The sequence below is a fragment of the Oncorhynchus masou genome, chromosome 17 (genome assembly GCF_036934945.1).
Source record: "Oncorhynchus masou masou isolate Uvic2021 chromosome 17, UVic_Omas_1.1, whole genome shotgun sequence".
Classification (NCBI taxonomy): domain Eukaryota; kingdom Metazoa; phylum Chordata; class Actinopteri; order Salmoniformes; family Salmonidae; genus Oncorhynchus; species Oncorhynchus masou.
In genome coordinates this window covers 8,018,569-8,162,747 of record NC_088228.1, presented here as the reverse complement: position 1 = coordinate 8,162,747, position 144,179 = coordinate 8,018,569, and the positions used below count along the sequence as shown (strand labels likewise).

Here is a 144,179-nt window from a genome sequence, read left to right as displayed (position 1 = left end):
GAGGAGAGAGAGGTTGAGAGGAGAGAGGTTGAGAGGAGAGAGAGGTTGAGAGAGGTTGAGAGGAGAGAGAGAGGTTGAGAGGAGAGAGGTTGAGAGAGAGGTTGAGAGGAGAGAGAGAGTTGAGAGGAGAGAGAGAGTTGAGAGGAGAGAGAGAGAGAGGAGAGAGGTTGAGAGGAGAGAGAGGTTGAGAGGAGAGAGAGAGAGAGAGAGGTTGAGAGGAGAGAGAGAGAGAGAGAGAGGTTGAGAGGAGAGAGAGAGAGAGAGAGAGAGAGTTGAGAGGAGAGAGGGTTGAGAGGAGAGAGAGAGAGAGAGAGGTTGAGAGGAGAGAGAGAGAGAGAGGTTGAGAGGAGAGAGAGAGAGGTTGAGAGGAGAGAGAGAGAGAGGTTGAGAGGAGAGAGAGAGAGGTTGAGAGGAGAGAGAGAGAGTTGAGAGGAGAGAGAGAGGTTGAGAGGAGAGAGAGGGGTTGAGAGGAGAGAGAGAGGTTGAGAGGAGAGAGAGAGGTTGAGAGGAGAGAGGTTGAGAGGAGAGAGAGAGAGAGAGAGAGTTGAGAGAGAGAGGTTGAGAGGTTGAGAGGAGAGGTTGAGAGGAGAGAGAGAGAGGTTGAGAGGAGAGAGAGAGAGGTTGAGAGGAGAGAGAGAGAGGTTGAGAGGAGAGAGAGAGAGGTTGAGCGGAGAGAGAGAGGTTGAGCGGAGAGAGAGAGAGGTTGAGCGGAGAGAGAGAGAGGTTGAGAGGAGAGAGAGAGAAAGGTTGAGGTTGAGAGGTTGAGAGGAGAGAGGTTGAGAGGAGAGAGGTTGAGAGGAGAGAGGTTGAGAGGAGAGAGGTTGAGAGGAGAGAGGTTGAGAGGAGAGAGGTTGAGAGGAGGGGTAAAGGGGTAGAGGGGTAGAGAGAGAATACACTTAAGATAAGACAGGAGAATTACACGAGACAGGACAGGAGAATTACACGAGATAGGACAAACTGTCCCTAGCCCCCGGCACATAGATTATTGCAGCATAGATAATGGAGACTGAGACGGGGGTGGGGGACACTGTGGCACCGCCCAACGTTACCCCCAGACAGGGCGAACCAGGCAAAATATAACCCCACCCACTTTGCCAAAGCACAGTCCCCACACCACCAGAGGGATATCAAAATACCACCAACCCTGAGACAAGGCTGAGTATAGCCCACAAAGATGAAACCAGACAGAAAGATCACGTCAGTGACTCAACCCAATCATAGGGGGGGTTGAGTGAGGCCTGAGGCAGTTGCCTCTTCTGCCTAATGTTAAGTCCACCAGTGGCTGTCTGATGAAACAGTTCCATACCTTTAATCCCTTTTTTTCCTCTGACAGTTGCCTCGGCCCCTGTGAATTTCTTTGAGATTATAATGACATCATTAATCACACAGCTCATCAGTCAACTTCGCCGGGGGGAGTGTGTGATGAGGTCTATGTGACCAGGTGGCAAAGATATACTCACTTTCCTTCCCAAGGACGTACAAAACATTAAGAACACCTTCCTAGTATTGAGTTGCACCCCACCCTCCCAAGGACGTACAAAACATTAAGAACACCTTCCTAGTATTGAGTTGCACCCTCCCCCACACCTTTTACCCTCAGAACAGCCTCTGTTCGTCAGGGCATGGACTCTACAAGGTGTCGAAAGTGTTCCATGTCGACTCCAATGCTTCCCACAGTTGTGTCAAGTTGGCTGGATGTCTTTTGGGTGGTGGAACATTCTTGATACACATGGGAAACTGTTTAGCATGAAAAACCCAGCAGCGTTGCAGTTCTTGACACAAACCGGTGCGCCTGGCACCTACAACCATACTCTATTCAAAGGAACTTAAATATTTTGTCTTGCCCATTCACCCTCTGAATGGCACACATACACAATCCATGTCTCAATTGTCTTCAGGCTTAAAAATGTTTCTTTAAACTGTCTCCTCTCCTTCATCTACACTGATTGAAGTGGATTTAACAAGTGACATTGGTAAAGTGTTTAGCTGTCTACAAACATTAGAGCTCCGGTTTAAACTCACCCCCCCCCCCCCTCTTTCATTGGGGTTTGATAGATGTACGCTTCCTGCTTTCTAATACTTTACTCAACAAAGAAAAGTATTTTTTTTAGGGTCTGCTAAAACTTTGAACAAGGAGGTAAACTTTTAAAATATTTAGGATGTTGAGAGTTTGGGTTTGGGTTTTTTTCTCCCCAAGATTAGATAAAAGGGAGATAACGGAATACCAAGAGCATATTGATTAGATTGGCCGTCTTCCAGGACCACCCTGATCTGATATACACCAGCAAGCCAGAGAATTGTTCTCTCAGAACCACAGTACAGAGAAACTAACTTCTCTGCAAAAGATGAAGAGATACACTACTTGGGCGTTCTTCAACATTGGCCAGGTGTTATTTATTGTGGCGTGACATTTATTGATGAACTTGTTTGGCTTGGAAATTGTCGCAGCCAAGACGGCACCTGTGTGAAGTCAACACCTAGGGGAGGACATCTCCTGCCCATTCAATTATTTCAGCTACTTCGTCAAGGTCGGGAGAAAATCGAGTATGTTGAGCTACTTTCAAAAATCTCTGCTTTATTCTGTCTGAGTTAGTGGAGGTCTTTTGTGTCACAGTTCTTTATTGGGTTCTGAACCCCCCACCACCACCACCCCCCTAGATAGATGCCAATTTGATTAGCCTTGATTAGCATTGTAGCACGAACTGAAAAAATTATGTTGTTGTTTGTCTGTTTGTTTCTTCCATTTGAGACAGCAGATGGCCTTGTCTATCGTTTGGACGGTCGTACAGATTTCCCACTAGGACACCCCCTGCTGTTGTCTCTCAGACAAATGTTTCAGAGAGGGAGAGATTGATAGAAAAGAGAGACAGAAAAGGGAGATGGGGCCTCAAAAATGTCACTCTTGCTGTATCTTTATGGACAGAGAGATAGATTGAGAAACAGAGAGAGAGAATGAGAGATGGACCACATAAAAACAAAAGACAGCAGGACTTTACTTAAAGTCTCGACTGAGTTGTAGCTACTGCCACCAACTAGACAGGGCAGCTGGGTTGCAGCCAACCGAGATGGAACTTCCAAGTGTCCTCTCCAAACAGGGCAGCTGGGTTGCAACCAACCAAGATGGAGCTTCCAAGTGTCCTCTCCAAACAGGGCAGCTGGGTTGCAACCAACCAAGATGGAGCTTCCAAGTGTCCTCTCCAAACAGGGCAGATGGAGAATCCAGTGCCTTAACCTATTCATCAGCACATTAATAGAATTTATCCTCACAGTTAGCTAGCTGTCCTTTAGCCACCACAACCCACCGCGCCTTCACTCCCACAGCATCACTCAGGGCCGGTTCTAGCTTTTTGGGGGCTTTAAGCAAGATCTTGTTTAGGGACTCTCTTCACAGCAACATTGCCAGGGCCGTGGACAGACCTTTGGGGAACTGCTACAGCAGAAGTACAGACATTTTCTAAGATTCAAAAGCGTATGACATTGACTGGTTTGATGGGCAATTTGTTACAAGAGAGAATAAAATAAAAAATAAAAACATCAACAATCTGCGAGGGTACTTTTCTTATATGAAGGCAAAATGTCTCTTATAAGGGCAAAATGGTAGGTGCTCGAGCACCCTTAGAGCCCTATATGTGCAACCTCACAGACTGCTGGGTAAATGGCTGAAGGGGTAGGATTTTGCGAAAACCCCTCTGCATGAGATAGCTGAACCAGCAAAGGGCTGTCATAGGGTGATGGATGATGTTATAGTGTGTGTCACTCCAGCAGAAACTGCATGATTTCTACTGAGTTGCCCGAGTCGTGAATGATTTCTACTGAGTTGCCCGAGTCGTGAATGATTTCTACTGAGTTGCCCGAGTCGTGAATGATTTCTACTGAGTTGCCCGAGTCGTGAATGATTTCTACTGAGTTGCCCGAGTCGTGAATGATTTCTACTGAGTTGCCCGAGTCGTGAATGATTTCTACTGAGTTGCCCGAGTCGTGAATGATTTCTACTGAGTCGTCTGAGTCGTGAATGATTTCTACTGAGTTGCCTGAGTCGTGAATGATTTCTACTGAGTCGTCTGAGTCGTGAATGATTTCTACTGAGTCGTCTGAGTCGTGAATGATTTCTACTGAGTTGCCCGAGTCGTGAATGATTTCTACTGAGTCGTCTGAGTCGTGAATGATTTCTACTGAGTCGTCTGAGTCGTGAATGATTTCTACTGAGTTGCCTGAGTCGTGAATGATTTCTACTGAGTTGTCTGAGTCGTGAATGATTTCCACTGAGTTGCCTGAGTCGTGAATGAGAAGTAGAAGAAGAGCGACCAAATCCACCAAACTAGTTACAGTAATCAATATAATAGAGGTCAGTGATTAACAAGTCTAATGCTGAGCTGAATAATTTCAGTGACCCAAAGTCCAAGTCCATTTACCTTGCTGGCCAGTTCGACCAGTTGATGCTGTCAATCCTCCTCCTGTCTGACACGTAAGACACCCCTCCAGCCGGTCATCCTCCTTACACTGCCCTAGAAGTGCTTTGTATCAGAGCTAGGGTGACCACCAAAGTGGAGTCTCTCCTCAAATCCCTTTTCTCTCCCGTCCTGCGTAGTTTAATGCTACAACCACCCCTCTCATCTGCTTACAGCCACAATCCCCACTCTGACACACAATGCATGATAGCATCACACCTAATACATAGAACCATCCCGCAGTTTGCATAAACAGCAAATACTTAACGATTGTAAAACAATGAGATGACAACTTTCGCTGTAAGATATCACACTTTCCTGATGTGACCATTTCAGCGCCTAACGTTAAGACCCTGTCATAGGCTGCTTCTCAGAACCTTTATCCACACCTCCGTCCTGTATCTCCTCATCCTGAGTCCCTCTATTTACCTCCTCATCATCAGCCCCTCTTTACACTTCCTCATCCTAAGTCCCTCTATTTACCACCTCATTCTCAGTCCCTCTTTACACCACCTCATTCTCAGTCCCTCTTTACACCTCCTCATCCTCAGTCCCTCTTTACACCTCCTCATCCTCAGTCCCTCTTTACACCTCCTCATCCTCAGTCCCTCTTTACACCTCCTCATCCTCAGTCCCTCTTTACACCTCCTCATCCTCAGTCCCTCTTTACACCTCCTCATCCTCAGTCCCTCTTTACAACTCCTCATCCTCAGTCCCTCTTTACACCTCCTCATCCTCAGTCCCTCTATTTACCTCCTCATCCTCAGTCCCTCTATTTACCTCCTCATCCTCAGTCCCTCTTTACACCTCCTCATCCTCAGTCCCTCTTTACACCTCCTCATCCTCAGTCCCTCTTTACACCTCCTCATCCTCAGTCCCTCTTTACACCTCCTCATCCTCAGTCCCTCTTTACACCTCCTCATCCTCAGTCCCTCTTTACACCTCCTCATCCTCAGTCCCTCTTTACACCTCCTCATCCTCAGTCCCTCTTTACACCTCCTCATCCTCAGTCCCTCTATACACCTCCTCATCCTCAGTCCCTCTATACACCTCCTCATCCTCAGTCCCTCTATACACCTCCTCATCCTCAGTCCCTCTATACACCTCCTCATCCTCAGTCCCTCTATACACCTCCTCATCCTCAGTCCCTCTATACACCTCCTCACCCTCAGTCCCTCTTTACACCTCCTCACCCTCAGTCCCTCTTTACACCTCTTTACACCTCCTCACCCTCAGTCCCTCTTTACACCTCCTCACCCTCAGTCCCTCTTTACACCTCCTCACCCTCAGTCCCTCTTTACACCTCCTCACCCTCAGTCCCTCTTTACACCTCCTCACCCTCAGTCCCTCTTTACACCTCCTCACCCTCAGTCCCTCTTTACACCTCCTCACCCTCAGTCCCTCTTTACACCTCCTCACCCTCAGTCCCTCTTTACACATCCTCACCCTCAGTCCCTCTTTACACCTCCTCATACTCAGTCCCTCTTTACACCTCCTCACACTCAGTCACTCTTTACACCTCCTCACACTCAGTCCCTCTTTACACCTCCTCACACTCAGTCCCTCTTTACACCTCCTCACCCTCAGTCCCTCTTTACACCTCCTCACCCTCAGTCCCTCTTTACAGCTCTTTACACCTCCTCAGTCCCTCTTTACACCTCCTCACCCTCAGTCCCTCTTTACACCTCCTCACCCTCAGTCCCTCTTTACACCTCCTCACCCTCAGTCCCTCTTTACACCTCCTCACCCTCAGTCCCTCTTTACACCTCCTCACCCTCAGTCCCTCTTTACACCTCCTCACCCTCAGTCCCTCTATTTACCTCCTCACCCTCAGTCCCTCTATTTACCTCCTCATACTCAGTCCCTCTTTACACCTCCTCACACTCAGTCCCTCTTTACACCTCCTCACACTCAGTCCCTCTTTACACCTCCTCACACTCAGTCCCTCTATTTACCTCCTCATCCTCAGTCCCTCTTTACACCTCCTCATCCTCAGTCCCTCTTTACACCTCCTCATCCTCAGTCCCTCTTTACACCTCCTCTTCAGTCCCTCTTTACACCCCCTCTTCAGTCCCTCTTTACACCTCCTCATCCTCAGTCCCTCTTTACACCTCCTCATCCTCAGTCCCTCTTTACACCTCCTCATCCTCAGTCCCTCTATACACCTCCTCATCCTCAGTCCCTCTATACACCTCCTCATCCTCAGTCCCTCTATACACCTCCTCATCCTCAGTCCCTCTATACACCTCCTCATCCTCAGTCCCTCTATACACCTCCTCATCCTCAGTCCCTCTATACACCTCCTCACCCTCAGTCCCTCTTTACACCTCCTCACCCTCAGTCCCTCTTTACACCTCCTCACCCTCAGTCCCTCTTTACACCTCCTCACCCTCAGTCCCTCTTTACACCTCCTCACCCTCAGTCCCTCTTTACACCTCCTCACCCTCAGTCCCTCTTACACCTCCTCACCCTCAGTCCCTCTTTACACCTCCTCACCCTCAGTCCCTCTTTACACCTCCTCACCCTCAGTCCCTCTTTACACCTCCTCACCCTCAGTCCCTCTTTACACCTCCTCACCCTCAGTCCCTATATTTACCTCCTCACACTCAGTCCCTCTTTACACCTCCTCACACTCAGTCCCTCTTTACACCTCCTCACACTCAGTCCCTCTTTACACCTCCTCACACTCAGTCCCTCTTTACACCTCCTCACACTCAGTCCCTCTTTACACCTCCTCACACTCAGTCCCTCTTTACACCTCCTCACACTCAGTCCCTCTTTACACCTCCTCACCCTCAGTCCCTCTTTACACCTCCTCACCCTCAGTCCCTCTTTACACCTCTTTACACCTCCTCAGTCCCTCTTTACACCTCCTCACCCTCAGTCCCTCTTTACACCTCCTCACCCTCAGTCCCTCTTTACACCTCCTCACCCTCAGTCCCTCTTTACACCTCCTCACCCTCAGTCCCTCTTTACACCTCCTCACCCTCAGTCCCTCTATTTATCTCCTCATACTCAGTCCCTCTTTACACCTCCTCACACTCAGTCCCTCTTTACACCTCCTCACACTCAGTCCCTCTTTACACCTCCTCACACTCAGTCCCTCTTTACACCTCCTCACACTCAGTCCCTCTTTACACCTCCTCACACTCAGTCGCATCCCTCTTTACATGGATGAAAAATGAAAGCTGGTCTCTCTACCTGACACTGTGTTATTACGTGCTCAACAGTGCTATTCATTGCTGTTATCTTCTCCTGATCACGACAACCCTCTAAGAGTTCCTGTGCTCCCTCCCCTCTTCCCTCTTCTGTCTACGAGTCCCCACGCTCCCTCCCCTCTTCCGTCTTCCCTCTACGAGTCCCCACGCTCCCTCCCCTCTTCCCTCTTTCCTCTGAGTCCCCATGCTCCCTCCCCTCTTCCCTCTGTGAGCCCCTGTACTTCCTCCCCTCTTCCCTCTGTGAGCCCCTGTACTTCCTCCTCTCTTCCCTCTGTGAGTCTCTGCGCTCCCTTCTCTTCCATCTCCAATTGCCTGTGCTCCCTCCCCTCTTCCCTCTTCCCTCTACGAGTCCCCACGCTCCCTCCCCTCTTCCGTCTTCCCTCTACGAGTCCCCACGCTCCCTCCCCTCTTCCCTCTACGAGTCCCCACGCTCCCTCCCCTCTTCCGTCTTCCCTCTACGAGTCCCCACGCTCCCTCCCCTCTTCCGTCTTCCCTCTACGAGTCCCCACACTCTCTCCCCTCTTCCTTCTACGAGTCCCCACACTCTCTCCCCTCTTCCTTCTACGAGTCCCCACGCTCTCTCCCCTCTTCCTCCTACGAGTCCCCACACTCTCTCCCCTCTTCCTTCTACGAGTCCCCACACTCTCTCCCCTCTTCCTTCTACGAGTCCCCACACTCTCTCCCCTCTTCCTTCTACGAGTCCCCACACTCTCTCCCCTCTTCCTTCTACATGTCCACACGCTCTCTCCCCTCTTTCTTCTACATGTCCCCACGCTCTCTCCCCTCTTCCTTCTACGAGTCCCCACGCTCTCTCCCCTCTTCCTTCTACGAGTCCCCACGCTCTCTCCCCTCTTCCTTCTACGAGTCCCCACGCTCTCTCCCCTCTTCCTTCTACGAGTCCCCACGCTCTCTCCCCTCTTCCTTCTACGAGTCCCCACGCTCTCTCCCCTCTTCCTCCTACGAGTGCCCACGCTCTCTCCCCTCTTCCTTCTACGAGTCCCCACGCTCTCTCCCCTCTTCCTTCTACGAGTCCCCACGCTCTCTCCCCTCTTCCTTCTACATGTCCCCACGCTCTCTCCCCTCTTCCTTCTACGAGTCCCCACGCTCTCTCCCCTCTTCCTTCTACGAGTCCCCACGCTCTCTCCCCTCTTCCTTCTACATGTCCCCACGCTCTCTCCCCTCTTCCGTCTACGAGTCCCCACGCTCTCTCCCCTCTTCCTTCTACGAGTCCCCACACTCTCTCCCCTCTTCCTTCTATATGTCCCCACGCTCCCTCCCCTCTCCCTTCTATGAGTCCCCACACTCTCTCCCTTCTATGAGTCCCCACACTCTCTTCCTTCTATGAGTCCCCACGCTCCCTCCCCTCTTCCTTCTACGAGTCCCCACGCTCTCTCCCCTCTTCCTTCTACGAGTCCCCACGCTCTCTCCCCTCTTCCTTCTACGAGTCCCCACGCTCTCTCCCCTCTTCCTTCTACGAGTCCCCACGCTCTCTCCCCTCTTCCTTCTACGGGTCCCCACGCTCTCTCCCCTCTTCCTTCTACGGGTCCCCACGCTCTCTCCCCTCTTCCTTCTACGGGTCCCCACGCTCCCTCCCTTCCTTCTACGGGTCCCCACGCTCCCTCCCCTCTTCCTTCTACGAGTCCCCACGCTCCCTCCCCTCTTCCTTCTACGAGTCCCCACGCTCCCTCCCCTCTTACTTCTACGAGTCCCCACGCTCTCTCCCCTCTTCCTTCTACGAGTCCCCACGCTCTCTCCCCTCTTCCTTCTACGAGTCCCCACGCTCTCTCCCCTCTTCCTTCTACGAGTCCCCACGCTCTCTCCCCTCTTCCTTCTACGAGTCCCCACGCTCCCTCCCCTCTTCCTTCTACGAGCCCCCACGCTCCCTCCCCTCTTCCTTCTACGAGTCCCCACGCTTCCCTGCGTTCCCTCCCCTACCCTCTTCCCTATACAAGGTGAAAAGCATCAAGTTCCTCAGCATACACATCACTGACAATCTGAAATGTTCCATCCACACAGGCAGTGTGGTGAAGAAGACGCAACACAGCCTTTTCAACCTCAGGAGGCTGAAGATATTTGGCCCACATACCCTCACAAACATTTACAGATGCACCATTGAGAGCATCCTGTCGGGCTGTATCACCGCCTGGTACGGCAACTGCACCACCCGCAACCGCAGGGCTCTCCAGAGGGTGGTGCGGTCTTCCCAACTCATCACTTGGGGAACACTGCCTGCCCTCCAGGACACTTACAGCACCAGATGTCACAGGAAGGCCAAAAGATCATCAAGGACATCAACCACCCAAGCCACAGCCTGTTCACCCCGCTATCATCCAGAAGGCGAGGTCAGTACAGGTGCATCAAAGCTGGGACCGAGAGACTGAAAAACAGATTCTATCTCAAGGTCATCAGACTGTTTAACAGCCATCACTAGCCGGCTACCACCCGGCTACTCAACCTTGCACCTTAGAGGCTACTGCCCTGTGTATATAGATATGGGACACTGGTAATTTTAATAATGTTTACATAATGCATTACTAATTTCATACCTATATACTGTATTCTACTGTATTCATGTTAATGCCACTCCGACATATATTTCTTAATTCCATTCTTTTACTTTTAGATTTGAGTGTATTGTTACAAATTTTTAGATACAACTGCACTGTTGGAGCACAAGAATTTCGCTACACCCACAATAACATCAGCTAAATATGTGTCTGTTACCAAACCAATACGATTTTGATTTAATTTGATATGAGTCCCCGCACTTCCTTTCCTCGCTTCTTCATTTTACATATATATCATTATCATTATCATTATATTTATCATTATCATTAACCGTATCGTTATCATTATATGTCATTATCTATAGCATTATCATTATCGCTATATTTATCATTATCTATACCATTATCATTATCGCTATATTTATCATTATCTATATCATTATCATTATTGCTATATTTATCATTATCTATATCATTATCATTGTCATTAGCTATATCATTAGCTATATCATTATCTATATCATTATCATTATATTTATCATTAGCTATATCATTATCTATATCATTATCATTATATTTATCATTAGCTATATCATTATCTATATCATTATAATTATCATTAGCTATATCATTATCTATATCATTATCATTATATTTATCATTAACTATATCACTATCTAGGTTGATAAAAGACAGTACTGTGCAGCCGTCTTCATCGACCTTGCCAAGGCTTTCGACACTGTCAATCACCATATTCTTATCGGCAGACTCAGTAGCCTCGGTGTTTCGGATGACTGCCTTGCCTGGTTCACCAATTACTTTGCAGACAGAGTTCAGTGTGTCAAATCGGAGGGCATGCTGTCCGGTCCTCTGGCAGTCTCAATGTGGGTGCCACAGGGTTCAATTCTCGGGCCGACTCTTTTCTCTGTATATATATCAATGATGTTGCTCTTGCTGCGGGTGATTCCCTGATCCACCTCTACGCAGACGACACCATTCTATATACTTCCGGCCCGTCCTTGGACACTGTGCTATCTAACCTCCAAACGAGCTTCAATGCCATACAACACTCCTTCCGTGGCCTCCAACTGCTCTTAAACGCTATTAAAACCAAATGCATGCTTTTCAACCGATCGCTGCCTGCACCCAGATGCCCGACGAGCATCACCACCCTGGATGGTTCCGACCTTGAATATGTGGACACCTATAAGTACCTATTCTCGCTATACACCAAGTCACTTGGCTCTGTCATAACCTCACATGGTCTCTCCTATCATTGCTATGCAGACGACACACAATTAATCTTCTCCTTTCCCCCTTCTGATGACCAGGTGGCGAATCGCATCTCTGCATGTCTGGCAGACATATCAGTGTGGATGACGGATCACCACCTCAAGCTGAACCTCGGCAAGACGGAGCTGCTCTTCCTCCCGGGGAAGGACTGCCCGTTCCATGATCTCGCCATCACGGTTGACAACTCCATTGTGTCCTCCTCCCAGAGCGCTAAGAACCTTGGCGTGATCCTGGACAACACCCTGTCGTTCTCAACTAACATCAAGGCGGTGGCCCGTTCCTGTAGGTTCATGCTCTACAACATCCGCAGAGTACGACCCTGCCTCACACAGGAAGCGGCGCAGGTCCTAATCCAGGCACTTGTCATCTCCCGTCTGGATTACTGCAACTCGCTGTTGGCTGGGCTCCCTGCCTGTGCCATTAAACCCCTACAACTCATCCAGAACGCCGCAGCCCGTCTGGTGTTCAACCTTCCCAAGTTCTCTCACGTCACCCCGCTCCTCCACTCTCTCCACTGGCTTCCAGTTGAAGCTCGCATCCGCTACAAGACCATGGTGCTTGCCTACGGAGCTGTGAGGGGAACGGCACCGCAGTACCTCCAGGCTCTGATCAGGCCCTACACCCAAACAAGGGCACTGCGTTCATCCACCTCTGGCCTGCTCGCCTCCCTACCACTGAGGAAGTACAGTTCCCGCTCAGCCCAGTCAAAACTGTTCGCTGCTCTGGCCCCCCAATGGTGGAACAAACTCCCTCACGACGCCAGGACAGCGGAGTCAATCACCACCTTCCGGAGACACCTGAAACCCCACCTCTTCAAGGAATACCTAGGATAGGATAAAGTAATCCTTCTCACCCCCCCCCTTAAATGATTTAGATGCACTATTGTAAAGTGGTTGTTCCACTGATGTCAGAAGGTGAATTCACCAATTTGTAAGTCGCTCTGGATAAGAGCGTCTGCTAAATGACTTAAATGTAAATGTAAATGTACCTAGGTGTCTGGCTAGACTGTAAACTCTCCTTCCAGACTCATATCAAACATCTCCAATCGAAAATCAAATCAAGAGTCGGCTTTCTATTCTGCAACAAAGCCTCCTTCACTCACACCGCCAAACTTACCCTAGTAAAACTGACTATCCTACCGATCCTCGACTTCGGCGATGTCATCTACAAAATTGCCTCCAACACTCTACTCAGCAAACTGGATGCAGTTTATCACAGTGCCATCCGTTTTGTCACTAAAGCACCTTATACCACCCACCACTGCGACTTGTATGCTCTAGTCGGCTGGCCCTCGCTACATATTCGTCGCCAGACCCACTGGCTCCAGGTCATCTACAAGTCCATGCTAGGTAAAGCTCCGCCTTATCTCAGTTCACTGGTCACGATGGCAACACCCATCCGTAGCACGCGCTCCAGCAGGTGTATCTCACTGATCATCCCTAAAGCCAACACCTCATTTGGCCGCCTTTCGTTCCAGTACTCTGCTGCCTGTGACTGGAACGAATTGCAAAAATCCCTGAATTTGGAGACTTTTATCTCCCTCACCAACTTCAAACATGTGCTATCTGAGCAGCTAACCGATCGCTGCAGCTGTACATAGTCTATTGGTAAATAGCCCACCCTTTTTCACCTACCTCCTCCCCACACTGTTTTTATTTATTTACTTTTCTGCTCTTTTGCACACCAGTATCTCTACCTGTACATGACCATCTGATCATTTATCACTCCAGTGCTAATCTTCAAAATTGTAATTATTCGCCTACCTCCTCATGCCTTTTGCACACAATGTATATAGACTCCCCTTTTTTGTACTGTGTTATTAACTTGTTAATTGTTTACTCCATGTGTAACTCTGTGTTGTCTGTTCACACTGCTAAGCTTTATCTTGGCCAGGTCGCAGTTGCAAATGAGAACTTGTTCTCAACTAGCCTACATGGTTAAATAAAGGTGAAATAAAATAAAATAAAATAAAAAATCATTATCATTATCATTATCTATATCATTATCATTATCATTATCTATATCATTATCATTATATTTATCATTAGCTATATCATTATCTATATCAATATCGTTATCGTTATATTTATCATTGGCTATATCATTATCTATATCAATATCATTATCTGTATTGTTATCTATATCGTTAACATTATCTATAACATTATCTTTATCTTTATCGTTGTCTTCGTCATTATCTATATCATAATCTATATCGTTACTGAAATCATTATCTATATCATTAGCGCAATCCATATCATTATCTATATCATTATCATGATCTATATAATGATCTATATCCTTATCTATGTCATTAACATGATCATTATCTACTGTCACGCCTTGTCTTAGTATTTTGTGTTTTAGTTAATTAGTTGGTCAGGCCAGGGTGTGACATGGGTTTGTTTGTTGTAATTCTTAGTGGGGTTTTTGAGTTATTGGGATTGTGGCTGATTAGGGGTGTGTGTTGTATAGGTTTGGCTGCCTGAGGCGGTTCTCAATCAGAGTCAGGTGATTCTCGTTGTCTCTGATTGGGAACCGTATTTAGGTAGCCTGGGTTTCACTTTGTATTTCGTGGGTGATTGTTCCGGTCTCTGTGTTAGTGTTCACCAGACAGGCTGTATAGGTTTTCACGTTCCGTTTGTTGTTTTTGTTATTTCATGTATCGTCATTTGTTCTATTAAAAACATGAGTAACCAACACGCTGCATTTCGGTCCGACTCTCTTTCGACAAACGAAGAACGCCGTTAAATCTACATTATCTATATAATTGTCATGATCTACATCATTATCTATACCATAATCTATATATTATAGGTCATTATCATTATAATATATAAGTATCTACATCATAATCTATATAAATATCATTATCAACATCATTATCTTCATCATTATCTATTTCATTATCAGCCATCACATACAGTATGAGCACTGTATGACCATATGCTTGTATGTACTGTACATGCACACCCTTAATTATGCACACACACACACACGCGCGGTGGCAGAAGCTGGGAACTTCTCAAGGGGATATGTTCTGTGTTGGACTGTGATGTCATGCCTAACACAGACTTCTGATATGTCTGCACCCTGACACAAGGCCACTGTGTTCCAGAACTGTTGCTTGTATAAAGAACTGTTGTGTAAATGCAAAACATAAACAATATGATTGTATTATTACCTCTCACTATATAACTGACATGCAACCATTTATTCTTTGAGTTCTTCCCTGTGAAATCAGAGGTAGATCTCCCGTGCAACTGCTTGTATTAAATATTTTTCTATTATATCATTAAATAGTCTCTGTCTTAGTCTTTGGATCGAATTTTCCACAACATTTGGTGTCGTGAGCCGGATGAGAGCAACCTGATTTGTTTATTAATTTCGCTCGGCATCCATCTGGTCACATTTTTAATAAGGTAATATACCTTATTCAAAAAATCTCTGTGAGGGACTGTATGTCTGTGAGGGACTGTATGTCTGCGAGGGACTGTCTGTCTGTGAGGGACTGTCTGTCTGTGAGGGACTGTCTGTCTGTGAGGGACTGTTTGTTTTCCAGCCAAGCCTTAATCGTGAAAGATCTATTGTCCTCCTCACATCCACAAAATGGGGTTTAATTTGGCAAAACTATTTTCCTATAATAATGAATCTGGCCGGTTAACATTGATCAATGGGAGCACAGGGGTGTCTCTAAGAGTAGGGATTGGTTTCCATACAGTCACATGAAAATACTGTTGGGTCAGTATATAAATAGTAATTGGATTCCCTATAATTAAATACAATCATATTGCATACTCACGAATTGGTTTACTATGAAATAGAAATATGTGGTAAAGTAAGTGAAAAGGTTGAAGGTAATTACAGAAAGCTCGATGGGAGTAAAACATAAGGAAACTGGTTTCGAGGATCTAAGGATATGTATCCAGGTTGGTTGGTAATAGAAAAGTTAGTTGTGATACTGTATGTATTACAGTTTTTGCTGATTGTTTACACACGGAAAGTGAATGCTTAGACAAAAGCATCAAACCCTTAACTTTTATAACCATTCCTTAAACAAAGGCACCAAAAGTACAAACACATTTTCTGCTTTGCACGTTGCAATTCTGCAACACACTTGCAAAACACTACACACTGTTTCTTACATTAGAAACTTTGTTCAAGAATGACATCTCTTGCAATCATTGGGGAAACACTTCTATTCAAAATACAAAACATACCTGAAATTGGCAACACCCACACACACATGAAAACACTTCTACAGTAATTGAACACCAATTAGTCTGAGCTTCACCACTGCAAATAGACCTCAGGTAAGATCACCTCTTTTGTGAGAACTATACAAACATGGAGGCAGTGAGAGCGAGAGGAAGAGAGAGAGGAGGAGGAGGAGGACAAGAACAAATAAGGGCACCAGGCAATAGATGGAGACTTATTTCCGACGACATTAGTGCCACTTTGGTGGACCGTGTCATAAGTCATGGCCTGATGATGAGGGAGGCAGAGAGTCCAGCCCAACCTGAGTCGCTACACGGTAGCATCCAGAATACGGACATTTAGACTGGAGAACAGGTATGTCTTCAACGTTCTACACTAGACTGTACCTACGTCATTGTTGCACATCATTCTGCATCACAGTACAATACAATGTCGTCCTACAATATTAGGTCTCTGCTCCTCAGTGAACAAAACAAATAGGTATAGTGCTGTGAAGTACATGTAATACAGTTGTGATGTTACTGTGTTCAGTATGACAGTACAGTATGTAAAAAATAACCTAACCAATGACATATTCTTGTATTTTCTACAGAACTGCCAGACGACCTCCTGAGGGTGGAAGGCAACGTCTGTTCACCATGAGCAGGAACTGGCCGTTGTCAATCTAGTGTTGGCCAACAGCACCATCCGCCTACATCAACTACGAGAGCAAATCATGGCAGATCACACAACATTCCATGGTATCAACCGTGTCAGTATGTCGCCACTCTGCCACATCTTGAGTCAACGCCAACTTACGATGAAGCAGCTGTACAGAGTTTCATCTGAGAGGAACACAGTTAGTCAAAGACCTTCGCTATGACGACGTGTAAGTAAGTGTCACCATACTGTAATTCAGTAATGGCAGTAGAATGTGTTGTATTGGCACTGTATAGATGCATTCAGACAAAGCAGTATGTGACCTAGGTATGTGACCCAGGTGCCCCCATTCTGGGGGGGGGGGGGTTGTCTGTGGGGACACCTGCCTTGCCTGTAGCTTTGACTGAATGTGTCTGACCCAACTGACCCCCCACCCCATTCTTGTGTAAAAATGCAGTCATTGTAGTCCTGTGTTTTGAGTTACACCATATTCACGGTGCAGTGTGTTTGCATTTTCTGTTACAGAGAATCCTGGAGCAGCTGCACAGTCTCATGAGTTCATTTTCATTGAAGCTGGATTCAATCTAGATAAAACCAGGCGTCGTGGCCGACATGTTATAGGACAAAGAGCCGTTGTGAATGTCACTGGGCAGCGAGGGGGAATGTTATAGGACAAAGAGCCGTTGTGAATGTCCTTGGGCAGCGAGGGGGAATGTTATAGGACAAAGAGCCATTGTGAATGTCCTTGGGCAGCGAGGGGGAATGTTATAGGACAAAGAGCCATTGTGAATGTCCCTGGGCAGTGAGGGGGAATGTTATAGGACAAAGAGCCGTTGCGTATGTCCCTGGGCAGCGAGGGGGAATGTTATAGGACAAAGAGCCATTGTGAATGTCCCTGGGCAGTGAGGGGGAATGTTATAGGACAAAGAGCCGTTGCGTATGTCCCTGGGCAGCGAGGGGGAATGTTATAGGACAAAGAGCCATTGCCTACGTCCCTGGGCAGCGAGGGGGAATGTTATAGGACAAAGAGCTGTTGTGAATGTCCCTGGGCAGCGAGGGGAATGTTATAGGACAAAGAGCCGTTGTGAATGTCCCTGGGCAGCGAGGGGGGATGTTATAGGACGAAGAGCTGTTGTGAATGTCCCTGGGCAGCGAGGGGAATGTTATAGGACAAAGAGCCGTTGTGAATGTCCCTGGGCAGCGAGGGGGGATGTTATAGGACGAAGAGCTGTTATGAATGTCCCTGGGCAGCGAGGGGGGATGTTATAGGACAAAGAGCCGTTGTGAATGTCCCTGGGCAGCGAGGGGGGATGTTATAGGACAAAGAGCTGTTGTGAATGTCCCTGGGCAGCGAGGGGGAATGTTATAGGACAGAGAGCCGTTGTGAATGTCCCTGGGCAGCGAGGGGAATGTTATAGGACAGAGAGCCGTTGTGAATGTCCCTGGGTAGCGAGGGGGAATGTTATAGGACAGAGAGCCGTTGTGAATGTCCCTGGGCAGCGAGGGGGAATGTTATAGGACAAAGAGCCGTTGTGAATGTCCCTGGGCAGCGAGGGGGAATGTTATAGGACAGAGAGCCGTTGTGAATGTCCCTGGGCAGCGTGGGGGAATGTTATAGGACAGAGAGCCGTTGTGAATGTCCCTGGGCAGCGAGGGGGAATGTTATAGGACAGAGAGCTGTTGTGAATGTCCCTGGGCAGCGCAGTGGGAATGTTATAGGACAAAGAGCCGTTGTGAATGTCCCTGGGCAGCGAGGGGGAATGTTATAGGACAAAGAGCTGTTGTGAATGTCCCTGGGCAGCGAGGGGGAATGTTACAGGACAAAGAACCGTTGTGAATGTCCCTGGGCAGCGAGGGGGAATGTTATAGGACAGAGAGCCGTTGTGAATGTCCCTGGGCAGCGAGGGGGAATGTTATAGGACAGAGAGCCATTGTGAATGTCCCTGGACAGCGTGAGGGGATGTTATAGGACAGAGAGCCGTTATGAATGTCCCTGGGCAGCGAGGGGGAATGTTATAGGACAGAGAGCCGTTATGAATGTCCCTGGGCAGCGTGGGGGAATGTTATAGGACAGAGAGCCGTTATGAATGTCCCTGGGCAGCGAGGGGGAAATATCCCCTTGTGTGCCGCCATTCATCTGCAAGGAGTTGTCCATCACCATGCCACCCTCGGTCCCTACAATACTGCAACACATAGTCATATTTCTGGATGCATCACCATGCCAACCTCAGTCCCTACAATACTGCAACACATAATCATATTTCTGGATGCACTACATAATACAGTTGTACAGAACGGACCAGAGCAGCCCTGGTTTGTTGTCATCTGGGATAATGTTAGTTTCCACCGGCTGCTCTGGTCATAACTTCACAGTTGTATACTTTCCCCCCACTACCCATTTCTCAGTCCGATTGAGGAATAGTTGGACCAAACAGAGGAGTAGCTTGACCAGGCAGAGGAGTAGCTTGACCAGGCAGAGGAGTAGCTTGACCAGGCAGAGGAGTAGCTTGACCAGGCAGAGGAGTAGCTTGACCAGGCAGAGGAGTAGCTTGACCAGGCAGAGGAGTAGCTTGACCAGGCAGAGGAGTGGCTGAACACGGCAGAGGAGTGGCTGGACCCGGCAGGGGAGTGGCTGGACCCGGAAGGGGAGTGGCTGGACCCGGCAGGGGAGTGGCTGGACCCGGCAGGGGAGTGGCTGGACCCGGCAGGGGAGTGGCTGGACCCGGCAGGGGAGTCGCTGGACCCGGGAGGGGAGTGGCTGGACCCGGGAGGGGAGTGGCTGGACCCGGGAGGGGAGTAGCTGGACCCGGGAGAGGAGTAGCTGGACCAGGCAGAGGAGTAGCTGGACCAGGACAAGGGAGAAGGAGAGGTAGGGGAGAGCAGTATGAATGCGTGGTGGTGTTCGAAGGAGAGTAAGAGCTATTGTCACTGATGAAATAAGAGCCACCATCATAGACCATGTGACAAACCATAGTCTATCACTGAGAGAGGCTGGTGAAAGAGTCCAACATAATACCATAGACTACAGCAATAAGCAATGGTATTCTTTCACTGTAATAGCTACTGTAAATTGGACAGCGCAGTTAGATTAATGAACGAATATGGGTTTTGAGCAGAAAATGATCTATTTTGCTGATTGTGTGATGTAGGTGTGTTGCTGTGTTAAGAGCTTAGAAAAAGTATCTTATGTGTAGGTAAACGCTTGTTAGCAATTGTAAAAAAAAAAGAAAGAGCCTTCGCCAAGAATTAAAGCAAAACTACCTGGGTAATACATTGAAACAAAGACCATGCCCTGTCAATAGGACCAACGAATATAGAACATGATCATCTATATTTACGTGTTGCATTCACCCACTCAACCGTTAACTTAAGGCTATGATTCACTGTACTCCCGGCGGAGTTTTCGTTGATATCCCCCCCAACGATGAAGTTCTTACGCCAATTCGCGAGGAGGCAAAATGTAACCGCTCCCCGAGATGGAATGGGAAACAGTCTCTGTCTCTCAGTCTATCCCGTCTCAGGTGCCAGAAACCTATGGACAGAGCACACAAATCACCGTGGACTGATAGGCAGTGTTTCAGGTGCCAGGCTCATTATGGACAGAGCACTCCAATCACAGTGGACTGATGGGCAGTGTTTCAGGTGCCAGACTCATTATGGACAGAGCACTCCAATCACCGTGGACTGATAGGCAGTGTTTCAGGTGCCAGACTCATTATGGACAGAGCACTCCAATCACAGTGGACTGATAGGCAGTGTTTCAGGTGCCAGACTCATTATGGACAGAGCACTCCAATCACCGTGGACTGATAGGCAGTGTTTCAGGTGCCAGACTCATTATGGACAGAGCACTCCAATCACCGTGGACTGATAGGCAGTGTTTCAGGTGCCAGACTCATTATAGACAGAGCACTCCAATCACCGTGGACTGATAGGCAGTGTTTCAGGTGCCAGGCTCATTATAGACAGAGCAGTCCAATCACAGTGGACTGATAGGCAGTGTTTCAGGTGCCAGAAACCTATGGACAGAGCACTCCAATCACAGTGGACTGATAGGCAGTGTTTCAGGTGCCAGAAACCTATGGACAGAGCACTCCAATCACAGTGGACTGATAGGCAGTGTTTCAGGTGCCAGACTCATTATGGACAGAGCACTCCAATCACAGTGGACTGATAGGCAGTGTTTCAGGTGCCAGACTCATTATGGACAGAGCACTCCAATCACCGTGGACTGATAGGCAGTGCTAGCCCAGTTATAATAAATGTTGATCCCGGAAACAAACTCTAGTTTTGAGAGCTACCTTTTTAAAAAGGAAATTCCTTCCAAGGTTTATCTCTCCCCTTCTGAATTGGCCGTTGTATTTTATAATTTCGGCGCATTACAGATTCATCTCAAAATAATAGACATTTAACGAGCGTGAAGCAGAAAGTGAATATCCAACGTAAATTGGTAATAGATATATAGAGTTACATTGTTAGACTAAAATGCAAACAGCCCTCTTATAATGCCATATTTGAATCATTTGAAGGAGCTATAAGGTTTCAATACAATGTTCCATGTCACTCAGAGGTATTGAGCCTCAGGACCGATATTAAATTAGAGGCTGCAATCTGGTGTTTGGGTTAAAGATAAGCTTCCTGTGGACCCGTAGATAAGTGATAAGTGAGTGGGACACACTGAACTCAGACTGTAAGGGAAACAGTGGGACATTTTGGAAGAGAGGTATGAATAAGAGAATAAAAAATATACGTTTTTTTTTTTTTTACAATTTCCAATTATTATTTGTTAATAATTCGAGAGTGTGAATAACACCAGTGATTTTAAGTAACAATGTAATGTCATTTTAAACCAGTATTCTGTTTCCATTATGCGGAACTGTGTCCAAAATAGAAGTAGATCCAAATAAATGTTTTTAGTACCATGGCTGTGAAAAACAAATAAAGCACTGATAAGCCAGCACCAACTTTTTATAAACACTAGCAGATTTGTTAAACATTGGGTTTCGTATTTTGGTTTGATGCCATTCCATTCGCTCCGTTCCAGCCATTATCATGAGCCGTCCTCCCCTCAGAGGCCTCCAATGCTGTGGATTTAACTCATGATGTGCGGGAGGGATGTGACCAAGACACACAGAGGAGTGCAGCTGCTTCAGGTCGTGCCGTACAACAGCCCTTAGCCATGATTACTGGCCGTATACTGAACCTCCTCGGACCTTACTGCTTAAATAACAGACAACAAACAACATCCTGGCACATGGAACAGTAATGCCGTTCAATAGTTATCTGCTTTACTGGTCTGTTTACTGTCACAGTACGATACAAGTGTCCCTGTGTGGATTGAAGCAGGAATGTTTATCAAACCCACTGTCACGCCCTGACCTTAGTTCCTTTGTATGTCTCTATTTTGGTTTGGTCGGGGCGTGAGTTGGGTTGGGCATTCTATGTTGTTTTTCTATGTTTTCTATGTGTTTGGCCGGGTATGGTTCCCAATCAGAGGCAGCTGTCTTTTGTTGTCTCTGATTGAGAACCATACTTAGGTAGCCTTTTTCCCACCTGGTGTTTGTGGGTAGTTGTTTCCTGTTTTGTATTGTGTCCCCTTTCAGGACTGTTTGATTTTTGTTGTTTCACTTTGTTATTTTGTATTTCGTGTTCAGTTATATTAAATTAACATGGACACTTATCACTCTGCGTTTTGGTCCGATCTTTCCTGTTCCTCAGATGAAGAAGATCGTTACACCCACATTAATGAATGGAATTAATGATTGAATGAATTAAATTTATGATTGAATGAATGAATGAATGCAACAACAAGAAAATGGTGTCAAATTGCTAATTGGCAACCCATTACTTCTGGGATTAAATGACACAAACAAACATTACAATAATTTGCTATGGAAATTAAATGATAATTCTTCTTCCAGTGTTCTCTGCATTGCGCCTCGCATAAAGAGTGAAAAAAAGTCAGGTAAAAATAAATACATAATAGTAAATGACATCCCTAGAGCAGTAAAATAATATACATACATACAGTACATACACACTGTACACAGTTGAAGTCGGAAGTTTACATACACCTTAGCCAAATACATTTAAAATCATTTTTTCCTGAAATTTATTCCTGACAATTCCTGACATTTAATCCAAATAAAAATGCCCTGTCTTAAGTCAGTTAGGATCACCACTTTATTTTAAGAATGTGAAATGTCGGAATAATAGAATAGATTTATTTGAATGATTTATTTCCGATTCGTTTCTTTCATCACATTCCCAGTGGGTCAGAAGTTTACATACACTCAATTAGTATTTGGTAGCCTTGCCATTAAATTGTTTAACTTGGGTCAAATGTTTCAGGTAGCCTTCCACAAGCTTCCCACTATAAATTGGGTGAATTTTGGCCCCTTCCTCCTGACAGAGCTGATGTAACTGAGTCGGGTTTGTTGGCCTCCTTGCTCGCGCAAGCTTTTCAGTTCTGACCATAAATTGTCTATAGGATTGAAGTCAGGGCTTTGATGGCCACTCCAATACCTTGACCTTGTTGTCCTTAAGCCATTTTGCCACAACTTTGAAAGTATGCTTGGGGTCATTGTCCACTTGGAAGACCCATTTGTGACCAAGCTTTAACTTCCTGACTGATGTTTTGAGATGTTGCTTCAAAATATCCACATAATTTTCCTACCTCACGATGCCATCTATTTTGTGAAGTGCACCAGTCCCTCCTGCAGCATAGCACCCCCACAACATGAGGCCACCAGCCCCGTGCTTCACGGTTGTGATGGTGTTCTGCGGCTTGCAATCCTCCCCCTTTTTCCTCCAAACAAAACGATGGTCATTATGGCCAAACAGTTCAATTTTTGTTTCATCAGACCAGAGGACATTTCTCCAAAAAGTATGATCTTTGTCCCCATGTGCAGTTGCAAACGGTAGTCTGGCTTTTTTTATGTCGGTTTTGGAGCAGTGGCTTCTTCCTTGCTTAGTGGCCTTTCAGGTTATGTCGATATAGGACTTGTTATACTGTGGATGAATATACTTTTGTACCTGTTTCGTCCAGCATCTTCACAAGGTCCTTTTCTGTTGTTCTGGGATTGATTTGCACTGTTCGCACAGAGAGAGAACGCGTCTCTTTCCTGAACGGTATGACGGCTGCATGGTCCCAGGGTGTTTATACTTGCGTACTATTGTTTGTACAGATGACCATGGTACCTTCAGGTGTTTGGAAATTGCTCACAAGGATAAACCAGACTTGTGGAGGTCTACAATTTTTTTTTCTGAGGTCTTGGCTGATTTATTTTGATTTTCCCATGATGTCAAGCAAAGGGGCACTGAGTTTGAAGGTTGACTCAAATGATGGCTTCTAAAGCCATGACATAATTTTCTGGAATTTTCCAAGTTGGTTAAAGGCACAGTCAACTTAGTGTATGTAAACTTCTGACCCACTGGAATTGTGATACAGTGAATTATATAAGTGAATTAATATGTCTGTAAACAATTATTGGAAAAATGACTTGTGTCATGCACAAAGTAGATGTCCTAACCAACTTCCCAAAACTATTGTTTGTTAACAATAAACTTGTGGAGTGGTTGAAACACGAGTTTTAATTACTTAATTACTTTATGTAAACTTCCGACTTCAACTTTATATACACACATACATACATAACATATACAGTGGCAAGAAAAAGTATATGAACCCTTTGGAAATACCTGGATTTCTGCATAAATTGGTCAAATTTGATCTGATCTTCATCTAGGTCACAACAACAGACACAGTCTGCTTAACTAATAACACAAACAATTATACGTTTTCATGTCTTTATTGAACACACCGTGTAAACATTCCCAATGCAGGGTGGGGAATGTATGTGAACCCCTGGATTTAATAACTGGTTGACCCTCCTTTGGCAGCAATAACCTCAACCAAACATTATTTTCGTTGCGGATCAGACCTGCACAACGGTCAGGAGGAATTTTGGACCATTCCTCTTTACAAAACTGTTTCAGTTCAGCAATATTCTTGGGATGTCTGGTGTGAACCGCTCTCTTGAGGTCATGCCACAGCATCTCAATCGGGTTGAGGTCAGGACTCTGACTGGGCCACTCCAGAAGGTGTATTTTTTTCTTCTGTTGAAGCAATTCTGTTGCTGATTTACTTCTGTGTTTTGGGTCCTGGTCCTGTTGCATCACCCAACTTCTGTTGAGCTTCAATTGGCGGACAGATAGCCTAACATTCTCCTGCAAAACGTCTTGATAAACTTGGGAATTAATTTTCTGTCGATGATAGGAACTGTCCAGGCCCTGAGACAGCAAAGCAGCCCCAAACCATGATGCTACCTTTCACCATACTTGACAGTTGGGATGAGGTTTTGTTGTTGGTGTGCTGTGCCTTTTTTCTCCACACATTAGAGTTGTGTGTTCCTTCCAAACAACTCAACTGTTGTTTCATCTGTACACAGAATGTTTTGCCAGTAGAGCTGTGGAACATCCCGGTGCACTTTTGCAAACCTCAGATGTGCAGTAATGTTTTTTATGGACAGCAGTGGCTTCTTCCGTGTTGTCCTCCCATGAACACCATTCATGTTTAATGTTTTACAGATCGTAGACTCGTCAACAGAGATGTTAGCTTGTTAGCAGTATTTAGCTGACACTCTAGGATTCTTCTTAACATCATTGAGCATTATGCGCTGTGCTCTTGCAGTCATCTTTGCAGGGCTGCCACTCCTACGGAAAGTAGCAACAGTGCTGAACTTTCTCCATTTATAGAAAATTTGTCTTACCGTGGACTGATGAACATCAAGGCTTTTATAGATACTTTTGTAACCCTTTCCAGCTTTATGCAAGTCAACAATTCTTAATCTGAGGTCTTCTGAGATCTCTTTTGTTCGAGGCATGTTTCACATCAGGCAGTGATACTGGTGAATAGCAAACTCAAATTTTGTGAGTGTTTTTGATAGGGCAAGGCAGCTCTAACCAACATCTCCAATCTTGTCTCATTGATTGGACTCCAGGTTAGCTGACTCCTGACTCCAGTTAGCTTTTGGAGAAGTCATTAGCCTAGGGGTTCACATACTTTTTCCAACCTACACTGTGAATGTTTAAATGATGTATTCAATATAGACAAGAAAAACACAATCATTTGTGTGTTGTTAGTTTAAGCACACTGTTTGTCTATTGTTGTGACTTAGATGAAGATCAGATCAAATTTGATGACCAATTTATGCAGAAATCCAGGTAATTCCAAAGGTGTTAGACTCAAAACACTCAAAAAAATCACAACATACACTTCAAATTAACCTTACAAATAGCAGTGTTGGGTAATTTGGAATGTCATAGTCAGTCAATAAATAATATTAGGACCAGGATGTCTTGCTCCCAGGCAGACTAAATAACTTTTTTGCCCGCTTTGAGGACAATACAGTGCCACTGACACGGCCTGCAACGGAAACATGCGGTCTCTCCTTCACTGCAGCCGAGGTGAGTAAAACATTTAAACGTGTTAACCCTCGCAAGGCTTCAGGCCCAGACGGCATCCCCAGCCGCGCCCTCAGAGCATGCGCAGACCAGCTGGCTGGTGTGTTTACGGACATATTCAATCAATCCCTATACCAGTCTGCTGTTCCCACATGCTTCAAGAGGGCCACCATTGTTCCTGTTCCCAAGAAAGCTAAGGTAACTGAGCTAAACGACTACCGCCCCGTAGCACTCACTTCCGTCATCATGAAGTGCTTTGAGAGACTAGTCAAGGACCATATCACCTCCACCCTACCTGACACCCTAGACCCACTCCAATTTGCTTACCGCCCAAATAGGTCCACAGGCGATGCAATCTCAACCACACTGCACACTGCCCTAACCCATCTGGACAAGAGGAATACCTATGTGAGAATGCTGTTCATCGACTACAGCTCGGCATTTAACACCATAGTTCCCTCCAAGCTCGTCATCAAGCTCGAGACCCTGGGTCTCGACCCCGCCCTGTGCAACTGGGTACTGGACTTCCTGACGGGCCGCCCCCAGGTGGTGAGGGTTGGTAACAACATCTCTTCCCCGCTGATCCTCAACACTGGGGCCCCACAAGGGTGCGTTCTGAGCCCTCTCCTGTACTCCCTGTTCACCCACGACTGCGTGGCCACGCACACCTCCAACTCAATCATCAAGTTTGCGGACGACACAACAGTGGTAGGCTTGATTACCAACAACGACGAAACGGCCTACAGGGAGGAGGTGAGGGCCCTCGGAGTGTGGTGTCAGGAAAATAACTTCACACTCAACGTCAACAAAACTAAGGAGATGATTGTGGACTTCAGGAAACAGCAGAGGGAACACCCCCCTATCCACATCGATGGAACAGTAGTGGAGAGAGTAGCAAGTTTTAAGTTCCTCGGCATACACATCACAGACAAACTGAATTGGTCCACTCACACAGACAGCATCGTGAAGAAGGCGCAGCAGCGCCTCTTCAACCTCAGGAGGCTGAAATAATTTGGCTTGTCACCAAAAGCACTCACAAACTTCTACAGATGCACAATCGAGAGCATCCTGGCGGGCTGTATCACCGCCTGGTACGGCAACTGCTCCGCCCTCAACCGTAAGGCTCTCCAGAGGGTAGTGAGGTCTGCACAACGCATCACCGGGGGCAAACTACCTGCCCTCCAGAACACCTACACCACCCGATGTTACAGGAAGGCCATAAAGATCATCAAGGACATCAACCACCCGAGCCACTGCCTGTTCACCCCGCTATCATCCAGAAGGCGAGGTCAGTACAGGTGCATCAAAGCTGGGACCGAGAGACTGAAAAACAGCTTCTATCTCAAGGCCATCAGACTGTTAAACAGCCACCACTAACATTGAGTGGCTGCTGCCAACACACTGACACGGACTCAACTCCAGCCACTTTAATAATGGGAATTGATGTATATATCACTAGCCACTTTAAACAATGCTACCTTATATAATGTTACTTACCCTACATTATTCATCTCATATGCATACGTATATACTGTACTCTATATCATCGACTGCATCCTTATGTAATACATGTATCACTAGCCACTTTAACTATGCCACTTTGTTTACATACTCATCTCATATGTATATACTGTACTATATACCATCTACTGTATCTTGCCTATGCTGCTCTGTACCATCACTCATTCATATATCCTTATGTACATATTCTTTATCCCCTTACACTGTGTATAAGACAGTAGTTTAGGAATTGTTAGTTAGATTACTTGTTGGTTATTACTGCATTGTCGGAACTAGAAGCACAAGCATTTCGCTACACTCGCATTAACATCTGCGAACCATGTGTATGTGACAAATAAAATTTGATTTGATTTGAGTTTTAATACTCGTAGGAAAGGTAGTCTTTAGCTCACAATCTGTGGATACTATACGATTAGAAAAGGTTAAACAAAATGGTGTAAAACATCACAGCACAATTTAAAAATATATGGCACATGGAAACCAAACGAGGGTGGTCTATGGTGATAGGTGGGATAAGCTGAGAGTGGTTGAGGGGTGTGATTAAAGAGCTGAGGTCTATGGTGATAGGTGGGATGGGCTGAGAGTGGCTGAGGGGTGGGATTACAGAGCTGAGGTCTATGGTGACAGGTGGGATTACAGAGCTGAGGTCTATGGTGATAGGTGGGATGGGCTGAGTGTGGCTGAGGGTTGGGTTTAAAGAGCTGAGGTCTATGGTGATAGGTGGGATGGGCTGAGGGGTGGGTTTAAAGAGCTGAGGTCTATGGTGATAGGTGGAATGGGCTGAGTGTGGCTGAGGGGCGGGTTTAAAGAGCTGAGGTCTATGGTGATAGGTGGAATGGGCTGAGTGTGGCTGAGGGGCGGGTTTAAAGAGCTGAGGTCTATGGTGATAGGTGGAATGGGCTGAGTGTGGCTGAGGGGCGGGTTTAAAGAGCTGAGGTCCATGGTGATAGGTGGGATGGGCTGAGTGTAGCTGAGGGGTGTGATTAAAGAGCTGAGGTCTGTGGTGATAGGTGCGATGGGCTGAGTGTGGCTGAGGGGTGGGTTTAAAGAGCTGAGGTCTATGGTGATAGGTGCGATGGGCTGAGTGTGGCTGAGGGGTGGGTTCAAAGAGCTGAGGTCTATGGTGATAGGTGGGATGGGCTGAGTGTGGCTGAGGGGCGGGTTTAAAGAGCTGAGGTCTATGGTGATAGGTGGAATGGGCTGAGTGTGGCTGAGGGGCGGGTTTAAAGAGCTGAGGTCTATGGTGATAGGTGGGATGGGCTGAGTGTAGCTGAGGGGTGTGATTACAGAGCTGAGGTCTGTGGTGATAGGTGCGATGGGCTGAGTGTGGCTGAGGGGTGGGTTCAAAGAGCTGAGGTCTATGGTGATAGGTGGGATGGGCTGAGTGTGGCTGAGGGGCGGGTTCAAAGAGCTGAGGTCTATGGTGATAGGTGGGATGTTGATGCTTGGTAATGTATTATTGTTATGTGACTGCTTTATATAAAAGTACCACGTATGTAAAATGTGTATGCAAAATGTATGTATATGTAGCAGAAAAGCTGTAGAATAAATATAGATATATTTGTCCTCTGAAGAGGGGCGGGTGGTGGAGGGGTTAAAAAATAAATAAATAAAATAAAATAAATGCTTTGTGGGTGTATTTTGGATAGCTAATTTCTGTGATTGGATCTCTCAGCACCACCCACCCCCGCCTAAGACACACACACACTGAAATACACACACACACAAATACAGAATCTCTCTCTCTTCGTCACACACACACATTGAATCATTGGAGCTCAGCTTTGATTAATCCCTCTTCCAGGAGCTGTGGAGAGGACCATTGCTTTACTTGATTTCAGCAGCTTGATGTTAAAGCCATTACTCTGATTAGTACATGAATTAAACACACTTAAGGTGCACCGCTCAACATCCATTTAACCTTCTTTTATAGGTCCCTCGTAGAAATCCCTTTAAAGCACCAGTGCATAACATTACCGGCAATATTAATATACTATGTGGTCAATACTTAAAGTAACTGTCCAGTGTTTCCATATTTCTATTAAATATGATCTTTAATTAATTACAATATGAGCGAAATAGTTTTCCTTCCAAAACATTTTAATTAGGTATGTTAAAAAGCATTTCCACAGCATGGTGTGGGCATATACTGGTCATTAAAAATATTGAGGTGAGTAGACTGCTGATTGGATAGCTCATCCAATGAGCTAACATGACTGAAAAAGAGCGCCATCATGTTATGGTGGTTTAGTTCAGGTGTCGGTATAGATCAGGTGTCGGTATAGATCAGGTGTCGGTATAGATCAGGTGTCGGTTTAGATCAGGTGTCGTTTTAGATCAGGTGTCGGTATAGATCAGGTGTCGGTATAGATCAGGTGTCGGTATAGATCAGGTGTCGGTATAGATCAGGTGTCGGTATAGATCAGGTGTCGGTTTAGATCAGGTGTCGTTGTCATGTCTTGTTATGTCTGTTCCTGTCCTTTCTCTTCATTCTCTCTCTCTGCTGGTCTTTTTAGGTTACCTTCTCTGTCTCTCATCCCTCAGCTGTTCTACATTTCTCCTAACTAGCTCATTCTCTCTTTCCCCACCTGTTCTCTCTTCCCCCTCTGATTAGGTCTCTATTTCTTTCTCTGTTCCTGCTACTTTCAGTGTCTGATTCTTGTTTGTGTTTTTTGATGCCTGAAGCAAGCTGTCGTCTCGTTTGCTTCCACCTTGTCCTGTCCTGTCGGAGTCTGCATGGCAGGTGCAACCTGCATTATACTACGTTCTTTTGTTCCATTGACTACGTTGGAAGAGGATTTATGCCATTCCTGTTTTTTATTAAAGAACTCTGTTTTCTGTTAAAACCGCGTTTGGGTCTTCACTCAAGTTCATAACAGTCGTTTTAGATCAGGTGTCGGTATAGATCAGGTGTCGGTATAGATCAGGTGTCGGTATAGATCAGGTGTCGTTTTAGATCAGGTGTCGTTTTAGATCAGGTGTCGGTATAGATCAGGTGTCGGTATAGATCAGGTGTCGGTATAGATCAGGTGTCGGTTTAGATCAGGTGTAGGTATAGATCAGGTGTCGGTATAGATCCGGTGTCGGTTTAGATCAGGTGTAGGTATAGATCAGGTGTCGGTATAGATCAGGTGTCGTTTTAGATCAGGTGTCGTTTTAGATCAGGTGTCGGTATAGATCAGGTGTCGGTATAGATCAGGTGTCGGTTTAGATCAGGTGTCGGTATAGATCAGGTGTCGGTATAGATCAGGTGTCGGTATAGATCAGGTGTCGGTATAGATCAGGTGTCGGTATAGATCAGGTGTCGGTATAGATCAGGTGTCGGTTTAGATCAGGTGTAGGTATAGATCAGGTGTCGGTATAGATCCGGTGTCGGTTTAGATCAGGTGTAGGTATAGATCAGGTGTCGGTATAGATCAGGTGTCGGTTTAGATCAGGTGTAGGTATAGATCAGGTGTCGGTATAGATCAGGTGTCGGTATAGATCAGGTGTAGGTATAGATCAGGTGTAGGTATAGATCAGGTGTCGGTATAGATCAGGTGTCGGTATAGATCAGGTGTCGGTATAGATCAGGTGTCGGTTTAGATCAGGTGTCGGTTTAGATCAGGTGTCGGTATAGATCAGGTGTCGGTTTAGATCAGGTGTCGGTATAGATCAGGTGTCGGTATAGATCAGGTGTCGGTATAGATCAGGTGTCGGTATAGATCAGGTGTCGGTTTAGATCAGGTGTCGGTATAGATCAGGTGTCGGTATAGATCAGGTGTCGGTATAGATCAGGTGTCGGTATAGATCAGGTGTCGGTATAGATCAGGTGTCGGTATAGATCAGGTGTCGGTATAGATCAGGTGTCGGTATAGATCTGGTGACTAGTAGGAGACAGGTGTACAGAACACTGGCACAGACAAACACAGCAAACAGGAAGTGGACCAGTGAAAGTGACAGTGGTTTAAGAAGAACAGAGAGAAGTACAGAGCAGTATTACATAGCAGTATTACGGAGTAGTAGTACATAGCAGTAGTACCAGACTAGGTAGCTAATAGTGGTAAGCTAACATAGCACACAGCAGTAGCAACATGGATGATGCTAGCAAAACATAGACAGTATGGAAAGGGCCTGTACAGAAGCTAGCATGCTAGACTACACAGTGGGTAGTAGCATACACTATAAACAATACAGTTGGTTAGCATGCTAGGTTACTGGCTAGCAGGCCTAAGGCTAAAGGCCGGCATAAGGGACTGTATACAAGGGATAAGCAGTTAGTGGCTAGGAGTAGCTACTGATGCTAGCAACACACGGCCAGTTTGGTAGAGGCCTAGACATGGTGACATCAGAGACCGACCATCTTGGGTGAGTTTGAACAATGACTGACTGACAGCTATCTTGGCCCATAATAAGTAATGGGGAAGAGTCAGAATCCTTTACTCCCCAACCCTGCACATAATGTATGCCAAAGGGACCATATAAATACAGTATGCAGCAGTACACAGGTATGTAGTAACAGCATACTAACACATAGAAGCTTGTTTGTTACATAGTAGCAAGATAGCAGAAGACATCTACACTGAGAGTACAAAACAGAATGGTGAAGCACAAATAACCAGGGTTGGGTAGGTTACTTTCTAAATGTAATTCATTACAGTTACTAGTTACCTGTCCAAACTTTTAATCAGTATGGTAACTTTTGGATTAACCAAACTCAGTAAGGTAATCGGATTACTTTCAGTTACTTTTAGATTACGTTCCCCTTAAGAGCGTTTTTTGTAATGAATCTTGCTCTGGAGGCAGCTCTGAGTGGTCACTAGGTAGCACCGCCAAAAAGTTATACAATCTTATTTTAAACCTAGCCCTAATTTTAACCACACTGCTAATCCTAATGCCTAAACCTAACCTTCAATTAAATAGCCAATTTTGACTTTGAAGCTGGCACATCTAGGGGCAATCGCTCGCTCAGTTCTGCCTTAAGGACAAGGCTCATCCCAATAAATGTCAACCTGTTTAAGAGTCATTAGAAGAAGACACAAATATAATGTCCAATTGAACGACGTCCATTGCAGGATAAATCAATGTTAGAGTTTACAGAGCTGGCCATTAAAGGATGTTGCATTTTACTTTATGGGGTAATGTAGGCTTCTTCTAACCCATCGCTTTCTACTACAGATAATAATACAATTAGGCTATATCTCTACATAAAAAAGCAGTCTGTCAGATTTCCAGTCATTCCAATTAATGTAATACCCTTTGATTGTGCTATTGGCATTTTAAAAATTAATTCCATATGCTGCATTTGCTGAAGGACTATTTTTCATTTTTGTTTGTGACACTTCGACAGCTCCATAATTTGCAGCTGTTTAAGTCTATCAAAAGTGTGCGAGTTTCAGCATGTGTCCATTAGACCTATGGACATTTTTTTGAATACGCAGAAATTAGATTGAGCAATAAAAGCCCCACTCATTGTCTTCTTAAATTCAACTTGTTTTTGACAGTATGGAGTACAATACCACAGGTGAGTTTAGGAGGAACTCAAACTTTTTTTCCATAGGCTGGGATCTGCACTTTGCAGCTGTGGCCCTGGGTCCATTATGCCAATTCTGTTGCAAAACGTTTCTTAATTAAACTGATGAAACAGGGAGGGACCTACCTGCATTTGCCCAATAGAAACTCTCCTTTTGCTCTGTTTGCTTTCGTTTGGTGAATACACTCATGAATGGATCTGCACTTTGCAGCTGTGGCCCTGGGTCCATTATGCCAATTCTGTTGCAAAACGTTTCTTAATTAAACGGATGAAACGGGGAGGGACCTACCTGCATTTGCCCAATAGAAACTCTCCTTTTGCTCTGTTTGCTTCCATTTGGTGAATACACTCATGAATACACACATGATCGCAAAAACAATGATTGACAGGTAGCTAAAACTCCTTCAATTGAACCATTATTGGGTTAAAATAAACATATACTAAACGAGAGAGTTGCAGTGTGATTCTCATCAATGCGCTTAGTAGCATTACAAGCATTTTGCTTTACCCGCAATAACATTCTTCTAAATATGTGAATGTGACCAGTAGAATTTGATTTGATTAGCCATATCAATAATAAGGAATATCCCTATCACCTGTTGACTACACCAACGCTGTCGTCCTCACCCAAAAGCGTTTATTCAAATTGGATCATCTTTGGATGCCGACAGTAGTTGCACCATTGGAAGACGTACTGTAGCTTGGACTGCAGCCTACAAAAGTTTATTCTGGCTCTTTTCCCGCGATCCATCAAACGCATTTGTTGTGTCATCATCTCAGCACATATCAAAGCTGCAGGGTAATGCCAAACTAACCCTGATTCAGATGACCAGCCTACCTATGCTAGATTGTGGAGATCGGCAGGTAAGGGTGCTCTCGAGCGGCTGGATGTTCTTTACCATTCGGCCATCAGATTTGCCACCAAAGCTCCTTACAGGACACATCACTGCACTCTATACTCCTCTGTAAACTGGTAATCTCTGTATACCCGTCGCAAGACACACACACTGGTTGATCCTTATTTATCAAACCCTCTTAGACGTCACTCCCCTATCTGAGATATCTACTGCAGCCCTCATCCTCCACAAATAACACCCATTCTACAAGTCACATTCTGTTAAAGGTCCACAAAGCTCCATGTGTCGCTCATCTTTTCAGTTCGCTACAGTTAGCGACTGGAACGAGCTGCAGAAAAAAACACTCTACCTGGATAGTTTTACCTCAATCTCTTCATTCAAAGACTCAATCATGGACACTCTTACTGACAGTTGTGGCTGCTTTGCGTGATTTATTGTTGTCTCTACCTTCTTGCCCTTTTGTGCTGTTGTCTGTGCCCAATAATGTTTGTACCCTGATTTGTGCTGCTACGATGTTGTGCTGCTGCCATGTTGTGTTGCTAGCATTTTGTTGTCATGTTGTGTTGCTACCATGCTGTGTTGTCATGTGTTGCTGCCATGCTATGTTGTTGTCTTAGGTCTCTCTTTATGTAATGTTGTGTGGTCTCTCTTGTTGTGATGTGTGTTTTGTCCTACAGTATATTTTTATTTCATTTATTTTGTATTTTTAATCCCAGCCCCCGTCCCTGCAGGAGGCCTTTTGGCCGACATTGTAAAAAATACTTTGTTCTTAACTGACTTTAAATAAAGGTTAAAAAAATAATCAAATAAAAATAGTGGTCTCTGATTTGTGGTCAGACTCGCTCAGGTGGAACAAATTTAAACTTGCGCCTTTTTTAAATGCTAATTTGAGTCTCATTGAGAATAAATTTAAAAAAATTGGAAACATCCTTTCTGAATTTAGAAGTAATGCTAGAAGTAATCATCTTGTTCTTTAAAAATATCTATATTACAGTAAGAACAGTCAGAATCCTTTACTCCCCAACCCTGCACATAATGTATGCCAAAGGGACCATATAAATACAGTATGCAGCAGTACACAGGTATGTAGTAACAGCATACTAACACATAGAAGCAGTTTGTTACATAGTAGCAAGATAGCAGAAGACATCTACACTAAGAGTACAAAACATTTGGAACACCTTCTGCCCTCAGAACAGCCTCAGTTCGTCGGGGCATGGACTCTACAAGGTGTCGAAAGCGTCCCAGAGGGATGCTGGCCCATGTTGACTCCAATGCTTCCCACAGTTGTGTCTAATTGACTGGATGGACCATTCTTGATGCACATGGGAAACTGTTGAGCGTGGAAAAACCCAATGTGAAAAACCCAGCAGCGCTGCAGTTCTTGACATACTCAAACCGGTGCGCCTGGCAACTACTACAATACCCCATTCAAAGGCACTTGAATCTTTTGTCTTGCCAATTCACCCTCTGAATGGTGAAGCCTCCAAACACACAATCCATGTTTCAATTGTCTGAAGGCATAGAAATCCTTCTTTAACCTGCCTCCTCCCCTTCATCTACGCTGATTGAAGTGGATTTAACAAGTGACATCAATAAGAGATCATAGCCTGGATTCACCTGGTCCGTTATATGTCCTGCCTAAATGATTACCGCCCCGTGGCAGTCACGACGGTAGCCATGAAGTGCTTTGAAAGGCTGGTCATGGCTCACATCAACAGCATCCTCCCGGACACCTGCACCCTCCCAGTCCTATTCGCATAGCGCCTCGACAGATCCACAGATGACGCAATTTCAATCGCACTCCACACCGCCCTTTCTCACCTGGACAACAGAAACACCTAAGTGAGAATGCTGTTCATCGACTACAGCTCAGCGTTCAACACAATAGTGCGCACTAAGCTCATCACTAAGCTAAGGACTCTGGGACTAAACACCTCCCTCTGCAACTGAATCCTGGACTACCTGACAGGCCACCCCCAGGTGGTAAGAGTAGGCAACAATACGTCTGCCACACTGATCCTTAACACTGGGGCCCCTCAGGGGTGTGTACTTAGTCCCCTCCTGTATTCCTTGTTCATCCATGATTGTGTGGCCAAACACGACTCCAACCCCATCATTAAGTTTGCTGATGACATAACAGTGGTGGGCTTGATCACCGACAACGATGAGACGGTCTATAGGGAGGAGGTCAGAGAACTGGCAGTGTGGTGCCAGGACAACAACCTCTCTCTCAATGTGATCAAGACAAAGGATCTGATTGTGGACTACAGGAAAAGGTGGGCCGAACAGGCCCCCATTAACATCGACGGGGCTGTAGTGGAGCGGGTTAAGAGTTTCAAGCTCCTTGGTGTCCACATCACCAACAAACTATCATGGTCCAAACATACCAATACAGTCATGAAGAGGGCAAGACAAAACCTCTTCCCACTCAGGAGACTGAAAAGATTTGTCATTGGCTCCCAGATCCTCAAAAGGTTCTACAGCTGCACCTGACCGGTTGCATCACCGCCTGGTATGGCAACTGCTCGGCATCTGACCGTAAGGCGCTAAAGAGGGTACTGCGTATGGCCCAGTACATCACTGGGGCCGAGCTTCCTGCCATACAGGACCTATTGTACTCCAGTCACCCAAGTTATAGACTGTTTTCTCTGCTACTGCTGAGCAATTCATTTAAATCACCACTGGACAATCTGGGCCAAGCTTCCTGCCATCCAGGACCTATATAATAGGCGGTGTCAGAGGAAAGCCTATAAAATTGTCAGAGACTCCAGTCACGCAAGTTATAGTCTGTTTTATCTGCTACCGCACGGCAAGCGGTACATGAGCGCCAAGTCTAGGAACAAAAGGCTCCTCAACAGCTTCTACCCCTAAGCCATTAGACTGCAGAACAAGTCATTTAAATCGCCACGGACAATTTACATTGACCCCCCCCTTCTTGTACACTGCTGCTACTCGCTGTTTGTTTGTTACCTATACATAGTCACTTCACCCCCACTTACATGTACAGATTACCTCAACTAGCCTGTACCCCTGCACACTGACTCAGTACCGGTGTCCCCTGTATTTAACCTCGTTATTGTTATTCTTATTGTGTTACTTTTTATTACTACTTTTTCTTTTAGCCTACTTGGTAAAGATTCTGTTCTTCTTGAACTGCACTGTTGGTTAAGGGATTGTAAGTAAAGCATTTCACAGTAAAGTCTACACTTGTTGTATTCGGCGCATGTGGTAAATAAAGTTTAATTTGTCATGGAAAGAGAATTTTTTGTATACTCAGTGTATAACATGGACAATTGAAGGTGCCCTATCCTAATAAGTTCAACACAGTTCAGTGACGCACTAACAAAGGTTGAAGGAACGTCCAGGGAAGGCTGGTCCATGTAGAGAAGGGAAAGGTCCAGTTGGTGAGCAATTCAGCTGTGTGATGTGCTGGGTAGAGGTTATTGAGAGAGATCCTCTCTCTGCCTGCTGCAGACTGAGTTAATTAAGAGACAGAAGTGATGGTTTTAAAACCACCAGGTACGGCCTGTGATTGGCTGACCCCACAGTGTGAGAAGAGCCCCTAGCAACGGAATGGCCAGGACTTGAGATGTGAATTTGGAGATAATAGCCCCTGGTGGGCCAGAGAGAGGGTTTTCTACAATTACAAACATGTTCATTGAGGAAATAGCAAGCATTTTTGAAAATGATCTGTTTGAGGTGGGGTTTTTAAAGTGTTTTATCTCCAAGCTTTGGTCACAGTATAGAACAAGTCAACAACTTTGGGTATGAGTTAACAGAATACTAACTTTAAAACTTTTTGTCACACCTATTCTGACATGTTTTGCATCAGCAGCACTAAAGAAGAGCTCCTCCTTAAATTGCAATTTTTGTTGAAAAAAAATATATATAAGTGAACAGTTTTGTTATTTTAGTGCATTGCTGTGTTCTGTCCATCTGGAGAAATTGTAAGATACTTTTCTTTTGTGTAAATAGTTTGGAGAGATTTTAAGACATTGATCGACTTTGTTCTTACAAGACTCATCTTGCTGAATCATCAGGCAACACCAGGAAGGAATTGGAGAGGATGACTATGAACCCAACAAGGACAACAAGATGAATTAGGACATCAACTCATCAAAAAAAGAAACATCCTTTCACTGTCAACTGCATTTATATTAAGCAAACTTAACATGTGTACATATTTGTATGAACACAACAAGATTCAACAACTGAGACATACGCTGAACAAGTTCCACAGACATGTGACTAACAGTCATGGAATAATGTGTCCCTGAACAAAGGGGGGGGGGTCAAAAGTAATAGTCAGTAACTTGTGTGGCCACCAGCTGCATTAAGTACTGCAGTGCATCTCCTTCTCATGGACTGCACCAGATTTGCCAGTTCTTGCTGTGAGATGTTACCCCACTCTTCCACCAAGGCACCTGCAAGTTCCCGGATATTTCTGGGGAGAATGGCCCTAGCCTTCACCCTCCGATCCAATAGGTCCCAGATGTACTCAAGGGGATTGAGATCCGGGCTCTTTGCTGGCCATGGCTGAACACTGACATTCCTGTCTTGCAGGAAATCACGCACAGAATGAGCAGTATGGCTGGTGGCATTGTCATGCTGGAGGGTCATGTAAGGATGAACCTGCAGGAAGGGTACCACAGGAGAGAGGAGGATTTCTTCCCTGTAACACACAGCATTGAGATGGCCTGCAATGACAACAAGCTCAGTCTGACCATGACGGACCCTCCACCTCCAAATCGATCCCGCCCCAGAATACAGGCCTCGGTGTAACGCTCATTCCTTCGACGAGACAAAACCGTGACCTGTCAGTGAAGAGTACTTTTTGCCAGTCCTGTCTGGTCCAGCGAAGGTGAGTTTGTGCGATGTTGTTGTCGGTGATGTCTGGTGAGGACCTGCCTTACATCAGGCATACAAGCCCTCAGTCCAGCCTCTCTCAGCCTTTCACTGACAATCTGAGCACTGATGGAGGGATTGTGCGTTCCTGGTGTAACTCAGGCAGTTGTTGTTGCCATCCTGTACCTGTCCCACAGGTATGTTGTTTGGATGTACCGATCCTGTGCAGGTGTTGTTACACGTGGTCTGCCACTGCGAGGACGATCAGTTGTCCATCCTGTCTCCCTGTAGCGCTGTCTTAGGCGTCTCACATTGCAATTTATTGCTCTGGCCCATCTGCAGTCCTCATGCCTCCTTGCAGCATGCCTAAGGCACATTCACGCAGATGAACAGGGACGCTGGCCATCTTTCTTTTGGTGTTTTTCAGAGTCAGCAGAAAGGCCTCTTTAGTGTCCTAAGTTATCATAACTGTGACTTTTTTGCCTAACGCCTGTAAGCAGTTGGTGTCTGAACGACCGTTCCACAGGTGCATGTTCATTAATAATTGTTTATGGTTTACTGAACAAGCATCGGAAACAATGTTTAAACCCTTTACAATCAAGATCTGTGAAGTTATTAGGATTTTTACGAATTATCTTGAAAAGACAGGGTCCTGATAAAGGGACGTTATGTTTTTGCTGAGTTTAGATAAACAGATTTCTCATGGATTTCTGGAGGATAATGCTTTCAGACAAACAAACAAGCAAAATGAGTGCCTTTAAAAAAAATGTATGTACAGTTGAAGTCAGAAGTTTACATACACCTTGGCCAAATACATTTAAAATTAGTTTTTCACAATTCCTGATATTTAATCTTAGTAAAAATGCTCTGTCTTAGGTCAGTTAGGATCACCACTTTATTTTAAGAATGTGAAATGTCAGAATAACAGCAGAGAGAATGCTTTTATTTTTTTCATCACATTCCCAGTGGGTCAGAAGTTTACATACACTCAATTAGTATTTGGTAGCATTGTCTTTACGTTGTTTAACTTGGGTCAAACGTTTCGGGTAGCCTTCCACAAGCTTCCCACTAAGTTGAGTGAATTTTGGGCCATTCCTTCTGACAGAGCTGATGTAACCGAGTCAGGTTTGTAGGCCTCCTTGCTCGCACACGCTTTATCAGTACTGCCCACAAATTGTCTATAGGATTGAGGTCAGGGCTTTGTGTTGGCCACTCCAATAGCTTGACTTTGTTGACCTTAAGCCATTTTGCCACAACTTTGGAAGTATGCTTGGGGTCATTGACCATTTGGAAGACCCATTTGTGACCAAGCTTTAACTTCCGTGCTTCACGGTTGGGATGGTGTTCTTCGGCATGCAAGCCTCCCCCTTTTTCCTCCAAACATACAATGGTCATTAAGGCCAAACAGTTTAAATTTTGTGTCATCAGATCAGAGGACATTTCTCCAAAAAGTACAATCTTTGTCCCCATGTGCAGTTACAAACCATAGTCTGGCTTTTTATGGCAGTTTTGGAGCAGTGGCTTCTTCCTTGCTGAGCGGCCTTTCAGGTTATGTCGATATAGGACTCGTTTTACTGTGGATATAGATACTATTCTACCCATTTCCTCCAGTATCTTTACAAGGTATTTTGCTGTTGTTCTGGGATTGATTTGCACTTTTTTCGACAAAGTACGTTCATCTCTAGGAGACAGATTGCGTCTCCTTTCTGAGCCGTATGACAGCTGTGTGGTCCCATGGTGTTTATACCTTTGTACTATTGTTTGTATAGCTGAACCTGGTGCCTTCAGACGTTTGGAAATTGCTCCCAAAGGATAAACCAGACTTGTGGAGGTCTACATTTTTATTTTCTGAGGTCTTGTGTTACGGATACAGTTATCCTGTGTGTGTGTGTGTATCCTGTGTGTGTGTTTCTTTTCTCTCCTTCTCCCCTCACAGGTGAAAATCATCACTCCCCAATCAATCATCAATCAGAAGACACACCTCCTCATATTTCCTAAACCTATCACAGTTCTTTCCCCATGGTTTAAAAACCCCATCATTTGTTTGTTCTAGAGCTCAGCTCAATCTCTCTGTAAATGCCATGTCTGTAGGTCTCTGTGTTTCACTCTCGCTTTGTGTCGTAACCTCTCTTTTGTTTAAGCACCTCATAGCACTTTGTCATCACCTGTGAGTATTGTTTTTGGTTATGGTGTTTGTGTTTGATTGCTGGTGGAAAAGGGGGAAACCAAGACAAGTCGCCCATGGGCATACACTACCCGTAGGTGAACTTTTAAATACACTAGTTAGAACTGGGCGGACCACCCACTGTATTTTTGGTTAGTTAGTTAGCTGTTGTTAAAGTAGGCTAGTCTAGCTTAGGGGTGTTTTTGAATACTTATTGTTTCTTTCCTTGGGTCCAGCCCAGCCCCTTTTCCTGCTCCCCCATTACCGTGTGTTTATAAATAAACCTAGAGTTTGACGGTAGATTTCAGTTGTCGTGCTTATTTCGTTCACACTTTTCCTTTGTCACAATAATAATTTGCATGAGTTATGTTACGAGTCTCATTACCATCCCCCTAGACTGTCGGGCCAAAAGGGATTCGTAACATAAGTGGGGGCTCATCCGGGATCTGTCATAACTGACACCCATGCCGCTCATGTAGATTGTTGTAGTGGTATAGTTCAGTGTTGAGCGTCATAGCTGAAGTAGCATTAGTGTTTGCTATTTCCTTTGGCACTTGTGAAGTAGTGTAAAAATGACTACTTTTGATTTGAAATCTTTTTTGGCTAACCCTTCGTGGGAGGTTTTTGACAAATGTCGTAGAGTTGATTTAATGACCTTGGCTGACCATTATTCAGTATCGATTCCGCAGAGTTTAGTTAAGGCGGAGGTGAAACGGATAGTATTAAATGTATTGTTGGAAGAGCAGGTGCTTGTGTTACCGCTGCCTGAGCCTACTACCCCTGTAGCGGATGTTGCTGCTCCTGTAAGACCATTGGTGTCTGATAATGAGGGAGAGGCTAAAACACCAGCCACATTGTCCCATTTTGATCCACTCTCCCCACTGTCAAATGGTGATGCCAGGAGGGATGTCTGTTTAGCACAGTTCCAACTGGAGGTGGAAGAGAGAGCCCAAATTAGGCGAGAGACTCTCCAGTTGGAGATGTGTAAAATAGAGGCAGAAAAAGAACGAGAGCAACGGCATTTAGAGATGTGTAAAATTGAGGCAGACAGAGAACAAAGGCAGTTGGAGTTCAAAATGCGCCAGATGGAACTTGAGGCAGAGACAGCGAGGCTAGCCTCCGGTCCTACTGTGCCTGTTTGTGAGCCGTCCTCACCTGCTGTGTCCTCAAACACGTTTGACATTAGTAGGCAGATTGCCTTAGTACCTTTGTTCAGAGAGTCAGAGGTTGACTCCTATTTTTGTGTATTTGAGCGTATAGCCGTAGCATTGAAATGGCCTGAAGAGGTTTGGTGCCTATTACTTCAGTGTAAATTAACTGGTAAAGCCCAAGAGGTTTTGTCAGCGCTACCTCTGGAGGACAGTTTGAATTATGAAGTGGTCAAAGCTACTGTTCTTCGTGCCTATGAGCTTGTGCCTGAGGCATACCGACAGAGATTTAGGTCTCATAGAAAGTCTTCTAGTAAGACTTATGTGGAATTTGCTAGAGACAAGGGAAATCTGTTTGATAAATGGCATGCTGCTAGTAAGGTGACTGATTTCAACTCTCTCCGGGAGTTAATCTTGTTGGAAGAGTTTAAAAATTGCTTACCTGAATGCATTGTAGTTTACCTAAACGAACAGAAAGTATCCTCCCTGGCAGAAGCGTCTGTGTTGGCAGACGAGTTTGTGTTGACGCACAAGAGTGTGTTTTCGGCTCAAACTGAGAGTAGAGCTACTGAGTTTCCTACCTTTAGTCCTAGTCGGCCAGCAGTAGTATGTCAAGCACGCCAGAAGAATGAGCGTCCATGTTTCTATTGTCATAAAGTAGGACATATGATTAATGATTGCTTCCTGCTTAAACGCAAACAAGGGATGCCTCTTCGTGCCAAGCCACCAACAGGTGTTGCTCTAATTCGTACGGTTGTGAGGTCTGCAACAAAACAGGTGCCTCAGGGTAACTGTAGTTTGAAAGTCTCAGTCCCCGACCGCAGTTTTGAACCATTCATTTTCGAGGGCTTTGTGTCCCTAACGAATGACGAAGCGTCTCAACGACCGGTTAAAATCCTTAGAGATACTGGTGCGGCGCAGTCGTTTATATTGTCTGTGTTGCCCTTATCTGACGATACATACTGTGGTTCCAGTGTGTTAGTGCAGGGTATTGAAATGGGTTTTGTCCCAGTGCCATTGCACTTTGTGAAAGTACACTCTGAGTTAATCAGTGGAATATTCAGAGTGGGGGTACGCCCTATGTTGCCAGTGAAAGGTGTGACCTTCATAATGGGTAACGATATTGCCGGAGGAAATGTAGTACCCGTATTGGAAGTATTGGATAAAAGTGACCACTCTCTCTCGAATGAGCTGGCACAGAATTATCCACATGTGTTCCCCGCTTGTGCTGTCACTCATGCTCAGGCACGACAAGAGGGTGATGAGAGAGATTTGTCGAACACTGTTCTGTTCAAAGAGGTTGATCAAGAGGATGGATTGTGTGATCCCTCTGAGAAGCATGGACAGGTGCGCCCTGTTAATGCCAAGGTCTTGGCTATAACTGCATTCCCTGCACCTACCACCAGACGAGAGCTACGCCGCTTTTTAGGGATGGTTGGCTACTACCGTAGCTTCTGTAAAAATTTCTCTGCGGTAGTTGCTCCATTGACCGATTTGCTTAGTCCGGCTAGATCATTTGAGTGGTCCCCTGATTGTAAGAGAGCTTTTGAATCAGCGAAAGCACTCTTATGTAGTACACCTGTACTTGCTGCTCCTGATTTTGAACAACCGTTCAAACTTGAGGTAGATGCTAGTGCCAGAGGTGCTGGTGCTGTTCTACTGCAGCAGGACAAGAGTGGAGTGGATCATCCCGTTTGTTATTTTTCACGTAAATTTAATAAATGTCAAACAAACTATGCGACAATAGAACAAGAAGCTCTTGCTTTGTTGTTGGCTCTGCAATACTTTGAAGTATATATTGGTTCCAGTGCCCTACCCGTGATTGTATATACTGACCATAACCCCTTAGTTTTTCTCCACCGAATGTACAACCAGAACCAGCGCCTTATGCGTTGGGCGCTGATTGTACAAAATTATAATTTGGAGATCCGCCACAAAAAGGGTTCTGATAATGTGTTGGCAGATGCTTTGTCTCGTGTGTGAAAATGATTTCTGCATGTTTTGCAAGGTTGTTGCTTTGTTGGGAGTATTAATTGAAATACTGTAGTCGCAACCCCTAGGGTTGCTCTTTTAAGGGTGGGAGTGTTACGGATACAGTTATCCTGTGTGTGTGTGTATCCTGTGTGTGTGTTTCTTTTCTCTCCTTCTCCCCTCACAGGTGAAAATCATCACTCCCCAATCAATCATCAATCAGAAGACACACCTCCTCATATTTCCTAAACCTATCACAGTTCTTTCCCCATGGTTTAAAAACCCCATCATTTGTTTGTTCTAGAGCTCAGCTCAATCTCTCTGTAAATGCCATGTCTGTAGGTCTCTGTGTTTCACTCTCGCTTTGTGTCGTAACCTCTCTTTTGTTTAAGCACCTCATAGCACTTTGTCATCACCTGTGAGTATTGTTTTTGGTTATGGTGTTTGTGTTTGATTGCTGGTGGAAAAGGGGGAAACCAAGACAAGTCGCCCATGGGCATACACTACCCGTAGGTGAACTTTTAAATACACTAGTTAGAACTGGGCGGACCACCCACTGTATTTTTGGTTAGTTAGTTAGCTGTTGTTAAAGTAGGCTAGTCTAGCTTAGGGGTGTTTTTGAATACTTATTGTTTCTTTCCTTGGGTCCAGCCCAGCCCCTTTTCCTGCTCCCCCCATTACCGTGTGTTTATAAATAAACCTAGAGTTTGACGGTAGATTTCAGTTGTCGTGCTTATTTCGTTCACACTTTTCCTTTGTCACAATAATAATTTGCATGAGTTATGTTACGAGTCTCATTACCATCCCCCCTAGACTGTCGGGCCAAAAGGGATTCGTAACATCTTGGCTGATTTTTTTTTTTTGAGTTTCCCATGATGTCAAGCAAAGAAGCAGTGAGTTTGAAGGTAGGTCTTGAAATACATCCACGGGTACACCTCCAATTGACTGAAATTGTCAATTAGCCTATCAGAAGCTTCTAAGGCCATGACATCATTTTGTAGAATTTTCCAAGCTGTTTAAAGGCACAGTCAACTTAGTGAATGTAAACTTCTGACTCACAGGAATTGTGATACAGTGAATTATAAGTGAATAATCTGTCTGTAAACAATTGTTGGAAACATTACTTGTGTCATGCACAAAGTAGATGTCCTAACCGACTTGCCAAAACTATAATTTGTTAACAAGAAATTTTTGGAGTGGTTGAAAAACTAGTTTTAACTTCAACTGTAGTTCTGTCCTTGAGCTGTTCTTGTCTATTAGTGTTCTGTATTATGTCATGTTTTGTGTTGGACCCCAGGAAGAATAGTTGCTTCTTTTGCAACAGCTAATGGGGATCCTAATAAAAATACCAAAAGTGAAAGGAGGTAGAAACATTCTGAACATTGAGAGAGTATCTGTAATGTGTTGTTCTGTTGAAAAACACATTTAGGTGGGTTCGTAAATTCACTCTGGTGTGCCAGAGAGCGTTCAGAGTGCGCTCTGGGCGTTTATAAATTCAGAGCGTTGTCAGATTGTCTGTTCATAAATACAGAGTGTTGTCAGATTGTCTGTTCATAAATTCGTAGCGTTTCAATCTCGGAGCGTTGGTGTCTGCAACTGTGCTGCTGGCAACAATTTAATTACTCTCTTTTTGCAGACATTTTTACCGGCCATATTCAACTGGTGTTGAGCGTTCATAAATTCATCAGTTATTCTGCACTCTGGCACACTATCTTACTTAATTTGCACACATTGTATATATACTTTTTTTTCTCTATTGTGTTATTGACTGTATGTTTGTTTATTCCATGTGTAACTCTGAGTTGTTTGTGTCGCACTGCTTTGCTTTATCTTGGCCAGGTCGCCGTTGTAAATGAGAACTTGTTCTCAACTTGCCTACCTGGTTAAATAAAACACTCAGACAAGATTGCTCTGAAATCAGAGTAGATAGCCAGAGCCAATTTACAAATGCCCCTTTAATATCTTTATTTGTGTTATTCATAAAAGTGCATGGATCTATAGATGCATTATTTAAATAAGTGCTTTAATCAAGAGGCACATGCACATCATTCTAGAACAGAGTGCATTGTTTAAAGAGGTCGCCATGGAGATGAAGACGGGGATGCAGTCTTTAATAAGCATTGTTTCAGAGACCTTGACATCGCGTATCCTGAAAATGTTACAAGTGAGTCAGGGGAAAAACATGTTTTATCCTGCTGTAAAAGCCAACAAGGGAATAAAAGGAGTCTTTCTGTTCTTTATGGAGGATCCTAATGCTTTTCCATAAGACCAACAATTAACTTAAAATGTCCGAAAACAGAACAATGAGGCAACTGTACATTGGTTCCACCCCCAAATTTAACATTAATATTGATAATAACGACACTGATGGTCCAAGGTTCGGAGACCAGTCTCGATCAATTTGTCCTCTACTTCGACCAAGTAATCCTCTTGGTCCTCAAGAGCAACCTCTTGTTGCCGAACTTAAAACCTCTCCACTGTCACTATCTGCTACAGTCTCCACTCTCGCTGTTCCCCAATATGTAGTCTCCAGCACGGCTTGGCTCCTCAAACCATATCATTATTCACACTTAGAGACTTCCACCCTGACACCATCCAGAGAGTAAAGCCTCACTCAGGACCGTGTGCGATGGCCCAACGACGGTAGTGCACCACATAATGCAGTAAACACCATGTATCATTCACATCATCAGCCCTCATATGCTGAGAGTTTGGAGCTTCGCTAGCCACACTGCCCTCCACACCACCCTCCTCAATTCCCCCCACAACCTCCCTCTAGTTTTGGTTACCTTCCATACTCCCATTCCCTGGACAGGCCTGGGAAACTCCTGCTCCCCATGGCAGGCCCAACACTGCAAAAGGAGCCACTCCAGGGCCTCCTGTGCACACCCAGAATGGAGCATTGGCAGCCCCTCCGATCCCCTGCAGCAGCTCCACTCTTTTGGCTGGAGCTTCATCAGGGTGAACTGAGCTCTGCCAACACTGCTCTCCAGTTCCCGCCCCAGCCCCTGCATCCAGCAACTTGAGGGAAGTCTGTCAAATGTTCAGTCTACTCTGCTCTCACATGGTTGACCAGGGGCCTTGGCAAACTCTCAGGTCACTCAAAGAATAGCTGCAGATGACCCTATGCCTGTTAGCTCTTATGTGAATGTGCTGAATACCCTCTGACTCTAAATCTCATAGTGGGCTTGGGCTAACGCACCTAAACGTGCAAAGTATGATTATAAAATGGACACAACTGACATTTGGTTCTCTCGGAAACATGGTTTAAATGGTTCTGTATCTGATAAAGACATTGAAGTAAATTATTGTCTATAGATTTGAAATATTACATTAAGGGGGAGGAGTGGCCATACATTTAAAATCTAATTTCATGACGTCCCAATCTTTAAATATTTCTGTTCCGAAGAAATGTGAGTTTATTTGTTGCTGGGATTTACCGCCCCCTGCTGCCATGGCGGATGCTAGTGGTATCTATCTGAGTGTTTAACACCTTTTTTGTCCTCTGGTCATTTTAGGGGATCTTAATCTGGATTGGCTATGCCTGGCCTCAAATCAGTTTAGGAGTATATGCATTGATTTTAATCTGACTCAATTGAGCTCAAAACCCACACGGCTAAATGTGAAAACCCCTTTTAACTCCTCATTGATTGATTTAATTCTTACTAACATCCCCCATAAAAATGTGTCAAGTGGAGTATTTGCATATAATTTCAGTGCACATTGTCCCATAGTATGTATTAGAGATACGAAACAGCATCCTTGTTTAATTGAAAATTAGAACATTTAAAAATCTTTCTTCTCAAGGGTTTTTACATGACAGGAGTTGGCTCTAGAACATTTCTCTTCCATATTTATTCCTGGCAGATATACAATTCTAACCCTTGGTTTTCTTCTGAGATATCGGAGCCCATTCTGATGAGAAATCAGGCCTGACCCAAAGCAAGAAAAACTGACTCTGTAGTAGACTGGCAATCTGTCACATCCTGATTTGTTTAACCTGTCTTTGTGATTGTCTCCACCCCCCTCCAGGTGTCGCCCATCTTCCCCATTATCCCCTGTGTATTTATACCTGTGTTCTCTGTTTGTCAAGTCAGCCAGCGTTTTTTCTCAGCTCCTGCTTTTCCAAGTCCCTGTCCTGACCCTGAGCCCGCTTGCCCGACCACTCTGCTTGCCCCTGTGCCTCCCTGCCGACATGTACCTTTGCCCCACCTCTGAATAATTGACCTCTGCCTACCCTGACCCTCAGCCTGCCTGGTGCTGTTGCCCTACCTCCAGTTTACTGACCTCTGCCTGCCTTGACCTGTCTATTGCCTGCCCCTGTTGGATTATTAAACCTTTGTTAATTCGACATTGTCTGCATCTGGGTCTTACCTTCATACCTGATAGTACGAACTGGCCTGACTGACCCAGCAGTCTCAGGCCAGCTGCGCAACGCCATCTCCTCCCAAGGAGCCTCCATTGGTGGTTCCGACCTTGAATATGTGGACACCTATAAGTACCTAGGTGTCTGGCTAGACTGTAAACTCTCCTTCCAGACTCATATCAAACATCTCCAATCGAAAATCAAATCAAGAGTCGGCTTTCTATTCCGCAACAAAGCCTCCTTCACTCACGCCGCCAAACTTACCCTAGTAAAACTGACTATCCTACCGATCCTCGACTTCGGCGATGTCATCTACAAAATTGCCTCCAACACTCTACTCAGCAAACTGGATGCAGTTTATCACAGTGCCATCCGTTTTGTCACTAAAGCACCTTATACCACCCACCACTGCGACTTGTATGCTCTAGTCGGCTGGCCCTCGCTACATATTCGTCGCCAGACCCACTGGCTCCAGGTCATCTACAAGTCCATGCTAGGTAAAGCTCCGCCTTATCTCAGTTCACTGGTCACGATGGCAACACCCATCCGTAGCACGCGCTCCAGCAGGTGTATCTCACTGATCATCCCTAAAGCCAACACCTCATTTGGCCGCCTTTCGTTCCAGTACTCTGCTGCCTGTGACTGGAACGAATTGCAAAAATCCCTGAAGTTGGAGACTTTTATCTCCCTCACCAACTTCAAACATGTGCTATCTGAGCAGCTAACCGATCGCTGCAGCTGTACATAGTCTATTGGTAAATAACCCACCCATTTTCACCTACCTCATCCCCACACTGTTTTTATTTATTTACTTTTCTGCTCTTTTGCACACCAGTATCTCTACCTGCACATGACCATCTGATCATTTATCACTCCAGTGCTAATCTGCAAAATTGTAATTATTCGCCTACCTCCTCATGCCTTTTGCACACAATGTATATAGACTCGCCTTTTTTGTACTGTGTTATTGACTTGTTAATTGTTTACTCCATGTGTAACTCTGTGTTGTCTGTTCACACTGCTAAGCTTTATCTTGGCCAGGTCGCAGTTGCAAATGAGAACTTGTTCTCAACTAGCCTACCTGGTTAAATAAAGGTAAAATAAAAAATAAAATAAAAAATTGGTAGGCACGAGGAATTGCTTCGTGGTCTTATGGAGGGGGTCCAGACGTTGGTTGAGCGCCATGACCGGACATTGGACATGCTGCTGGAACAATTTCGCGGGTTGTCTGGGGGGGCAGTCTGCCATGGTGGTAACCCCACCGCCCCTCAGTAAATCGGCAGTTAGCAGCGCCGCCCCACCGGCAACTCCACTTTCCCGGAAGCCCCGTTTACTTCCACCCGGAACGCTTTAATGGCGAGCCGAGCACCTATCGGGCGTTTTCAGCTCAGTGTGCCCTTATTTTCGAGCTTCAGCCCTCCTCTTTCCCCTCGGATCACACCAAGATAGCCTACCTCATCACGCTGATGTCTGGGAGGGCTCCCACCGTTTGGGAACAACAGTCGGCCATTTGTGTGAGTCTGGAGGGGTTTGTGGGAGAGGTGAGGAAGGTTTTTGATGCCCCGTTCTCTGGAAGAGAAGCTGCCCGGAAGCTAATCCAGCTCCGGCAGGGGGGCCGACTATGCGGTGGATTTCCGGAGAGAGTGTGGAACCAGGAAGCACTTTGGCAGCGGAGAGTGTGTGGAACCAGGAAGCACTTTGGCAGCGGAGAGTGTGTGGAACCAGGAAGCACCTTGGCAGCGGAGAGTGTGTGGAACCAGGAAGCACTTTGGCAGCGGAGAGTGTGTGGAACCAGTAAGCACTTTGGCAGCGGAGAGTGTGTGGAACCAGGAAGCACTTTGGCAGCGGAGAGTGTGTGGAACCAGGAAGCACTTTGGCAGCGGAGAGTGTGTGGAACCAGGAAGCACTTTGGCAGCGGAGAGTGTGTGGAACCAGTAAGCACTTTGGCAGCGGAGAGTGTGTGGAACCAGGAAGCACCTTGGCAGCGAAGAGTGTGTGGAACCAGGAAGCACTTTGGCAGTGGCGAGTGTGTGGAACCAAGAAGCACCTTGGCAGCGGAGAGTGTGTGGAACCAGGAAGCACTTTGGCAGCGGAGAGTGTGTGGAACCAGGAAGCACCTTGGCAGCGGAGAGTGTGTGGAACCAGGAAGCACTTTGGCAGCGGAGAGTGTGTGGAACCAGGAAGCACTTTGGCAGCGGAGAGTGTGTGGAACCAGGAAGCACTTTGGCAGCGGAGAGTGTGTGGAACCAGGAAGCACTTTGGCAGCGGAGAGTGTGTGGAACCAGGAAGCACTTTGGCAGCGGAGAGTGTGTGGAACCAGGAAGCACTTTTCGACATGTTCCTGCACTGAGCTTCGGAGGTGGTTAAGAATGAGCTTGCTGCTTGGGAGTTACCCATGGATCTTGACTCCCTCATAGCCTTGACCCCTTGATCGTAATGATATAGGAACGCAGGAGGGAGATGAGGTCTGTTCTCGGCCACACTCGCTCATCCACGGTTTCTCCCTTGCCTCCGAAGTCGTCCTCGGAAGTCCCCAATGCCTGCATTCCTGAGAGCATCCGAAGACCCGAGTCCCCTCGGGAATCATCGGGGACTGGTAACTCGTCTCCAGAGTCTCTAACCATCTCTAAAACACAACCGCTGGCCGCGTTGAAGGCGGTCTTCCACTCGTCCTCCTCTCGTATACAGATCCAGCTTGGAGAAAACAGTGGCCCCCTGGAGTAGGGGCCACTTATTCCCTCCGATAATCCATGAAGGAGGGTGTCGACCAGGGACTCCGGGTTCCACTCTCGGCGGCCAACGTGCGAAAGTCTACCGCATAGTCTACCACACTGTGGAAGTCTTGACATAATTGAAGTAGCTTCTGAGACGCTTCTCTCCCAGACCCTGGAGAATCAAACATCTTCCTCACCTCCACTATGAAATCCTCCAGACGAAGGCAAACAGCAGAATGTTGCTCCCACACCGCCGTAGCCCAATCGAGTGCCCTTACAGACATCAACTTTATGAGATACGCTATCTTTGAACAATCTGAAGGAGGTTTCGGTTGTGGCTTGCTGCATGATAGATAGTCTGAGGGAGCTCGAATAATGAATTGAAACCCTGGTCAAGGCATTCTGCCAAGGTATAAAGTACTTCCATAAGGTTAAGAAGTGGCTCCTTGCAAGCTGGTCCGAGTCTGTTGGGTCAGTCATGACCAGTTCGTACTATAACGACACAGGATGAGACCCAGATGCAGACACAGGGGGCAGATGGTTAGAGTCTCAGAGATGTAATATATACAAGGGGTAGGCAAATGGTAGGTCCAGGACAGGCAGAGATTAGTAATCCTAAAAAGAGTCAAGTAGGCGTAGAGCGGCAGACAGGCTCAGGGTCAGGTCAGTCAAAAACATGTCTGTACCGGGAAGACTAGAACACAAACTAGAGAGAAGGAAAAACGACTTGACGAGAAGACGAACTGGCAACAGACAGACAGAAAACGTGGGTATAAATACATAGGAGATAATGGGGAAAATAGAAGACACTTGGTGGATACAAGCACAAGACAGGTGAAACAGATAAAAATGCACTGAAGTGTACAAATTCCTCTTCTTCCCTGCCTAAGCAAGATCTGTCTGACTGACAAAACTGCGAAGAACGGGATAAGTGATGCTTTTATCATCATTTTATGTCGGCAGGCTTTTTAGTTGAGAGAAAGGGTGGTTTAATTGACCCTGGTCAGTCAGCTCCTCCCTCTGCCAGCCTGTAGCTGACTCAACGGTTAACCCGTCTAGTGAATCTTTGTTTTTTTAATTTCAACAATTTACTATCTGTGATGTGCTCGATGCCTTGCTTATGATTGATGTAAAAAAAATTAATCCACTGGGGCTAATACGCTTGATCTATTTTTGCTGCAGCTCTCTGCCTCCCTGATTGCTGAATCATTAACCATTATTTTCAACTTGACAATTATATCGGGTACTATCCCCAAGGTTTGGAAGGCGGCCCATGTACTCCACCTTCACAAAAGTGGTGATCCTTGTGACATAAAATATTTTTTTTAAATGGGCCTAATTCTAAACTTTCAGGACTAGCTGAAATACTAGAATCCCTGATTAATCCTCAGCTAAGATCTTTCTTATCTTTGAAATGTATTCTAAATGTACATCAGTCGGGTTTTAGACCAGGTCATAGCACGTTCGATACTGTTGATCACTGCTAATTCAGAGGCTTTCTTCAACTGGCCTAGACCAGGCTGCATGTAACTGGTTTAAAAATGACTTGACAGATTGAACAACATCAGTAGATACACATGGAGTTCTATCAGGTATCCTGGATATTACAAAAGGTGACTCGCAGGGGTCGATTCTGGGTCCTGTACTTTTTACTGTTAACAATATCGTCTGTGAAAAACTCTAACCTGCAATTGTATGCTGATGATACTGTTGTGTATGCTATTGCCCCCACGGTTGACCAGGCTCTAACTATAGTCTGCCTTCATTGTATTACAGAAAAACTTCATTGACCTGAAATTAGTATTGAACGCAAGTAAAACTAAGTATACAGCATGTTGTTCTCTAGAGCACTTAAAAATAACTGATTTCAACATATGTATGATGGTGTCTATACTGACCGTGTACCTGCTTACAAATTGCTGGGCATCTGGATAGATGAAAAGCTGTCTTTTAAAAAGCATATTGATGAGTTAAGAAGCTGAGGATAAAAATTGGCTTCTTCTAAAGAAATAGGTCCTGCCGATGTCACGTAGGTTGATACATTGCTATGTTTTCATTTATAAAACCCTTCTACAAAAAGTCCCACTGTACCTAAAATCTTCACTAAACTTTAGACATCCCACTGTACCTAACATCTTCACTAAACCTTAGACATCCCACTGTACCTAACATCTTCACTAAACTTTAGACATCCCACTGTACCTAACATCTTCACTAAACTTTAGACATATGAGTTTTCTTGCACCTTATTTGTGGAACAATCTTCAAAAATGTTCTTAAATGTAATGTTGTGGTTCCTCTAGGGCTGTGGTTCCCAAACTCGTTATAGTCCCGTACCCCTTCAAAACACTCAACCTCCAGCTGCGTACCTCCTCTAGCACCAGGGTCAGCGCACTCTCAAATGTTGTTTTTTTCCATCATTGCAAGCCTGCCACACATACACACTATACGATACATTTATTAAACATGAGATGGAGTGTGAGTTTATCACAACCTGGCTCGTGGGAAGTGACAATGAGCTCTTATAGGACCACAGCACAAATAATAATATAATTTTTTATTTAACCATCTTACATATAAAACCTTATTTGTTCTTTGAAAATTGTGAATAACTCACCACAGGTTAATGAGAAGGGTGTGCTTGAAAGGGGGTTGTATTGGAGAGAGCCTCAGTCTTAAATGGTTTTCCACACATAGTCTGTGCCTGTATTTAGTTTTCATGCTCGTGAGGACCGAGAATCCACTCTCACATAGGTACGTGGTTGCAAAGGGCATCAGTGTCTTAACAGCGTGATTTGCCAAGGCAGGATACTCTGAGCACAGCCCAATCAAGAAATCTGGCAGAGGCTTCTGGTTAAATTAAATTTTCACAGAACCGCTTGTTGCAATTTCGATGAGGCTCTCTTGTTCAGATAGTGCCTTGCGAAAGTATTCGGCCCCCTTGAACTTTGCGACCTTTTGCCACATTTCAGGCTTCAAACATAAAGATATAAAACTGTATTTTTTTGTGAAGAATCAACAACAAGTGGGACACAATCATGAAGTGGAACAACATTTATTGGATATTTCAAACTTTTTTAACAAATCAAAAACTGAAAAATTGGGCATGCAAAATTATTCAGCCCCCTTAAGTTAATACTTTGTAGCGCCACATTTTGCTGCGATTACAGCTGTAAGTCGCTTGGCGTATGTCTCTATCAGTTTTGCACATCGAGAGACTGAAATTTTTTCCCATTCCTCCTTGCAAAACAGCTCGAGCTCAGTGAGATTGGATGGAGAGCATTTGTGAACAGCAGTTTTCAGTTCTTTCCACAGATTCTCGATTGGATTCAGGTCTGGACTTTGACTTGGCCATTCTAACACCTGGATATGTTTATTTTTGAACCATTCCATTGTAGATTTTGCTTTATGTTTTGGATCATTGTCTTGTTGGAAGACAAATCTCCGTCCCAGTCTCAGGTCTTTTGCAGACTCCATCAGGTTTTCTTCCAGAATGGTCCTGTATTTGGCTCCATTCATCTTCCCATCAATTTTAACCATCTTCCCTGTCCCTGCTGAAGAAAAGCAGGCCCAAACCATGATGCTGCCACCACCATGTTTGACAGTGGGTATGATGTGTTCAGGGTGATGAGCTGTGTTGCTTTTACGCCAAACATAACGTTTTGCATTGTTGCCAAAAAGTTCGATTTTGGTTTCATCTGACCAGAGCACCTTCTTCCACATGTTTGGTGTGTCTCCCAGGTGGCTTGTGGCAAACCTTAAACAACACTTTTTATGGATATCTTTAAGAAATGTCTTTCTTCTTGCCACTTTTCCATAAAGGCCAGATTTGTGCAATATACGACTGATTGTTGTCCTATGGACAGAGTCTCCCACCTCAGCTGTAGATCTCTGCAGTTCATCCAGAGTGATCATGGGCCTCTTGGCTGCATCTCTGATCAGTCTTCTCCTTGTATGAGCTGAAAGTTTAGAGGGACGGCCAGGTCTTGGTAGATTTGCAGTGGTCTGATACTCCTTCCATTTCAATAGTATCGCTTGCACAGTGCTCCTTGGGATGTTTAAAGCTTGGGAAATCTTTTTGTAACCAAATCCGGCTTTAAACTTCTTCACAACAGTATCTCGGACCTGCCTGGTGTGTTCCTTGTTCTTCATGATGCTCTCTGCGCTTTTAACGGACCTCTGAGACTATCACAGTGCAGGTGCATTTATACGGAGACTTGATTACACACAGGTGGATTGTATTTATCATCATTAGTCATTTAGGTCAACATGGGATCCTTCAGAAATCCTCACTGAACTTCTGGAGAGAGTTTGCTGCACTGAAAGTAAAGGGGCTGAATAATTAAATTAATTGATAAAGATTTTTTTTAAATGTGAATCACCTTTTATTTGGCGTACCCCCCGACGGCAGGGGTACCCCAGGTTGGGAATACCTCCTTTAGGGTCATTCAGAAAGCTGATTGAGGACCATATTACTGATGAATGTGTTTGTTTTTTATGACCCTGTTTTTCTTTTTACTTGCATTTTGGATTTATATTGACGTGTGTATTTTCTATAATTTAGGGCTCATCTATTAAGAAGGTGGTGCTGTATTGTAATGTTGGGTGTATCACCAGGTAAGGCCTTCAGGAAACATTTGTTTCTGTCAGGATAAATATCACAAAGTATGTGGTAGTAGTTATCAGACTGGTACTGATCTTAAACTTATATTTCTGCCTGTCTCAGTATGACTCCCTGATAAAATAAAAGGTTAAATAAATAAATAATATTTGTAACCTGGTTTAGGGGAGGTAATTTTCCTAAACAAGACTAGTCAACATTCATGCACTGTGATAAAAATAAAACAGTATAACAAAGTGCAAAGGTCAGTTGGAACACTATGAAATGCAGTTAAAGGGTCATATTGAGATGGCACTATGATTTCTCCATTGAAGAGCATGATCTGTCCCAAGGCAGATGCATTCTTTGCTCAGAAATTAGATGGTACAACTGGTACTCTCTGCTACTTGCTTAAAATAATTACCCTTTGGTGACTAAACTGACTATCAAAATGGTACAGCCTATGAAAGGAAGACCTTACACCCAAGTCAATTAAAATGTTTTACAGCTAAATCAAGTTTACACCGCAGAGTCATTTGGTTCTAGAGTTGGGGTTATGCACACGAGTTAGAGTATCTTGGGCCGATAATTAAAATGATGCATCCCTTTGATAATGTCTTATAACTAGCCCATTGTAGCGTATACAATCCTCTTTAGAGCTATCATGAAGAGGGAACTGGGTAAATAGAGGTTGTAGCTGGGTAACTAGAGAAGGGTTCCAGCATTCATCTCACTTTCCAGTAGTGCCGAAGATCAGAATTGTTTCCCTTAGAAAAAAAAGAAAAAAATCCTCTGGACATTATCTCACTGAGAGAAATGAAGTTTGACGTCCAATCTCACAAACAAAGCTTTCGGATCATCTCTGCCGATAAGAGAGACCTCCAATTATCATAGCAAAAAGGATCTCACACAAAGGAATTGCAGAAGCTCTTGAGACGTTCACAGAGGGAATATTTTGTTTATTGTCTATTCCATTTTCTTTGGCAATGTAAACATATATTTCCCATGCCAATAAAGCCCACGGAATTGAATTGAGAGTAGTGGGCAGTCTTACCTCGATTGATTCTAAAGTAACACATTGTGGTCCTGGAGTTTCAGTGATATAGTGCAGAGTTCAGTTCCAACCAGGCGACCACTCCTGACTGCTAATCACCACACTAATTTAACTAATTGACCTATCACACCGATTTAAAATATTTATCTATCTCAATGATTCGTTGCATTCCACCTATCTGGTCTCTCAGGTTCTAAGGCAAAGTGGGTAATGTCGTGTTCATTAGGGCACAACACAATGGAAAATAGAAATTACTGTTTTTTAGTGGACATGTTCAGATAGCGACTTCCCGTTTCACTCTGTTTTGGGTCGTTTTCTTCATTTTTGTGCCTACTGAACACAACACAACCGTGTACTTGGGGCTCTTCAAAGACCAGGGTGGCCTTCCCCTGTATTAGAGGACCGGCTTGTTCAAAGCAATGTATAACAGCCTAAGAGCGCTGATGATTTGATTGAATGGATAGTGTGATGGACATCTTTATTGCACTATTTCTCGATTGGTATAATAGCACGTTATAGTACTTTCAGTTGATCTGTACAACGTCAGCTAGCCTGCTTTCTTCCAAAACCAGAATTTCCAGAATGTCCTGTCATTTTATGGTGATAGACACAGAACGTAGAATGTAATTGGTTAATAATTGGTTAAAGTAAACCAATGGCAGGTCCCTCCCTAGTTCAGGAGGAGAGATCCCTAACATTCAGAAGTTTAACAACTGGAAGGATGGGTGGAAGCATAACATTTAGAATCCATGAATGTCTATAAGGTACACATACAAAACTTTAATAATTTTACTTAAGTTAGCTTTCAGTTGGAAATACAGACAGTTATGCAAATAGTTTCTCAGCTGTGCAAATGTATTTGGGATTTTTTAAATTGCTGTTGTATAATCATATTTGTAGCAAGAAGCAACAAACCATATAAACCACTGTAACAATTCACCTTCGTACTTTAACTCTCATTCTGTTATCAGTCTCTCCCCTCCCTCCCTCCCTCCCTCCCTCCCTCCCTCCCTCCCTCCCTCCCTCCCTCCCTCCCTCCCTCCCTCCCTCTCCCTCCTCTCTCTCTCTCTCTCTCTCTCTCTCTCTCTCTCTCTCTCTCTCTCTCTCTCTCTCTCTCTCTCTCTCTCTCTCTCTCTCTCTCTCTCTCTCTCTCTCTCTCTCTCTCTCTCTCTCTCTCTCTCTCTCTCTCTCTCTCTCTCTCTCTCTCTCTCTCTCTCTCTCTCTCTCTCTCTCTCTCTCTCTCTCTCTCTCTCTCTCTCTCTCTCTCTCTCTCTCTCCTCTCTCTCTCTCCTCTCTCCCTCTCTCTCCCTCCCTCCCTCTAGCCTTCAGCCTCAGGGACCCAGGAAATTAATTAAACGACGGAAAATGACAGGCTCTCTTTCTCCCAACTCGCCATAGCAACTGTCCTTTTCCCTCAGGCCCCAGGGATGACACATTGATTTCCCCGCTGTCTAATTTTCCCATGTCTTCCAGGGGAAGTTTTTGTTGTTGCTTGAGTGGGTGGGATAGAAAGAGAGGGAAGAGTGAGAGGGCGGATAGGAGGGAACACACAAACAGTCACTGTCAGTGATGGCCCTTCAATAACCCACAGCGCCGTTCCCTAGGCATACCCTCCCTTTTTTTAAATGTTTTTTTTCCCTGGCTCATGGAGGAAGGTCACCCAACAAAAGAAGGACTCCTGTAGTGGCTGCAATTAAGATGCGGTATTGCTGCGTAGCTTACTTGTAATAGGCTGCAGTATAGGAGGGACTTCATGTGGGTTTGTCTGATGCGCAAACAACAACAAAAATATTCAGTTGATCAGAATAGTGATTGACTGTTAATAATTGTGAAGTAAATATATTGGTACTGTGTTTTTAATTTACGGTAAAGAGTCCTGGGGATATTTCAATTTCTCGACTCAGAGCTCAAACAATATATATACAGTGCCTTGCGAAAGTATTCGTCCCCCTTGAACTTTGCGACCTTTTGCCACATTTCAGGCTTCAAACATAAAGATATAAAACTGTATTTTTTTGTGAAGAATCAACAACAAGTGGGACACAATCATGAAGTGGAACGACATTTATTGGATATTTCAAACTTTTTTAACAAATCAAAAACTGAAAAATTGGGCGTGCAAAATTAATACTTTCGCAAGGCACTGTATATATTTTGTTTTAAATTTAAAAAAACATCCATCTTGCCTTGCCTGCTGTTCTTCTAGCTTTAGAGAAATAAGTAAATATACAAATACATCAGTGACTAGTCTGTTTGAGTCTGTTTGCCACCATTAAATACGTCAAGGATTTTGTCAGGCAATGATGGAGAGGATAATAGTTGTTGCAGTTTTTCAAACCTTAAGTGTGCTGCCCTTTACAGACAGAATTGCAAAAGTACTGATTCAAAGCAGGTTAGCGTTTTTTTGTCAGGAATCCCGTTCTGGAGGCAGCTCTGCAGAATGTGGTCACTAGCTGGCACAGCCACAAAGTCATACAATCTGATTTTAAACCTACCCTTAACCTTTTTTTTTTGGATTTAACTAGGCAAGTCAGTAAAGAACAAATTCTTATTTACAATGACGGCCTACCCCAGCCAAAACCAGCCGACGCTGGGCCAGTTGTGCGAAGCCCTATTGGACAGCTGGATGTGATATAGCCTGGATTCAAACCAGGGACTGTAATGACACCTCTTGCACTGAGATGCAGTGTCTTAGACCGCTGTGCCACTCGGGAACCTTAACCACACTGCTAATCCTATTGTCTAACCCTAAATGTACATGAATAACAATGTCTGTGACAAATTACATTGTTCCAGTTTGAAAGATGATGCCTTGGGATTCATGGCATTGACAGGTGTGTCATGAAGTTCAGGTCGGGGCCTCCCAAGTGGTGCAGCAGTCTAAGGCACTGCATTGCAGTGCTAGAGGCGTCATGACAGATCCAGGTTAGATCCCGGGCTGTGTAGCAGACGACCGTGACCAGGAGACCCATGGGGCGGTGCACAATTGACCCAGTGTCGTCCGGGTAAGGGGAGAGTTTGTCCCGGGCCGGGATGTCCTTGTCCCATCGCGCTCTATCGACTGCTTGTGCCGGCTGGGTGCATGTACGCTGACTTCTATCGCCAGCTGTACGTGTTTCCTATGACACATTGGCGAAGCTGGCTTCTGGGTAAAGCAAGCAGTGTGTCAAGAAGCAGTGCGGCTTGGAGGGGTCGTGTTTTGGATGACGTACGGCTCTTGACCTTCGCCTCTCCTTTTCAACAGGACAATGACACCTCCAGTCTGTGTAAAATATATTTTGATTTGTTTAACACTTTTTTGGTTACTACATGATTCCATAGGTGTTCTTTCATTGTGTTGATGTCTTCACTATTATTTTACAACTCCCCAGTCCTTAACGATTACAAGCATACTCATAACATTGATGCAATCATCAGAATGCTTGAAAATATGGAGAGTGGTACTCAGTAATATGTAATATTTGTTTTGCCCCAAACATAACGTTTTGTATTCAGGACAAAAAGCTAACGGCTTTGCCATATTTTTTGCAGTATTACTTTAGTGCCTTGTTGCAAACAGATCGCAATTGTAAATCGCCAGGTCGCAATTGTAAATGAGAACTTGTTCTCAACTTGCCTACCTGGTTAAATAAAGGTGAAATAAATAAAAACAGGATGCATGTATTTGAATATTTGTGTTCTTCACAAACATCCATCTTTTCACTCTGTCAATTAGGTTAGTATTGTGGAGTAACTACAATGTTGTTGATTCATCCTCAGTTTTCTCCTATAATAGCCATTAAACTCTAACTGTTTTAAAGTCGCAATTGTCCTCATGGTGAAATCCCTGAGCAGTTTCCTTCCTCTGAGGCAACTGAGTTAGGAACGATGCCTATATCTTTGTAGTCACTGGGTGTATTGATACACCATCCAAAGTGTAATTAATAACTTCACCATGCTCAAAGGGATACTCAATGTCTGCTTTTTTTTAAAATTGTATCATCTACGAATAGGTGCCCTTCTTTGCGAGGTATTGAAAAAAACCTCCCTGGTATTTGTGGTTGAGTCTGTTTGAAATTCACTGCTCGACTGAGGGTCCTTACAGATGATTGCATGTGTGGGGATACAGATATATTAATTGGCACCTACTACCATACCCCTTTCAAAGGCAGTGATGTAAAATATTTAAGTAAAAATACTTTAAAGTACTACGTAAGTTGTTTTTTGGAGTATTTGTACATTGCTTTACTATTTATATTTTTTACAACTTTTACTTTTATTTCATTACATTCCTAAAGAATTTTTTTAACTTTCTACTCCATACATTGGAACATCCCTGGTCATCCTATTGCCTCTGATCTGGTAAACTCACTAAACACACATGTTTGCGTGTAATTTATGTGGAGTGTTTCACTGGCAATCTGTAAATAAAGAAAAAAACAAGAAGATCACTTTTAATTGAGTCATTTTCTATTAAGATATCTTTACTTTTATTGAAGTATGACAATTACGTACTTTTTCCAATACTTTTCAAAGACACTTCCATATTTTTTCTTGCCCATTCACCCTCTGAATGGCACACATACACAATCCATGATCTCAATTGTTTTAAGGCTTAAAACTCCTTCTTTAATTAACCTGTCTCCTCCCCTTAATCTACACTGATTGAAGTGGATTTAATAAGTGACATCAATAAGGGATCATTGCTTTCGCCTGGATTCACCAGGTCAGCTTAGGTCATTGAAAGAGCAGGTGTTCATAATGTTCTGTACACTCAGTGTATATAAGAAACATGTCCAGGTTGATATTGTATGACAATATCTTGTACCCCATGATAGATGAAATCACATTACTATGGTCGGACTTGATTCCTGCCCAGGTCAATGGATTATTCCACTGATGGATGATTAAGGGGCTTGGGTTCAGGGGGTCCCTAAAAAAAATCACGGCAACTCTTACTTAATCCATCACGTGAGGGGTGTAATCACTTGTTGATGGGTGCGTCTATACAGGGAGATGGGGGTCGGGCGAGACTGATGAAGATCAAGGGAGCAGTGGAGGAGAGGAATAGGAGGAAGGTAAATCACTGCCTCTGCTTCAACAATTTAGACCAGCCGTCAGCCAGTGAGAGATTAATGGAGAATGGAACACTATCGGTTTTCCCTGGAAATGTTCTCCTCTGGCCTGAGTGATTCAACTCCTGATATCCTCACTCTATCTCCAGTTTTTCCCCTTCGGCCCAACCCACTGGGCACAGGCGTTAGTTTACTTTCTAGTTTTGATTTACATTTGGTTGAGTTTGCAATAACGTGAATTCAACAAAACATTTTTCCATATCATTGGATTTAGGTTAAAAGTATAAATATGAAATGCCCTTATGTTGCCCATTGGCACAGACATCAATTCAACATCTATTCCACGTTGGTTCAATGTAATTTAATTGAAATGACGCGGATACAACGTTTATTCAACCAGTCTGTGTGCTGTGGGTAATGACTTTTTGCAAATCCAATCAGTTTTCCATGTTGATTCAACATCACATATATTTGTTCTGTTGAAATTAAACTTGTGTACTAAACTTAAGTATAGTGGTTCAAGGGATACTTCAGGATTTTTGGCAATCAGTTCATGTTCATTGGGTTCGTGATGAAAAAGGTTGGCTCCTGGGTGGAGTACGTTGAAGAGCACCAATGACTTTTCGTTGCTAATGACATTGATAAGGCCGTAAAGAAATGCACTGTGTGGCTGAGTTTGTGCAGGGGGGGGGGGGTGACATATTTTACATGACATTCTCTGCTCGTCTCCGACACTGCTTTCTGCAAAGGGTTGTGAGGATACAGTGGCATGTGATGTGACATTTCAGACCGACGTTGCGTGACAGAATTGTTTGCGGTGAGTTTCTCCAATGGCACCTATTGGCTAAAACCCAAAGTGTTGGCGGCCTAGACTACTGCATTTAATGCTGACTGCTTTACACTGTGAGACCAGATTCTCTGACTGTGTCTGACATTCATCTCACTGTACGTAGTCGGCTTGGGGGGGGGGGGGGCTGTTTCAGATGTGTGTGTGTGTGGGGGGGGGGGGGGTGCCCATAATTCCAACAGCTGTAGGTTTAGTGCTGCAACCTGTCACTATCCTAAGCACAGGGGACGTATAGCTCGAGTATGTTTGAAAAAGTCCCAGTCTCTGGCAGCTGACCCATGCCCACTCGGGCCACACAGCAGACACATTTGATAAACTGTGAACCCTGAGGAGTAGGTGGTCTATAGTACTCATGGAGGGCCACAGCCCGAGAGGAAGAAGGCCTGTATGGCCACAGTGCTGCAAAATGGCCAAAAGCATGTCATGGAAATATATACAATCAATGCCATTTAGCAGACAATTTTATCCAGTGACTTGCAGTCAATACAATTTCACTTATGTGAACCAAACCCATAACCCTGGCATTGCAAGCATCATGTTCTATCAACTGAGTCATACAGAACCGGAAGTTGACTCAGGCTCTGGATGTTTCACTGATTAGCGAGGAAACCTTCCATCGGTTGTGCACACAGAGCTCTTACAAGGTAATGTCGTTTTAAGGCAATCGTCCCAGGTCCAATTAAAGTTCCGGGGAAGATGTTGTGGACGTAAAAGCTATCGAACGGACCATAGCGGGCTACCCCTGATCCTCATTCAGGCCACTGGAGCCAGATAACTGGGCTATGATTGGTTTGTGCCTTTGGCCATTGAGGTCACGGGGTTTTTATCACATTCAAAACTCTCTGGATTTGATTATCAAGCAGCATGAAGAAGCTTTCCAGAGCCTTGGGCTTTGCAGAGGGGCCCTTTTTGTCCATAGCCATCAACCCTAAGTAGCCCCCTGAGTCCTTAAAGGTCACCCAGTACCCCTCACTCTCCGGCTGAAGGTAGATGAGTCTCTGGATAAACTGCTGGCTCAGGGGTTTTCAAACCAGCGAAGTTACATCCATTGTAGATGGGCTGCTAGCCCACTATGATGATAGAACAGCCCTGTTTACTGGTCTGTGATGCGTTTCCGTATGGTCTCTGTGCCTTGTTGAGTCATGTGGAATATAATGGTCGGGAGGCACCTGGGTGCTTCGCATCTAGGACCCTAACTGACACTGAACAGACCTATACGCAGCTGGATAAAAGAAGCCCTGGTGATCTTTTTTACCCGTCAAGAAGTTCCATCAGTATTTGTCAGGTCGCCATTTTGTGGTCTACACCAACCGCAAAGCTCTTATTGGGCCTGTTCCATCATATGAAGTCAGAGCTTGATACTGGGACCCCATAGTTATGAGCTCTGCTATCATCCAACAAAAGCAGCTGGCGAGTCTCCTGCCACTCGCTACACCTATCTGAGCCACCACCTCCCTGGGAAGTAATGCTGTTGGAGGGGTGGTGCCTGATGCCCCTCTCCATGCTTCTAGGAGAGCCGCACTGACCTTGAAGGATCCTGTATGGATGGGCCTCCTGGAGGTTCCTAGCAGACAGTTCGGGCCCTACTGGTCTCGTCAGAGGAACTTTGTGTTGAGGGGCAACCAGGTGGTGGTTCCTGGCCTGGCGAGGGAGGGGGTCATTTCCATGCTGCATGATATGCATCCTGGAATAGTGAAGATGAAGGCACTGTCAGGATTTGGCCAGGATTGTTCCGGGTTTTGGTCAGTAGATGCCCCCATTGTGCTTTTTGACCTTATGTTTTTTCCCTTGTTCCCCATTATTATTTGCACCTGTGCCTCGTTTCCCCTGATTGTATTTAAACCCTTAGTTTCCCTCAGTTCTGTGCTCTGTGTTTGTATGTTAGCACCCAGCCCTAGTGTTCTGTGTATTCTTGTCGATTCCGGTGGATGCTCTTGTGGAATTCTGTTTTTGTTTTTGAGTATCTCTTGAGGCTTTTTTGTGCTATTCCTACCACCTTTTGGATTTGCCATTTTTGTATTGAAGGACTTCTCCTGTTTACTTTATTAAATACACCGTCTTAAGTACTGCTGTGTCTGCCTCATCTTCTGGGTTCTGCTGACTATTCGTGGCTCAGTTGGTTAAGTGACTGTTTCTCACTCCGGCGACCCAGGTTCGTAACCGGGTCCTGACAGGCACTGGCACAGAGCTATGGTTTTTTCACCTTTATTTAACCAGGTAGGTAAGTTGAGAACAAGTTCTCATTTACAATTGCGACCTGGCCAAGATAAAGCAAAGCAGTTCGACTCACATACAACAACACAGAGTTACACATGGAGTAAAACAAACAGAGTCAATAATACAGTAGAAAAATAAGTCTATATACAATGTGAGCAAATGAGGTGAGATAAGGGAGGTAAAGGCAAAAAAAGGCCATGGTGGCAAAGTAAATACAATATAGCAAGTAAAACACTGGAATTGTAGATCTGCAATGGAAGAAGGTGAAAAGTAGAGATATAAATAATGGGGTGCCAAGAAATAAATAAATAAATACAGTAGGGGGAGAGGTAGTTGTTTGGGCTAAATTATAGATGGGCTATGTACAGGTGCAGTAATCTGTGAGCTGCTCTGACAGTTGGTGCTTAAAGCTAGTGAGGGAAATAAGTGTTTCCGGTTTCAGAGATTTTTGTAGTTCGTTCCAGTCATTAGCAGCAGAGAACTGGAAGGAGAGGCGGCCAAAGAAAGAATTGGTTTTGGAGGTGACTGGAGAGATATACATGCTGGAGTGTGGTGTGTTGTGGCCTATGTGTGGTGGCCTGGGATGGACATGGAAGTTAAGGCGGTGGTGCGCAACTGCATCATCTTTCAGGAGTCATGCCAAGCTGCCTTCAGAGTGTTTTGGATATAATGGTAGTGGGCATCCATTGGTGTTAAAGTTCACAGTCACCTGCAGACACGTCGTTCATGTCCATTGCCTGCACCATGAAGTAAATAACCTAAACTTACCGTTGTGCCTCCTCGTTGTTGGATTTCAACTTTCACCATATCACAGACCTAATTGAAAGTGACCAGTGGAAAGTGATCCAACTTCTAATACCTTCACTCTATCCAACTGCTGATATCTCCACTGTATCCTACTGCTGATATCTCCACTGTATCCAACTGCTGATATATCCACTGTATCCAACTGCTTATATCTCCACTGGATCCAACTGCTGATATCTATCTCCACTGTATCCAACTGCTGATATCTCCACTGTATCCAACTGCTGATATCTCCACTGTATCCAACTGCTGATATCTATCTTCACTGTATCCAACTGCTGATATCTCCACTGTATCCAACTGCTGATATCTATATCCACTGTATCCAACTGCTGATATCTATCTCCACTGTATCCAACTGCTGATATCTCCACTGTATCCAACTGCTGATATCTCCACTGTATCCAACTGCTGATATCTATCTCCACTGTATCCAACTGCTGATATCTCCACTGTATCCAACTGCTGATATCTATCTCCACTGCATCCAACTGCTGATATCTATCTCCACTGCATCCAACTGCTGATATCTATATCCACTGTATCCAACTGCAGGTATCTATATCCAACTGCTGATATATCCACTGTATCCCACTGCTGATATCTCTATTGTATCCAACTGCTGATATCTATCTCCACTGTATCCAACTGCTGATATCTCCACTGTATCCAACTGCTGATATCTCCACTGTATCCAACTGCTGATATCTATCTCCACTGCATCCAACTGCTGATATCTATCTCCACTGTATCCAACTGCTGATATCTCCACTGTATCCAACTGCTGATATCTATCTCCACTGCATCCAACTGCTGATATCTATCTCCACTGTATCCAACTGCTGATATCTATCTCCACTGTATCCAACTGCTGATATCTCCACTGTATCAAACTGCTGATATCTCCACTGTATCCAACTGCTGATATCTCCACTGTATCCAACTGCTGATATCTCCACTGTATCCAACTGCTGATATCTATCTCCACTGTATCCAACTGCTGATATCTATCTCCACTGTATCCAACTGCGGATATCTCCACTGTATCCAACTGCTGATATCTCCACTGCATCCAACTGCTGATATCTATCTCCACTGCATCCAACTGCTGATATCTATCTCCACTCTATCCAACTGCGGATATCTCCACTGTATCCAACTGCTGATATCTCCACTGCATCCAACTGCTGATATCTATCTCCACTGCATCCAACTGCTGATATCTATATCCACTGTATCCAACTGCAGGTATCTATATCCACTGTATCCAACTGCTGATATCTCCACTGTATCCTACTGCTGATATCTCTATTGTATCCAACTGCTGATATCTATCTCCACTGTATCCAACTGATGATATCTCCACTGTATCCAACTGCTGATATCTATCTCCACTGCATCCAACTGCTGATATCTATCTCCACTGCATCCAACTGCTGATATCTATCTCCACTGTATCCAATTGCTGATATCTATCTCCACTGTATCCAACTGCTGATATCTATCTCCACTGTATCCAACTGCTGATATCTATACCCACTGTATCCAACTGCTGATATCTATATCCACTGTATCCAACTGCTGATATCTATCTCGACTGCATCCAACTGCTGATATCTCCACTGCATCCAACTGCTGATATCTCCACTGCATCCAACTGCTGATATCTATCTCCACTGTATCCAACTCCTGATATCTCCACTGTATCCAACTGCTGATATCTATCTTCACTGTATCCAACTGCTGATATCTCCACTGTATCCAACTGCTGATATCTATATCCACTGTATCCAACTGCTGATATCTATCTCCACTGTATCCAACTGCTGATATCTCCACTGTATCCAACTGCTGATATCTATCTCCACTGTATCCAACTGCTGATATCTCCACTGCATCCAACTGCTGATATCTATCTCCACTGCATCCAACTGCTGATATCTATATCCACTGTATCCAACTACAGGTATCTATATCCACTGTATCCAACTGCTGATATATCCACTGTATCCCACTGCTGATATCTCTATTGTATCCAACTGCTGATATCTATCTCCACTGTATCCAACTGATGATATCTCCACTGTATCCAATTGCTGATATCTCCACTGTATCCATCTGCTGATATCTATCTCCACTGCATCCAACTGCTGATATCTATCTCCACTGTATCCAACTGCTGATATCTATCTCCACTGTATCCAACTGCTGATATCTCCACTGTATCCAACTGCTGATATCTCCACTGTATCCAACTGCTGATATCTCCACTGTATCCAACTGCTGATATCTCCACTGTATCCAACTGCTGATATCTTTCTCCACTGTATCCAACTGCGGATATCTCCACTGTATCCAACTGCTGATATCTCCACTGTATCTAACTGCTGATATCGATCTCCACTGTATCCAACTGCTGATATCTATCTCCACTGTATCCAACTGCTGATATCTCTACTGTATCCAACTGCTGATATCTATCTCCACTGTATCCAACTGCTGATATCTATCTCCACTGTATCCAACTGCGGATATCTCCACTGTATCCCACTGCTGATATCTCCACTGTATCTAACTGCTGATATCTATCTCCACTGTATCCAACTGCTGATATCTATCTCCACTGTATCCAACTGCTGATATCTCTACTGTATCCAACTGCTGATATCTCCACTGTTTCCAACTGCTGATATCTCCACTGTATCCAACTGCTGATATCTATCTCCACTGTATCCAACTGCTGATATCTCCACTGTATCCAACTGCTGATATCTATCTCCACTGCATCCAACTGCTGATATCTAGCTCCACTGCATCCAACTGCTGATATCTATATCCACTGTATCCAACTGCAGGTATCTATATCCACTGTATCCAACTGCTGATATCTCCACTGTATCCTACTGCTGATATCTCTATTGTATCCAACTGCTGATATCTATCTCCACTGTATCCAACTGCTGATATCTCCACTGTATCCAACTGCTGATATCTCCACTGCATCCTACTGCTGATATCTATCTCCACTGCATCCAACTGCTGATATCTATCTCCACTGTATCCAACTGCTGATATCTATCTCCACTGTATCCAACTGCTGATATCTATATCCACTGTATCCAACTGCTGATATCTATATCCACTGTATCCAACTGCTGATATCTATCTCCACTGCATCCAACTGCTGATATCTCCACTGCATCCAACTGCTGATATCTATCTCCACTGTATCCAACTGCTGATATCTCCACTGCATCCAACTGCTGATATCTATCTCCACTGTATCCAACTGCTGATATCTATCTCCACTGCATCCAACTGCAGGTATCTATCTCCACTGTATCCAACTGCAGGTATCTGTCTCCACTGTATCCAACTGCTGATATCTATCTCCACTGTATCCAACTGCTGATATCTCCACTGCATCCAACTGCTGATATCTCCACTGTATCCAACTGCTGATATCTATCTCCACTGTATCCAACTGCTGATATCTTCACTGTATCACTCTCCAACTCATGATATTCTCACTCGTTCCAGTTTTTCCCACTCCTACGAGGCCCCGGAATGATTTAAGATCTTTCCATCGTTCCATTCCACTTGCTGGGCCTGGGAGCCCTGCAGTGGTGCTTAGTGACAAATGTGGGAGGAAAGAGGAAAGGAAGAGGGGTGGATGACGACCATAGAGGAGAGCGAGCGTCTTGATGAAACCTTAGTGTCAGGGTCATGGTCAAGGGGCACAAGGGAGAATACGCTGAAATTAGTTATCGTAAATGTCACCGGCAATATCCAAAGGGATTTTTTGAAGGAGAGATATTTGTGACTAAAATTAGCAAACTGGGGCGAAAGGAGGTTTAGTTTATCCCTGCAATAGGAATCCAATTTCAGTTGGGGAAACCCATGAAGGGTGGTTAGGAAAGATTGTGGTAACAAAATGAACAAGAGACCATTTGAAAAACTCAAAGTATATACTTTTTTACCAATTTAATCTTTATTTATCCAGGTTAGTCTTATTGAGTTAAGATCTATTTTTCAAGAGAGCCCTGGTCCAACCAAGAGGTGATTTTTTTTCTCCAGGCGTAACAACTTAGAAACGCTCCATAAACAAATGATATACGTAGACACACATACATTACAATTACATTCAGAAAGTATTCAGACCCCTTGACTTTATCCACATTTTTTACATTACAGCCTTATTCTAAAAAAAAATTTTTTTAAATGTCCTCATCAAATCTACACACAATACCCCATAATGACAAAGCAAAAATGTTTGCAAATGTATTAAACATTTAAAACAGAAATACCTTATTTGCATAACTATTCAGACCCTTTGCTATGAGACTCGAAATTGAGATCAATTGCATTCTGTATCCATTGATCATCCTTGAGATGTTTCTACAATTGGATTGGAGTCCACTTGTGGTAAATTCAATTGATTGGACATGATTTGGAAAGGCGCACACCTGTCTGTATAAGGTCCCACAGTTGACAGTGCATGTCAGAGCAAAAACTAAGCCATGAGGTTGAAGCAATTGTCCGTAGAGCTGCGAGACAGGGCTGAGTCGAGAGACAGGTCTGGAGAAGGGTACTAAAAGCTTTCTGCAGCATTGAAGTTTCCCAAGAACACAGTGGCCTCCGTCATTCTTAAATAAAAGAAGTTTGGAACCACCAAGACTCTTCCTAGAGTTGACCACCCGGCCAAACTGAGCAAACAAGGGGGAGAAGGGCGTTGGGCAGGGAGGTGAAAAAGAAACCGATGGTCACTCTGATAGAGCTCTAAAGTTCCTCTGTGGAGATGGAAGCACCTTCCAGAAGGACAACCATCCCTGCAGCACTCCACCAATCAGGCCTTTATGGTAGAGTGGCCAGACGGAAGCGACTTCTCAGTAAAAGGCACAACACAGCCTGCTTGGAATTTGCAAAAAGGCACCTAAAGACTCTCAGACCATGAGAAACAAGATTCTCTGGCCTGATGAAACCAAGATTGGACTCTTTGACCTGAATGCCAAGTGCCACATCTGGAGGAAACCTGGCACCATCCCCAAGGTGAAGCATGGTGGTGGCAGCATCAGGCTGTGGGGATGTTTTTCAGTGACAAGGACTGGGAGACTAGTCAGGATCGAGGCAAAGATGAACGGAGCAAAGTACAGGGAGATCCTTGATGAAAAACTGCTACATAGTGCTCAGGACCTCAGAATGGGGTGAAGGTTCACCTTCCAACAGGACAACGACCCTAAGCACACATCCAAGACAATGCAGGCGTGGCTTCGGGACAAGTCTCTGAATGTCCTTGAGTGGCCCAGACAGATTTTGGACTTGAAACAGATCAAACATCCTTGGAAAGACCTGAAAATATCTGTGCAGCAACGCTCCCCGTCCAACCTGACAGAGCTTGAAAGCATCTGCAAAGAAGAATGAGAGAAACAACCCAAATACAGGTTTGCCAAGCTTGTAGTGTCATACCAAAGAAGACTCGAAGCTGTAATCGCTGCCAAAGTATCTTCAAAAAGTACTCAGTAAAGGGTCTGAATACTTATGTAATTGTTTTTATTTGTTTATTTATATTTATTTATATTTGTTTATATTTGTTTATTTTATTTGTAATTGTTTTTATTTGTTTTTATTCGGAATACATTTGAAAACATTTATAAAAAATGTTTTTTCATTGTCATTATGGGGTATTGTGTATAGATTGAACTATTTAAGGCTGTAACGTAACAAAATGTGGAAAAAGTCAACGGTCTGAATACTTTCTGAATACACTGTACATACAGAAACATAGAAACAATGTAGATAAAAAATTAATCATTTGGATTAATTGGTCATTTGCCTCTGTCATTTTGGTTGGTATGAGTAAACATTTTTCTTTCTTTTATATAACTTTTGTTTAAAATAATTGATGGAACCCTTTATAACACTTGAGTGGAAAATCTGACACAAATTGCACTGTTAATTTTTAGACAAAGAAAGGGGACAATGATTGAGCAATTGTGGAGTGTTGAGCCCAAGACGATTATCCTACTGTACTGATTGACAATATAGTCAGTTGCTATGACAGAAGAAAAGTGGAAATGGAATAGACAAGGATTTTGGAAAGCATGTCCATTGTTGGCAGGCTAAACAATGAAAATCAAGTGAACGATTAATGACCTCTTTGTTGACCTTTTGACCTGAACGATACTTTCTGTGGGCGGCTAAAAAGTGCCGGTATTTCACGAAGGTCATTTTACGATTGAAATAGATAAAACGGGAAGTTTTGCAGTCCCAGCCCTTGGAGAGCTGCAGTGTCTGCAGGCATTTGTCCCGTCCAGACAGCGAAGCCTGAATCTGCAGCAGAGCTCCTAACCTCCTCCGTGAATGGGATAGAAACTAAATTTGCTCAATGAAGACAACAATCAGTTAAATGTGATATGTGCTGCCTCCCAAACGGTGCAGTGGTCTAAAGCACTAGCAGCGCCACTATAGATTCTTGGTCCAGGCTCCATTGCAACTGGCCGCGACAGGTAGACCCATGCACAATTGGCCCAGCTCACGCTGACACGGTCACCAGGTGTTTCTTGCAACACACTTAAGCGGCTGGCTTCCGGGTTAAGTGGGCATTGTGTCAAGAAGCAGTTGGTTGGGTTGTGGTATTTTTTCTGGTAGCAAAACGTAAATCCAGTTCTTTCACACTGGCATTGAACTGTGAAGAAGTGTTTTGAGTTATGAAAGAGGAAATATACACATTGTCCCCATGTTGTTTCTTAACACCATTGCATCCAGGCTGTATCATATCCGGCCTTGTTTTGGAGTCCAGTAGGGCGGCGCACAATTGGCCCAGCGTCGTCAGGGTTTGGCCAGAGTAGGCCGTCATTGTAAATAAGAATTTGTCCTTAACTGACTTACCAAGTTAAATAAAGGTTAAATAAAATAAAATTTGAAAAAAAACTTACAAAACATACGTTACTTTGTTGAACTCTCATAAACTTAATTTAATTTCATGATGCTTTGTTTCTAATTGTTTGCTTTTGTGAAGATTCACAATGTTGTGTGAATTGAATTTAATACTATGACAACTGGAATAATTTGAGTCGAGGTTTCTGTCTATAAGGTGAATCGAACAGTGCATTTAACAATAAACTTATACACTGCCTTAAAAGTGGTGCATTGTCAATATCCAACCAGTGATAGTTTGAGGAAGGTATACTTATGAATATTTAGAATGAAAATTATGTACCGTGAACATTGAGAGAATAGATGTTTTAGACCAAATGCTGTTAAAATCATCAATGCCCTCCCTTGTTTCAGCTAAAGTGGTTTTGCAATGCAGATGTCCATATACCATCTACCTGCCTGTGCTTTACAAGTCAAATTAGTGAGGATAGTTGTGATCAAGAAGCGAATGTCAGCACGCTTACTAATGTCATGCTAGATTTTAGATTATGTAACCATTTTAAACTTCAAAAACAACTTGATCTCACAACCAATCAATCACTCTCATTTTCTGAAATTCAGCAGCCTTAGAAATGCTCATATCTAACATTTACATGCATCTAAGACAAATGTACATGGAATTTACAACATTGTAAAACTCATTCTAAAATTACGTTTTAATATTTTCAAATGTCCATAATAAATCAAACAGTAAAGATTGACATATTAAGCTTGGGGCATGACCTCTTCAGGCAAAACCTAACACTGTTTGCTAGCTCTCAGTTCAACCAAGGTGCATGACATGAGTAACAAACTGGACCTACAGAGGGTTATCTTCTGTAATGTCCAACCTTTCTAACCTATGTCCACCCTCTGGTGCAAGTGTCCTCCTACTCTCATTCTCTTGACCGAGACGCACAGCTCATTGCACCACCAGACAGACTCCAACCCAAAGAACTATAGCTATTTAATCCCTCTCTTCCCTCTGTATCAATCATTACCTGAAAGTGTGATACCACTGAAAAGCTCATTGCTATCTGAAAAAAACTCTCATGCTAGAACAATAAACAAAAACAAAAAATATATATGTTTCTCTGACAAACACTTTAGAATTACAGTTTTCATGTGTCCCTCCCTCAGATTTAGAGTTTAATGCAGGCCTGGGAAACTCCTCGGGGTGCCTGATTGGTGGTCACACTTTTGCCCCAGCCCCAGTTAACACACCTGACTCCAATAATCAACTAATCATGATCTTCAGTTTAGAATGCAATTAGTTTAAATCAGGTGTGTTCGCTAGGGATGGGGAGGAAAGTGGAACACCAATCCGAGGACTGGAATTGCCCAGGCCTGGTTTAAGAGAGAGGGTCTCATCATATTAGATGGGGCAAATAACATGTCCGTGCATAATCATCTCCCTTTTCTGTCTATTATTTGTCTAATTCCCATCAACCACTGTCTATGTAATTCAATTGTATAATCAACCCACTCTGCACTGTGGAACATTACAGAGACAAAGTGTGACCTTAATATAAATCACTCTGTCACAATGACTGGCCGCCTCGTATGATTTTACGAGCTTTTGAGTCACCGTGGCTTCCGTCTTCCGACCGTGACCGACCGTGACCTAGTGTGCGTTCTTTATAATGCACTACTTTTGAGCAGAAGATAATAGAGTGCCATTTGCAACACAGACTTTTGTCTTCTGTGGTGATGAGGCAGACCCGCAGTGTGTATAAGTGTTAAAGTGTAGGAATAGGCTACCTCATCATGTCCGTCATAAGGCGCTTCATTCATCTGTGTTGTTGAATTGGATGACGCTTTCCGTTAATGGATCATTATCAGCTAATAAATTCTTTAGTGTCCACTATTTCGAGATCTTTGAAGAACTTGTCTCGTTTTTTTCACACTTTTTCACAGATTACTCTACATACACTCCCCTCTTAGATTTGAATATAGAATGTCACCTTACATTTTTTGTGTGTATTTTCATACATATCATTACCGTTTCGAAATAAAAGCACTTTTTGCATCTCGTCCCCTCATTTGAAGAAGTCAGAAGTAGTCAAGACATTTTCACTAGGTTTACTTCAGTATATTAAAGTAATTGTTATTAAGTGTAATTGGTACGATAATTGGTCACAAGCAATGACTACATACAGCTTGTGACTCTACAAACTTGTTAGATGCATTTGCGGTTTGTTTTGATTTTGTTTTAGATTATGTTGAGCCTGTTTTCACAAAGCGTCTCAGAGGAGGAGTGCTGATCTAGGATCAGGTCTCCCCGTGTCCATATAATCATATTTACTATGATCTAAAAGGCTAAACTGATCCTAGATCAGCACTTCAGAGTTAATTCACCTGGAATTCTAATCCTGACCCTGTAGAGCTTTCTAGTCATGGATTTCACAGCCTGTCACTCCAATGTTATGCTTGTTATGATAACCGACTGATGCCAGAACGTGTCTTGGAACTAGAATGGCATTTCTAAAGTAAATCACCCCTTTGTCATTATTATGGCGTCGGCAGGTTTAGTTTAGATGGCTATGTTACCATTATCTATCGCCGATCGTCATAAAAAGCCTAAACTCAGCTAAACTCTGGTGCTCTTCATTCAATCTGAGGTAGCGAGCTAACGCTACGCTAAAGAAAGGCGGGAAAACATTCAACTGCCTATACAAAACTGGAGGTATGGCTGTAGTCTGCAGTTGCTGTCAACACAACAGCAGTAGTTATATGAGTGGGTCACACAAGATCCCAAGTGTTTGAGTCCCCCTCGACAACAACTAGGCCGTCATTGTAAATGAGAATTTGTTCTTAATTAACTGACTTGCCTAGTTAAATATTAAATAAAAGTAAAATATTTAAAACATCATGGACTAATACAAAACTAGAAGAAATAGTTTGTCTGTCTGTTTGTACAGGATATTTCCCAGTGCATTTGAAAAATGAAGAAGAATGATATATATGAAAACCAGCCAAAATTAATTGATTGAGAGCAAGGATATTGGGCAACTAGGCTTATCTATTTTTAATTTTCTCATTATCATCCTCAGTGGGGAGCCCTCATCACCAGTACCAATTTAGGAAGTTGTGAAAAGGGGGAGAGGAAGCTTACATCTGCTCCAGACTCCAGTGGTAATTGGCTCCAGCGTTTTGAAAGGTTTTCTAGCAGAGCAGGGCTGTTTATACATTTTTGTTCTGAGCCCAATTCTACAATGTTGCTTAACAAAAAGGCTGTATAGCCTACTGGGGGCTATATTCTATCAGATCTACTGGGGTCTAGATTAAATCAGATCTACTGGGGGCTAGATTAAATCAGATCTACTGGGGGCTAGATTATATTAGATCTACTGAGGGCTAGATTCTATTAGATCTACTGGGGGCTAGATTATATTAGATCTACTGGGGGCTAGATTATATTAGATCTACTGGGGGCTAGATTCTATCAGATCTACTGGGGGCTAGATTATATTAGATCTACTGGGGGCTAGATTATATTAGATCTACTGGGGGCTAGATTCTATCAGATCTACTGGGGGCTAGATTATATTAGATCTACTGGGGTCGAGATTATATTAGATCTACTTGGGGGCTGGATTCTATTAGATCTACTGGGGGCTAGATTATATTAGATCTATTGGGGGCTAGATTATATTAGATCTACTGGGGGCGAGATTCGATTAGATCTACTGGGGGTTCAATTCTATCAGATCTACTGGGGGCTAGATTCTATCAGATCTACTGGGGGCTAGATTCTATTAGATCTACTGGGGGGTTCAATTCCATCAGATCTACTAGCCGACACTCACATAGCGGTTGATTTGGCAGTGTTGGAGCCGGAACTGTGTTGGAGCTGTCAGATCCACCAGTGGCTCTCGGCATTGTACATTTACATTTTAGTCATTTAGCACACGCTCTTAATTAAGAGGACATTGCTGAGCGGACATTGCCATTGGCTGCATGGAGTCGCATTAGCAGGAATCCCATATAGCCTTGTTAACACGTTCGAACACTGGAATGTGAGATTATCAACACCTCGATTAGTCTGATAGAAATACTCATTATTTTGTTGAATGATTTTCCATTTGGCTGTCATTATGTCTATATATCCTTCACTTTCTTATTCTGAACTTCTAATGGGAGTGGGACGAGTGTGGCTTCGTGGCAATGACCACACGAGCAGCCGCTCACCAATTTGAAAGCTCTAACGCAGTTACATCTCCGACACGGCCAAAAAAAACACAGGTCGTTGGGTGTTGTTGGCTATCACGTGTTAAAGCTTGAATTGATTGAATTTAGGCCTAGGATAATGTGTGGGGTTTCAAAATGGACGGACTGGGACCAGAAATCAGCCCTGGAAACATTTTGGGCGATTTTGCTGTGACATTTAGCTTCCATTTCTTGCTGCTCACTACACACTCGTTATTATAAACATAATACAAATTCCCAAATACAATAGTTTTTTTGTACTCCTATTTGTCAATAAATAATCACATATATTTCTTGTAATATGTCACGCCCTGATCTGTTTCACCTGTTCCTGTGATTGGCTCCACCCCCTCCGGGTGTTGCTCATTTCCCCCAGTGTATTTATCCCTGTGTTTCATGTCTCTCTGGGCCAGTGTATTTATCCCTGTGTTTCCTGTCTCTCTGGGCCAGTGTATTTATCCCTGTGTTTTCTGTCTCTCTGGGCCAGTGTATTTATCCCTGTGTTTCCTGTCTCTCTGTACCAGTGTATTTATCCCTGTGTTTCCTGTCTCTCTGTACCAGTGTATTTATCCCTGTGTTTCCTGTCTCTCTGGGCCAGTGTATTTATCCCTGTGTTTCCTGTCTCTCTGGGCCAGTTCATCTTGTATGTTAGTCAAGTCAACCAGTGTATTTATCCCTGTGTTTCCTGTCTCTCTGGGCCAGTTCGTCTTGTATGTTAGTCAAGTCAACCAGTGTATTTATCCCTGTGTTTCCTGTCTCTCTGGGCCAGTTCATCTTGTATGTTAGTCAAGTCAACCAGTGTATTTATCCCTGTGTTTCCTGTCTCTCTGGGCCAGTTCGTCTTGTATGTTAGTCAAGTCAACCAGTGTATTTATCCCTGTGTTTCCTGTCTCTCTGGGCCAGTTCATCTTGTATGTTAGTCAAGTCAACCAGCGTGTTTTTCCCGTTTTTCCTCCTTTTGCTATTCTCTATTTTACAATCTTCCCAGTCTTGACCCCTGCCTGACTCTGGACTACTTTCCTTCCTGCCTGATCATCCAGCCTGATCATCCTGCCTGATCATCCAGCCTGATCATCCTGCCTGATCATCCTGCCTGATCATCCTGCCCTGACCTTGATTCTGCCTGTCATTCGGTACCGTTTGGACTCTGAACTGGTTTTGACCATTTTGCCTGTTCACGACTGTTCTCTTGCCTAACCCTTTGGATTAATAAACATTGTAAGACTCCAACCATCTGCCTCCTGTGTCTGCATCTGGGTCTTGCCTTGGGTCATGATATAATACATAATTATATTTTTACAATGCCCAAACAATGAGCTTATTAATTAAATAACCACAACAATGATACCAATAACCATGGCTATTTGCTTGTGTTCAGACTACCCCTTAGAGGTGAAATTTGATTTGTGCACCCATCATGTCATCAATATGTATTGTGTATCACTACAGAACCGATAAGAGAAAGGTGAAGTAAGCAGTACGTTAATTTGATCGTTTGACAAACCCTTACCCATGTCCTTTCTGCAATGCAATAATGATTGCCACATTAGTGGACTCCTTCAAATTGCCAACAAATAAGGTGTTCTGGAACTGATTTCAAGAGTAATCTAAGGGGGGACATGCTGCTGCTGCAAACACGTCCTGAGCGTCCTGAGTGGTCAGATGGAATAATAGTCTTTAAAAAAAAATCCAACGAAGCAACTTCTTGATATAATACATATAATGAATCAATTAGCTATTGAACTTCCTGCCCCATCTCTCTGTATATTTACTCAGTGGTTCATCATTTTGCTGCTGGCCATCCACTGATAGCTGGGCACACAGCCAATCGCCATGGCAGTGAGTGTTATTTGGCATGAGCGGAAGATAAATTCCACCTGTTGGGGGTGCGTCAATTCAAGACAGATTTGGAGCACTACAGGTGTCACAGGCGCTATTCATTTACAGGAGCAGAATACAAAAAACATCAACAGCCTCCAAGCCATGTGCTATGATCTAAATGCAATTTCAAATCTCACAGGATATTTCTCAGTGGTCTAACCTGTGGTTAAGGATAAGAAGAACATGCATTTTGGACAGATAATTGCCACAAAATGGAAAAAAAACGAAATCACAAAAACAATTATGAATAATTATAAAAATCAGATTACTTTTACTAACACTAGAGTAATCTAAAAGTTATTGATTTAAAACAATGCTAATTATTCGTAGTGGCAGCTTGTGTGAACTGTGAAATAAAAATGAACGGCAACATGATGGAAAGGAGGTGAGTAAATCATGGGGGAGGGGGAAAATAACGAAGTGGAAAACCGTCCTCGTTACTCAAAAGAAGTCAACTTGCCGTCAAAGTTCAAGAGCAGCTTTTCATTTCCTCCTGCTGTTTTTGTTTTCCTCTTCTTTAATCACATCGAGGAGTCCTTGATGTTTTACAACTGCGGGGAGGTGAAGATAGGACGCAGGACCTGTGTCATTACAGGGCAGGTATTTATCAAAACAACTGAATGAATCATTTTCTCTTTGCTCATTCAGAATGTGAGGACACCAGGCTGTCCACAGGGTTACTAAGCAAGTACCTGCAGCCTTCTGAGGGAAATCACAAGACCTAAGACAATGCGGGCCAGCCATGTGGATTATTAAAGTGGCTCTTATCTCTACTCTGCTAAGGCCTCTCTGAACACTAGTGTCCAAATTATAGCCCGACACCGCAAACTCCAAATGTCTACTTCACTCCAGGCTGATAGCATCAGTTTGGGTCCTGATTCCATCAACCCCAAGGTATATTACAATGAGTACAATCTAGAGAGGCCCTGGCCACAGTGCCCCAAAGAGGATAAATCCCTCTTCTCAAGAGTCTGGCTGGCATACTCTTCTGCCTCCCTTTGTTAACGTGACATTTTTTAATACATTTTTATTTAACTTTTATTTTATCAGGGAGTCTTACTAGATTATATTAGATCTACTGGGAGCTAGATTCTATCAGATCTACTGGGGGCTAGATTCTATCAGATCTACTGGCTAGATTATATTAGATCTACTGGGGGCTAGATTCTATCAGATCTACTGGGGGCTAGATTATATTAGATCTACTGGGGGTTCAATTCTATCAGATCTACTGGGGGCTAGATTCTATCATTCTATCTAATTCATTTATTTTTATTTTTTTGTAGGGAGTCATGCTGAGACCAAAGTCTCTTTTAAAGATGATAACTGAATTACAGAAATTACAGAACAATTTACAGAAAAAACAAATACAAATGCAAGCCGAAAGAAAACACGAACATACCAATAAATACACAGCCATTCTGAGTGATTGTCTTCAACCTATGGAGAATCATTTCTATCCTGTTGGGAGTGATCTCTTCCAGGATGACAATGGCCCCATCCACAGGGTATAAGTGGTCAATGAATGGTTTGATGAGCATGAAAACGATGTAAACCACATGCAGTCTCAGTCATCATATATTATTAACCCAATTGAACACATTCTGGAGCGACACCAATCCACCATCAACAAAACACCAAGAATGGTGTTGCATCCCTCCAATAGAGTTCCAGACAGTTGTAGAATCTATGCCAGGGTGCATTGAAGCTGTTCTGGTGGCTTGTGGTGGCCAAACGCCCTATTAAGACACTTTATGTTGGTGTTTCCTTTATTTTGGCAGTTTGCCAGAAAGGCTTGTGGTTTAAACTTGTGGTTTATGCTTGTGGTTTAAGCTTGTGGTTAAGCTCGTGGTTTAAGCTCGTGGTTTAAGCTCGTGTTTAAGCATGTGGTTTAAGCTCGTGATTTAAGCTCGTGTTTAAGCTTGTGGTTTAAGTTTGTGGCTTAAGCATGTGGTTTAAGCTCGTGGTTTAAGCTCGTAGTTTAAGCTTTGAAGGCCATATACAGTATAGGGTACATTATATTGTCTGTTATGGATTCCCTACTGGCAACTGTTATCAGCACCTCACAACCCTGAGCTTTCGATCCACTCCCCATCACCCACAACCGGAACCTGAGAGTTTAGGGGGAACCATAAACCTGCCTCTCAAACTCTCTCTAACCTGCTTGACCTGTGCCCTGATAGGTTGCTACGGTTACTAGGGGGTCGGACATCTGCCCTTACTCTTGACTCCACAGCTCATGTTTGTGAGGTGTTGATGTCTCCCTCAAGCAGTTGCAGAGAGCAACATCTCGATCTCTGCCCATCAACAACGAAACTCATTTACATTAAGTGTACAAAATATTAAGGACACCTGCTCTTTCCATGATATAGAAATACCAGGTGAATCCAGGTGAAAGCGTTGATCCCTTATTGATGTCACTTGTTAAATCCACTTCAATCAGTGTAGATGAAGGGGAAGAGACATGTTAAAGAAGGACTTTTAAGCCTTGAGACAATTGATACATGGATTGTGTATGTGTGCCATTCCGAGGGTGAAAGGGCACGACAAAAGATTGAAGTGCCTTTGTTTCCCATGTGTATCAAGAACAGTCCACCACCCAAAGGACATCCAGCCAACTTGACACAACTGTGGAGTCAACATGGACCAGCGTGCTTTCGACACCTTGTTGACGAATTGAGACTGTTCTGAGGACTAAAGGGGGTGCAACTCAATATCAGGAAGGTGTAAATCTCTGGACTGGCGAGTATGTGTGCCTGCCCGAGGGGAGTTGTCTGACATTAGTATATTGTTCTTCGTAGTTAGTTACTACTGTTGTCCCTCTGAGTTTACTGTGGGATGTAATACACTGCAGGTGGCATATGCAATCTATACATTCCCTATTCTCTAAGATTTTGTATCTGTGCATTTGTGCCTGGGTGTATTCATTGTATATATTCATTACCTCTGTTACAATACCAGTACCATTCCCACTTTTCATCCCCATGTTTGTCTTCCTCAGTTTAAATCAACTTTACTGGGTGTGTTAACTCTCAGCGGGTCCAAGGTCAGAAACTACGTAGAGCCAGACTGTTCATCACCTGTAACCGAGCCCTTACCTAAAGCTATTCAAATGGCCTTCTTGACCAGGTAGTCATACGTGGAAGGGAGGATAAGTGAAAAAAGGGTGTCTGAATTACTATTACTACCATAACAGTGTCATTTAAAAGTTGACACTACTCAGCGACCTTGTGGTTAGAGTGTCTGCCCTGAGATTGGAAGGTTGGGGGTTTAATCCTTGGTCAAGTCATACCGAAGACTCTAAAGGACCTGATGCCTCTCTACTTGGCACTAAGGAGATAGATTTGGGGGTGTAAGGCCTTGTGATAGACTAGATCTGTCCAGGGGGGTGTACTTTTCATCAAGATACCTCACACTACAGAGATAGGCTTCTGCCCTATGGGTCGTTCCAGCTCAGATAATGCTACCTTATTATCATTGGTCTGCATATTGTGTAACACCTCTATATAACTTTATTTTACAGTTATCAGATACCTGTTTGTACTTTCATTGGACCCAGTGTGTACAGCAGCTCTGTACAGAATACATCAACAACAGAAGACATTGTTTAAAAATAAAAATAAACTTTATTAAACCGCAACCGTCAAAACAGAATGAAATTCTTCTCACTTTGTTGTAACATTATTTAAGTACTGTAACTGGTCTGTCCATTTATTTATTTATTTATTTCCAAAACAAACATACAGTCATACAGTCCATAGTCGACTGTCTCTGTGGTCAGTTAGTTAAGGACACATCTATGTACAGTGTTGAATGCATTCCCCCCCCCCAGTGAGATAATATTCCACTACAAATGGTTACACATATTCATCGTGGTCAATTCAAGCATTTAATAACTCCTTCATAACCATGCTATTGTTAATTTTTTTTTTTAATGGTGTAACATCAACTTCTCTGATTCTAAGCAAACAAACACATTTCAAACAATATGCAAATGTGGGACTCCTGTCAGCTCATTGTAAATAAGTTAACTGACTTGTCTAGTTAAATAAAGGTTACATTTAAAAATATATATATTTCAGATTTGAACAACAATGTGCTCCAGTTGAAATGAAAATAATTCAGAAAGTGTGCTTTGTTCAAACTGCACTCACTATACATGAAGTGGCCATTGGGCTTCCTTACTGCTGCGCCAATCCACATTTTAAGTTCCACCAGAAACACTGGGTATAACCTCAAAAGTTGGGGTGCAACATCTACAGTAAATGATGTAAGGCTCAAGGCCAGTAATAGTAAAACTCACATGATCACATGCTCTTAAACGACTCCTCTACTTCCTCTTTGTACCGTCATGTCATAACAAGCCGCGCACTTTGTCATTCTTCACACCCAATTGGGTCTGAAGGAAACGTGATTCTTTTCATAGTTTGATGTCCCAAAGTACTTAACTGATATTCAAATTAGACCAATTAGTCAAAGTAAACAAACTAGCTAGCAGTACAAGTAGCTAGCAGTAATTCATATATTATCACCATATACTTTCCAAGTAATTACTGTCAGACCTTTTAATTGATAACTTCAAAGTATTTTTTTTTATATAGATGAGGCCTGCATTGTTTGAAGCATTTTACAATGCGACAGAAGTGTACTACAATCATTTCACGTCATTATAGGCTTAACCGGGAAGTCCCTTGTTTTGGCCAAATGTGGGTAACACAAACTGGCAAAAAAAAAATGTAACCAGGGATGTAGTGGTAGTGATAAAAAGGGTAATTGCTGATTACCAATCAAGATGATGGGTGGCGAGTAACGCCCATGTTAACATTAGCAATTCTAATTTAGTGGGTTGATATCTAACCATGTCTACAGTAAGACACATTCTGTCTCGACATCTAGCTAATCGTAGGCCTAAATCATAAAATCTGCAATCATATTTCACATGAAATGAAACAAACTATTGTATCATAATGCTGTAAAGTTGTTTAAAGGCCCAGTGCAATTTTAAAAAATGTGATTTTCACACTATGAGGTTGGAATAATACTGTGAAATTGAGGATCATGCCAAGTTTGGTGTAAGACAACCAAAGAACCTTTTAGGAACCCTTTTTTCTAACCCTGAACCTCCAGCCTCCACATTTTATCACCTGGACGTTTTAAGTCGTTTTTTGTACTTTTTTGCATATTTACATAAAATGAAGAAGTATACATACCAGACATGCTACCTATGTTTATGATTAATGATATACAACAAGTAACGTGTGACTAGTTACAGTTGAATACGTTTTAAGTGTCGAGTGATGAAACCAATTTAAAATATTTGATAGAAAATGTAATACAGCAATGGATCAATGCTAAGAATTCATTAACAGTTCAATTTCCTCGTTACCTTTTGTGGGTTTTTTTCTTTTTTTTCTGAGCGCTTTGTCATCTTCACACCTTTGAAACGTGTCCCCTGAAAATACTTGAAATACTTGAGTTCCCTCAATCTGTGACTCCAATCTCCGCTCAGTACAAAAATACACTCTTCATCTCTCTCTGTTTTTTTGCACTATAAAGGTACACTGACAGAGGGTGAAATCACATCGACATGTCATGGAACTAATATATTTTACAAAACATTAGAAATTGCACAAAATAAATTGGGGTTCTTCGCACCATTCTCTCCCCACTCTCGGTCCATAGGTGTATTTGAGCTAGTAAACGGCGACAGAATGTATAAGCTTGTGCAGACCCAGACAGATTGATGTCCTTCCTCAAGATGCACTAGCAGCTCCTGCGGCTCCCCTTCCAAAGAGTCCAGAGGCATTCAGATTTTATAGCCTGCTGTCCATCATACTGACAGCACTAAATCCACTTTGACGACTCCTCTGGATCCTCCTCCCCTCCCTGTAATTGGTTCCTAGGGGTTGTAACCCCTGTTCGCCCCAGAACGCCGTTGTAGTGGGCCACTAGCGACACAATGGTGGGCCTGACCATGTCAGAGTAAGCAGGGGCGGCTGAGTCCAGGGTTGCATTCCCCAGCTGGGGGACGTCGCTGGTGGGCTGCCCAAGTGAGGCAACCATGAAAGTTAAGTTGTGTTGGTTGGTTTTGCGGGCACTGCCTCGGGCGGCTTTGGGCGGTGCCTTGGAGGAATACCTGAGGCTGGAACCCCGCTGAGGCTCTTGGCACCTCAGCAGCGCTCGGAAACACCTGTGGAACTGGCATACCAGTGCACACACACACACACACACACACGTTCAAACACACACCCAACATGCAGACGGACAAACAGAAGGATGCAGAGACAGTAGATAATCTGTTGGCTGTGTATCAGATTGATCCACTAAGGAATGGTCAGGCTAGAAAACACATCCCGTCATGGCCTTTCTTAAAATGGGGAAAACAAATTATGTATGTACTATCGTTAACCTTTATTCATTGCAAACAGGAGTGTTAAGGTTTAAGGACCATTTACTAATGTACCTACTTCAAGTTGTTACCTACCCCAACTCCACGAAGACTACTTCGACTACTCCACGAAGACTACTTAGAGATACAAGTGTACCTGCTTGAGGTTAATATATGCCATTTAGCATACAGTCATGCATGCGTACATTTTACGTATGGGTGGTCCCGGCAATCGAACCCACTACCCTGTGGTTACAAGCGCCATGCCCTACCAACTGAGCTACAAAATCACATCAGGCACAATCACATAAACTCTCCAACTTCCTGCTGACAAACAAGGGGTCCATACAAGTTGAGCCTTTCTCACCAGGGAAATTAATTCGCTCCGTGACACATGACTCCCGCTCTCTTTCTCTTGAGAAGTGCAATGGTCGATAATTACGAGCAATTCAGAGCCGTCTGATTGGAGACCTCCGTTTCCTTTTCATGTGGAACAAAGCTGAGAGACACTAATTATTTGTGCATTTCCCAAATGGAATTAAATGCTGAATTAATTACATTCTCAATCAAGAATGGAACAATTTCAGCTTTTTCAATTGGATAAGTGTTTGCTAATGTGAGGTACTGGTGACCTTAAATGGAAAAAGTCTGCTGAGGTAAGAGGACAACAGAGACTTATTTTCTCAACCGTACCCTAACCACTACATCATAGTCCCGTCCCAGAGAGATGAGCAATGATTACAATAATGGACTAGATAGAGTCAGGTCTATAATTATTGGCACCCTTGATAAAGATTAGCAAAAAATATTGTATACATTAAATAATACAAATAATACAAATACTGAACTATATTGTATTCTAAAAAAAAACACCCCTGTTTGCAGCACCCTCCCCTTGCGAGTGTAACAACACTGAGCCTTATTCTAAAATGTTTTATGACATTGGAAAACATGTTGGGTGGGATTTTAGACCATTCATCCATTCAGAATCTTTCCAGATCCTTGATATCATTCGTCTGTGTGTATGGACTGCCCTCTTTAATTCAAACCACAGGTTTTCAATAGGGTTCAAGTCCGGAGACTGAGATGGCCATTGCAAAATGTTTATTTTGTAGTCAATTAACCATTTCTTTGTGGATTTGAATGTGTGCTTGGGGTTATTTTCTTGCTGGAATATCCACCTCCGGCCAAGTTTCAGCTTCCTGACAGAGACAACCAAGTTTTTGGCAAAAATGTCCTGGTACTGGGTCAAGTTCATGATGCCGTTGACCCTAATAAGGGCCCCAGGACCCGTGGAAGCAATATAGACCCATAACATCAAAGATCCACCACCATATTTTACCGTAGGTGTAAGGTACTTTTCTGCATATGCTTCTACCTATCAACAAAAATAGATTGGATTCTGCATGAACACGCCATCTACATTTAAAACCCACAGTGATCTGTAAACTACAGATGATCTATCTCACGCTTCACTCCAAAGTCAAAAACTCACAGCTCAGATATTTAATTTATTGAAAGCAGACAGATTGAATTATTTAAAAACTCCAGATCCCATTTTAAAAGCATAACAATTAGGCCATTGGTTTGTTTTTCTATTCCAGGCACACATTCAGATGGAGACAGAGACCTTAGTAGAAAAATCCTACGGCCCAGGCTGAACTTTCACAACCCTACCGTCCTGTACCGTCATCTTAAGGGCACTGGCGTCACCTCCCTTGAGAAAACGTAGTGTACTTAGTATACTCAGCATATTTCATGTATACTTATAGTCTACTACATTTCCTCAAGAGAAGTCAAAAAGTAGAGAGCCCCACGGCACTGTTGCCTCTTCAGACGGAAATCACTAAAACAGAGACACACACACACACACACACACACACACACACACACACACACACACACACACACACACACACACACACACACACACACACACACACACACACACACACACACACACACACACACACACACACACACAGAGAGAGAAAACATAATCCAGACAAAACCAAGATACAGTAACAAAGATCCACAATCCCCATCTCATGATGTCATATTGGAGAGGCTAGAGACTGGCATGAGGTGGATAGAACCTCTATGATCTTGTTGTTGAGTATCCCCTGTTTTTTGTCAGCTGTCAAAACACAAACCCTACTGGGGAGAGGATAGGATAGATGAGTGAGAGGTGGAAAGCAGAACATGAGACAGCAAAAGGCCATAATACTGTATGGGTGATATAAGGGAAACATCAAATAGTGGGTCTAAGACCAGGATGGAACTGTGATACGTAGGTAGAATGAGAGAAGTTGTGGGAAAGTTTGTAATGAACTTTGACTGTTCTGGTCTGGTTCAGTGCACTGAAGCTAGATCTAAATGTTTCATTGGCACTGGTTGAAAAACACCTGAGGGGTATGTCACGAAGAGGGGTGGAGGAGTTGGGTAGCTCCAAGGCTGGCTCTGCAAACACAGCAGTTTATATAAGGCCGGGAGTCCATCCGAACCTTCTAGTTGACAAAGGAGATTCAAGGTAAATTGAAGGTAAACGCTGCAGATGTCGGCTCAATTCAAAACTACCTTTAAAGCGGCAATCAGTAATTGAAACAATAAGAAAGAGTACTCCCACTTATTTTATTTAACCGTGTAAGTCAGTTAAGAACAAATACTTATTTTTACAATGACGGACTACTGTGGAACAGTGGGTTAACTGCCTTGTTCAGGGGCAGAACGACAGAAATGTACCTTGACAGCTCAGGGATTCAATCCAGCAAACATTCAGTTACAGGCCCAACGCTCTAACCACTAGGCTACCTGCTGCCCCAAAATGACTGACCATCCATGATGTCAAAGTCATATTTGTAATGTTTTGAGGCTATACGGGTTTCTTTATACTTACATTGCTTACAAACATTGGAGTAAAACAACTTATATTTTGTGTTCTCATGGCATACGACAATTGAACTAAGCTCATGGAGGCATTTATAAGTTACATCAATGGGTGCATATACAGTACCAGTCAAAAGTTTGGCCACACCTACTCATTCTTTATTTTTACTATTTTCTACATCATAGAAAAATATTGAAGACAAAACTATGAAATAACACAATCATGTAGTAACCAAAAAAAAGTGTTAAACAAATCAAAATATATATTTATATTTGATATTCTTCAAAATAGTCACACATTGCCTAAAAGGCAGCGTTGCACACTAATTGTAAATGAAATACACAGAGTATACAAAACATTAAGAACACCTGCTCTTTCCATGACATAGACTGACCAAGTGAAACCAGGTGAAAGCTATGATTCCTTATTGATGTCACTTGTTAAATCGACATAAATCCGTGTAGATGAAGGGGAGGAGACGGGTTAAAGAAGGATTTTTAAGCCTTGAGACAATTGAGACATGTATTGTGTATGTGTGTCATTCAGAGGGTGAAGGGGCAAGACAACATATTTAAGTGCCTTTGAACAAGGTATGGTCATAGGTGGCAGGCACACTGATTTATATCAAGAACTGCAACGCTGCTGGGCTTTTCACACTCAACAGTTTCCCATGTGTATCAAGAACAAAGAAAGAACAATCAGCCAACTTCACACAACTGTGGGAAGCATTGGAGTCTACATGGGCCAGCATCCCTGTGGAACGCTTTGTAGAGTCCATGCACAGACAAATTGAGGCTTTTCTTTAAGGCAAAAACGGTGTTCCTAATGTTTGGTATAGCCAGTGTATATAGACAATTTTCTTCACAAAAACTGTTGTGAGCCAACTGTTGAAAGGACTTGAGGAAGAAAGGGAATGGTAAAGGGGTGGGTCAGTTGTACAACTAGAAATGCCTTCAGCTGAAATGTGTCCTAGACCCCTCAAGAGTTGTAATGTGAATGACCTCGCTGACAGGAAGTGATCATAACAGCGGGGAGATGTACACAGCTGGACAACAGCTTTTCTCCGTCATTACTACCGATATGTGATTGAGGTGGAAATGTTTGATTTGCCTGCAGAAATGTCAGATGTATAACATTTAAAACGCTTCATTCTTTTAACCGCAGACTATTTTCACTTTGTTTGGCAACACCTTTACTGGGCGTTTATAAAGGTAGCAACTCTAAACAAAATGCTACAGTTCAGCAACATCATTTGGATATTTGTTTCCTTACCTCATAAGCAATAGGAAATGTGAATTATTGTTTGGATTATAATTAATGGAGATTTTGGTTGGGGTTTGATAAACATTTAGTCGGGACAATTTGTGTCTGACATTTTAAAGTGGAAATTACAAACTTTAGAAGCCTTTTTAAACCTCAAATACACTACAAGTTTGCATTATCTGCTGTGCAGGACATTTCCTGCAAAAAAACAGGGTGATCAAATGAAGACCCTGCATCTGTACGCTCGTTTTTGTAGCCATTTTAACAATACCCCATCTGCAACATCCATGGCCACCTTCACTGTACTAAGAGGGAGAGAAGAAGCTAATTGTACTCACCATATACACAGTGCCATACTGTTGTCTTTGACGGTCTTCAGTGAGACAAACACATACCGCTACTTGTATCTGTACAGCATTTTTAGTCTTCAACTCGCCTCAACTCACAGTTTCCATTGTTACGGGCTGGGAGGAATTGAAGACTGAAAATGACATACAGGACATTCCGGTCTCCGATGAATGGGCTCAAAACATCCTTTAAGGTCAGCCATTGGTGGGATGTATGATTTGAAAGAGGCACGATGACACATTGGAGCATTCATACTGTCATTACGTAGCATTATATCATTAATAGCGAGCTAGTGAGCAATAAACACATTTACATTTAAGACATAGAGGGCTTTCAACTGTGAACACCAGGGTTTTACTGTTGAGTAAAAGTTGCACTTGATACACACAACGCTGGACTCATAGGAAAAAGTTAATGGAGCTGTATGTACATAACTACCTCAATTACCTCATTCCCCGGCACATCGACTCGGTACTGGTGCTCCCTGTGTATACAGTAGCCATGTTATTACCTGGTGCTCTGTGTATACAGTAGCCATGTTATTACCTGGTGCTCCCTGTATTTACAGTAGCCATGTTATTACCTGGTGCTCCCTGTGTATACAGTAGCCATGTTATTACCTGGTGCTCCCTGTATTTACAGTAGCCATGTTATTACCTGGTGCTCCCTGTGTATACAGTAGCCATGTTATTACCTGGTGCTCCCTGTATTTACAGTAGCCATGTTATTACCTGGTGCTCCCTGTATTTACAGTAGCCATGTTATTACCTGGTGCTCCCTGTATTTACAGTAGCCATGTTATTACCTGGTGCTCTCTGTATTTACAGTAGCCATGTTATTACCTGGTGCTCCCTGTGTATACAGTAGCCATGTTATTACCTGGTGCTCTCTGTATTTACAGTAGCCATGTTATTACCTGGTGCTCCCTGTGTATACAGTAGCCATGTTATTACCTGGTGCTCCCTGTGTATACAGTAGCCATGTTATTACCTGGTGCTCCCTGTGTTTACAGTAGCCATGTTATTACCTGGTGCTCTCTGTATTTACAGTAGCCATGGTATGACCATGTTATTTTTACTCATCATTGTTATTCATTATTAACTGTGTATTTATTCCTTGTATTCCTCAAACATAAAACCTCCTAACAGAATAACTCAACAAAAATACACTGCTTTATTTGTCTGCGAGTGGAATACATTTGATAACAAAACAGTGTGGGGGGGATATAGTATATCAGAATTCGTACTGATCAATTATTTGGGTGTTTGTGGGTATTTTGTTAATCACCTCTTTGATAGGTATGCAACAATGGGATCTCCCCTCGAGGCAACTCCAGGAGTTACACTGAAGCAACTGTCTGTATGACAGTTCACTTCCTTGCCCTGACCACTGTTCAAAACCCCTTTACTTGACTCACTGGTCCAAAGAGCATAATAACTCTAAAATAACACACACAATACAAGGGTTGGAACGGGTTCAGGGAAAAGAACCAAAAACCAGAGAATAACCACATTTTTCATGGAACAGAACCATAACTGAGAATGATAGTGATCTACACTGTTTCCAGGAAGCATTACATTTAAAGCATGGGAGTCAGTTAATGATGATCATTTATGATTTTTTTTCTTCAGTTCCACAAAAAAAAAAAAAACATAACCAAGCCTCTACACAAATCCCTCAGTGTCACTCAGAAACGAATTCCAGTGTCTGCCTGCCATTACCAGTTTGTGTATAGGCTACTTGCCCCCCCCAAGCAAGCGTAGACTACTGTAGTTAATGACGGCACATACGTGATTGAGAAATTAGGGAGAGAGATTTTTTTTTCCAATAGAGAACAATGGATTCACTTTATCAATGCTAGTTAAGGAGACTATAGTTACACGGTTCACATTGGATTTATTAACTACAAAAAAGGTATGTGTTTTTATTTTCATTCTGGTGCCTCTCTGCACACACAAGCTAGCTCTGGTCTAGCTCTTGAAAACTCAAAGCGGCACTATGTGTAATTTTAAAAATATATATATATATATTTCTCCTTTATTTAACTAGGTAGGCTAGCTGAGAACGGGTTCTCATTTACAACTGCGACCTGGCCAAGATAAAGCAAAGCAGTGTGACACAAACAACAACACAGAGTTACACATGGAATAAACAAACGTACAGTCAATAACACAATAGAAAAAGTCTATATACAGTGTGAGCAAATGGTGTGAGGAGATAAGGCAATAAATAGGACTTTTTAGAGAAGTAATTACAATTCAGCAAATTAACACTGGAGTGATGGATGAGCAGATGATGATGTGCAAGTATAAATACTGCAAAAGAGAAAGAAAAGTAAATAAAACAATATGGGGATGAGGTAGTTGGATGGGCTATTTACAGATGGGCTATGTAATGTAATGGAACTGAGAGTCATGATCAGGGGCTAGCTCTGGTCCAACGATAGGTAGCTCTGATCCAACGATAGGTAAACCAACTCTCTGAAGTTCAAAGACATTGAAAGTTCCTCCATAGAAGCCACTCCTCCGTAGGTATAATACTGTGGGCCTAATTCAGATATTGCACATCATAAGAACAAGATACCTAGCGCTTCATGCCCAGCTATCTCCTTACCCGCAAAATGTCAGTCCTACTCCACACCTTACACTACACTTGTCTGTCTAATGCATGTACATAGCTTGCACGCTCCATAGCAATCTGCTCTATCCATTGGTGAAGTAATTTAATTTTAATCTAAATGTTTCCAAAATATATATTTGATTTTAGAGGTTTAAAAAGGAACAGAAAGGAACGATAAGAACTGTAACTTTTTGTCGGGGTTCAAACCGGTTCAGGGCTTTATTTTGCTGTTCGGGAATAGTGGACTGGAACAAAACGAATAACGGTTCTGTTCAGAACGAAACGATTGGAAAATAATTTTGGTTGCAACCCTTGCAATGTGGCGGTACTTTCGATTGAGTCACATCACATTGAGTTCCCGTCACTTAGTTGGCACGGCCTTGATGATTCTGGGAATAAAGCAAATGTCCCTAACAACAACTGCATTCAGAGCAATAGTCATCCACTCTGCCCACATGATTAGGCAACAACACTAGGGTAACATCAGTCTGTTTTACTGACTGATTAGGGAACAACACTAGGGTAACATCACGTGAATGTATAGTGAGTGGTAAGAATAAATTAGATTAGAACGATCTCATCAAAAATAACTTAAAATGAAGTGGGTGACAAGGACGTTTCACAAGTTGTTAAACATACAAGATCAGTGTCACGCCCTGGTCGAAATATATTATGTTTATTCTTCATTTATTCGGTCAGGCCAGGGTGTGACATGGGTTATTGTGGTGTGTTTTTGTCTTGGGGTTTTGTGGGATGTCTAGCGTTAGTCTATGGCTGCCTGAGGCGGTTCTCAATCAGAGTCAGGTGATTATCGTTGTCTCTGATTGGGAACCATATTTAGGCAGCCATATTCTTTGTGTGTTTCGTGGTGATTGTCCTTAGTGTCCTTGTTCCTGTATCTGTGTTAGTTTACACTAGTATAGGCTGTTTCGGTTTTCGTTACGTTCTTTGTTTTGTAGTGTTTGTATTTAGATTCGTGTTACGTTTTGTTCATTAAACATGGATCGCAATCTACACGCTCCATTTTGGTCCGACTCTCCTTCACCGCATGAAAACCGTTACAATCAGCCAAATCGTTTTGACAGTTGCTCGTATTAAGAGAGAAAAATGCTGTCTCAATGACAAAACTACAACCGATGACTTTTAATTACGTTATTTGTCTCCGATTGATTGGTTGTTTGCTTATGAGGAAATACAAAATTATATTATACAGCTGATGCTGCAGATGCAGCGAAATCCTTTGTCCGCCCGCACACACACACACATTCACGCGCACGCACGCTCGCTCGCACGCACACACACACACACACAGACACACACGGACACTCACACACACACATACACACACATACACACACATACACAGCTGTCTTTTTAAACCTGTCTGAAAAAAACTACTATATCATTGTCGAAAGAAATGATCTGAGCTGCATGCGATTAAACACGCGCTCTTTTCGTTGCCTTCATTTGGACACCAAACCCACCTCTGGTGTGAGTGACCAAAGAAATGTCAACACATAGAGTTTGCTAAACGGCATTGGCAATTGGATCGGAACTGGTGCTTTGGTCAGATGACATGAAATTATAGGTATTTTTTTGGCACATACACCAGTGGTGGGTTTGGTATCGAAATGAGAATACATCAGCAGAAAAGAGCCCCGTACCTACTGTAAAATATGGTGGTGGATCTTTGACATTACGGGGCTATTCTGCGACCATGTCTCACAGCTGTTTACTTGTGAAGGTGTCCTGAAGGAGTACTGAAGGAATACTGAAGTTGTACTGAAGGAACACTGAAGGAGACTGAAGGAATACTGAAGGTGTACTGAAGGAATACTGAAGATCTACTGAAGGAGTACTGAAGGAATACTGAAGATCTACTGAAGGAATACTGAAGGAGTACTGAAGGAATACTGAAGATCTACTGAAGGAATACTGAAGGAGTACTGAAGGAATACTGAAGGAATACTGAAGGTGTACTGAAGATGTACTGAAGGAATACTGAAAGAGAACTGAAGATCTACTGAAGGAATACTGAAGGAATACTGAAGGAATACTGATGTGTACTGAAGATGTACTGATAGTGTACTGAAGGAATACTGGAGGAATACTGATAGTGTACTGAAGGAATACTGAAGGAATACTGAAGGAATACTGAAGGTGTACTGAAGGAATACTGATGTGTACTGAAGGTGTACTGAAGATGTCAAATCAAATCAAATTTTATTTGTCACATACACATGGTTAGCAGATGTTAATGCGAGTGTAGCGAAATGCTTGTGCTTCTAGTTCCGACAATGCAGTAATAACCAACAAGTAATCTAACTAACAATTCCAAAACTACTGTCTTATATACACAGGTGTAGGGGGATAAAGAATATGTACATAAAGATATATGAATGAGTGATGGTACAGAACGGCATAGGCAAGATACAGTAGATGGTATCGAGTACAGTATATACATATGAGATGAGTATGTAAACAAAGTGGCATAGTTAGAGTGGCTAGTGATACATGTATTACATAAAGATGCAGTAGATGATATAGAGTACAGTATATACGTATACATATGAGATGAATAATGTAGGCTATGTAAACATTATATTAGTTAGCATTGTTTAAGTGGCTAGTGATGTATTTTACATAATTTCCCATCAATTCCCATTATTAAAGTGGCTGGAGTTGAGTCAGTGTGTTGGCAGCAGCCACTCAATGTTAGTGGTGGCTGTTTAACAGTCTGATGGCCTTGAGATAGAAGCTGTTTTTCAGTCTCTCGGTCCAAGCTTTGATGCACCTGTACTGACCTCGCCTTCTGGATGATAACGGGGTGAACAGGCAGTGGCTCGGGTGGTTGTTGTCCTTGATGATCTTTATGGCCTTCCTGTAACATCGGGTGGTGTAGGTGTCCTGGAGGGCAGGTAGTTTACCCCCGGTGATGCGTTGTGCAGACCTCACTACCCTCTGGAGAGCCTTACGGTTGTGGGCGGAGCAGTTGCCGTACCAGGCGGTGATACAGCCCGCCAGGATGCTCTCGATTGTGCATCTGTAGAAGTTTGTGAGTGCTTTTGGTGACAAGCCGAATTTCTTCAGCATCCTGAGGTTGAAGAGGCACTGCTGCGCCTTCTTCACTATGCTGTCTGTGTGGGTGGACCAATTCAGTTTGTCTGTGATCTGTATGCCGAGGAACTTAAAACTTACTACCCTCTCCACTACTGTTCCATCGATGTGGATAGGGGGGTGTTCCCTCTGCTGTTTCCTGAAGTCCACAATCATCTCCTTAGTTTTGTTGACGTTGAGTCTGAGGTTATTTTCCTGACACCACACACCGAGGGCCCTCACCTCCTCCCTGTAGGCCGTCTCGTCGTTGTTGGTAATCAAGCCTACCACTGTTGTGTCGTCTGCAAACTTGATGATTGAGTTGGAGGCGTGCGTGGCCACGCAGTCGTGGGTGAACAGGGAGTACAGGAGAGGGCTCAGAACGCACCCTTGTGGGGCCCCAGTGTTGAGGATCAGCGGGGTGGAGATGTTGTTGCCTACCCTCACCACCTGGGGGCGGCCCGTCAGGAAGTCCAGTACCCAGTTGCACAGGGCGGGGTCGAGACCCAGGGTCTCGAGCTTGATGACGAGCTTGGAGGGAACTATGGTGTTAAATGCCGAGCTGTAGTCGATGAACAGCATTCTCACATAGGTATTCCTCTTGTCCAGATGGGTTAGGGCAGTGTGCAGTGTGGTTGAGATTGCATCGCCTGTGGACCTATTTGGGCGGTAAGCAAATTGGAGTGGGTCTAGGGTGTCAGGTAGGGTGGAGGTGATATGGTCCTTGACTAGTCTCTCAAAGCACTTCATGATGACGGAAGTGAGTGCTACGGGGCGGTAGTCGTTTAGCTCAGTTACCTTAGCTTTCTTGGGAACAGGAACAATGGTGGCCCTCTTGAAGCATATGGGAACAGCAGACTGGTATAGGGATTGATTGAATATGTCCGTAAACACACCAGCCAGCTGGTCTGCACATGCTCTGAGTGCGCGGCTGGGGATGCCGTCTGGGCCTCCAGCCTTGCGAGGGTTAACACGTTTAAATGTTTTACTCACCTCGGCTGCAGTGAAGGAGAGTCCGCATGTTTTGGTTGCAGGCCGTGTCAGTGGCACTGTATTGTCCTCAAAGCGGGCAAAAAAGTTATTTAGTCTGCCTGGGAGCAAGACATCCTGGTCCGTGACGGGGCTGGTTTTCATTTTGTATTCCGTGATTGACTGTAGACCCTGCCACATACCTCTTGTGTCTGAGCCGTTGAATTGAGATTCTACTTTGTCTCTATACTGACGCTTAGCTTGTTTGATTGCCTTGCGGAGGGAATAGCTACACTGTTTGTATTCGGTCATGTTTCCGGTCACCTTGCCCTGATTAAAAGCAGTGGTTCGCGCTTTCAGTTTCACGCGAATGCTGCCATCAATCCACGGTTTCTGGTTTGGGAATGTTTTAATCGTTGCTATGGGAACGACATCTTCAACGCACATTCTAATGAACTCGCACACCGAATCAGCGTATTCGTCAATGTTGTTGTCTGACGCAATACGAAAAATATCCACGTGATGGAAGCAGTCTTGGAGTGTGGAATCAGATTGGTCGGACCAGCGTTGGACAGACCTCAGCGTGGGAGCTTCTTGCTTTAGTTTCTGTCTGTAGGCAGGGATCAACAAAATGAAGTCGTGGTCAGCTTTTCCGAAAGGAGGGCGGGGCAGGGCCTTATATGCGTCGCGGAAGTTAGAATAGCAATGATCCAAGGTTTTGCCAGCCCTGGATGCGCAATCGATATGCTGATACAATTTAGGGAGTCTTGTTTTCAGATTAGCCTTGTTAAAATCCCCAGCAACAATGAATGCAGCCTCAAGATGTATGGATTCCAGTTTGCAAAGAGTCAAATCAAGTTCGTTCAGAGCCATCGATGTGTCTGTTTGGGGGGGGGAATATATACGGCTGTGATTATAATCGAAGAGAATTCCCTTGGTAGATAATGCGGTAATTCTAAATCAGGTGAACAGAAGGACTTGAGTTCCTGTATGTTTTTATAACCACACCACGTCTCGTTAGCCATAAGGCATACGCCCCCGCCCCTATTCTTACCAGAAAGATGTTTGTTTCTGTCGGCGCGATGCGTGGAGAAACCAGCTGGCTTCACCGACTCCGATAGCGTCTCTCCATTGAGCCATGTTTCCGTGAAGCAAAGAACGTTACAGTCTCTGATGTCCCTCTGGAATGCTACCCTTGCTCGGATTTCATCAACCTTGTTGTCAAGAGATTGGACATTGGTGAGAAGTATACTAGGGAGTGGTGCACGATGTGCCCGTCTCCGGAGTCTGACCAGAAGACCGCTTTTTCCCTCTTTTACGAAGTCGTTTTTTTGGGTCGCCGGCTGGGATCCATTCCGTTGTCCTGGGTGAAAGGCAGAACACATGGTGAGTTGATGGTGAGTTGACGCTGCTCTTATATTCAGTAGTTCTTCTCGACTGTATGTAATGAAACCTAAGATGTAAGATGACCTGGGGTACTAATGTAAGAAATAACACATAAAAAAAATAAAAAAAACTGCATAGTTTCCTAGGAACACGAAGCGAGGCGACCATCTCTTTCGGCGCCGGAAGTAAAAAAATACAAAATACAAAAAAGGTGTACTGATAGTGTACTGAAGGAATACTGAAGGAATACTGAAGGTGTACTGAAGGAATACTGAAGGAGTACTGAAGGTGTACTGAAGGAATACTGAAGGAATACTGAAGGTGTACTGAAGGAATACTGAAGGAGTACTGAAGGTGTACTGAAGGAATACTGAAGGAGTACTGAAGGTGTACTGAAGGAATACTGAAGGAGTACTGAAGGTGTACTGAAGGAATACTGAAAGTGTACTGAAGGCCTACTGAAGGTCAACTGAAGGTGTACTGAAAGTGTACTGAAGGCCTACTGAAGGTCAACTGAAGGTGTACTGAAAGTGTACTGAAGGTCAACTGAAGGTGTACTGAAGATGTACTGAATATGCACTGAAGGTGTACTGAAGGTGTACTGGAGGTCTACTGAAGGTCAACTGAAGGTCTACTGAAAGTGTACTGAAGGTCAACTGGAGGTGTACTGAAGGTGTACAATGTCCCATGGAATAAATGTTGTGGCTCTTAATATTTTTCCTCACAATCCTGGACTATCGGACCACCATTTTATTATGTTTGCAATCGCAACAAATAATCTGCTCAGACCCCAACCAAGGAGCATCAAAAGTCGTGCTATAAATTCTCAGACAACCCAAAGATTCCTTGATGCCCTTCCAGACTCCCTCTGCCTACCCAAGGACGTCAAAGGACAAAAATCTGTTAACTACCTAACTGAGGAACTCAATTTAATCTTGCGCCAAACCCTAGATGCAGTTGCACCCCTAAAAACAAAAACAAAAATATCATGAGAAACTAGCTCCCTGGTATACAGAAAATACTCGAGCTCTGAAGCAAGCTTCCAGAAAATTGGAACAGAAATGGCGCCACACCAAACTGGAAGTCTTCCGACTAACTTGGAAAGACTGTACAGTGCAGTATCGAAGAGCCCTCACTGCTGCTCGATCATCCTATTTTTCCAACTTAATTGAGGAAAATAAGAACAATCCGAAATGTCTTTTTGATACTGTCACAAAGCTAACTAAAAAGCAGCATTTCCCAAGTGAGGATGGCTTTCACTTCAGCAGTAATAAATTCATGATCTTCTTTGAGGAAAAGTCATGATCATTAGAAAGCAAATTACGGACTCCTCTTTAAATCTGCGTATTCCTCCAAAGCTCAGTTGTCCTGAGTCTGCACAACTCTGCCAGGACCTAGGATCAAGAGAGACACTCAAGTGTTTTAGTACTATATCTCTTGAAAACAAAGATGAAAATAATCATGGCCTCTAAAGTGGCAGTAATAAAGCCTCTCTTGAAAAAGCCAAACCTTGACCCAGAAAATATAAAAAACTATCGGCCTATATCGAATTTTTCGAAAAGCTGTTGCACAGCAACTCACTGCCTTCCTGTATACGAAATGCTTCAGTCTGGTTTAGACCCCATCAAACTACTGAGACTGCACTTGTGAAGGTGGTAAATTACCTTTTAATGGTGGCAGACCGAGGCTCTGCATCTGTCCTCATGCTCCTAGACCTTAGTGCTGCTTTTGATACCATCGATCACCACATTCTTTTGGAGAGATTGGAAACCCAAATCGGTCTACATGGACAACTTCTGGCCTGGTTTAGATCTTATCTGTCGGAAAGATATCAGTTTGTCTCTGAATGGTTTGTCCTCTGACAAATCAACTGTAAATTTCGGTGTTCCTCAAGGTTCCGTTTTAGGACCACTATTGTTTTCACTATATATTTTACCTCTTGGGGATGTCATTCGAAAACATAATGTTAGCTTTCACTGCTATGCAGATGACACACAGCTGTACATTTCAATGAAACATGGTGAAACCCCAAAATTGCCCTCGCTAGAAGCCTGTGTTTCAGACATAAGGAAGTGGATGGCTGCAAACTTTCTACTTTTAAACTCAGACAAAACAGAGATGCTTGTTCTAGGTCCCAAGAAACAAAAATATCTTCTGTTGAATATGACAATTAATCTTGATGGTTGTACAGTCATCTCAAATAAAAGTGTGAAGGACCTCGGCGTTACTCTGGACCCTGTTCTCTCTTTTGACAAACATATCAAGACTGTTTCAAGGACAGCTATTTTCCATCTATGTAACATTGCAGAAATCAGAAATGTTCTGTCCAAAAATGATGTAGAAAAATTAATCCATGCTTTTGTTACTTCTGGGTTAGACTTCTGCAATGCTCTACTTTCTGGCCACCCGGATAAAGCACTAAATAATCTTCCGTTAGTGCTAAATACGGCTGCTAGAATATTGACTAGAACCAAAAATTTGATTATATTACTCCAGTGCTAGCCTCCCTATACTGGCTTCCTGCTAAGGCAAGCATTACATGGGCTTGCTCCGACCTATCTCTCTGATTTGGTCCTGCCGTACACACCTACACGTATGCTACGGTCACAAGACGCAGGCCTCCTAATTGTCCCCCGAATTTCTAAGCAAACAGATGGAGGCAGGACTTTCTCCCTATAGAGCTCAATTTTTATAGTATGGTCTGCCTACCCATGTGAGAGACGCAGACTCAGTCTCAACCTTTAAGTCTTTACTGAAGACTCATCTCTTCAGTAAGGCATATGATTGAGTGTAGTCTGGCACAGGAGTGTGACGGTGAACGGAAAGGCTCTGGAGCAACGAACCGCCCTTGCTGTCTCTGCCTGGCCGGTTCCCCTCTCTCCACTGGGATTCTCTGCCTCTAACCCTATTACAGGGGCTGAGTCACTGGCTTACTGGTGCTCTTTCATGCAGTCCCCAGGAGGGGTGCGTCACTTGAGTGGGTTGAGTCACTGACGTGATCTTCCTGTCTGGATTGCCCCCCCTTGGGTTGTGCCTTGGCGGAGATCTTTGCGGGCTATACTCGGCCTTGTCTCTGGATGGTAAGTTGGTGTTTGAAGATATCCCTCTAGTGGTGTGGGGGCTGTGCTTTGGCAAAGTGGGTGGGGTTATATCCTTCCTGTTTGGCCCTGTCCGGGGGTATCATCGGATGGGGCCACAGTGTCTCCTGACCCCTCCTGTCTCAGCCTCCAGTATTTATGCTGCAGTAGTTGTGAAGGTGAAGGTGAAGGTGAAGGTCGGGGGACTAGGGTCAGTTTGTTATATCTGGAGTACTCCTGTCTTATCCGGTGTCCTGTGTGAATGTATGTATGCTCTCTCTAATTCTCTCTTTCTTTCTTTCTCTCTCGCAGCAGACCTGAGCCCTAGGACCATGCCTCAGGACTACCTGGCATGATGACTCCTTGCTGCCCCCAGTCCACCTGGCCGTGCTGCTGCTCCAGTTTCAACTGTTCTGCCTGCGGCTATGGAACCCTGACCTGTTCACTGGACGTGCTACCTGTCCCAGACCTGCTGTTTTCAAATCTAGAGACAGCAGGAGCGGTAGAGATACTCTTAATGATCGGCTATGAAACGCCAACTGACATTTACTCCTGAGGTGCTGACTTGCTGCACCCTCAACAACTACTGGGATTATTATTATTTGACCATGCTGGTCATTTATGAACATTTGAACATCTTGGCCATGGTCTGCTATAATCTCCACCCGGCACAGCCAGAAGAGGACTGGCCACCCCTCATAGCCTGGTTCCTCTCTAGGTTTCTTCCTAGGTTTTGGCCTTTCTAGGGAGTTTGTCCTAGCCACCGTGCTTCTACACCTGCATTGTTTGCTGTTTGGGGTTTTAGGCTGGGTTTCTGTACAGCACTTTGAGATATCAGCTGATGAGAGAAGGGTTATATAAATACATTTGATACTGAAGGTGTACTGAAGGTCAACTGAATGTGTACTGAAAGTGTACTGAAGGTCTACTGAAGGTTGACTGATAACCCTATTTTTTCACTTTGTATTCATGTGGATGATTACAAGCGTGTCTCTCTCAACTAGTTATGAAGATATAGGTGACCCCATGGTGTAATGTTACGTTATGACAGTCATGTAGGTGAACCCATGGTATAATGTTATGTTATGAAGGTGTACGTGACCCCATGGTATAATGTTATGTTATGAAGATATAGGTGACCCCATGATGTAATGTTACGTTATGACAGTCATGTACGTGACCCCATGGTGTAATGTTATGTTATGAAGATGTACGTGACCCCATGGTGTAATGTTATGTTATGAAGATGTACGTGACCCCATGGTGTAATGTTATGTTATGAAGATGTACGTGACCCCATGGTGTAATGTTATGTTATGAAGGTGTACGTGACCCCATGGTGTAATGTTATGTTATGAAGATGTACGTGACCCCATGGTGTAATGTTATGTTATGAAGATGTACGTGACCCCATGGTTTAATGTTATGTTATGAAGGTGTACGTGACCCCATGGTATAATGTTATGTTATGAAGCTGTAACCTTTCCCCTAATTCGCAGGTTTTCCAGAAATTCCCAGAATCCTCCAACCTTGATTTCTGGAAAACCTGAGAATTTTGCAAGTATGACCATTCCGTTCTAACAGTGATGAGCATGATTATCTATCTCACCTGCTTGTTCATGAAGATATAGATAACAGGGTTGAAGACCGTGCTGGTCTTGGCCATGATCGCGGGGACGATGCTGGCCTCGGGGGTGACCAGGCCAGGGCGTCCGAAGGTAGCCAGCAAGGCCATGACCCCATACGGCAACCAGCACATCAGGTACACCATCACCATGACTACCACCATGACGAGAACACGCTGCTCCCTCTTCCTGCTCATAGCTGTGTTGATGGCGGTAACCTGCCGAGGCAATAAGCAGGGAAGGAGAGACGGCGTGTGCAGTCGATGAAAGAGAAAGGTAACAGAGGGGGGGGGCATAGAAAGACAGGAAGCGAGAGAGAATAACCTTTAGAATGTCATTCTTGCTCCTCAGACACATGGAACACAGTGGCATTAGAGTGGAATCATAAAAAGCCAATGAAGGGAATGAAATGGAGTGGCTTTTCCCAGACAGGCATGTTCTGACAAACAAACAGAAAGTGCTTGGCTACTGTTTAGGAGTCCTCATTTTATAGATTTTTCCCCAATTGTAAACAGTTGGTCGGCACCAGAGGAGGCTGGTTGGAGGAGCTATATATATATATATTTACCTTTATTTAACTAGGCAAGTCAGTTAAGGTTAAGAACAAATTCTTATTTACAATGACGCACTATCCAGGCCAAACCCGGATGACGTTGGGCCAATTGTGCGCCGCCCTACGGGACTCCCAATCACGGCCGACTGTGATACAGCCTGGAAATGAACCAGGGTCTGTAGTGACACCTCTACCACTGAGATGCAGGGCCTTAGACCACTGCACCACTCGGGAGCCCCGTTCCATGAAACACATCATATGGAAACCACGTTTGACTCCTTCCATTATTAATTCCATTGCAGACATTACAATGAGCTGTACTCCTATAGCGCCTGCCACCAGCCTCCTCTGTTAGGCACAATGCGACATCAGGGATACATTTACATTACATTTACATTTAAGTCATTTAGCAGATACATGTCACATGTCTTGACATGGCTGGATTCTGAGGAACATACTCGTGCACACACACTACAGAAACACACACACACACTATAGAAACACACACACTATAGAAACACACACACTATAGAAACACACACACACTATAGAAACACACACACTATAGAAACACACACACACTGTAGAAACACACACACTATAGAAACACACACACTATAGAAACACACACACCCTATAGAAACACACACTATAGAAACACACACACTATAGAAACACACACACTATAGAAACACACACACTATAGAAACACACACTATAGAAACACACACACACACACACAGTACCCGCTGGGATTCTTGCTCCGCACAAACATGAGTTGTTTTTATTTTACTGTCTGCGTTGTTTCCCAATGGCTACCCGTCATATCAATGGCTACCCGTCATATCAAATCAAATGTTATTTGTCACATGCTCCGTAAACAGGTGTAGACTAACAGTGAAATGCTTACTTCCAGGCCCTTCCCAACAATTCAGAGAAAAAAAAGATAAATAATAGTCAAATGTATAGATTTTTTTTTAAATAACACGTGGACCAAACAAACAAGTTTCCACAGAGACAGACACTTCGACAGAAATCCGGGTTCAAAAAGCCTCAGTGCTGACATGATATAGGGGATCGGAGTTTTTTCAGCCACTCTGTCACGGATCCCTCCGGAACATTCATTACGCAAACCTGTCCCCACTGATTAGTACTTGTATAAGTGTGCCCTTTGGTTTCCATTGGGCTGACCATTATTGTTACAATGTCCATTGGTGCATGTGAATACCTGTGCTGTGTGTTTTGGCTTTTGTGCCATTGTGGATTGTGCAGATGATTACGGGTCTCGTCCCGTGTGTTAATCATTGTGTGCTTGTGTTATTTATTCAAGGTACTCCTCTCTTTTGTTTGGGTTTCTACCCTGTGTTTTGTTACGTGTTTGTTTGGTCTTCGTACCTTTACACGGCACGCTGTAATTTGGGCTTAATAAAAAACAAAATATGAAGCATTCCTGTGCCTGTCTCCTGAAACATTTATGCCAGCGTGACGCACTCAAACAACATCAGAAAAAAACATTACTGAAGCCTAAAACAACTTCCAGGTTTCAGCCATCAATCACTAATCTCATGGCAGCTAATCATGACAGCAAGATTCACTCAATCCGTCTCTGCCTTCGTCTCTCCAAAGACAATCCTGTGATGATTTGATAAATGTTGGTCTCTTCCCACTCCCCTATATATTGTGGGTTAGGGTTAACTAGGCACTAGCGAACAAGGGGGTATTATCACATTTCAAAGTATTTTGATATAAATTAGTCCCAAACATTACCATAATTATTATGTTTACAGTGGGAATTACCAGGGATTCCCAGGAAATTGGTTAAGGATTGGACTGCTTGGGTCTCTTTGTTCATGCTGCTGTTGAGGCCTCTGCGTCATAAGCAACTTTTTTCAGTTTGGCCTAGAGGCAGAAACCAATTTAACCAAAAGCATTTTAAGCAGGAAAAGGTCAGAATTGGAGAGGAAATGTCAAATCTTCGATGGATGCAAGGCTTTTCATCCACTCCATTTTGGCTCTGAACAACGCTTTGGTCCATAAAATACCTGTTCATCTGATGAAAGGGCACTTAATGGGTTCAAGAAGCGTTCGATTGAACCAATTAAGCATCCTTTGATTTCCCCAAACAGTCGATTTCCCCAAACAGTCGGTTGATTGGGTAAATCATGACTCTGCTCATTGACTTTAAAAGCCTTGGAAAGAGGAGATACAAACACAGAAAACAAAATGTCCCTCAAGGAGCATTGTGTTGAAGCCAAGAAGAGGTCAACATTATTGACATCCCTAAAGGTTCTTAGAAATAAAGTAAAGTTTTGAATTTGGTCTCATATTCATACCACACAATGACTACATCAAGCTGGTGACTACAAACTTGCTGGATGCATTTGCAGTTCGTTTTGGTTGTGTTTCAGATTATTTTGTGCCCAAGAGAAATTAATGGTAAATATTGTATGTTTGAGAAACTTACAGAGGGTCAAAGATCATAACCCTAAGACATGCTAACCTCTCACCATTACCAATTACAGGGGAGCCCCCCCCCCCTTTATTGGGGGAAAATGTACTTACTATGACTGTCATATGTGGTTGACCCACCTATCTATCTGTAAGTCGATCTGGATAAGAGCGTCTGCTATGTCAGGGGTTCCCAAATTTTTGCACACAGGCCCCTCTTCCAGCATCCCAATTTTTCAAATTTTGTACTAATGAATAAAAAATGAGCCTAAATACATTCAGAGTAAAAATGTACTTAACAAGTCACATAATAAGTTGCATGGACTCTGTGTGCAATAATCGTGTTTAACATGATTTTGAATGACTACTTCATCTCTGTACCCCACACATACACTTATCTGTAAGATCCCTAAGTTGAGCAGTGAATTTCAAACACAGATTCAACCACAAATACCAGGGAGATTTTCCAATGCCTCACAAGGGCACATATTGATGGATGGGTAAAAAAAACAGAAATTGAATATCCCTTTGAGCATGGTGAAGTTATTAATTACACTATGGATGGTGTATCAATACACCCAGTCACTACAAAGATACAGGCGTCCTTCCTAACTCAGTTACCAGAGAGGAAGGTAACTGCTCAGGGATTTCACCGTGAGTCCAATGGTGATGTTAAAACAGTTACAGAGTTGATTAATGACTGTGATAGGAGAAAATTGAGGATGGATCAACAGCATTGTAGATATTTCCCAATACTAACCTAATTGAAAGAGAAAAATGAAGGAAGCCTGTACAAAATAAAAAATATTCCAAAACATGCATCCTGTTTACAACAAGGTGCTAAAGTAATACTGCAAAAAAGATGTCAAAGCAATTCACTTTTTTACCTGAATACAAATGATTGTTTGGGGCAAATCCAATACAACACATTACTGAGTGCCACTCTCCATATTTTCAAGCATAGTGGTGGCTGCATCATGTTGAGAGTATGCTTGTAATTGTTAAGGACTGGAGAGTTTTTCAGGATAAAAAAATAAATAGAATGGAGCTAAATACAGGCAAAATCCTAGAGGAAAACCTGGTTCAATCTGCTTGTCACCAGACACTGGGAGATGAATTGCCCTTTTAGCAGGACAATAACCTAAAACACAAGTCCAAATCTACACTGGAATTTCTTACCAATAATACAGTGAATTTAAAAATTTTAAAAAAAATGGGCAAATGTTGCACAATCCAGGTGTGGAAAACTCTTAGAGACTTACCCAGAAAGACTCACAGCTGTAATCACTGCCAAATGAGCTTCTCAAAGTATTGACTCAAGTGTGTGAATACTTGTGTAAATTTATTTATCAAAACATTTGCTAACATTTCTAAAAACATGTTTTAACCTTGTCATCATGGGGTATTTTGTGTAGCTATTGTGTGTAGCTCCATTCAGTTTTTTGTTTTTCCTGAAAAATTCTCCAGTCCTTAACAATTACAAACATACCCACAACATGATCACAGCCATTAAACTCTTTAACTGTTTTAAAGTCAACATTGACCTCATGTTGAAATCCCTGAGCAGTTTCCTTCCTCTCCAGGCAACTGAGTTAGGATGGATGCCTGTATCTTTGTACTGTCTTCGTGTATTGATTTTTTCTGAAGGCATTGTATATGTAGTATGGAAGATGTATTTGTGGCCTGAGATCAGTGAAACAATACTACACAGAATAGAAGCAGCAGTAAGGGAAAGGGGAATACCTAGTAAGTTGTACAACTGAATGCCTTCAACTGAAATATGAGTCAGAGAGGTAAGGGGGGCTGCCTTAAACGACATCTTCAGCACTCGGGGAACAGTAGGTGAACTGCCTTGCTCAAGGGCAGAGTGACAGATTTACCTTGTCAGCTCTGGGATTTGATCCAGCAACCATTCAGTTACTAGTAGTAGAGGTAGTAGCAGCAGTAGTAGTAGTAGTAGCAGCAGTAGTAGCAGTAGTAGCAGTAGCAGCAGTAGTAGTAGAGGTAGTAGCAGCAGTAGTAGTAGTAGTAGCAGCAGTAGTAGCAGCAGTAGCAGTAACAACAGTAGCAGCAGTAGTAGCAGCAGAAGCAGTAGTAGCAGTAGCAGCAGCAGTAGCAGCAGTAGTAGCAGTAGCAGCAGCAGTAGCAGTAGTAGCAGCAGTAGTAGCAGCAGCAGTAGCACTAGTAGCAGCAGTAGCAGCAGTAGCACTAGTAGCAGAAGTAGCAGCAGTAGCAGTAACAACAGTAGCAGCTGTAGTACCAGCAGTAGCAGTAACAGTAGCAGCAGTAGCAGTAGAAGTAGCAGCAGTGGCAGTAGTAGCAGTAGCTGCAGTAGCAGTAGTAGCAGCAGTAGTAGCAGCAGCAGTAGCACTAGTAGCAGTAGTAGCAGTAGTAGTAGTAGCAGCAGTAGTAGCAGTAGTAGCAATAGCAGTAGTAGTAGCAGCAGTATCAGTAGCAGTAGCAATAGTAGTAGCAGTAGTAGTAGTAGTAGTAGCAGCAGCAGCAGTATCAGTAGCAGCAGTAGTAGCAGTAGCAGTAGTAGTAGAACCTGCAGTAGTAGTAGAAGCTGCAGCAGTAGTAGTAGCATATCCTGTTTCTGTAGCTGAGACAGCTTGATGTACAAGTACCACAAGACCACTGAGTTGGTAAATTCACAGCATAATCCTAACCTTTAATGAGTATTCAACCTCTCTGTAGTGTGAACAAAGAACCCATTGTCTTTTGAATGTAATACTGCAGTCCATTTATTCTATGCAGTCGCCAAAAAATTGTTTAGAATTAGATTTAGAAAAATAGTTGTGGTATTAAATATAATCAAGGTGCTGTGTCAGTGTGTGCCAGTGTTACTCTGGCTGACACTGTAATGGCAATAAACTAGAATAATTAGCATGTGTCAAATGAGTGTCCCTCCCTGGGGACAAAAAGGTCTGAAATCTGGTTACATTGGAAGTTTCATTTTAATATACAGGCCCGTGTTAAGACTATGACGGACCCTCAGAAGGTCTGAATGTGACCTTTGACCTCCGTTGCCCTCACAAGCTACACACAAAACAACAACAAAAAACTATGTTTATGAGGACTTGTGGTATAAACATAGGCGAGGGGAAACGCCGCCTCACAAATGCACTTCTATACGTGCTTAATTGTATGTAAAATCAACTTAAACTGTGGCCTGCATAAAAGTATTAAGAGCCACGGGTCATTCCAGAGCCCTGTCTCCATGCCATGTCTCCGTAGTCTGACTGACCAGCTACACTACGTATAGTGCTGTGAACAGGGTGTTAAATTGGAATTACATGTGTTGTCAAACAATGTAATGTCAGTGAAAGACAAGGGAGAATACCATATGGTCAACTTTCTTTTGCTTGAAATGGATTTGAACATTAGCAATGTGGAAGTCTATGCTGCCCCACACCAGTGTCTCCTTAAAGCAATCCAACAACTACGAGAAGGCACTTTCTTTGCAGACACAGCGCCGGCACCAGCCCACAAATTAGAGTGCCTTAATGGGCTTAATTAATCCACATAATCAGTCAATTTAAAGCAGTAGACAACCTAAATGGATTAAACGTGTGCAACCGACTTCGCACCGGTCGGTGAAAATCCCCTAATGCTGGAGTGAGTCGATACCTCGCGTCCCCCGTGCTGTCTGCTTCCTTCAGCGCCAGGGACAACATGGACCTGCAGGTAATTATCCTGGATGAGTGGAAGGTTGCCTGTATGTCCTTGTCGAAGGTGAAATCTGGGGCCTCTGATTTGAGTGTAATGCTCAGGCTACTGTAATGAATTACCCTTAAGGTGCATGGAGTGCTGGGAGAGCAAGAAACCTGTGGCCTCTCATGCCCATGTAATGTCCAATCTATTTTTAGTGTCGTATCACAGAGGAGTTGGGTGATAAATTACGTGTTCATATGCCCCCCTCCCCACCTTCTCTATATTTTAGATGGAGGTGATTAGCATCGGTGGCTCGCCAGCCTTGGAATAGGTGAGCCTTTATGTCGACTGGGCAGTGAAGCGAAAGCAAAACGACCATGTACTGTTAGCCGAGGGAAGACAAACAGGCCTCTCTCCTTTAGTGCTGCATGCCTCACTCATCAACCCCAGAAAGACAAACAGGCCTATTCCACCTATAGGGCTACATGCCGCAAGCAACAACCCACAAACCTGCCACCCGCACCACCGCATGGCTTCCCTCAGAAGACTCTTACAAAGCGGAGGATAGATCAATGTGGGTTAGCATCTGCCAAACAAAAGAGGTCTGTCTACGCCTCACAATCTTGGGAGAGATGAGCCGGAACGGAATGGTATACAAAATATTAAAACTTTCTGAGTGAAGACTGAATTTCATATCTCCCTAACATAATCCTGAGACCAGAACCACACCAGTTTCTCTCAGGGGCTTTTAAAATCAAGGCAAGGCCTGAAATCAAGGCAAGGCCTGAAACCAAGGCAAGGCCTGAAACCAAGGCAAGGCCTGAAATCAAGGCAAGGCCTGAAATCAAGGCAAGGCCTGAAACCAAGGCAAGGCCTGAAACCAAGGCAAGGCCTGAAACCAAGGCAAGGCCTGAAACCAAGGCAAGGCCTGAAACCAAGGCAAGGCCTGAAATCAAGGCAAGGCCTGAAATCAAGGCAAGGCCTGAAACCAAGGCAAGGCCTGAAACCAAGGCAAGGCCTGAAACCAAGGCAAGGCCTGAAACCAAGGCAAGGCCTGAAACCAAGGCAAGGCCTGAAACCAAGGCAAGGCCTGAAACCAAGGCAAGGCCTGAAATCAAGGCAAGGCCTGAAACCAAGGCAAGGCCTGAAACCAAGGCAATCAAGTGTTATAGCGATGCTTATTCTGACCTCTGGATAGGTTTCCTTTCCTAAAATGTTATATATAATGAGGAAGGATCTGTGGATGGGAATCATAAGGGAATCAATCAGGCCATCTTGAAGTTCTAATGATTGTTCTAATGACAACATTATCTGTTCATTCATTATAGTCCTTTAAAAACCGGATGTATGTCAAATGTTTTGAGGCTAATGGAAAATAAAAATGTTTGACTTTGGATGACCAAGTAATGATGTTTGTAATGAACTTTAGGTCTGTTTTCCTAAGAAGTTAAATACGCTTTGTGTTTCGTTTCCTTCTTCACACCTGAAAATATATTTATCAAAGGCTCTTTCTATGTTGTTCAGTATTAGAGGGGATGGGGAGGTCATAAACCTCCCAACAAAACAAATGAAGACACACGGGCACATTCATTTCAAATCAGACTCAAACAGCCACACAATGACACCTTCCCAAACACACACCAGACACACACCAAGCCCAGAAAGACACACACCAACCCGATAAATATACACACCAGACACACACCAACCCCCTAAAGACACACACCAACCCCAGAAAGACCCACACACAAACCCCATAAAGACACACACAAACCCCATAAAGACACACACCAACCCCAGAAAGACACACAAACCCCATAAAGACACACACAAACCCCATAAAGACACACACCAACCTCCTAAAAGACACACCAACCCCAGAAAGACACACAAACCCCATAAAGACACACACAAACCCCCTAAAGACACACACCAACCTCCTAAAAGACACACCAACCCCAGAAAGATACACACGCAGCACTTTTGACTGCCTGTTTCGCTTCAGCATTCCAATTCCTGAGTCCACATGGAGTCCCAGCCAGTCCTGCTATAGCCTGTTAAATGTGATAGATCGTACACTTTGGGTCTCCCACATTAGGCTACACGAGGCTATAGTGGCCTGCTGAGACTCACTTGTACAGGGCTCTCTCTGTAAGAAGACTAATCACTCAACTGCGCCCAGCAACAAACGCTCACAATCATTTGACATTTTAGGTGACACTCTTATCCAGAGACTTACAGTAGTAAGGGCATACATTTTCATATCCCCCCACCCCCGTAATGGTCTGCGTGATGGTTCCCCCGTGATGAATCTAACCCAAAACCCTGTCATTGCAAGCACCATGCTCTACCAACAGAGCCACACGGGACCCCACCAAACCCTCCTTCCCTTTGTGTCACACCATCAAGGTGTTTCCCTTCTGTGCGAGAGGTCAGACACAGGGAATGATTATTGCTTTAACTGAAGGGAAAAAACGGTGTTACATTACATTGAGGCAAAGCACCGCCAGGTGTTATTAATAAAGCATTACATTGAGGCAAAGCACCGCCAGGTGTTATTAATAAAGCATTATGTTGAGGCAAAGCACCGCCAGGTGTTATTAAAACATTATCTTGAGGCAAATCAACGGCAGGTTTTATTAAAGCATTATGTTGAGGCAAAGCACCGCCAGGTGTTATTAAAGCATTATGTTGAGGCAAAGCAACAGCAGGTTTTATTAAAGCATTATGTTGAGGCAAAGCACCGCCAGGTGTTATTAAAGCATTATGTTGAGGCAAAGCACCGCCAGGTGTTATTAAAGCATTATGTTGAGGCAAAGCAACAGCAGGTTTTATTAAAGCATTATGTTGAGGCAAAGCACCGCCAGGTGTTATTAATGTCATGCCTGCTCCTGCTCTTCCCCCCTGGCAGTCGAGGGCACCAGGCTGCCCTGCATTACGCACTCTTGCCACCATCATTTACGCACACCTGCCTTCCCTCGTCACGCGCTTCAGCGATATTGGACTCACTCAATCACCTGTTTAATACCTCCCCTATGTTTGTCAGTTCCCCAGCTCTGTTCCCCACTGCTGCATAGTTTGTCATCTGTCTTTGTGTTTCCCAGTTCTGACGCTGTTCCTGTCCTGTTGCCTGTCCATTCCTAATTAAATGTCACCTCCCCGTACCTGCTTTTATTCTCTAGCGTCATTCCTTATAATTAAAGCATTACGTTGAGACAAAGCAATGTCAGGTGTTCTTAAAGCATTATGTTGAGGCAACGCAACGTCAGGTGTTATTAAAGTAGGTTGAGGTTAAAAGTTTAGAGTCATTTGGAGGTGAAGTTCAGGAGGGTGCTGTGATTTTAAATCAGAAGGTTGAGATACATTCCGGCTTGGAGGAGCGCCAGCTCTACGCAAATAAAAATATAAATGAAAAAGTAGAAGTGACATATTGGAGCTCCCGAGTGGCACAGTAGTCTAAGGCACTGCATCTCAGTGCTTGAGGCTTCACTACAGACCCTAGTTTGATTCCAGACTGTATCACAACTGGCCAAGATTGGGAGTCCCATATGGCAGCGCACAATTGGCCCAGCATCGTCCGGGCTTGGGGAGGGTTTGGCCAGGTTAGGCCGTCATTGTAAATAAGAATTTGTTCTTAACTGACTTACCTAGTTAAAAAAATACAATATTGGACACATGGAGCATCCGGGATCGCTCCAGCAAACACCCGTGGAAAAACAAAAAAGGAAAGGAAAGTCTTTAGATTCCACCAACTCTTTCATGAACTGCCTTGAAACCTTTAAAGAGTCTTGTGTAACTCTACGTGAGTGTTGTCCTGGTTGATGGGTTCATATTGGGTCAGCTACACTGCTGCCACCAAACCCAACCATCTGGAGAACTTCCAGAGAGCCAAAGTGTCTGCCTGTCTGCATGCCTTCATTCCAACCAGGAACAGAGTAATACGTTTGAAGAACAAGAACTCGTGGTCAAAGCCAATTAGGTACTACTTGTGTTGTTAAGGAGATGAGCTATTTAGATAAATGTACTGAGATGATGCACGAGTACAATGGTCCTGAGGAGCATCGGAGTCTACGGGCTTCAGCTGTTGTACACTCAAGGACAAGAAGCCTGTCACACCCCTTAGTATTCAATTAACCAATATTACTCATGTGGTTGTTTTGAACTGCAATGAACACGAGCGTGAGGCTTTCTGGTCTTTCTTAACCCTTTAAACCTAGCCTCAACTGGCTGGTAGAGTATGTTTTGACAATGGATTTAGAGGTGGATATGACAAAAATCTTCACTAGATCTTGAATGGTCAACCACCCCCCCCCTTCCCAGCATTCCTGCAATAATTTATATAATATGTGTCCTTCTGCAGTTCAGTGTTGGGGCACTCTAACTTTACCCACTCAGAGGCTGTAATAAAACTCAAAATCAGTCACCAAAGATCTGGAATAAAGGCAGGAATTCAGTTGGTGGGTGATTCATATTGCACCAGAGACCTTGAAGAGTAGGAATACTGAAGATAAATAGTTGCAATGTAAAAAGGCTAAAAAGCAAGAATTCTTTGAGAAAGAAATTGCTCAACCAGACGGTTGATATTTCGGAAAAAAATATGGTGGATTTATTTTGTATTAAAAAATACTTATTTTGGTGAAACAATATAATTGAATTGTTGACACACTATATTAGGTATCATAAATTGGTTAAACCACATTTCATGACCCATTAATCGATATTGAGACTTGTATGCCTATAATAGTAATACTCTCAAGATTAGTCTGAACATGTGGTGAACACGTTGGAAGAAACTAGACCAATTGAAATTTGTGTACTGAACAAAAATATAAACACATTCATTTCAATGTATACTGAACAAAAATATAAACACATTCATTTCAATGTATACTGAACAAAAATATAAACATATTCATTTCAATGTATACTGAACAAAAATCTAAACACATTCATTTCAATGTATACTGGAAAAAAATCTAAACACATTCATTTCAATGTATACTGAAAAAAATATAAACACATTCATTTCAATGTATACTTAACAAAAATATAAACACATTCATTTCAATGTATACTGAACAAAAATATAAACACATACATTTCAATGTATACTGAACAAAAATATAAACACATTCATTTCAATGTATTCTGAAAAAAATATAAACACATTCATTTCAATGTATACTGAAAACAAATATAAACACATTCATTTCAATGTATACTGAACAAAAATCTAAACACATTCATTTCAATGTATACTGAACAAAAATATAAACACATTCATTTCAACATGTACTGAAAACAAATATCAACCCATTCATTTCAATGTATACTGAAAAAATATATAAACACATTCATTTCAATGTATACTGGAAAAAAATAAACACATTCATTTCAATGTATACTTAACAAAAATATAAGCTAAACATGCAACAAATCCAAAAGATTTTACTGAGTTACAGTTCATATAAGGAAATCAGTCAACTGATATAAATTCATTAGGCCCTAATCTTTGGATTTCACATGACTAGGAATACAGATATGCATATGTTGGTCACAGTTACCTTAAAAAAGGTAGGGGCATGGATCAGAAAAACAGTCTGTATCTGGTGTGACTTCCATTTGCTTCATGCAGCGCAACACATCTCCTTTGCATAGAGTTGATAAGGCTGTTGATTGTGGCCTGTGGAATGTTGTCCCACTCGGTTGTTGGATATTGGCGGGAACTGGAATAATCTGCCGTATATGTCGATCCAGAGCATCCCAAACATGCTCGACGAGTGACATGTCTGGTGACTATGCAAGCCATGGAAGATCTGGGACATTTACAGCTTCCAGGAATTGTGTACAGGACCTTGCAACATGGGGCCGTGCATTATCATGCTGAAACATGAGGTGATGGCCACGGATGAATGACACAACAATGGGCCTAAGGACCTCATCACGGTAACTCTGTCATCGATAAAATGCAATTGTTTTCGTTGTTTTTATGCCTGCCCATACCATAACCCTACCGCAACCACGGGGCACTCTGTTCACATCAGCAAACCGCTCGCCCACATGACGCCACACATGTGGTCTGTGGTTGTGAGGACAGTAGGACGTACTGCCAAACATTCTAAAACAACATTGGAGTCGGCTTATGGTCAAGAAAGGAACATTTAATTCTCTGGCAACAGCACTGCTGGACATTCCTACAGTCAACATGCCAATCGCATGCTCCCTCAAAACTTAAGACATCTGTGGCATTGTGTTGTGTGATAAAACGGCATATTTTAGTGTGGCCTTTTCTTTTCCCCAGCACAAGGTGCACCTGTGTAATGATCATACTGTTTAATTAGCTTCTTGATATGCCACACCTGTCAGGTGTATGGATTATCTTGGCAAATGAGAAATACTCACTAACAGGGATGTAAACAAAATTGACTGACTTTGGACTTCTTAACCACCGGTAGAGCTCTGTTATTTCCTAAATAAACATAAAGTTGAGGGAAAAAAACTATTAGAGTTCTTACTGTAGTCATATAATATATCATATAGAATATGTTATATAGCATAATAGAATAATTTTACACTTGACATACATGGTGTAAAAACTAAATATAGGCAGGTTAAGCAAACACCAGGACACCCATTACCAGACAGAGATTAGTTTACACATGTGCACACACACACACACACACACACACACACACACACACACACACACACACACACACACACACACACACAGCTCCCAACCTCAGAACAGGGAGAATCTCCTCCCTTGAGCTTTAAACCCATTCAGTATGCCATCATTCGTAATCATAGTCCCAGTATGGCTCCAGTTTTAATGCGTTGTAGGGATGCTAAATTCCAACAGCAAATTAATTCTATTCATGAATATTTTATTTCAAATAACACAAAGAGCAAACCATTAGAGGTGTGAAATGTTTTTTTTATTTTAAACATAATAACAGATTGGCGATGTCAGTTGTTTTAGGAAGGCTTGTATTTATCATAGACATTGGATTGCTGCAGAACACAATATATCGGTAGATAGCTACATATCTCAGGTTGTTATTGAGGCTTTCACACTTTGCAGCTACAGTATATTTAACTATTGAGCAATTACCAAATTATGTGCACTACTTTATCATGTGCCTTTTAAAAGTAATTCACACATCCCACAGGGTTTACCACAGTGTTTACCATGAATGCGATCTTTGCAAACATTGTGGAAATTGCCTTTAATAAAAGGCGCTTTGTTGGTAGTGCAGAACGAATGAATCCTGTCCAAAGAGCCAACGGGTGTACTAAACCATGATGAGATGCGCATCGTTTCCATATTGCCTGATGTCTGTGGGAGACACATCTTTAGGATTGTGTCCATAGAAATGTTTATTTCATTTTCATGGAATGTTTCATCCTATTGTTATTTTTTTTATGAATGACACTTTATTCATTCACTGTGTTACTCAAGACAGGGAAGACTGTAAAATAAGACAATCTCCCGGAGACTAAGCCATCCTAACGTCTGTAAAGTTATTTCCTTCTGGATGTCAAGTTCTGACCTTAGTTCTGTTGTTATGTCTTCGTTTTAGTATGGTCAGGGCGTGATTTGGGTGGGTTGTCTATGTTCCTTTTCCTATGTTTTGGGATTTCTGTGTTTGGCCTGGTATGGTTCTCAATCAGAGGCAGCTGTCAATCATTGTCCCTGATTGAGAACCATACGTCCCTGATTGAGAACCATACGTAGGTAGCCTGGTTTCACTTTAGAGTTGTGGGTTTCCTGTTGTAATGTTTGTTTCACATTTCAGGACTGTTTCGGTTTTCATTTGTATCGTTCACTTTGTTATTTTGTATTCTTTAGTGTTCAGTTTAATAAACTAAAATGGACACTTACCACGCTGCACATTGGTTCGGTCTCTCCTACTCATCCTCGTCAGAAGAAGAGGAGAACCGTTACCCACCACCAAAGCACCAAGCAGCGTGGTAACGGGCAGCAGAAGCGATCTCCAGACTCCTGGACGTGGGAGGAGATCCTGGATGGCACAGCCGGGAGAGTATCGCTGCCCCAAGGCAGAGCCTGAGGCAGCGAAAGCCGAGAGGCGGTGGTATGAGGAGGCAGCATGGCAGCGCGGTTGGAAGCCCGAGAGGCAGCCCCAAAAAATTATTGGGGAGCCACACGGGGAGTGTGGCGAAGTCAGGTAGGAGACCTGCGCCAATTCCCGTGCTTACCGTGGAGAGAGAGGGACTGGACAGGCACCAGGCTGTCTCTCCATCTCCTCCCTACAGGTGCTCCCGCCTGTCCAGTGCTACCAGTGTCTCCCATCTGCCCAGCGCTGTCAGAGTCTCCCGTCTGCCCAGCGCTGTCAGAGTCTCCCGTCTGCCCAGCGCTGTCAGAGTCTCCCGTCTGCCCTGCGCTGTCAGAGTCTCCCGTCTGCCCTGCTCTGTCAGAGTCTCCCGTCTGTCCTGAGCTGTCAGAGTCTCCCGTCTGCCCAGCGCTGTCAGAGTCTCCCGTCTGCCCAGCGCTGTCAGAGTCTCCCGTCTGTCCTGAGCTGTCAGAGTCTCCCGTCTGCCCAGCGCTGTCAGAGTCTCCCGTCTGTCCTGAGCTGTCAGAGTCTCCCATCTGCCCAGCGCTGTCAGAGTCTCCCGTCTGCCCAGCGCTGTCAGAGTCTCCCGTCTGCCCTGAGCTGCCAGAGTCTCCCGTCTGTCCTGAGCTGCCAGAGCCGTCCGTCCGTCAGCCAGGAGCTGCCAGAGCCGTCCGTCAGCCAGGAGCTGCCAGAGCTGTCCGTCAGCCAGGAGCTGCCAGAGCCGTCCGACATCTGCTTTCTTTTACTTTTAATTCACGAAGAATAAAATTTATACACAGAGTATACAAAACATTGAGAACACCTGCTCTTTCCATGACATAGATTTACCAGGTGAATCCAGGTGAAAGCTATGATCCCTTATTGATGTCACTTGTTAAATCCACTTCAATCAGTGTAGATGAAGGGGAGGAGACAGAATAAATAAAGAAGGAACATGGATTGTGTCTATGTGCAGAGGGTGAATGGTCAACAGTTTCCTGTGTGTATCAAGAATGGTTCCCAACCCAAACTGTGGGAAGCATCTGAGTCAACATGGGCCAGGATCCCTGTGAAACCCCTTGTTTTTTCCTTTGTTTGTAAACAAATTAATTGTAAACAAACGATGTATAGCCTCAAAACATGGTTAAAACAAAACATTTGTGTACAGATCGAAATAGGTTGGCAAGAAAAATCTGCTAATCAGCCAGGCCAGTGCTTCAATTCCGATGTAGAATTCTCTGGGGAATAAAGATATATAATCTCACAAGACAGACGTGGAGACAGGAGTAAGATTCGCAGTGGCTTTCTCAATATGCCAAAGTATGACAGTGATATTACCATTCATCACTCAGAATCGTTGAATGAATGTCAGGGCCTCAGCACTCGATGAGCTGCTACACTTTGTTTTGGACAGATGGTGAAGGAGCGTCGGTGTGAGGCACCAAATTATATATTTTATAGCTAAAGACAGAAAGTAAGATGGGTTTGTTTTGGCAATGCTCACACTTGTTGTCATTGAGTCAGAGGCTGTAGCCACTGTACTAAGAAATTAAGTGAATTAACATGAATCAACTCGACCCATGCATAGATTGATATAAACATTTAAAGTAACACCTACCCCCACTGGATGTGCTGTAACTGGAAACCCTCTCAGATGGATGGTGACAGCTTGTATGAAGTGGAATGGGTGGAGGGAGGTATTAGCAACAAAGCTAACATATTCCTCAACGCTGTGTTGTCAAAGAGTTTATTTGACTTTTGCCACCAAAGATGGCAGACCATAAATGTTTGCAAAATGATGAAGAGCTTTTTTTTAGCTTCTTTGAACTTACCCCTTTTCCCTTTTTGTTTGGCCCTGATGCTAAACTATTGTCCCTCTCTGACGCTCGAGATCATCAGGCTGCTCATTATTACGCACACCTGTCACCATCGTTACGCGCATCATCAGACTCACCTGGACTCAATCACCTGCCTGATTACCTTCCTATATCTGTCACTCACTTTGGTTCGTTCCCTAGGTGTTGTTGTTTCTGTTCCGTTGTTTCATGTCTGTAAGCTACTCATGTTTCTTGTTTTGTTCCTTGTGTTATTTATTATTAAAACTCACTCCCTGAACTTGCTTCCCGACTCTCAGCGTACACGTTACAACTATGAAGAGCTAATTTAGCTTTCTGTCGGTTTCTACAGTGACGGGTAGGTAGCTAATTGAGATGCTTCAATGTGGTCCCGTTAAATGTTCTCTAGAACCGTGTGGAGCTTTTTCAGTGCTTTAACTTTTTGAAGTTTTTGTCCGAAGAAACGGTCGACCAACTCCAGCGTTTGGATAGGTGTATAGGTGCCGTCTCAGATTATTGCATGGTTTTCTTTTTCCGTAAAAAATTTTTTAAATCTGACACAGCGGTTGCATTAAAACCTCTTGATACTCCCCATCCCGTATCCGGGATCGTGAATAAAGGCTCAGGCTCATTAGCATAACACAACGTTAACGATTTCTGAAAATCGCAAATAAAATGAAAATAATGCACCTGCTCTCAAGCTTAGCCTTTTCTTAACAACACTGTCATCTCAGATTTTCAAAATATGCTTTTGAACCATAGCAAATCACTAATTTGTGTAAGAGTATTGCAAGCTAGCTTAGCAATTTGAGTAGCATTTAGCATGCAACATTTTCACAAAAACCAGATAACCAAATAAATAAAATAAAATAATTTACCTTTGAGGAGCTTCGGATGTTTTCAATGAGGAGACTCTCAGCTACATAGCAAATGTTCAGTTTTTCCTGAAAGAATCTTTGTGTAGGAGAAATCGCTCCGTTTTGTACATCACATTTGGCTACCGAAACGAACAGAAAATTCAGTCACCAAAACGTCAAACTTTTTCCGAATTAACTCCATAATATCGACCGAAACATGGCAAACGTTGTTTAGAATCAATCCTCAAGGTGTTTTTTCACATATCTCTTCATTGATATGCAGTTCGTGGAAGCCTGCTTTCCCCTCAGAATCGCATGGAAAAATACCAGCAGCTGAAAAAGACGCACCAATTTCGACGGAGGACACCGGGCGGACACCTGGAAAATGTAGTCTCTTATGGTCAATCTTCCAATGATATGCCTACAAATACGTCACAATGCTGCAGACACCTTGGAGAAACGACAGAAAGGGCAGGCTCATTCCTCGCATTCACAGCCATATAAGGAGACAATGGAAAACGGAGCCTCAAAAATCCTGCTGGTTTCCTGGTTGCCGTTTCATCTTGGTTTTGCCTGTAGCTCCCGTTCTAGGGCACCCACAGACAATATCTTTGCAGTTCTGGAAAATTCAGAGTGTTTTCTTTCCAAAGCTATCAATTATATGCATAGTCGAGCATCTTTTTGTGACAAAATATCTTGTTTAAAACGGGAACGTTTTTCATCCAAAAATGAAATTGCGCCCCCAGAGTTTCAAGAGGTTAAGGAGAGGTATATCTATAATTCCATGTGTATAACTTGTATTATCATCTACATTTATTATGAGTATTTCTGTTGAATTGATGTGGCTATGCAAAATCACTGGATGTTTTGGGAACTAGTGAATGTAACGCGTCAATGTACACTCAGAGTTTTTTATATAAATATGAACTTTATCAAACAAAACATATATGTATTGTGTAACATGAAGTCCTATGAGTGTCATCTGATGAAGATTAAAATATGACAAGGTACCCTTCTGAACTGGCAGTTAACCCACTGTTCAAAGGTTAGTGATAAATTTTATCTCTATTTGTGCTTTTTACTCTCTCTCTTTGGCTGGAAAATGGCTGTGTTTTTCTGAGTTGTTGGTGACCTAACATAATCGTTTGTGGTGATTTCGCCATAACTCCTATTTGAAATCGGACACTGTGGTGCGATTAACAACAAGACTACCTTGAAAACGATATAAGATAGATGTATGTATGAGGAATTTTAATTATGAGATTTCTGTTCTTTTGAATTTGGCGCTCTGCACTTTCACTGGCTGTTGTCATATCGATTCCGTTAACCGGATTGCAGCCATAAGAAGTTAAAAATCCTTTGAATTTGGGGAGAATTTGTTTTGATGTTGCACTGACAAGCACACCCACAAAATATACAGCAATACTTTACGTAGTGTAGCTTGTTCATTTTTTTTCTCTATTACATTATATCAACCCATGATGCAGTGAATGGTCCTGTGTTGCAACCTTTTTCCAAACAGGAAGAAAATAAATAGAAAACATACATTTTTTGGGGGAGGGGGACTTCTGTCACTGAACATGAAAGCAAAAACACTTTGGTAACTAAGCAACACGTGGTAATAAGTGTGAGGTATTCCCTACGGGTCGGCCAGATGTGGCAGACCTCGCTAAGTGAAAATCACAGATGTGGCAGACCTTGCTAAGGGAAAATCACAGATGTGGCAGACCTCGCTAAGTGAAAATCACAGATGTGGCAGACCTCGCTAAGTGAAAATCACAGATGTGGCAGACCTCGCTAAGTGAATATCACAGATGTAGCAGACCTCGCTAAGGAAAAATCACAGATGTGGCAGACCTCGCTAAGTGAAAATCACAGATGTGGCAGACCTCGCTAAGTGAAAATCACAGATGTGGCAGACCTCGCTAAGTGAAAATCACAGATGTAGCAGACCTCGCTAAGGAAAAATCACAGATGTGGCAGACCTCGCTAAGTGAAAATCACAGATGTGGCAGACCTCGCTAAGTGAAAATCACAGATGTGGCAGACCTCGCTAAGGGAAAATCACAGATGTGGCAGACCTCGCTAAGTGAAAATCACGGATGTGTCAAAGCAAATATGATAATCACCTAAAACTGAGGGATTGAGGAAAAATGACTAAATCTGAACGGATGTTCACTGTTAAGGGATAAATGTCCGTCACTCTATTGCTAAATCGGTGCTCTTACCCACTTTACAGCTAATTGTATTATTAAAAAAGCTTTTACCATCACCAAATGTAGTAGCCTGGGCACCAGTCTCCTTACCTAACATTCCACTCCTTGGCACCCCTGTAATTTTCCAAAGTCTTTGACAAATGACAATACACAGTGGACATGTAACAAACAAACAGACACTCAAACTGACACACACCAAATACACATACAGCACATTGACACCTTAAGAGTATAATTAGGAGGTGTCATTGTAATAAAGACTTTAAGCACTTTCAATATGAAGCCATGCGCGGTAAATAGACATTTTTGTCTGAACTAACAAAAGACTACACTCTGGTGTCCATGCCAAATATTCCTCTATTTTAATGCAACAGGTGTGTGGTATCATCTTGACAGCTGTGAATCCCTCTCAAACCTTCCTATCGACAGAAAATGGTTGCCCAAATCAACAAAAATTGGACCGGAGAAGAGACATGGTGGAATGGCAATTACAGAGAGGAGAAAGCTTTCATTGGGAATGAAGGATATGGAAAGAGTCAGACAGAGAATTAAACAGACAGAGAAAGAATCAGACAAAGGGTCAGACAGAGAAAGAGTCAGACAGAGAAAGAATCAGACAAAGGGTCAGACAGAGAAAGAGACAGAGAAAGAGTCAGACAGAGAAAGAGTCAGACAGAGAAAGAATCAGACAGTGAAAGAGTCAGACAGAGAAAAAGTCAAGACAGAGAAAGAATCAGACAGTGAAAGAGTCAGACAGTGAAAGAGTCAGACAGTGAAAGAATCAGACAGTGAAAGAGTCAGACAGTGAAAGAGTCAGACAGTGAAAGAATCAGACAGTGAAAGAGTCAGACAGTGAAAGAGTCAGACAGTGAAAGAGTCAGAGTCAGACAGTGAAAGAGTCAGACAGTGAAAGAGTCAGACAGTGAAAGAGTCAGACAGTGAAAGAGTCAGACAGTGAAAGAATCAGACAGTGAAAGAATCAGAGAGTGAAAGAGTCAGACAGTGAAAGAGTCAGAGAGAGAAAGAGTCAGACAGTGAAAGAGTCAGACAGTGAAAGAGTCAGACAGTGAAAGAGTCAGACAGTGAAAGAGTCAGAGAGAGAAAGAATCAGACAGTGAAAGAGTCAGACAGTGAAAGAGTCAGACAGTGAAAGAGTCAGAGAGAGAAAGAGTCAGACAGTGAAAGAGTCAGACAGTGAAAGAGTCAGAGAGAGAAAGAGTCAGACAGTGAAAGAGTCAGACAGTGAAAGAGTCAGACAGTGAAAGAGTCAGACAGTGAAAGAGTCAGACAGTGAAAGAGTCAGACAGAGAAAGAGTCAGACAGTGAAAGAGTCAGACAGTGAAAGAGTCAGACAGTGAAAGAATCAGACAGTGAAAGAGTCAGACAGTGAAAGAGTCAGAGAGAAAGTGAAAGAAAGAGTCAGACAGTGAAAGAAAGTCAGACAGTGAAAGAGTCAGACAGTGAAAGAGTCAGAGAGAGAAAGAGTCAGACAGTGAAAGAGTCAGACAGTGAAAGAGTCAGACAGTGAAAGAATCAGACAGTGAAAGAATCAGACAGTGAAAGTCAGACAAAAGAGTCAGACAGTGAAAGAGTCAGACAGTGAAAGAATCAGACAGTGAAAGAATCAGACAGTGAAAGAGTCAGACAGTGAAAGAGTCAGACAGTGAAAGAGTCAGACAGTGAAAGAGTCAGACAGTGAAAGAGTCAGACAGTGAAAGAGTCAGACAGTGAAAGAGTCAGACAGTGAAAGAGTCAGAGAGAGAAAGAGTCAGACAGTGAAAGAGTCAGACAGTGAAAGAGTCAAACAGACAGACAGTGAAAGAGTCAGACAGTGAAAGAGTCAGACAGTGAAAGAGTCAGACAGTGAAAGAAAGACAGTGAAAGAGTCAGACAGTGAAAGAGTCAGACAGTGAAAGTCAGACAGTGAAAGAGTCAGACAGTGAAAGAGTCAGACAGAGAAAGAGTCAAGACAGTCAGAGTCAGACAGTGAAAGAGTCAGACAGTGAAAGAATCAGACAGTGAAAGAGTCAGACAGTGAAAGAAAGAGTCAGACAGTGAAAGAATCAGACAGTGAAAGAATCAGACAGTGAAAGAATCAGACAGTGAAAGAGTCAGACAGTGAAAGAGTCAGACAGTGAAAGAGTCAGACAGTGAAAGAGTCAGTGAAAGAGTCAGACAGAAAGAGTCAGACAGTGAAAGAGTCAGACAGTGAAAGAGTCAGACAGAGAAAGAGTCAGACAGTGAAAGAATCAGACAGTGAAAGAGTCAGACAGTGAAAGAGTCAGACAGTGAAAGAGTCAGAGAGAGAAAGAGTCAGACAGTGAAAGAGTCAGACAGTGAAAGAGTCAAACAGTGAAAGAATCAGACAGTGAAAGAGTCAGACAGAGAAAGAGTCAGAGAGAGAAAGAGTCAGAGAGAGAAAGAGTCAGACAGTGAAAGAGTCAGACAGTGAAAGAGTCAGACAGTGAAAGAGTCAGACAGTGAAAGAGTCAGACAGTAAAATAATCAGACAGTGAAAGAGTCAGACAGTGAAAGAGTCAGACAGTGAAAGAATCAGACAGTGAAAGAGTCAGACAGTAAAATAATCAGACAGTGAAAGAGTCAGACAGAGAGCGATGACCAAACACAGAAGAGAAAAATAGCAAAAGGGAATTGCAGAGAAAGAAGCCAGGGGTCAGGAATATGGGCTCTGTTCCAACGTTCACTCTAACAGTGAGAATGATTAGATGTATTGATCTTTTGCTTTCTAACTGTTTGAACCTAGACTGTCTGATAATCAAATGGTTCTTTACCTGCAGGTTCATGTCAATCATTTCACCTGCTAAAGGTTTCTCCAAGGTACGTCATTACCACATTCCCTAAATCTAATTGGCCGCTGAAGTTTCTCCCAATCAGCTTCAAATAAATACAATTTCATAAACTAACAGGACATTGCAAATATCAATCCAAATATGTACACCATTCTTTGGGGCGGCAGGGTAGCCTAGTGGTTGGAGTGTTGGACTAGTAACCACATGGTTGCAAGTTCAAACCCCCGAGCTGACAAGGTACAAATCTGTTGTTCTGCCCCTGAACAGGCAGTTAACCCATTGTTCCTAGAACAGTCATTGGAAATAAGAAATTGTTATTAACTGACTTGCCTAGTTAAATAAAGGTAAAATAAAAAATCAGAGCTTATTTGTTGACAAACTTGTGGCACTATAAGCTTCAGAGTGGTTGTGACTTTATTCTAGTGGAGATATAACGGATTATACATTACGTGACTTTCAGGGAAACTAAATGTTTCATGGCGACCGTGAACGTACCTCCAGACGAAATACATCACCTAATGAATATTCATTAATTATAACACGGGATTACACATACAGTATAAGGTTTCAGATGATACAACCTCAACTCTCTTTTTATGTCCTCACAAAAACAATCGGATACCTCCGAAAAAAATCACTGAACCGATGACCTCTGTCAATTTTAATTCTAGCAATTTCGTCAGAGCAAATATAGAGCCAAGATAAAGGATAATTCAAGTTGCGGGGGAAGCCAAATTGAAATGTAAGATGTCAGGTCGGCGATGCAGACAATTAAATATTAGGCGGTTCCACACTCAGGAACATTATCAAAGACATCCCTCATAGCTGAGTGATTCATCTTCAGTGGTTGATGTCAGTCATGAAGTGGCCACGGCTTAATGGAATGGAATGACATCTATGATTATGGCCTGGCACCTTGCCATGGATAAGTAGTCATTTGTTTTTATGAGTACTCTGTGTGTGTGTGTGTGTGTGTGTGTGTGTGTGTGTGTGTGTGTGTGTGTGTGTGTGTGTGTGTGTGTGTGTGTGTGTGTGTGTGTGTGTGTGTGTGTGTGTGTGTGTGTGTGTGTGTGTGTGTGTGTGTGTGTGTGTGTGTGTCATTTCACATCAGTAATAAATTACATTCACTAGGACGGTTCTTCTCATAGCTTGCAAATGGCATCAGGCATCAAGAATCTCCTCATTGCTAATGCCTCATGTAATACAAAATCACACACACACACACACAGCTCTCCAAAGGGCTCACTTCGCCCAATCCCCCAAAGCAGGTACAATTTCATACACTTGCACACCTTCAAAACAGATACACTCTTTGCTTCACTGCTTTTCGTTTAGTCCCCTGAGACACACACACACACACACACACACACACACACACACACACACACACACACACACACACACACACACACACACACACACACACACACACACACACACACACACACACACACACACACGTGTCCTGGGACCCGGTCTGGTTATAACAGCCATATTATCAAGCAACTGGAAGCTCTGCACCCAATAGGGAGGAGGGAGTGGAGGAGGGGGTCGAACCCTTCAGCAACGCATCACAAAGTGAGTGGGGGACCAATTACAGTATTTCAGACAATCAAAGTGAGTGTGATGCTGTCAAAAAATATGGAGGGTGGAAAGGGGCTCAATTGCAGGAGGCCACTGGGAACGTCATTCCATGTCACTGTTATGAAACAGCAGAGTACTTTAATAACAGCTGTAAATCTAAATCACATTAAATCTAATCAAATCATAAAAGCTTGCAGCCTTTTGTCACTCCCTCAAACCACACAACTGCGATATAAACCAATTACAAAGAACAAAAAAAAAAAACAAGACAGCCACTTCCTGATAATTTCCCTGTTTTTTTTTTCTCTAGCAGCATTTGTGGCAAACTTGGTTGGTTCTGGTGCAGCAATGATAGTGGCTGTGCATGTCGGTCATCGTGTGCACCTGTCAGAGACAAAACTGGCACATGTGGCATCTCTGGTCTACCTCTGTCTGACCATTGGCCATCACATTTGGCAATCGACGTCAGTCTGCACAACTGGCTGTCACAAAGCTTCAGAATTGCATTATAGGACAGATATATAGGACAGTATCTTAACGTCCTCTATTGGCTATGTAGTACTAAATTGGTTTCATCATGACAACAAATGTAAATCAACTTGTATATGTCAGTAACAGTTTGTATAGATATTAAAAGTTCTGGATGGGACATTTGGACCCAGCCTAATAACTGCTCATACCTGTCAGATCTACAAGAAGTGTCTGGTGCAAAGGATAGATTTGAAATTGAACACACGACTCACCCTCTAAAGCAAATGGAAACTTCACATCACCTCTTTAAGCGTCTTCAATCAGGCTTTAGGGTCACAATCACAGCACGGAAAACTCTGGTCAAAGTGGCCAACAATCTATTACTAGCGACTGAATCTGGCAATCTTAGCTTTCTCGTCCTACTGGGCATCTACGCTTCCTTTGACATTGTTTACCATTCTATCCTCCTTGGAACAATGGAAAAGACTCTGGAAATCACCGGAACAGCCTTGGTTCATGTCCTAGCTGTTTATCAGACCGGCAGCGGTTTGTGACCCTGGGGCATTTCAAATCCACCCATGCTCATGTCTGCTCCTGTCCCCCTCAAGGCTCAGTCCTAGGGCCTCTCCTTTTCATTATCTACATCCTGCCCCTCGACCAAATCATCCGCCAACACGGTCTCCATTTGCACTGTTACGCTGATGACACAGAAATCAATTTTCACTCCAAACCCACCACTGACCTCCACCCGTCGTCACTCATCAACCTCCTAAAATAAATAAAATCATGGATGAGCTCAAACCTTCTGAAGTTCAACGGCAATAAGACAGAGGCCATGTTGTTGGCACCCAGATCTCTCCTGAAGAAGGAGAGGAGTTGAGGAGTTTGACCACGACTGCTGCCCTGCCTCTCAGGTGAAGGATCTTTCATTTGATGCCCACACTAAAACCATCACTAAATCTGCCTTCTTTCTCAAGAACATCGCCAGACTCCACCCCTCCCTCACAGACTCAGCTGCTGAAACCCTTACACATGCCTTCATTACCTCATGCATGGACTATTGCTTCAATATATCAAGAACTCAGCTGCGAGACATCTCACCCGCCCTAAATCCTGAGAGCACATTACACCCACACTCCTCCACCACTGACCTCCAATCAAAATTCAGATCAACTTTAAAATCCTTCTACTCAAACAACAAATCCCTGCATGACTTGGCTCCCTTCTATCTCTCTCACATGCTACACAGCAGCAACAAAAAAAATCTAAAAACACCACAATCATTCAAATCCAACAAGTATTCAAATCCATAAAATAGGCATCATTACGAAGATAATGTATTATTAATTTATTACATGTATGTCTTCAGAAACATTGCGGTGCTTTGAGTGTTGTGAGCATATGTAATCGCAGTAATTATATTTTTAAATAGAGCTCAAGGGGTCATTTGTAAGAGGTGTTTGGCAAGGTGATTTGAAAAACTGCAGCTCATTCTAATATTTTTTTAGTGTCTTACTTTTGTTTCCCTGCTTCAATTCCAAGCTCTGCTGTTCATCAGATTATTCATATATACGATTTAACAATTTATAATATTCTCACCCATTGGTCTATGGTCAATTTAATATTGTGGTGGCAGGGTAGCCTAGTGGTTAGAGCGTTGGAGTTCAAACCCCCGAGCTGACAAGGTACAAATCTTTCATTCTGCCCCTGAACAGGCAGTTAACCCACTGTTCCTAGGCCGTCATTGAAAATAAGAATTTGTTCTTAACTGACTTGCCTAGTAAAATAAAAAAAAATGTCTTTAGGCTAAACTCTATTATTATTATATGTGTGAAAATGTTTTTCCGATATAGTTTAGTTGTAGTTTCGATGGACCATCATCAGCTGTGCAGACTAATTGCTAGTGATTGACATGGCGGTGAATGACGGGAAAGGGGGGAGTAACATGTCCTCTTAAAACTACTTACAAAACAAATGATGTTTGTGATATTAACGTTCTAACAACGACAGTGTTATTTGTAGTCACTTTTGATATTGGTGTTTTTCCGCTCATGGAACTGCCATGTGCGCATTGCCCCACTTAAAATGTGAAGAAAAAACCTAATAGTTTATCAACATTTAAAGCTGAACTTTCTGATCTGTTGCATCAGCCACATTGTGTAAAGGTTTTCCTCCTCTTCGTCTGAAACACCCACAAACAAACAGTGAAACCCAGGCTACCTAAGTATGATTCTCAATTAGAGACAACTAACGACAAGTTTTGGCCTGGTTTAGATCTTATCTGTCGGAAAGATATCAGTTTGTCTCTGTGAATGGTTTGTCCTTTCGGTGTTCCTCAAGGTTCAGGTTTTGGACCACTATTATTTTCACTATATATTTTACCTCTTGGTATCCTCACTGAACTTCTGGAGAGAGTTTTCTGCACTGAAAGTAAAGGGGCTGAATAATTTTGCACGCCCAATAAATGTTGTTCCACTTCATGATTGTGTCGCACTTGTTGTTGATTGTTCACAAAAAAATACAGTTTTATATCTTTATGTTTGAAGCCTGAAATGTGGCAAAAGGTCGCAAAGTTCAAGGGGGCCGAATACTTCCGCAAGGCAGTGTAGGAAATCCTATTTCTTTGTTAATCACTCAACACAGAATAGCCTCATGTCCACACGTGTCACGACTTCCGCCGAAGTTGGCTCCCCTGCCTGTTCGGGCGGTGCTCGGCGGTCGTCGTCACCGTCCTACTAGCCGCTACCGATCCCTTTTTCGTTTGTCTGTTGGTTTTGTCTTATTAGTTTCACCTGTGTGTATTTTGGTTTAATTAGCTTCCCTATATGTAGTAGTTTGACCCGCCCTTGTTTTGTGCGGGATTGTCTTTTGTTACGTGTGTACATATTAGGTTGTGGTGTATTTAGTTTTCTATACTGGACACCCTGTGGTTTGGGGTTGTCTGGTATAGTGTCCTGCGCCCTGTATTGTATTGGGCTTATCAGTTTGGTGTGCAATAGTAAAGCACTTTACTCCGTTACTCTCTCTCTCTCTGCGTCTGATTCCTGCACACACACCTCGTCCCGCGTGACAACACTCCCTCAAATCGTTTGGAGAAAATATCCTTTCTATTTTATTCAGCTTTGTTCAATTGTATTCTTCATACTATAAAAACATATAATATAATGCCACATAAATCTAAACAAATCTTGCTAAATGAACTAGTGGAGCCCACAGCCATCAGGACCTAACATAAGGACAACTCAGAGTATGCTATTCAGTTCTTCTGAACAACATTTTCTTCATATTATGCTTCTTTAGACCTGTCTAAAATAACAATGGATTTATTGTGAAGGGGTAGGCTATATTACATGGATTTACTAGACTTTTGTAAATGTAGATGTTCCAAAGGTCTGCATCAGTGGCTTGTAGGCAATGTGTGGAAGCCAGGAGATGCTACGTGTGTTTATGTTAATTAACAGTCAATTACTGTGAGACCGATAGTTAATTGCATGACAATCACCCTGACTAAATGTTGTGACCGCCACAGCCCTAGTTCCAACCCCTGCCTTCGGAGAAACCTTTGGGTTTCAGGTAGAACCCTTTTCACAGAGGGTTCTACATGGAACCCAAAATAGTATTACCTGGAACTCATTTTTCGGAAAGTGTTGTGTTTTAACAGATGATTGTCACGGTATGCTCTCCATTTGAAGTGTTAGCTACATGAGTATCTACAGACAAGCCTGTCTTTGGAAAAAGAAAAGCAAGGGTACTACTGGATATTACATGGTATCCATAGGCATTGATCAATCAAATATCACATTCTCTGCATTGTTGGGAAGGGCCCGTAAGCATTTCACTGTAAGGTCTACACCTGTTGATTTCGGCACATGTGACAAATAAGATTTGATTTGATTTGAATAACATTTGATTTTATTTAAATCAATGATACGGAGTGACTTGGTGTAGGTTTCAGGGTACGACACTCTTAGAAAAAAAGGGTTCCAAAAGGATTCTTCGGCTGTCCCCATTGGAGAACCTTTTTTGGCTCCAAGTAGAACCCTTTTGGTTCCAGGTATAACTATTTTGGGTTCTATGTAGAACCCTCTGTGGAAAGGGTTCGACATGGAACAATGTTGCGTGGAAAAAAATACAATAACACCGACAATGGGTAAGCTGCATCATTCCAAATGTCCCTCCCTCACCTCCCCTACAGTGAGTGGCTATTTATCATTGATAAGGTAGAGATGGTGGAGCCTGTCACAGCATAAAATAGATGAATCGATTTCGCTATCCTCGTGTGGCCCGGACCAAAGACGAGCACTTTAGTAGATTGGGGAATTCAACGCTGTCAGCTTCTCTGCTTTATTGGTCAAGTACTTGCCTGACAGGGAATAATTTGAGAAAAAATAACATTTAAAAAAGAAAGGAGGGAGGGAGGGATATGCTTATTAAAATAATGGAAAGTGGTTATTATTCATGGCTGCACGTCACTCCTCATGGTTGTTGAAGAGCCGCTGAGTGTTTATCATTTTAAGACATGATGCACTGACAGTTGAGCGAGCTGTACTCCTGGGAAGAAATCAGAGCAGGGCGAGATACACTGAGAGAGAGAGAGAGAGAGAGAGAGAGAGAGAGAGAGAGAGAGAGAGAGAGAGAGAGAGAGAGAGAGAGAGAGAGAGAGAGAGAGAGAGAGAGAGAGAGAGAGAGACCTCCCCAGAGCAACAACGCTGCCTTTACAGCTTGTCTGCTCATATTTCCCCGGTCAGAGATGAGTGTGGAAGTGACAACAGGACTTGCTGTAGTTCATCATGATTTAGTGTGCTGGAAGTATCATAACATACGTAATGGTTTCAGGCGAGACACAATTGTGGTTTATTCCATATACTGTATTTAACTGCTGAACTTGGTTGAAAAAATATTTTTTAAGGCATTTTAAGGCAGGTGGTAAAGTTGCTGCAAAAATACCCCACAGTGTATATCGTTCTAAGTAAGGGGGGGAGGTCTAGAAAGGGCCACGATGGTGATAACATACTGTATGTCTCTGTATCTGCAACTCAGCACTGCTGAGAAATAGTCCATGCATTTAATAGTGTGCACTGTAACACAGTTATGTTTTATGCTTTAATTCATGAATTTAAGAAAACAAGTGTTGTTGTCCTACTCACCTGTTTGATTGCATGCATCAGTTTAGCATAGCAGTAGACTATGACCAGGAAGGGGACGATGAGGCAGAAAACAAAGAGCGAGATGATGTACGAGACGTTGTTGGCGCTCTTGGCCATCCAGTCCACTGAACAGGTGGTGCCGGGCCCCTCGGGGCCGTAGCGGCTCCAGCCGAAGAGAGGTGGCAGGGTCCACATCAGTGAGTAGACCCAGGAGAAAGCGATGCCCAAGGCTACCTTCCGGTAGTTGGTGGAGTCGGCCTCGGTTGGACCCATCATGGTAGTGTAACGCTCGTAGGAGAGCACGGCCAGGGAGATGAGGGACACGATGCCTTGGAACCAAAACACAGACACGTGCTCAGAATATGTTGAACATGGCCAATACAGAATTTCATACAGGGAGGGCAAGACAACATCACAGACAACACTCCTGACTTCAAACACATGTTTACCTTTGGGGTGTTTGAACAAAAGGCAGACAAAGAAGTGGGAATGCTTATGCAGTTAAGTAATGAAGCACAAGGTGGTGTGGTACATTATATTTACCTTTATTTAACTAGGCAAGTCAGTTAAGAACAAATTCTTACTTAGTGTTCCTAGGCTGTCGTTCTGCCTTGTTCAGTGGCAGAAAGACAGAAATGTATCTTGTCAACTCAGGGATTTGAACCAGCAACCTTTTGGATACAGGCCCAACACGCTAACCACTAGGCTACCTGCCACCCCCTCTACTCACTAGGCTACCTGCCACCCCATGGCTAAGGCCTGTTCTTATCTCACCACAAACTCACAAGGTTAATTATTGCTATTATAAACTGGTTACCAAGGTAATTAAGAGAAGTAAAAGTACATGTTTTGTACAGACCGTGGTATACGGTCTGTCAGCCAATCAGCATACAGGGCTCGAACCACCTACTGTAGTTTATAATAGACGATATAATGCTTGAGTGTATGCTGGCTTCCAACTGTAATGCATTCATTTAGGTTGCTATTACTTTGCAAAGAGAGATTCCAATGTACTATTGAAAATGTAAGGGTAATCACTCTACATACAGTAGCAAAGGGGGCAGAATTGAGCTTTTAGACATTATGCAGGAGGGCCCATTATACCAGCAATGATTTATATTTTATTTAACAAAGAGCGAGATGATGTAAGTCAATTAAGAACAAATTCTTATTTACAATGACGGCCTACCGGGGAACAGTGGGTTAACTGCCTTGTTCAGGGGCAGAAAAAAAGATTTTGACCTTGTCAACTCAGGGATTCGATCCAACAACTTTTCAGTAATTGGTCCAACGCTCTAACCACAGGGCTACCTGCCGCCAAATTGATGCCACAAAATCTGTCAATGCACACACTTCCTGCTACTGCACTACGAAACCTGACCCCTGTCATCTTCTTTGTCTTGTTTGTCATTTACTTTGAAGTGAAAATGATCCATGAGGATGTCCTTCACGGCCATTGATTTCCAACAGCAGTGAAGCAGATGCAACCAGTCCTCTAATTAAAAAATATGGACCAGACCTTTTTTGCTGTATAGTTCTCCTCAGCTTATAAAGGCAATGGGGGATAATGTACTTGGGCTGTGGCAGCGCAGGTTGTTAACGCTGGTTCACAGTATTAATAAATTACATTCATGCCTGAGTACATGTGTAATATACAGCTGTTGGCTATCTGAGCCACAGGCAAAGCTCTGAGATTTTAGTCACATGTTTACCTCATACTGTACGATCACAGCTGCTACATTGTAGGTTTGCATACTACATTGTGGGTTTGCATGCTACATTGTGGGTTTGCATGCTACATTGTGGGTTTGCTTGCTACATTGTGTGTTTGCATGCTACATTGTGGGTTTGCATGCTACATTGTGGGTTTGCCTGCTACATTGTGGGTTTGCTTGCTACATTGTGGGTTTGCTTGCTTCATTGTGGGTTTGCTTGCTACATTGTGGGTTTGCTTGCTACATTGTGGTTTTCTCCATCTAATCAAACAACAAACCGTCTAATCAAACTGATGCTCCGCTGATGGAGAGCTGTATACAGCCAATCAAATTACTCAAATCAAATAGAATTACTCTAAAATAATTTGTGTTTTATCCATGACTCACACAGAGTGACAGCGAATACGAAATCTAATATTCCCGTCATTATGTGGAGTAACCAACCCGACGTCTGTCCTTGGCCCTCAGGGCATAACGCAAATCTTATTTAAGGTTAATTTGGACTTTTTGTAAATAGGTTATGTTGGTTGGCAAAGCAGATGCCTCTGCCCAAGATTGGGCCACCTCGCTAGCATGTAATTGACATGGGACTGATTATTCAAAATAGGTCCTTATGGAGTGGGACACCAACTCGTAGGACGTCTTTTCTTCTTTAACTGGGACCCCGGTGTAATCAGAGAGGCCAGCTAAATCTAATAAACTCAAAATAAATGTGATCTGAAATGTTTTTAAATGAACTTAATAAGATTAAATTCACTTGAGCAGTTCCCCCATCTTGGGTTAATCCCTCATGCATTGTGTGTTTATTTTTCACACAAAAATAAATTATAAAGTAAATGTTCTGGTATTATACGGTTTGTCCCACACAAGATGGAATGATACCTACATTTGTCTAATAATTGACTGCCGTCATTTCTGATATCCATTGTGGCCAATAACTAAACATCTGGAGATCTTTAATCAGTGCAATGTTTTCAGACAAGTTTCCCTATCAAGTAGATACTTGAGAGCTCACCACATTTCACCGTAGCTGTTTTGCTAAAGGTTTTCATGCATACACATCTGAAATTCAACCCTAGTCTGTATGGGTTCATATTTGAAGATTAAGGCTGTACAAAATACATAACCTAGCGTCAGAATCTTTTGTACCATAAGGAAAATATAATCAGCAAGAGAATGGATAGAGGCCCATTGTTAAAGGTTTGGACATGAAATGCACAGTGCCTTCAGAAAGTATTCACACCCCTTGACCTTGCCAAATGTTGTGTTTAAACTGATTTAATTATCATTTTTTTTGGTAACGATCTACACAAAGTACTCTGTATTGTAAAAGTGGAAGAAAAATTGTTTACAAATGTTAGAGTTTATGAAAAATGTAACACTAAGACATCTTGATTCAATGAGTATTCAACACGCTGACTCAATACATGTTTTTTAGACGTTCCTACCTTCAGCAATGCTTCGTGATCATACATACGTGATATCCGATGAAGGTAAGAATGTTTAAAAAGAGGAAGAAAGTATTTTCCAGTACAATGGAGGACAACAAATTTTCTGAAAGATAAGGATAAAAATGCAAAGAGAGAAGAGTTGGACTGTCTAAATGGGAGGCCAGCCTGCTAACTAAGCAAGAGGAGAAGAGTTGGACTGGCTAAATGGGAGGCCAACCTGCTAACTAAGCAAGAGGATAAGAGTTGGACTGGCTAAATGGGAGGCCAACCTGCTAACTAAGCAAGAGGAGAAGAGTTGGACTGGCTAAATGGGAGGCCAGCCTGCTAACTAAGCAAGAGAAGAAGAGTTGGACAGGATAAATGGGAGGCCAGCCTGCTAACTAAGCAAGAGAAGAAGAGTTGGACTGGCTAAATGGGAGGCCAGCCTGCTAACTAAGCAAGAGAAGAAGAGTTGGACTTGCTAAATGGGAGGCCAGCCTGCTAACTAAGCAAGAGGAGAAGAGTTGGACTGGCTAAATGGGAGGCCAACCTACTAACTAAGCAAGAGAAGAGTTGGACTGGCTAAATGGGAGGCCAGCCTGCTAACTAAGCAAGAGGAGAAGAGTTGGACTGGCTAAATGGGAGGCCAACCTGCTAACTAAGCAAGAGAAGAGTTGGACTGGCTAAATGGGAGGCCAGCCTGCTAACTAAGCAAGAGGAGAAGAGTTGGACTGGCTAAATGGGAGGCCAGCATGCTAACTAAGCAAGAGGAGAAGAGTTGGACTGGCTAAATGGGAGGCCAACCTGCTAACTAAGCAAGAGAAGAGTTGGACTGGTTAAATGGGAGGCCAGCCTGCTAACTAAGCAAGAGAAGAAGAGTTGGACTGGCTAAATGGGAGGCCAACCTGCTAACTAAGCAAGAGAAGAAGAGTTGGACTGGTTAAATGGGAGGCCAGCCTGCTAACTAAGCAAGAGGAGAAGAGTTGGACTGGCTAAATGGGAGGCCAGCATGCTAACTAAGCAAGAGGAGAAGAGTTGGACTGGCTAAATGGGAGGCCAACCTGCTAACTAAGCAAGAGAAGAGTTGGACTGGTTAAATGGGAGGCCAGCCTGCTAACTAAGCAAGAGAAGAAGAGTTGGACTGGCTAAATGGGAGGCCAGCCTGCTAACTAAGCAAGAGAAGAAGAGTTGGACTGGCTAAATGGGAGGCCAGCCTGCTAACTAAGCAAGAGAAGAGTTGGACTGGCTAAATGGGAGGCCAACCTGCTAACTAAGCAAGAGAAGAGTTGGACTGGCTAAATGGGAGGCCAGCCTGCTAACTAAGCAAGAGGAGAAGAGTTGGACTGGCTAAATGGGAGGCCAGCATGCTAACTAAGCAAGAGGAGAAGAGTTGGACTGGCTAAATGGGAGGCCAACCTGCTAACTAAGCAAGAGAAGAGTTGGACTGGCTAAATGGGAGGCCAGCCTGCTAACTAAGCAAGTCACAGGAAAGATTCGACTATAATAATGTTTTCCAGTCTTTAACCTGCTGTGGTCTCAGGCCATTAAGTCGAGGCAGCAGATTCTAATGTCATTAAGTCGAGGCAGCAGGTTCTAAAGTCATTAAGTCGAGGCAGCAGATTCTAAAGTCATTAAGTCGAGGCAGCAGATTCTAATGTCATTAAGTCGAGGCAGCAGGTTCTAAAGTCATTAAGTCGAGGCAGCAGGTTCTAAAGTCATTATGTCGAGGCAGCAGATTCTAAAGTCATTAAGTCGAGGCAGCAGATTCTAAAGTCATTAAGTCGAGGCAGCAGATTCTAAAGTCATTAAGTCGAGGCAGCAGGTTCTAAAGTCATTATGTCGAGGCAGCAGATAAGTCATTATGTCGAGGCAGCAGATTCTAAAGTCATTAAGTCGAGGCAGCAGGTTCTAAAGTCATTAAGTCGAGGCAGCAGATTCTAAAGTCATTAAGTCGAGGCAGCAGATTCTAAAGTCATTAAGTCGAGGCAGCAGGTTCTAAAGTCATTAAGTCGAGGCAGCAGGTTCTAAAGTCATTAAGTCGAGGCAGCAGGTTCTAAAGTCATTACAGACATCACTTATCTACAATAATGGCAGCTTAGGTCCAGGGGCAAGACGGATGTATGCAACATTCAACTGTTTAACAGATTCTAAAAAATAATTTTAATAATCTTATTATGGCTAGCAGGGTTGGTCAATTCCATTTCAATTCCAGTCTATTCAGAATGTAAACCGAATTAAACATTTTCCTAACTGAAAAGGATTAAAGAGAATTGTAATTGAAATGTCAGTGTACTTCAATTGTCTGGAAATGAAATGGAATTGACCCCAACCCTTAAACTGGGCAACTCACATCAACTAAAGGACGATATGCAGACTTGAGATCTGCAGTCTCTACTTGAAACTACAATAAAGTCGTCACCCCGCCTACGTCACACCCTCACCTGCCTTGTGCTTGTCTCCACCCCCCCACCAGGTGTCTCATATTTTTCCCCCTGTGCATTTATACCTGCGTTTTCTGTTTGTCCGTTGCCTGGTCGTCTTGTTTTGTCAGGTCTTACCAGCATGTTTCCCATTTCTTCAGTTCTTGTTGTCCCGGTTCTGACCCTTCTGCCTGTTCTGACCTTGAGCCTGCCTGACGTTCTGTCCCTTATTGACTCAGCCTTGGATTATGAACCTCTCCCTGTGTCACGACTTCTGCCGAAGTCTCTCCTTCGGGCGGTGCTCGGCAGTCGACGTCACCGGTCTTCTATCCATCATTGATCCATTTTTCATTAGTTTTGTCTCCCTACACACCTGGTTTCAATCCCATTCATTACCTGCTGTGTTTAACCCTCTGTTTCCCCTTTTTTTACCTTTATTTAACTAGGCAAGTCAGTTAAGAACAAATTCTTATTTTCAATGATGGCCTAGGAACAGTGGGTTAACTGTCTGTTCAGGGGCAGAATGACAGATTTGTACCTTGTCAGCTCGAGGATTTGAACTTGCAACCTTCTAGTTATTAGTCCAACGCTCTAACCACTAGGCTACTCTGCCGCCCCAATGTCTTTGTCTTTGTCAGAGATTGTTTGTTATTCAGTGTTTGTATTGAGTTTGTATTGGTGTGCGACGGGTCCTCGTACCCACTTTGTTTATTGTTTACATTTAGTGCTTGGAGTACGTTTCGTTTATTGTTATTAAATACCTCCATTTCACTTCTCCTGCGCTTGACTTCCCTGCCACCTATGCACACGACTCTGACACCTTGCCCTCAACCTGCCCTTTGACTGCCCCTTTATTATAATAAATATTCTGAGAACTGGACCTCCCGCCTCCTGTGACTGCATCTGGGCCATTTCCTGAGTCGTGCTAGTTATGCTAAAAAAGCTGAGGGATGGGCCGGGAGAAATGTAACCACTCTCAAATTCATAGACAGAGCTATGGATGCAAGGACCGACCATCCATGATATAAAAAATATATAGTTTTAAAGATGCACTATGTAGAAATCACTCTGCCAATTTCCTGGTTGCTAAAATTCTAACACCGTAGTTCGCCTAATTTCAGTTTGTGACAAAACAAGCAAGTATGACGTAGAGAATCATTGTACCCTCTAGACATGCTGTGAAATATATTTTCCATTAACAAAAATCTTGTATTTTCAGCTGCTTGAAGCTGGTGTACAAAACCCAAAAGTAACCTCAAAAAATACACTTAAAAATGGGAAGCATAGAAATAGAGCACATAGAACATTTTATATTATATTTTAGGTTTTGATGGGGTGTGACAGTTTAACTAAGCTCATGAGGCATTTAGAAGTTATATTTTTGAAGAATCAATGGGTATATTATAATTAATTTATACGTCCAAAAATTGATGTATCAACTAAGGATTCTAGCCTCAACACACATTTCTGAGGAAGTCTTCCATTGACATGAATTAATGATTTAAGCAAAATTCTGAGTGTTGCACGCTTAACTCAACTCTGAATTGGCTCTGATGTGAGAGGTTATCCCTGGTCAGTATTTTCCGTCACACAGCTAACAGTGTGGGTGCTGACAAGTGCGGACTTTTGCTTCACACTCTCAAGATATTTATCTCTGATACCTAACATATACAAAATGTTGTACATTATGTGTATACTTTCTGTTTTAGTCCCCAAAAGTGATTTTCTCTTATCAGCATATTGATGATGCATGACACATACTGATGATGTATGACACTTACTGATGATGCATGACACATACTGATGATGCATGACACATACTGATGATGTATGACACATACTGATGATGTATGACACATACTGATGATGTATGACACATTGATGATGTATGACACATACTGATGATGTATGACACATACTGATGATGCATGACACATACTGATGATGCATGACACATTGATGATGTATGACACATACTGATGATGCATGACACATACTGATGATGCATGACACATTGATGATGTATGACACATACTGATGATGTATGACACATACTGATGATGCATGACACATACTAATGATGTATGACACATACTGATGATGCATGACACATACTGATGATGCATGACACATACTGATGATGTATGACACATACTGATGATGTATGACACATACTGATGATGTATGACACATACTGATGATGTATGACACATACTGATGATGTATGACACATACTGATGATGTATGACACATACTGATGATGTATGACACATACTGATGATGTATGACACATTGTTCCTCCTCTGAGTATTTTCTTGACAAGCCTGCATAAAACCAGCCTGTGTCCATAACACTGAAACAGAGAAATAATCTCTTCAGCAGTGACTCTGTGACTTGTACAGTAATTCCTTAGCCACAGCTAATAGAATGAGGAGCCTTGTTGATGTCTGGTAGCAACAGTGCTTAGCTACCACACTCCGTGCCTCAGATTGAGATGCCAAATACTTGTCAAAGAGTTTTAGTAAATTGTCTCCTTGCGGATGGCACTGTGACTGTGTTTATATTTGTTTCACTAATTGGTATTTTTTTAAGTGGAAAAATCAGATCTGAAAAAGATCTCTGAAAAAGATCTTATGTGATTGGTCATAAACTCAATTTGTAGAAAATATATCCGAATTGGGCTGCCTGTGTAAACGCTGCCTGAGATACCATTTCAGAGGCTAATTTAAGTGATGCGAAACCACGAATATCTCTGAGATATAGTTGGTAACCTAGAAAGCAATAAAGCGAGACTAAGAGACGTGCTTCAGTATGTCTGAAATGATCACAATGAAATACCAAATCCCATCCAAAATTACTAATACATCTCCGAGGAGCTGGTATGATGGTGTGTGAGAGCTTCCTTTCAATTTGGAGGCATAAAACTCTTTGAGAAGAGAAAAAGGCAAGATTGTTCTGCGAGTATAAAACGTTTTAACAATGTCACAAAGAAACCACCAATGTAGCCTGAAGGGATGTACTAACAATGTTCCTATATCAAAGAAATTTGTAAATGTGTTCTGATACTGCCCACAATGCCGCAGAAAAGCACTTTTTTCGAGTTTCAGAAGAAAGCTGTTGAAGACAGGAGAACGTAATTTTTTTGAACTATATCAACTTTCTTTCTCATTTCCCAATAACACATTAATTACAGCCTGCTGGAGTATCACTCAAAATAATTTTCATGGAAAACGCATCTATATATTTAACAGGCCAATAGTGATGGTTGTATTCTGTTGTTCACCGTGGCTCACTGCCACTACCTAGGAAACATTTCTAGGCAAACCGGTGTGGAAGACTTTTTAATGGAGCACTTCATCTAAATTGGATGGCAAATACTAGATTCATGATATAAAGTTGAATGTGCAATTTTGAGACTGTGAGCATTTGCCCCCCTTGAATGTCTCTGCACCGCCCTGCATCGCTTCATCACAAGGGACAGATGGAAAACCACCACGTATATCTCTTTGTGATGTCGGGCTGACAGCCCAGCCTTTATCGTTGGGCATCACGAAAGAGACTCGTATTGGCTGTGATTTGGGGCAGCTAAAAACTGGTTTAGATGTGCCTATACTGGATTGAAACATGACTTTTATTTTCAAAAATGGTGCCAATTGGTATCAATGCAGGTCTGGACAAATAAAAAACGTGTATGCTAGTGGGTTTTTTAACGGAGACTATTAACGAGAGCTAGAGCTGCTCAATACTGTTGTATTAAGATAACAGAGAGCCCAAGATGTTATTAAAAGAGAAGGGGAACAGGCTCCGATCTAGAACAACCTGAGCAGCCCCAAATATGGCCAGTTGAATTAAACTTGTGTTTTTATTGGCTAACAGATCGCAGCCATATTGATGATTCTTCCTGTACAGCCTATTGAGGCATGGTTGGATGGACTAATGCACTTTGGACAGTTTAATGTGCAAGGCAGCAAGAGGGTTGGGAGAGTTATGAGGATGCCCAACTCAAACTCCAAAAACAACTGTAAAAACCAACAACACAAAGAGGTCGACTGATATCTCTGAATAAGCCAGACTGGAGTATTTACATCAGCAGACAATTTATCTCATGAGACTAAGCCAGCATGGCACAGATCTAAATCAAATAATCAAGGGAAACTCCAGACATTTGTGAGGGAGTGAAAAAGCATCACAGAACTGATAACATTGCACAATTCAGCTCGCTTGAAATCACATGACATTAAGTCAAGGGTATCCTGAATATCTGGTAGACAGCGACCCTATTACACAGCATGTTTTATCAGTAATTATAAACAGGGTGGTTGGAGCCATGAATGCTGATTTGGCTGACAGATGTGGTATATCAGACAGTATACTGTACCACAGGTATGACAAAACATGTATTTGTACAGCTCTAATTACATTGGTAATCACTTTATAATAGCAATAAGACACCTCTGGGATTTGTGATATATGGCCCTTATATACCACGGCTAAGGGCTTTGTCCAGGCACCTGCATTGGCCATATACCACACACCCTCGGGCTGTATTGCTTAAATAGACAGTTATAACACCCACAGCTGATTGTGACTTTTTTTGAGTATTATAATGTTATATATGATTCTTGGCAAAGAGGCCTATGGTGAGTCTATTGTTGACAATATGTCTTGCACAGTCATCCAACCAAAATGCAAGGTCGGTGAGAGTACATGACAGCGACCTGCCGGTGCCCTCAAATGCCTTTTCATTATCCTTTGAAGTCAACATATATCATGGCAACTTTGATAGGAGCCTTTCTGACAGTTCCTGAAAACCATTAGAACAGACTATAACATACAGTATATGACTCGCGATACGTTCGGAGGGGCGCTTTAAACAGTTATAACGACTCGACAAAATGTCTAAACGCTTTTTGCAAATATGATGAGTCCTTTAATGTATATGGACGCCAGTGGATAGAAGAGCTATTTACATGTACTGTAGCCTATACTTACAATGATGAACAACATAATGCAGATTGATCGACAAGAGATATTTTTTTACTAGCCTGTTTTGAAAATGTTTATGACAAGTTAAGGTATTTCATTTATTTTGAATATTTTAGCTATCACAAATAAATGAGTGACAGACTTCAGAAGTGATATTGCGACAAGATTTCTGACCCATCATTAACCTTGACCTGCAAACCATCGTAACAAGCATATCGACGTGCAATTGTAACATTCAAATACAATTATAAAATAATACTACCAAGCATAGGCTGTCCCCTCTTTACGCATTGTGCTGGCCAGATTCCAAAAGTGCACACCACATCTAGGGTAGACTAGCTCTTTTAAAACCACATTTTGAAACGTAACCAAACATTAATGAAGCAAGGTTACAGTACACTTACCTAATAGTGAATTGGCAAAGCCGTACCATACACACCCACTTTCTCCTATGAGCCATCTTCCCTGTGTACTTGCCGCGAAACTGAACGGAGTTCCCACCACACACACCAGCAGATCACTGAATGAAATGTTAATCAGTAGCAAGTTGATAGGCGAGCGCAGCACCTTGTAGCGGCAGAAGAGGACGAGAACCAGGAGGTTGTTGAGGAATCCGAAGGTACCAATAAAGCCCAAACACACTGAGACTAGCAGGTTCCCGGTCGGGCTGAGAGTGGTGCGGGATAAATTGTGTTCCAGGTGCCTGTCTGCAGCACCAGTACACAGCGCGCTATTGGCCCTCGTGCAGCCGCTGAAGCTCACGTTGGACACGATCATCGCAATCCGTTTTCGTTACAGAAGCGCGCGCAGTGGATTGAACAAGAGCTAATTTGTGCTTGGCATTTTTAGGAAAGTTGGAAAAATGTGGGCTTCTGAGTTGGCTAACAATATATTAAAGTTGATGGCAGAGTCACTTGTTGCTCTGGAGAATTTGTTTTCCAAAAGTGGATCAAAATAGGCCGCGCGCTCGTTGGGAATGTATAACTTTGTTTTCCAGTTCAGGGTTTAAAACCAGCACAGAGTTTGACGGGGCTGTGCTCCACCGTGTGGTAGTCTACTTAGAATCCACACGCACGGCTGGACAAGACTCCCCCCGTCAGTGTTTATATTGCTGTACCACTTTCACAGCTGACGTCTGCGCCAGTGAACAGCACGTCCTCACAGGGTCTGTGCAATGCTATCCCGAGTCCTTGCAACATTACAGAACAAGTGGACTGCAGCAGGCTATATCTTCCAAATGCTGCCAACTCTCAACTTACTTCGACTAAAATCTAACAACATTTAGGCTAAGTGTAGTGCTGTGATAGTTTCAGTGATATTCTCATGTTATTTTGTGCGGTAGTAACCGCCACACGTTCCTGTTGGTTGCAGGCGCTGTCCATGGTCCTGCAGCCTGTGTGTCCTGAAGTCATTGCCAATTTGACATCAAAGTTCTAGAACACGCCAACAATCAACGGTGCGGACAATTTCAGAATCCCCTGAGAGGCCAAGACTGTTCCTATTGGTTTACTTGCCTTTTCAGTGGTCGCACTTAATCACTTCTTAAAAGGTTCAATCAAATGTAAGTCAGTTATAGGCTACCTACAGCCTGTGCCTGTTTTGTACTTGCTATCAGTCTGTATTTGTTGTTCGGGCCATTTAATAATTTCTCAGTAAAACAAAGTTAACGTTGCAGATCCACTATAGTCTGTTCGTTATCTGTAAAGTGTGTTTTATTGTCATAGTAGGTGATGGAGAATATCAGACTGAAAAGATAGGACATTTCATACCATTTGTTTGTTAGGATTAGAGGTCCTGTTCAGAGTGTGGTGTGTGTGTGTGGTTTAGGATATAGATGAGTGAAAGTGATACATTGCCACAAACACTAG

General features: G+C 43.2%; 1 protein-coding gene across 1 annotated transcript; it reads right to left on the bottom strand.

Moving 5' to 3' along the window:
• Positions 1-82,301: 82,301 nt before the first annotated feature.
• On the bottom strand, positions 82,302-143,251 carry LOC135558378 (pinopsin-like). Its single transcript, XM_064992137.1, has 4 exons — positions 142,716-143,251; positions 131,761-132,089; positions 102,116-102,349; positions 82,302-84,671 (listed from the first exon to the last, which is right to left on the bottom strand). The coding sequence occupies exons 1-4, from the start codon at positions 143,086-143,088 to the stop codon at positions 84,318-84,320; spliced, it is 1,290 nt and encodes a 429-aa protein (XP_064848209.1). The 5' UTR covers positions 143,089-143,251; the 3' UTR covers positions 82,302-84,317.
• Positions 143,252-144,179: the final 928 nt, after the last annotated feature.

Coding starts and splice junctions, on each gene's coding strand:
- LOC135558378 (XM_064992137.1), bottom strand. CDS start 143,088: ATGATCGTGTCCAACGTGAGCTTCAGCGGCTGCACGAGGGCCAATAGC. Junction 102,350..131,760: donor TGATGCATGCAATCAAACAG/GTGAGTAGGACA, acceptor TTGCCTCGGCAG/GTTACCGCCATCAACACAGC. Junction 84,672..102,115: donor ATATCTTCATGAACAAGCAG/GTGAGATAGATA, acceptor CTGGTATGCCAG/TTCCACAGGTGTTTCCGAGC.